This window comes from Gossypium arboreum, chromosome 9 (assembly GCF_025698485.1).
Source record: "Gossypium arboreum isolate Shixiya-1 chromosome 9, ASM2569848v2, whole genome shotgun sequence".
NCBI classification, from domain to species: Eukaryota; Viridiplantae; Streptophyta; class Magnoliopsida; order Malvales; family Malvaceae; genus Gossypium; species Gossypium arboreum.
The window spans coordinates 78,079,385-78,196,890 of NC_069078.1; the positions used below are offsets into that span (position 1 = coordinate 78,079,385).

At 32.1% G+C, this 117,506-nt stretch overlaps 5 protein-coding genes, 2 long non-coding RNA genes and 1 pseudogene across 7 annotated transcripts; 4 read left to right on the plus strand and 4 right to left on the minus strand.

The window, feature by feature from the left end:
- Positions 1-3,335: 3,335 nt before the first annotated feature.
- Positions 3,336-5,576, minus strand: LOC128280556 (uncharacterized). Its single transcript, XR_008270650.1, has 2 exons — positions 5,398-5,576; positions 3,336-3,552 (listed from the first exon to the last, which is right to left on the minus strand). It is a non-coding gene; the product is annotated as an uncharacterized LOC128280556 (long non-coding RNA).
- Positions 5,577-28,191: 22,615 nt separating this feature from the next.
- On the plus strand, positions 28,192-34,702 carry LOC108454427 (kinesin-like protein KIN-5C). Its single transcript, XM_017752885.2, has 23 exons — positions 28,192-28,534; positions 28,648-28,777; positions 28,890-29,048; positions 29,155-29,504; positions 29,601-29,739; positions 29,834-29,931; positions 30,014-30,170; positions 30,756-30,825; positions 30,935-31,011; positions 31,292-31,345; positions 31,453-31,533; positions 31,603-31,714; positions 31,794-31,880; positions 31,963-32,138; positions 32,228-32,389; positions 32,490-32,597; positions 32,807-32,965; positions 33,047-33,130; positions 33,205-33,410; positions 33,498-33,599; positions 33,793-33,902; positions 34,044-34,195; positions 34,275-34,702. Exons 1-23 carry the CDS (start codon positions 28,476-28,478, stop codon positions 34,470-34,472), a joined length of 3,030 nt encoding a protein of 1,009 aa, XP_017608374.1. The 5' UTR covers positions 28,192-28,475; the 3' UTR covers positions 34,473-34,702.
- A 9,751-nt stretch (positions 34,703-44,453) lies between these two features.
- LOC108456042 (beta-fructofuranosidase, insoluble isoenzyme 1-like) lies at positions 44,454-49,331 on the minus strand (annotated as a pseudogene).
- Positions 49,332-58,086: 8,755 nt separating this feature from the next.
- Positions 58,087-63,442, plus strand: LOC108455766 (beta-fructofuranosidase, insoluble isoenzyme 1). Its single transcript, XM_017754311.2, has 7 exons — positions 58,087-58,505; positions 61,283-61,291; positions 61,375-62,231; positions 62,311-62,469; positions 62,563-62,807; positions 62,881-62,971; positions 63,054-63,442. The coding sequence occupies exons 1-7, from the start codon at positions 58,325-58,327 to the stop codon at positions 63,234-63,236; spliced, it is 1,725 nt and encodes a 574-aa protein (XP_017609800.1). The 5' UTR covers positions 58,087-58,324; the 3' UTR covers positions 63,237-63,442.
- A 5,033-nt stretch (positions 63,443-68,475) lies between these two features.
- Positions 68,476-69,645, plus strand: LOC108455612 (uncharacterized). The gene has a single exon (XM_017754152.1). It carries the CDS (start codon positions 68,476-68,478, stop codon positions 69,643-69,645), a length of 1,170 nt encoding a protein of 389 aa, XP_017609641.1.
- A 3,798-nt stretch (positions 69,646-73,443) lies between these two features.
- LOC108454470 (ubiquitin-60S ribosomal protein L40) lies at positions 73,444-74,958 on the minus strand. The gene is made up of 5 exons (XM_017752941.2): positions 74,793-74,958; positions 74,613-74,699; positions 74,418-74,520; positions 73,779-73,845; positions 73,444-73,699 (listed from the first exon to the last, which is right to left on the minus strand). The coding sequence occupies exons 1-5, from the start codon at positions 74,893-74,895 to the stop codon at positions 73,673-73,675; spliced, it is 387 nt and encodes a 128-aa protein (XP_017608430.1). The 5' UTR covers positions 74,896-74,958; the 3' UTR covers positions 73,444-73,672.
- A 1,463-nt stretch (positions 74,959-76,421) lies between these two features.
- On the minus strand, positions 76,422-79,082 carry LOC128280662 (uncharacterized). The gene is made up of 3 exons (XR_008270761.1): positions 78,895-79,082; positions 77,875-77,946; positions 76,422-76,636 (listed from the first exon to the last, which is right to left on the minus strand). It is a non-coding gene; the product is annotated as an uncharacterized LOC128280662 (long non-coding RNA).
- Positions 79,083-87,685: 8,603 nt separating this feature from the next.
- Positions 87,686-88,971, plus strand: LOC108455991 (uncharacterized). Its single transcript, XM_017754579.2, has one exon. The coding sequence runs from the start codon at positions 87,799-87,801 to the stop codon at positions 88,969-88,971; it is 1,173 nt and encodes a 390-aa protein (XP_017610068.1). The 5' UTR covers positions 87,686-87,798.
- Positions 88,972-117,506: the final 28,535 nt, after the last annotated feature.

Consider the following 117,506-nt stretch of genomic DNA (forward strand, 5'->3'; position numbering starts at 1 on the left):
AGCATTTAGTCATGAATTAAAATGAAGGAAATGGTTGTTGTTTCATGTTCTTTTGATGAAAAATAGAAGATAGGTGAAGTTGAGCCAAACAAATGAGCATGCATGTGCCTTAGATGCTAAGGAGAAAAATCGGCTAACATGTTGTGCTTTAAAATGATGAAATGGAGATTATACTTAAGTAAAATCATAGATATGTGATGATTGATTGGTGATATAATGTTTAAATAACAAGCATGCAAGTTAGGTGTGAAAGAGTGATTTGGTAATAAATCTGCTTGGGACAGCAGCAGTAACGTGACTTTGGAAAATCACCATAAATTGTGGGAGATGAGTTAGAAGCTGCATAAATTATGTAATTAAAGCTTAATGAGTATAGTTTCAAATGGAATAAACGTGAACATATTTTGAATTCTGTACAATGAGAAATTTTATTCTAATGAAGAGTGGTCAGATTAGCCAAACAGTGAAACATGGGAAACTTTGAGAAAAATCTGGTATTGATTGGCTAAACCAAAAATTCTAAAAATTTTATGGATAGAAGATATATGAGTCTATTTTTAGGTAAAATTAACAGCACTTGATTTAGAGTTTCGTAGCTCGAGTTATAAATAATTTAGTGACTGTTGCTCAGGAAAACAGCTTACAGTGAAATTATGATTATGTGGTAAACATTGACAAAAATTTGTTAATGAGTTGCTTATTGTTTTCTTATAAGCTTACTATGATCTGTAGGTGTGGTTGGTCGAATATTGTAAGGGTTAATCGTAGTTCGTATTTGAATAGTTAGATTAATGTGTTAGTAATCCAATTGTAGGCGGTTAGTGTGTGGATCTAAATCAACATATAAATGCATAAGCAAGTGTGTAACTAACACCCTCTTTCTTAGTCTGGATCGGCAAAAGTCGAAAACCGAAATGCGAAAACCGGTATTTTGTAGATTTGCGAGTGTGCGAATGCTCGTGAGGTAAATCGATTAATGTTTTTGGTAAGCTGCAAAATTTGGACTGCAAAGTGCATGATTTCTGTACCCTCGATATTTTTTGGCTTAATGGACCAAAATTGGAATGATGGGCCAACGGGCCCAATTCGGTGATTCTGTTAGTACGTGAAAAGTAGGAATATGCATGAAAAACCCTAAAATAGATAAATTACTGAAATACCTTTAAAAGTGAAAAATTTACAGTTTTACCCTTAGTAGATAAATTACCGAAATACCTCTAGGGTTAAATTGACCTAAATGTATTTTTGACTGTTGTTATTTACTGCATGCCATGTTGTTATTATCGATGCATGGGATTGGGATATTGACGGAGGAAATCTGAAAGTGGCTTGTCCACGTACTAGAGGCTTTACCTTAATTTTTGTTAGCTGGAGCAAAAAAGGTCAAGAATGTGAGTGTAGAAATTTGATGCAGGTTGAGCTATTCCCACATGGAGTGTATGGCTGGTGCGGGTGGAGTGTAGTGGTTGGTGGGTTGAGTAGTCTCCCAAATGGGCTTGCATATGTTATTGATGTTGCATGTATTTTGAAATGGGCCTATGGGCCATCTTCATTATCTGAATAAGGGCTAAGGCCCGGTTTATTATGTCTGAAAAGGGCTCGGTCGATTACTCTTTGTTACTGAATGGGCTTAGGCCCAATAGGCTTGAGTGACTTGGGCTTTGAATGGGTTTTCCTTACACTGAGTTTCCCCAAACTCACCCTTTTATTTTCATCCACACGAAATGGCCAACCATAGTGGGCTTGGGCGTGAGGAATTTGGAGTGGCCACCGTTCGAAAGTTTGATTTTCTTCGGTGAACTGGACATCCTTTTATTTACGTTTGAAGTTTTGGGTTTTAAATGTAATAAGGCCGCAATTATTTTTATGGTTTTAATATGTATTACTAAGATAGGTATTACTTATTTTAAGCTGTTGAAATTGGATAGCTTTTAGGCGCGTTTTCAAAAAAAAATAATTGATTTCAAAATAACACGACAACAAGCAAAGCTTCCGCAATGAAAGTATTTTCGAAAATTAATCACTTTTCCTAAAAATGACTTAATCAAATCGGTTTCCTAGAAATATACATGACGTTAAGGTGTGGCAATGGTGGTGTGCATGTCTAAGATTGGATCCGAAGGGAGCTTGGTACTTAAGTAGTCCGATAAACTCACCTCCTCTTTTTCGGTTTCCTACCTGGTGCACAACTTCCATTCACTTTAACCTATAATGAAATTATCTTTTAAAACACTAAGTAGGTTTTTCTGGATCAACAATATAAAATGTTTTGAACGCTTCGATGTGGCATGTCGGATCCGACCATAACGTCTTGGCCCGGAAAGGGGTGCTACACAACATATCATACCAAACATAATATCTAGCAAACCACGACAATGGTATCTTCATCAATAATTATTTTTCGTAGTAAAAGTTTATCAAACAATGAATTGAAAAGTATAATTGAACATGCAACTATAAATCAATACTTTATATAAACCATTCATGATAATTCAACTCACCATCAACGGACATAAAGTCAACAACAACACGATAACACCGTACTGATATATATATATATATATATGTTGGAAAATCAGGTTTGAAAAACGCAACGAAAAATAGATTTGAGGAAAAATCAAAGATTTAATTTTTTTTTCTAAAACTAGAACTTGGTTGTGTTATCTAAAATAATAAATACTTAATTAAAATTGTACCTTTTTCAATTTGTCTAGGATGAACTCTCCAACTGAATAGTCTTCTCCGTTACCCTCAAGTTCACATCTGTCGAGTGTAGGCTCGCTTCAAATTAGAAAAATTTTCACAAAATTATCAGTAGGACGATTTTGTAATTTCTGAATAAACTTTAAGGTCAAGTTGTAAATAAAAAACATCTCTAGAAATTTTCTAAAATAATTTCTTTAGAGAATTTTCTCTTTACAACTTTCTTGTAACACCCCAAACCCGGCCCAGAAGTTATGGCCGGATCCGACATGCCACATCAAAAACGTAAAAAAAAAAATTTCCATTCTAAGTCCAGAAAATCGTACTTGATGTTCAAAAGATTAATTCATTAAGGGTTAAAGTGAATGGAAGCTGTGCACCAGGTAGGAAACCGGAAAAGAGGTGGTGAGTCCATCGGACTGCTTAAGTACCAAGCTCCCTTCGGATCGAATCCTAGACATGCATACCGCCATTGCCACACCTTAACGTCATGGATATTTCTAGGAAACTGATTTGATTAAGTCATTTTTAGGAAAAATGATTAATTTTGGAAAATACTTTCATTGCGGAAGCTTTGCTTGTTGTCGTGTTATTTTGAAATCAACTGTTGTTTTTGAAAACGCGCCCTAAAGTTATCCAATTTCAATAGTTAAAATAAGTATTACCTATCTTAGTAATACATATTAAAAACTATCAAAAATAAATAAGTGGCCTTATTACATTTAAAAGCCCAAAACCTCAAACGTAATTAAAAGGATGTCCAATTCACCAGAAGAAAATCAAACTTTCAGAATGGGTGGCCACTCCGAATTCCCTCACAGCTCCAAGCCCACTATAGTTGGGGATTTCCTGCGTGGATGAAAATAAAAGGGGTGAGTTTGGGGAACTCAGTGTGTAAGGAAAACCCATTCAAAGCCCAAGTCAGCTCAAGCCTATTGGGCCTAAGCCCATTCAGGTAATAGTGGTACTGGGCCAGAGCCCTTTTCAGATTACAATAAACTGGGCCTTAGCCCCTTATTCAGACAACAGTATGGCCCATAGGCCCATTTGGAAATACATACAACATCAATAACATATGCAAGCCCATTTGGGGAGACTACTCAACCCACCAACCACTACACTCCACCCGTACCAGCCATACACTCCATGTGGGGAATAGCTCAACCCACCCAAATTTAACACTCCACATTTGCAACCTTCTTTGCTTTCAGCTTATCAATAAATTGAGGCAAAGCCTCTAGTATGTGGACAAGCCACTTTCAAGACTTCCTCCGTCAATATCCCAATCCCATGCATCGATAATAACAACATGGCATGCATAAATAACAACGATCAAACATGCATTTAGGTCAATTTAACCCTAGGGGTATTTGGTAATTTATCTCTTAGGGGTAAACCGTAAATTTTCCACTTTTAAAGGTATTTCAATAATTTATCTACTTTAGGGTTTTTCATGCATATTCCTACTTTTCATGTACTAACAGAATCACGCATCGAGGGTTCTTATCGAATTGGGCTGATTGGCCCATCATTCCAATTTTGGCCCATTAAGCCCAAAAATATCGAGGCACATAAATCATGCACTTTGCGTCCAAACATTGCAGCTTACCAAAAACATTAATCGATTTACCTCACGAGCATTCGCACACTCAGAATCTACAAAATACCGGTTTTAAGCATTTCGCTTTTCGGCTTTTGCCGATCTAGACTAAGAAAGAGGGTGTTAGTTACACACTTGTTTGCAACGATATGCTGACGAGATCCACAGACGAACTGCCTACAATTGGATTACTAACACATTAATCTAACTATTCAAATACGAACTACGTATTAACCCCTTACAATATTCGACCAACCACACCTACAGATTATAGTAAGCTTATAAGAAAACAATAAGCAACTCATTAACAAATTTTTGTCAATGTTTACCACATAATCATAATTTCACTGCAAACTGTCTTCCTGAGCAATAGTCACTAAATTATTTATAACTGGAGCTACGAAACTCCAAATCAAGTTTCGTTAATTTTCCCTGAAAATAGACTCATATATCTTCTATCCATAAAATTTTCAGAATTTTTGGTATGGCCAATCAATACCAGATTTTTCTTAAAGTTTCCCATGTTTCACTGTTTGACTAATCTGGCCACTCTTCATTTCAAATCAAATTTCTCATTGTACAGAATTCAAAATATATTCTTATTTATTTCATTTGAAACTAGACTCATTAAGCTTTAATTACATAATTTATTCAGCTTCTAATTCTTCTCCCATAATTTATGGTGATTTTCCACAGTCACGTTACTGCTGCTGTCCCAAGCAGATTTATTACCAAATCACTCTTTCACACATACCTTGCATGCATGTTATTTAAACATGTATATCACCAATCAATCATCACATATCTATGATTTTACTTAAGTATAATCTCCATTTCATCATTTTAAAGCACAACATGTTAGCTGATTTTTCCCTTTAACATCTAAGGCACATGCATGCTCATTTGTTTGGCTCAACTTCACCTATCTTCCATTTTTCATCAAAAGAACATGAAACAACAACCATTTCCTTCATTTTAATTCATGACTAAATACGCACAACACAACTAAAAACCAAAATATGCTTCAAGAGTTAAGGTAGAATCAAGATGAACTCATGAACCTCAAAATAAGAAGCAAGGTACTAAGAACTTACCTTCAATTTTCCTCCTCCTAATGACCGAATACTCAAGAGCTTTCTCCTCTCCTTTCTCTTCTCTAACTTTCAGCTATGATGAACAAAGATGGACAAAACTTTGTTCTTTTCACCCCTTTTTCTTTTAATAAAACTTCATATTTCATCCATTTAATTCTTTAATACAAAAGACATGAAATTCTTATCATGAAACATTTACCTAACCCATTATCATGAAACATTTACCTAACCCATTATCATGGAACATTTACCTAACCTATTATCAATTTGTATCAATTTGTACCATAAATTATGGATATCAAGTGCACATTTTGTCTACAACAACATGATGGTTGGTCACTTCATGTAAAATGGGAGGTTTGTCATGCAAATCCTCCTATTTTGCACTCCTATTTATTTGGCCACTTCAATTTAGCCTATAGCATTTTCAAACATTTTCACATAGGTCCTATTTCATAATTTCACTCCATTTTTCTTATGGAACAAAAATTAACTAAAATTACCGGGTTCTATCTTAAGCTTGGGCCTTCTAGAGGCCCACTAACATAATTAAACCTATGCCAACATTCACAGGATTCCCGAAAATTGGGGCGTTACATTTCTCTTGAATTCAAGTATGAAAAAAATAATGACTCATGACTCTCTTTAAGTAAGGAGAGTTTAATTATGATTAAACTTAATCACTTAATATTAAATTAATATAATACTTATTAAGATAAATATTAGATTAATTTTAATATTAAATCTATTCAATTAATAGAATACTTATCTACAAGATAAATATTAAATTAAATTTAAAATTAATATAATCACATTAATATTAAATTAATAAAATACTATTAAATTAAATTTAATATTAAAACTTTAAAATATTATTATTTTTGGAATAGTTAATCTGAAATCAAATTATCTGGTAAAGTACTGGTAGGAGTGTAATTCTTCTACTACTCAACCATAGAAGAACCATCGCCGCTGACCATCCAATGGTGCCATCGCAGGTGCAACACCCTCACGGTACCTCGAACTGATTTAGTTATTACTGATTCAGTCTATGCCAGTGATGGCCCAACCGATCTGGTCCTGCCACTGGTTGGATCGTCGGCTCGGTTTCACATACCTGGCCTGATTCGATATCTTTTGGGTCTCAGTCTCGATTTTGGGTTTCGAGCCCAATTTTCGATCTCAAGTCCAATTTTCAAGTTAAATTACCCATTGGGCCAATTGCCTGACTTGAAATTTAATTTCCAAAAATATCATATTTATTTTAAATAATTTGATTAATTTAATTTTACTTGATCAAAATTTATTTTCCCAAAAATCATTTAGATTTCTAAATTAAATTTTCAAGAAAATTCTTTAACCAAATTATCTAGTTGAACAATTCTCACGACCACCTAATTTAATTTTACATCGAATAAATAGGCCCAATTAAATTATTTTCAAATTCATAGAGTTTCCTTCTAATTCAAATGCAGTATGATCGAGCTTTTGTTAAGCTAGCGGAGGGACTAATCGAACATATACAATTAGGCTCTAGTAATTGCAATTATGTCTAGAAGCATTGTTCCTATAATTATCAATTACTTAATCATGGAATCAGTGCATAAAAAGTACCATGATTGAAAACTCCTTATTTTATATTTTTTACGAAAGCAATTCATCCAACTACTTTGTGTAATGACCTCATCATGTGTGTGTTACCCGCATATGATATCCTTGATACATTTGAGTTAAATTCGTTCACTCAATATAGTCCTATTTTATCTCATTGTCACCATTATGTCTTCTTAATGATTAATATGCTTACTGTCAACAAATAACTATGATAAATTTCTCGTTCGAGAACAAGCAACCCGTGATACATTTGAGTTAAATTCTTTCGCTTAATACAATCCTATTTTACTTCATTGTCACCATTGTGTCTTCTTAATTATTAATATGATCATTGTCAACAAATTACTGTGATAATTTGCTCGTTTGAGAACAAGCAACTCGAGGTCACGTTCCATATTTATCGATCCACACAATGTCAATGAAAGGATATCATTAATTCTTTAGTCAAGTTATGAATTCCATTGTTGCTAGTAAAGCCTTGCTATACACAAGTTATGTATCCAACATACCAGCTATGGGCTCGATCATCTTTAGAGCACAAGCCTCCATTTATAACAAATCACATGAGTTACATAGCATAGTCAATGAATAACTCAGAATTTAGGTAAATTACACTATGAACGTCACAAGTGAATTAATTCACAAACGGATTCAGAATTAATTCATCTTGGGTCCAGTCTAATGTATAATTTTTCCATTGAATACATATATGTCTCTACCCGTGGAGTCAACTGTTTCGATAGTCAAGACTAGTCATTTAATGTACACTCATACTTTTAATTTAATTCATTAAGATGTTCCATTCACCACTTTCACATTTTTATTATGTTTCAAGTGTATTTAAATCAATTTAATTATCGAAATAATATAAAAAATAAAAATTAGAATAACTTTACTAAACTACTTAAATGCAATTTTTGCATATAACTAATTATATATGCCATTTACAAGTATCGTTCACTGTCACTTATGTCATTCATTTTATTAATATTAATTTCTAATGATACCTTTAAAATTTTCATGTTTATTTAATTCATTTGAAAAAATGATTTTAATTAAAAAATAACATTCTAGCATATGATTCATACATTTACATTTGTTAGACATTATTAAAATTATTTTATTAAATTTAAATTAATAACAACGTGATATTAACAACTCTTTTTATTTTATTTTTGTTTCATATTTCTTTTCAATACATAATACAATCTTTTTGATAAAAACAGAATCAAGAACAAGTAGGCCTTAAAATCGTCAATTAAAGGTATAATATATTTGTTTATATTCATTCCATTAAAAATAATTTTTATTTATGTTTAATTTAAAAATTATATTTAATAATTTAAGAAAATAATTTTATCAAATAAAATATATACAAATATAAAATTATTTATAATATTAATCATAAAATTAAATTTATACAAAATTATAAAGTAATTTTAATATATTTTAATTTATACAATCAAACACGTAAATTGTTGGGTAAGAAAACTACTGAAATATAAATAAAAAAATCTATTTTTAAATTTAAAAACTTCATAAGTTAATAAGATGCTTTGTTTTAGTTACAAATTTGGTCTCAAACGAAAAAGAAAGGGGAGAAGCAAACTCATCTATACCATTTCTGGGCACCTTTGTTCTAAACTTTAATTTTATTATAATATTTATGGATACTTAAAATATAACTTTAAAATTTTGACATGTGTTTGTTTTTAATTTTTTAATATTTTATTATGGATTAGTATTTGATACGGTAATATATATTTTTATTCCATAAATAATATTGAAAATTAGACAAGTGTTATTTTTTAAAATTATTTAATTTTTAAATATCTTATTATACTTATATAATATACTTGTCAATTCCTTAATTCTATTTGTAAAGTTAAAAATTTCACCAATAGTGTACCAAATAAGTTCATTTTTACTATATCTGGACACTTGTCAATCCCTTAACCTTACTTATAGAGTCTAAAAACTTCATTTATAGTGTACCAAATAATTTCTCATAATTTATTTGGTAAACTATCAAAATAATACTTTTGTTTGTCTCAGGTTAAATTTTAATTATTTATATTTGAAATATTATGCTTTAGTCACTTACATTATCATGTTGTAACATTTTAGTCATTGAACATTAATTGTTGTTAACGATGTAACAATAAACTAACGAGTCACCTTAAATCATCATTTCAAATAAAAATTTTAGGTTAAATTATACAATTAATCCCTATATTTTTTGAGCAATTAATTTTTTTCTTTTATATTTTTAAACTTTTATACTTTTTAATTCTTTTCTCATTCTCCTATATTTTCCTTCCTTCTTCATTTCTTTTAACATAGTTTTTTTTATATTTGCCATTTGTTGAAACTAGTCCTTGTTCTTTTATTTTTAAAATAATTTAATTTTCTTCTTTTTATTCTTTATTTTCCTTTTCTTCTTCCCCTTTGCTTTTCTCTCTTCTCGTATTCTTCACAGCAGAAACATAATATTTGCCCACTAAATAAACCAAATCATTGTCTCTTTCACATGATTCTTAAATTGAATTTCACTGAAAACCTAATATCAATCATTCTTAATCAAATATCAAATTAAGTATAACCTAATTTTGAAACTAAAATTGGATCTAACCAATCAATATAAAAAACCATATTCTTAATTAAATCTAAACATAAATGGAATTATTTATATTCAAAACAAAATTTTTTCGTTTCCAAACTTATATAGAATCGTGTAGATTATTTCTTCCATTTTCTTTTATTTTTTGACGAATAAAATTAAGCTAACAATAAAATTGATCTAAACCTTCTTGGATATTCTCAAACAAGCTTGATTGGAAGTCGAGCATGGATGAACCGAAGAGAGAAAGGGAGTATGGAACCAAATTGGTTTGGGTAAAGTTGAGGGTACATTTCGTATCATGGTCATTTTAGTCATTGAGAGTGTAGAGATCATTTGAAGAATCTGTGAAACAACATAGTTTTGAGAGTGTGAGAATGTTCAAGGTAAGATAAATAAGGTGGTCATGGAGGTTGGTTAGGAGTTTAAGGGAACGAGCTCGGGAAACTTTGTTGAAGGTGGACTGCCATAAGTCATGATTGGCGAGGTATTCGAGTGAGGCGAGCTTGTGGACTAGGCCATTAAGAGATCCAAATTGGTTCATTAAAGCGATGATAGACGATGGGAGTTTGTAATTGTTGGGTGAGAATATATCACTACACCAAAATAGACTTTTAGCGGCGTTTGAAACGAAAACGCCGAAAAAAATCGAATAGATGGAGTTTTAGCGGCGTTTTTTTAAAAACGATGCAATAGATCGAGCTTTAGTGGCGTTTTACCAAAACGCCGCAAAAGGTTAAGCAAAACGACGCCGTTTTACATGAGCTTCATTGGCAGTAACGGCGTTTTCCCAAAAACGCCGCAATAGATCAAACTTTAGTGGCGTTTTTTCAAAAACGCCACTAAAATGTTAAGCAAAACGACGTCGTTTTTTATGAGCTTCAATGACATTAGCGGCGCTGCCCTAAAAACTCCGCAATAGCTTGCACTTTAGCGGCATTTTTGTAAAAAATGCTGCTATAGGTCTCCCCATTAGCGGCGTTTTACAAAAACGCCGCTAATAGGTTAATCAAAACGACGTCGTTTTAAATTAGCTTCAATGGCATTAGCGGCGCTTTACTAAAAACGCCGCAATACATCAATCTTTAACGGCGTTTTTTTAAAAACGCCACTAAAACATTAAGCAGATCCATGTCATTTTGTTTGAACTTCAATGGCATTAGCGGCGTTTCTCGAAAAACGCCGCTAGAGTTTATGAGGCAGACACATTTTCTTTCTTTAAACAAAGTAAAATAAAATAAAATCATTACATTTTTGAGTTCTTTATTACTTAATATTAGGTGTTTGTGGGTGCTAAATATAATATTTGTTTAAATATAATATCATATATTTTATATTTGTTTGAATTTATTTTTAGTAGGGTTTAAAATATAGGTTTAACATTTTGTTAAAGCCCACTAATACTTGCAAATGATTAACCTAAGTCTATTTTAAGTCCAATCATATTATATTTTTAATTTTGTAATAATTATGTCATTTTAATTTAATATTATTATTTATTTAATTTTGAATAAGTAAGTGTTCATAAGTGTAGGTAAAGAATTATCCGACTTTCTTCTAAGAGTGGGTCTTTTATATAGTTATCTTAATATTATTTTAATGTTTATATTAGATTACTATTATACATTTAGTATAAATTTATTTTTTATAAATTATAAAATTACATAGTATATATATAAAATATTATGAAGTTGAAAACGGATTAGACCAAACTCAAGTATTAAATGTTTCAGTCGAACTTATTTTTTTAATGAATTTAAAATTTTCTATTTAAACTGATTTTTAAATTTAATATTTTTATAGGTTTAGGGGTTATGGGTTTAAGGGTTATGATTTAGGGTTGATGATTTATGTTTTATGATTTAGGGTTTGATGTTTATAATTTAGAATGTTAGGGGTTTAGGGTTTAAGGGTTAGTGATTAGTGGTTAATGGTTAGGATTAAGGGATATATATGGGTTTAAGGTTCATGGGTTAGGTGTTAGGGGTTTATATGGGTTAAGAGTATAGAGGATAATGGTTTAGTGTTTTAAAGTTTATTATTTGAGGTTTAGCGTTTAGGGTCTAAGATCTTAGTGTTTATCGATATCAAGGTTTAAGGGTTATTTGGATAGGGGTTAGGAGTTTAGGGGTTAAGGGTCAATGGTTTATGAATTATGTTTTGTGGTTTAGGGTTTAAGGGATAGAGGTTGGGGTTAGGGGTCATGGTTTATGATTTATACTTTATGGGTTAATTAAGGTTTAGGGTCTAGTGTTTGGGGTTTAGGGTTTGGTGTTTATAGTTTAGGGTTTATGGTATAGGGTCAAGGTCTTAGTATTGTTCAAGGATTTAAGGGTTATGCTATCAAGGTTTAAGGTTAAGGTTTAAGCTGGTAAGCAAAAAGATTTTATTTTTACCGTTTTAGGGTGTTAGGCTTTAGGGTTTAGGGTGTAGAGTTTATGGTTATTTTTAGTGTTTATGGGTTTAGGGTTTAAGAGTATACATGTTTAATATTTAAGGGTTATACTGGGTTAGGGATATTTAGGGTTTTAGGGTTTAGAGTTTGTAGGTTGGGTTTTGTGGTTTATAGTTTGGGGCTTAGGGTTTAAGGTTTAGAATTTGAGATTCGGGGTCTATAGTTTGGATTTTGGGTTTTAGGGTTTAGGGTTTAATTTTGGAATTAAAAACTTAAAAAGTTAAAATTTAATATTTTAGTTACAAAGTTAAATAAAAAAAATTTTAAAAAATGATAATCTCAGCAGGAAATTTTGAAATAAAAAAGCATAGAAAAATATATGTTAAAAATGAAAAAAATATTAAAATTGTGCATTAGTGGCGTTTTTGAAAAAACGCCACAAAAATGAGCTATAGTGGTATTTGTAATAAAAAACGCCACTAAAAGTTAACCTATACCGGTGTTTTAAATAAAAACGCCGCAAATATTTGAGTTTTAATAGGTTAAACGGCGTCGTTTTTTTTTTCATACTCTTTATCCCCAAGGTAAGCCCCGATACTTAGCATTTTTTCCCAAAACAAAATTTCCCCTATACCCTCAGTTTCCCCAAATCAAACCCTAAGTTGCTTTCCTCCATATTTCACCGATTCAAGGCCTGAGCTTGGTGTTTCTTCTCAATCAATCTTCCTTTCTTTTTTTAACTCTCTTTCTCTCTCAAATCCTAGATTCCACTTCACTCTCCAGATCTCCCCAGGTATTATTCAAACCTTTCTTACTTTTTTTTCTATTATTCTTTAAATTTATCATCTTTTCAGTTTGCACTTCTTTCTCGTTTTTATTTCATCTTAAAATTTGAAATTGTTGTAGAAATTCATTATCAATAATATGTCAAATTTTATGACTATTTTAACACAGACCAATCTGATGAGCCTTCATTTTTTATTCCCAAAAAGGGAATAATGAACTTTTAAAATTGTTTCTCCTTATAATGATCTTTTGAAATTGGAAATAGTATTTGACTTAATCTGCTAAAATAATGAACTTTTAAAATTGTTTCTCCTTATAAGTACATTACAACCACTTCCTCCTCAACCTTTGCATGATCATTTTGCAGGTTGTCATTCTAATGTCATGCTTGGCTTCTGTTTAGATGGAAAAGACAACATTGTGAAACTTTGGGATGCTAAGACAGGAGAGAGCTTTGCTCGCTGTGAGTAAATATCTTGGTGAAACTCATAAAAATGCTAACGACTTTAATTATTTTGAGAAGTAATGCAAGTCTTTTGCAGTCATGACCATAAAAATCCAGTACTTTGTGTCAGTTGGAACTAGAATGGGAATTGGGTGTTGACTGCTACAAAGGATCAAACCATTAAGGTCACTATCCTTTTTCTCCCTGCATTATTTAATTGATGGGAGTCTATATATATATATATATATGGATTATTAAGTTGGTGTGTGACAATGCTAATTATCAGAGGCATTCAAACGTTTGAAACATTCAGTCTATAGACCTTAATGGGGTTAAACTCGAAGTTATAATCCTTACGACTGATAATACTATAAATGAACAAGACTTTTTACCTAAGAAAAATTATTATTTTATTGTATATTAATTTTTTTTTCATATTGAAATTCTTTTTATGATGTTCATCTATGAACATGGTCATCCGTTTTAATATATATAATACATGTGCAAGGTTCATTATGGTTATCCCTTTGTTGCCTTCCCTAAAGACATTATGGTCCCCTCTTTCTCTATTAGACCCTAGGGACTTGTTTTTAGTTGTGTTTGGAAACTTGGGTCGAATTCAGGCTTCATTTTAACACAAGTCTTTTGTCATTGCATCACTAACTCAATTGATAATTGGTCTATTTTAATTGACATAATTCGATAATATTAGGATAACACCTCCTTTGGCTTTGCTCCTCCCAAACAACATCATGGTCCCTCTTTCTCTTTTATACATTACTTAAAATTAATTAGATTATTTAATAATTAAAAATATTTATTCTACCTTCTATTCTTAAATTTTAAACATTTCAGTCAACTTTTCTTATCTACTTATCATAGTCCGCACTTTTCTATTATAAAAAAAATTCTATTAGATTGTTTTTATTTTAGATTATCATAAAAATTAATTCATTGAAAGTATTAATATTAATATTTAATGAATTTAATTTTTCAACAATTTATCAAATAAAGCCTTAATCACTTGAAAATCCAACAAATACAATCAATCCGTTTATTTGTTTTTTAAAATTTTGGAAGCTATAACTAATTAAGACTTAACTCGATTGGTATGTGCATTATTGTCAATACTAGAATACGTGGATTCAAGTGCATTAAAGCGCATTTTCCTCCCATCTATGTCAAACTTTAACATGATAGGCTAAAACCTCAATTAGCTTAAAATTTTACTTGTCTATACTAATTATAATGCTAAGTGTTTGATTGAGTTATACTATCCTTTTTATAAAGTAATAAAATACTATTTCGAGTGTATTTTATTTTATTTATATTTTATATAAAATTTAAAAATGGATTTAAACCTAAAATAATATGATTTTAAACATTTTATCTTTACTATTTTAACTAAAATTTTATTAGTTTTTCATTAATATTTTTAGATATATTTATTACATAATTTGTTTTGCATGTGATGAATCTAATTTAACATAGTTTAATGTTCAACCAAATCACTAGTTATTCCCACTATGGCTAGTGATGTAGTTAATTGTAGTACATGAGAAATATAGGCCGGTCGGCCTCTTAATCTCCCTATGTTTCCTATTCATTATATTTGCTTGAACTGAAATATATTTGGTGCTACTCTTATTATCTTACATCTTTTGTAGGTACTATCGAGCACCTAAATTAATATTTGGTGCAATTAAATACACCACAGCCATTAACATCTGTTCTAGGTACATGTTTTGTTGCTAAATTACTTAACTTATTTCTATGAATTTTTGCTTTAACTTACTTAAAAAATACAACTTTTTTTACTCCAGCCTCTGTTTCCTGGTGAGAGTGGAGTAGACCAGGTTGTTGAAAAACTACTTTGTCAGGTGAAAGGGGAACCAAACATATCTTACATCAGTTCTAGGTACTATCGAGCACGTGTTTCATTGCATACTTTTTTTGCTTATTTATATGCATTTTCACTTTCAATTACTTAACAAATACTATTTTTCTGACTCCAGCCTCTGTTTCCTGGTGAGAGTGGAGTAGACTAGCTTGTTGAAATTATTAAGGTACGTTTTAGTTCAAAATTCGCATAAATAATAGTTTCATCATGATGATTTTGAAAAAAAATCATTTTACTTAGATATATGATTTGGTATGAAGTAATGATAAGTATGGTTTATAATTAGCTCATCTTGGTAAGATTGTTAATTGGTATGATATGCATTTGTGGTTGTTATAATTCGACTCAAGTGAATTAAGTATGATTGTTGGATGTGTTTTGGGTATGGTTTATTATTGAATTACATTTTGACTGTAATTTGTTTATTTATTAGTTTGGGAAATGGCAGTGATGAGCTGTTATATTTGGTTGATGATAGATAAATGAATACATATGTACTTATGTCATGAATTTTGGTGATTTGGGATGTAAAGGTCAAATTGTTATATATATATATATATATATATATATATATATATGTGTGTGTGTGTGTGTGTTATTGTATGTTCGGCTATGATATTTGACTATTTATGTTTGGTTTACGATGGCAAGAATGAATATGTTTTAACTGTTATATTGAAGTCATATTAAATGACCGAATATATATAAATTGATTTACTTGTGTATATGAAATTTCAGCATGATTTATAGCATATGAAATTGACATGTTTTGATTTGGCTAAATGACATGAAAAATGATTAATGTTAGTCAAGTGAGCAATGTATGAATTGGTTATGTTGCAAGTGAAATTTGATTATTTAGATATGCTTGTATGTGTTTGTACAATTTTGCTTACTTAACCATCAGGTATAGTTCAACTTACAGTAATATGCGCACGTGGGATATCCTTTATGGGATAGAAAAACAAGCACACCCTTTATTTCATAATATTAATCAAATGTATGAATTGCAGCCCTTTAAATGTATGAATTGTAGCCCTTTAAATAAACTTGAACCAGACCTGATTCTTGTAGCTTATTTATTATTTGAAGTATGAATAAGTTTTTATATTTGGTTCAACTTAATTATTATTTGATTCAACTTAAGTATGAATAAGTATGAATTAATTTTATTACCATGTAGCTTGCTTGTCCATTAAAATTACAACAATAGTTGACCTTCTCTCCAACCTTATTTTAAATATTTTAAAGATTCAAAGTATATAAATTTGGAAACACGACGGGTTGCCTTATATCGAATGTAAGATATAATGGATCCTCCTAGGTGTAACAATGCCACGTATGATGAATCTTAAAAAATTCAAAAAGACTTGAAAAAAGTTCTATCGAGTTCATTTACTATTGAATATTTATTACCATGTACTTGCTTGTCCATTAAAATTACAACAATAGCTGACCTTCTCTCCAACCTTATTTTAAATATTTTAAAGATTCAAAGTATATAGGCTGGAAACCTGACAGGTTGCCTTATATCGAGCTGTAAGATATAATGGATCCTCCCTAGGTGTAACAACGCCACGTATGATGAATCTTAAAAAATTCAAAAAGACTTGGAAAAAGTTCTATCGATCTCATTTACTATTGAATATTTATATAACCTTAATTTATTTCCAATTTACTTATAAAAATTAAACTACGATTCTTTTTTGATATTATTATATTCAAATTACTATTTTTTATATTAATAATGTTTGATTTTAATATTTAATATTTTTAAATGTCTTTAAAAGTTATAACTAATTTTTATCAAAATAGTATTAATATTGATCATTACTTAAATAAATTACATAACTTACATAACTCATATAACTTACATAATTTACATAACAACTTACATAACTCACATAACTTACATAATTTACATAACAACTTACATAACTCACATAACTTACATAATTTACATAACTCACATAACATACATAACAACTTACATAACTTAACTAATACATGTAGTTTAATCTAATAATTTCCTTAAAAGCATATATGTAACGCCCCTTACCCGAGACCGTTGCCGGAGTCGAGCACAAGGCACTACTAAACTTATTTGAGCACTTAACCAAATTCAGATAATTTATATCATACTTTTCAGACAAGCTGTCCAACTGCGTCATAGTTGCTAAATAATTCATATCTCGAGTTATAAAACACGAAATCCAAATCTGTAAATTTTCCCCGAATTTATACTCATATATCTACTTATCGATTTTTTTCTAGAATTTTTTGTCAAGCCAATTAGTACAGTTTATTAGTTAAAATCTCCCCTATTTCAGGATTTGACTACTCTGACCTCTGTGTATTACGAATCAGATATCTCTCTGTACAGAGCTTCAATGACTATGCTGTTTCTCTCTAATAAAACTAGACTCAATAAGAAATCTGTACATATAAAGTATGACTTCTAATTATATTTTTAAAATTTATGGTGAATTTCCAAAGTCAGAATAGGGGATCCAGAAATCGCTCTGGCCCTGTTTCACAAAAATTTAAACATCTCATAAAATATAGCTATATACCTGTTTTGCTTCTTCCATATGAAAATAGACTCATCAAGATTCGATTCCATAACTTATTCATTATTTAATTCCATTTCTACTATTTTTAGTGATTTTTCAAATTCAAACTACTGCTACTTACCAAAAACTGTTTTAGTACAAATATTGTTAACTAGTTCATAACATCTTTACTTCAATTCATTCAAACTCTATACATGCCATATAAATCTTTAAACATAAAACAAAAACTACCAGAATTGATCTGAATAGTGTGCCCTGTTGTGTTGATCCGATCTACCCACTTCACTTCAAGTCAATCTACATAAAAATATTAAACACACACAAGTAAGCTTATTGAAGCTTAGTAAGCTCATAGGCCTAAAACCACAAATCATATCAAATATTGTACACAATCATATATCTATTAGTTTAACTATTTCATCCTCCAAATCACAATTTCATTAATAACTCATTGGAATAATTTCCATATGGCTACTCACAATTTAACTCCCTTAGGCCCATTTCTCATTTACTTCATTGTCAAATTAGGGAACAATAAGGGAATTGAGTGCTTCATTATCACATTGCCATAGTAAACTATGGACTTTCACATTGTTACGCATCACACACGAAGCCATAGCCTTGCCATGGTCTTACGGTTCACATATCATACCAAGCCATATCCCGGACATGGTATTATACGGAATCACATTATCACATTATACCGATGCCATAGCCCACTATGGTCTTATCTGAGTCACAATATCACATTGCACCGATGCCATAGCCCAGCTATGGTCTTAAACGGGCGCACTTATCACATATTTTTCGTCAATTCATCAGGGTCACAGAATAGAAGCACTCAAATCCATTGTTCCTACTAATTTGTACTTTTAATTACACATTATTTATTAGTTAATGCAAATTGATAGTATTCATCAACAATAAAATACTTTAACAATCATAAGATTTTCATATCAAAACATTGAACTTTGCCATATGAACTTACCTGGACTAATTTGTAGAAGATATTGAAATTTAGGGACTATTCCGTAACTTTTTCTTTTTCTCGTTCTTCTTTGGATTCTTGATCTATAATATAAAATATTTCTACTCATTAGCATTTATTTGATTTCTATTTCACTTCACAATTTATGCTGTTCAAATTTCAAAATTGCACTTTTACCCCAAAATTTACAGTTTTCACAATTTAGTCCCTGCTCAATTCACCCATCAATTGAACTAATTTTTCTCAATTAACACTTTATTTTATCATTATAAACTATTTCAAAATATTTTCTATTCTGAATTTCAACAGCAACCTTCAATTCACAAGTTTTTCACAATTAGGTCCTAAATATCATTTTCTATCAAAATCACTTAATAAAACCACCTTAATATGAAAATTAGAACTTAAATTTCATAATAATTCATCATAAAATTCCCTTATACATCCAGGGTAACTTCCAATTTCACCCATAAAATCAAAAACTAATGAATTCTATAAGTGGACCTAATTGTAAAAGTCATAAAAACATAAAATTTATCAAGAAAAAGCAAGAATTAAACTCACATGATGTAAAATATGAAAAACCAGCTTTCTCCAGACCTTCTATGGCGTTTTGGCTGATAAAATATGAAGAGATCTCTAGATTCTTCAATTTTATTCTTATTTTATATGTTAAAGTTGTAAAATTTCCAATTTTGCCCTTATTTCTCTTATTTTTCTGCTGATTTTCTTGCCTTTGCAGTCCAGCCTATTCACTTTTAGGCTTAATTTCCCTTTAAATCTTCCTTCTTTTAACACTTGAGCTATTTAATCCTTTTAGCAAAATTTATTTTTATTACAATTTAGTCCTTTTTATTTAATTGACTACCTAATCGTTAAAATTTCTCAACCAAACTTTAATACTAGCTAAATGAAACTTCATAAATATTTATAAAAATATTTATAGCTTGATTTTCAAATTCGAGGTCTCGATACCTCGTTTTTGACTCGTTTGACCTAATAAATTCTTTTAATTCACTAATTTCACCATTTCACAAATTCTTCTAAATTCTTACTTGACTCATAAATATTAAATTACTATCTTGTTCAATCTTATTTGTCGGATTTAGTGATCTCAAATCACCATTTCCGACACCACTGAAAATTAAGCCGTTACAATATAGTTTAAAGTTCAAATTTTATAACTTACATAATCTACATAACTTACATAAAACATAAAAATATATCATATCAATACTTACATAATAAACAACTTACTCGTGTAACTTATTGCCAACTTTAGACTTCAACAACTACGAAATGGATAGGACTTGGATGAATTTCTCAAGGACAAGCAACGAGTATCAAAATGGAGTGCAATCTTTTTTTAGATTTTGCATTTCACAATTCAAGCCAAGAGAATATGATTCTTTGCCTGTGTAAGAAGTGTGGCAATATCTATTGGCATTATCGTGAAGTTGTTTACGAACATCTAATTGTTGATGGCTTCATTCAGGGGTATAAAAAATGGATTTTCCATGGAGAGTGCACACCTAGTGGAGCCTCTTCGACGATTAATCTGGGTTATCCTTATAGTGGTTACCGTCAGTATGTTAGAGAAGATGACATAGAAGGTATGATGCGGGATGCATTTAATATGCGGAGTGAAGGTTTCCAATCATCTCCACCAAACTATGTTGCATCCGATGATTATAATATCGGTGGGAATACTTTTATGGAAACGAGAAGAAGTGTACCGGATGAACAACCGAATAAAGAAGTGGCGAAGTTCTACATGTTACTTGGTGAAATGAATGAAGAACTTTATGAGGGATCAAAATTTTCGAAAATGTCATTTTGTATTCGCCTTTTCCACTTAAATTGTTTGGGAGGGTAGACTAGAAACTCTTTGACAATGCTGTTAGAGCTTTTGAGAGAAATGTTCCCGTTTGAAAAAATCCCTCAATCATGTAAAGACATGAAGAAAGTGATAAAAGATTTGGGCATTGGGTACAACAAAATTCATAGTTGCCCAAATGATTGCATGTTGTATTGGGGTGATTGGAGAAATCAACAGTCTTGTCATGTTTGTGGTAAATCTCGTTGGATGAATAGAGATGCAGAAGATGTTAATGAGGATGATTATGGGCCACAGTCAATAAGGAAGCCGAACAAGATTTTGCGATATTTTCCGCTAATCCCAATGCTTCAAAGGCTATTCATGTCGTCAAAGACAGTCGAGTTTATGACGTGGCATCATGATCAATGAACGGATGATAGATTATTAAGGCATCCTGCAGATTCTTTAGCATGGAAATCATTTGACAATAAATTTCCAAGCTTTGCAAGTGATCCTCGGAGTGTAAGGCTCGGGTTAACATCTGACGGATTTAATCCTTTTAAAATCATGAGCACCTCGTGACAAGATTTGGCCCGTGGTCCTTGTTCCTTATAATTTGCCTCCATGGCTCTGCATGAAGCAATCTTCTTTGATATTATCTATGATTATCCCCGGAGAGAAAGGCCCCGGAAATGATATTGACATATATCTGCAGCCACTTATTGAAGAGTTAAAACAATTATGAGCGGGTGTTGAGACGTATGATGTATTGAGAAAGGAGAACTTTTACTTACGTACTGCTTTGCTGTGGACAATTAATGATTTCTCGGCATATGCGAATTTATCTGGTTGGAGTACCAGAGGACGTTATGCTTGTCCTTATTGTGCTGCTCAAACGTGTTCACAATGGTTATATAATGGGAAGAAGTTCTGCTATATGGGGCATTGTCGGTGGTTAGATGAAAATCATAGCTATAGATTTCAGAGGGCTTTATTTGATGCATCAAGAGTTGAAAAAGCTCCGAAAGCGGACCATTGGATCTGAAATCTTATTCATGTTAAAAGATATGGATTTCGATTCACGGAAGTGAATCAACCATCTAACGAGCAAATAAATGAGCGATCGAGGATGAATCGATGATGAATTTGACGAGGAGGATGACCCTAATGAGGCGGACTTGTGGAAGAAAAGAAGTATTTTTTTGAGTTGCCTTATTGGGAGCATCACATATTACGCCACAATCTTGATGTGATGCATATTGAGAAGAATGTCTGCGAGAACATCATCCAGACAATTTTGAACGTCAATGGTAAATCAAAAGATAATCTTCAGAGTCGACTTGATTTAGTTCACATGGGAATTAGGCGTGATCTTCATCCCCAAGTACTTCCTAATGGACAATATTGGTTGCCGCCTACAATTTTTGCAATGTCAAATGAAGAGAAAGAAGTGTTCTGCACGGTGTTGAAGGATATAAAGGTTCCGGATGCGTATGTATGAAATATATCTCGATGTGTAAGTCTTAAAGATCGAAGACTATATTCATTAAAATCACATGACTATCACATCTTGATGCAAGATCTACTTCCAGTTGCTTTACGGTGCTGTATGTCAAAGAAGGTAATGTCCTGTATAATTGAACTGTCCAATATAATGAAAGTAATTTGTGGCAAAGTTCTGAATGTTGAAAAAATTGAAAAAGTACAAGATCGAGCCGCTTTGACATTATGCAATTTGGAGAAGATCTTTCCATCTTCCTTCTTCACTATTATGGTGCACCTTGTCATTCATCTCCTTCGTGAAGCAATAATTGGTGGGCCAGTTTTCTATCGTTGGATGTATCCAATTGAAAGGTGCTAATTTATTTCAAAGGCATTCACCTTTATACCTATAGTTACCAGTTTTGATAATGTTGTATATGGTGTTTAGGTTCCTAAGCAAATTGAAGTCTTATTGTCGTAACAAGCGTTATCCGGAAGGATCAATTGCTGAAGGCTACTTGACAGAGGAGTGTATGATATTCTGTTCTAGATATTTAGAAGATGTTGAAACAAGATTGAATAGACCAAGTAGAAATGCCGGACTTAATGATCCTAACTTGGCCGAAACTTATTTATTTCAAAGTTATGGAGAACCAATCGACAAAGTTGAAATTGCAGAATTAGATGACGATCTTGGATACAAGCACATAGATATGTTCTTTTCCACCACATGCACTTGAACAATTACACAAGTAAGTTCTAGAATATGATAAATATTCATCTTTTTTAGATTTGTTTATTTTTTAACGAGTTAAACATGTTTTTAACATAGTGAGTACAAACAAGTCTTAAGATCTCGTTCACGCTCACGAAGATTACAACATCGCGAGATTAATAGGTTATTCGCAGAATCTTTTCATGAATGGTTAAGCCAAACGGTATGCAACTCAACATTTTATTGAAAAATATAATGTTTTCTCATAACATTTACAATTACTCAATTTACTTTTGATTCAATAGGTTTGGAGTGGGAATGTCGTTAATGATGAAGTTAAATGGCTTTCCCAAGGTCCGAATCGAGTAGTAAAAAGATATAGTGGCTTCATCATGAATGGATTCAGATTTCATACCAAATATCGCGAGAGATTGATGAGAACTCAAAATTGTGGAGTAGTTGTTAATTTTTTAATTACAAGTTACGCTAGTGCTAGGGACAGTAATCCTGTCGAGGGGAATGTGGAGTATTACGGACTTCTAACTGACATTATTGAGTTGGATTACTATGGAAAATGGAAAGTTGTCTTATTTCGATGTGATTGGGCTGATGCTAATACTGCTCACAGAATTAAAAATGATCAGTTTGGTTTTACAATGGTGAATTTCTCTCGATTAATTCACACTGGAGAACATTTGATAGACGAGTCGTATGTATTTTCTTCTCAAGTTAAACAAGTTTTTTACTTGAAAGATCCAATTGATGAGGGTTGGTACGTTGTACTCCGAAACACCCCTAGAGACTTATTTGACATGGGGAATGGAAGTAGAGATGACATCGTTGAAAGATCAGAAACTTTGCCTTTTCCAGAACAAAACTTAAATGAAAATATCCCTAATACTAGTACACAATTTCAATGGGTTCTTCAGGATGTGGACGAAGATATTTACGATTTATGATGTAGTAAGATTTTATGATTTTTTATTTATATGTAATGTTATAATTTTAACATTGGTCATGTTATATAATTTAACTATTTTATATTTACTATTGTTGTTATTTCCTACTAAAATTTTAACTATTTTATGTGTTGCAGGAAAAATGCCTAGAAGAAGATTAAGAGATCTTAGTATTGTACAGAATACTACAAATTCGGAAAAAGTAAGTACTGAACAACAGACAGTTGTTGGATCTTCAAGCGTGCTGGAGACACTTGACGAGTCTGTGGAATTTTAAAGTAATGTTAAGTTTATTTTACAAATTGTATTAAATTTTATTACTGATTTATTTTTAAATTTCAATATAGTAATAATATATTATTTTTCAGCTGAAAATGGTGGGATGCGCAGAGGTCGAGGACGTACGCTCCTAACAGATTTATATAACTTAAATTCTGTCGAGCGTGTCAAAGTAACTAGAAACAGCCATGGTCAGCCTGTTGGACAAGAAGCTCGACTTTTAGCAGGCTATTTGGGCATTATAGCATGAAATGTCAATATATTGCCCATCAACTACGAATCATGGCATAACATGCCTGATAAAAATCAAGCTCTCTCTATTATTAAGGTAACAAAACGTTAATGTAATTTATAATACTTTGGTTTAAGTTTCATTTATATTTAATTCCTAAACTTGTGTTTTTTAGGAGAGGTTTGCTTTAGAGGTCTCTGATGCATATATCAAGAAGGCATTGGGTAAAAAATGGAGAGACCATAAAAGCAGTTTGAAAAAATAATATTTTAAAAAACCTATAAGCCTCGAAGAAAAATTGCAAAATGTCCCATCGGGAATGCTGAGGTACCAATGGGAAGATGCGGTTCGATTTTGGAATTCGAAGAAATGAGAGGTATTATGTACTTGTAAACTCTTATAAATTTTTCGGTTTATAGTATTTACTATATACGTAATAATAGTTTCATTATGTAAGACCGTGAGCGAGTTGGAACAAGCAGCAGGCAAAAACAAAAATTTACGTACACAGCAGGGTCGAGAAGTTTTGCTTGTGTAGCTCAAAGCAGCAGTACTATGGATTTATTAATTCTATCAAGTATTAATGACTTTTTACTATTAAATAATATTTTTACTACTATATTGTAGGAAGCCTCGTGCGGTCAAAAGTTAGACGCCTTGACTTTTTGACATTACGCATGAGAAAAAGATGGAACTCCGATGACATTTGAGGCTGCAGAAATTATGGTATATTTACTTAATAAAATTTGATTCATTATAAATATTTATAATATTTAATTATAATGTTTTATTTCGTTGTTTTTATTAGTTTAATTTAAATAATGTTATATTGTATTCCTTTTTATTGTATATTTCGTTTCTAACTCTTTGACTGATTTATTAGAAGAAACTAAAAGATAAGAAGGCAGAGTATGAAGCGACTGCTTCGACTGATAGTTCTGTTAATTTTGAGGATATTGATAATAGAATTATTAATGAAGTTTTGGGTCCTGAAAGGTATGGTCGGGTTAGATTTCAAGGATCTGGTGTTAACTCAACCTAATATTTTGGATCCACTTCGCACCAATACATGCCTTCCGGGAGTCAAAGTTAAGCTGAAGTTCAGAGGCTAAAAGATCAGATAGTTCAGATACAAGCTAGCACAGATAAGCAAATTTCTCAACTTAGAGCGGAGGCAGCAGCGCGGGAGGCGGAGGCAGCAGCGTGGGAGGCGGAGCAGAACAGAAAATACAATGAACTCCAGCTACAGCTTCAGTCTATGATGACTATGTTCCAGCAATTTCAAAATCCGCCATCTTAGACATTTGTTTTCTTGTAACTTTTAACATTATTGTAAGAATATTTTGAATATCCATTTACAATTTATATAATATATTTTTCGTATAATTTTGTATTATTATTTTGCGGGTTTTGGTTGGATTTCATGGTATATTTGCTGTTTTTGGTTGAATTTCTTGCAGGAGGGTTGGATATAGGTGCAAAAATACATATTGCAAAACTGGGCAAATTAGCGGCGCTTTTTATAAAAGTGCCGCTAGCTAAAGGTCCCTGTCTTTAGCGGCGTTACATATAGCGACGTTTTTTACAGCTCTTGGGAAAGTGCCACTAAAGGCAAAGAAAAACGCTGCTAAAAGTCCGTTTTCCTGTAGTGTATGAAGTAAGTTTTATTTTGATTTCAGCTTTCTTTTTTTTTTTTGATAAACATAAAAAAGTTTTAACAAATGAAAAATATAGAAAAATTACGTTAAAAAAGATAGAGAATGGAGGAAAACAGAGGGAGAAGTAGAAGACAATAAAAAAAAAGAAAGTTAAAAGAACATAAAAGATTAACGACTCAGTAACTAAAATATTATAACATGTTAACTTAAATGGCTAAAATGTAACATTTCAAACAATAGAGACTAAAATTAACCTAAAGTAAAAAAAAATGACTATTTTGATAGTTTACCCGATTTATTATATATACTCGATAAAAAATTATTAAAAAAAGAAAAGAAAAGCGGTGAACGGAAACCCATGAAAATATATTGGGCTAAGTCCAGGTGTAATTTATCTGACCAAGCTTAGCTAGGTCATAAGGGACAGTACAATCAGTTTAAAGGGTTTTTTACCAAAAAAATATAAAAACTAAAATAAAATATTAAAATAAGTTGTTTCAAAAATTAAGTACCAAAATGGTACATTTGTCTTGGTGGAGGGTGGTGCACAGGCAGCACCATCCTGAATTTCTGACCCAAAACAGTAAAAAAAATAAAAAAATAATGATTTAAAAGATTTAGAGACATGCTATGTAATTTTTCTATTTTTGAATGGCTGCTGAAAAGGAAGGGCAAGGGTGCCGCGTGGCAATGTGACGGCACCAAACTTTAATTTGGATAATTTTATTTTAAGCCCTCTGTATTTATTATTTTCTTTTTATTTCCCTTCAACTCACTATATTGTGTTTAAACAAACCATTAATTTTAATAATGCATACTTTATCCGGATGAAGTATGTATTAGCAAATTCACTAATATGATTATATATAGAGAGATATTTACGCATGTAACACATTACAAAAACAAAAATTTAAATACTTATACCTAATAAAACATGTATCTCATTACAATAATAGTTATTTTCCAAATAACATATTGTTTTATAATTTTATTTCTTATTTAATAATTTAGTTTAATTTTAATAATGCATACGTTATCCGGATAAAGTATGTATTAATAGATTCACTAATATTATTATATATATATATATAGATTTACGCATGTATCACATTACAAAACAAAATTTATCGACCAAGCTTAGCTAGGTCATAAGAGTCAGTACAATCAGTTTAAAAGGTTTTTTACCAAAAAAAATATAAAAAATAAAATAAAATACCAAAATAAGTTGTTTCAAAAATTAAGTACCAAAATGGTACATTTGTCTTGGTGGAGGGTGGTGCATAGGCGATATCACCCTGAATTTTTGACCCAAAATAGTAAAAAAACAAAAAAATAATGATTTAAAAGATTTAGGGACCTGTTATGTAATTTTCTTTTTTTGAATGGCTGCTGAAAAGGAAGGCCAAGGGTGCCGCTTGGCAGTGTGGCGGCACCAAACTTTACTTTGGATAATTTTATTTTAAGCCTTCTTTATTTATTATTTTCTTTTTATTTCCCTTCAACTCACTATATTGTGTTTAAACAAACCATTAATTTCAATAATGCATACTTTATCCGGATGAAGTATGTATTAGCAAATTCACTAATATGATTATATATATATAGATATTTACGCATGTAACACATTACAAAAAAAAATTTAAATACTTATACTTAATAAAACATGTATCTCATTACAATAATAGTTATTTTCCAAATAACATATTGTTTTATAATTTTATTTCTTATTTAATATTTTAATTTAATTTTAATAATGCATACTTTATCCGGATGTAGTATGTATTAGCAGATTCACTAATATGATTCTATATATATATTTACGCATGTATTACATTACAAAAACAAAAATTTAAATACTTATACCTAATAAAATATGTATCTCATTATAATAATAGTTATTTTTCAAATAACATATTATTTTCTAAAAATAAGTTAATGGTTTGTTTAAACATAATATAATGAGTTGAAGGGGAATAAAAAAAATAATAAATAAGGAGGGCTTAAAATGAAATTATCTAAATCTAAATTTTGCTGTCGCCACACTGCTAGGGGCACCCTTGACCTTCATTTTCAGCAGCCATTCAAAAATAAAAAATTTGCATAATAGGTCCTAAATCTTTTAAATTTTTATTTTTTATTTTTTTACTGTTTTAGGTTAAAAATTTAGGGTAGTGCAGCCTATGCACCACTCTCCATCAAGAAAAATATACTATTTTAATACTTAATTTTTAAAACAACCTATTTCGATATTTTATTTTATTTTTTATATTTTTTTTGGTTAAAAAACCCCAATTTAAAAATATTGAGCGTCAGATTAAAATTTCCAGTAAAAACGTAGCGGTTCGATTTAACACCCTACTGACCAAGCGCCTTCTTCAAAACAATTCAAATATCACTCGGAAGCCCGCTCTTTCATTTCACAAGCATAAACAAAGTCCTCCTACCCCCCGCCGAAAAACGAAAGAAAAGAGTGAAAGAGAGAGAGAACGAATCAAATTCAAACGGAGACAGTAGCAGAATAAGAACAACACAGCTGAACCGAAAGAATTTTGAAAGAAAGAAAAAGAATAAAAAATAGGTTCGTCTGATTCTCCTTCTCTTCGACGACTGAAAATGTCCGGTCGCCACGAAAAAGAGAAAGGCGTCAACGTCCAAGTCCTCCTTCGTTGCAGGTTTTCGCTTCTTTTTAACTCTTATTTCGACTTTGGGTTTCTTAGATCCTCTAGTTTTGTTTGATTTCATATATTTTGATTAATTTTTTTGCGGGTAAAAAATAACTTTGTAGGCCGTTTAGCGAAGAGGAGTTACGGAATAATGCGCCGCAAGTGGTGAAGTGTAATGAGTACCAACGAGAAGTCGCCGTTTCTCAGAACATCGCCGGAAAACATTTTGATAGAGTTTTCACGTTCGATAAGGTATCCTTTTTGTGATTATTAATTTTTAATTAATTAATATTATAATTTGATTTGTTTGCCGCTATAAGTGTTTGAATTTGTATTGTTTTATTCTTTTTGTAATCGTAACCAGGTATTTGGGCCGTCAGCACAACAAAAAGATCTATATGAGCAAGCAGTGGTTCCAATTGTAAATGAAGTTTTAGAAGGTTTTAACTGTACTATTTTTGCCTATGGTCAAACTGGTACTGGGAAAACTTACACCATGGAAGGTGAATGCAAAAGATCGAAGGTAGTATTAGATTTATTATCTATACATTTTGTTTTAATTTCATTTTTAACTTTATCCCTGTGCCATTAAGTGTTCTAGTTTGATCCATGCTAAAAAAACGTGACAGACGGCTCCTAATGGCGAATTGCCAGCGGAGGCAGGGGTCATTCCAAGAGCAGTTCAACAGATTTTTGATACACTGGAGGGTCAGAATGCGGAATACAGTGTGAAAGTCACTTTTTTGGAGCTGTATAATGAAGAGATTACTGATTTACTTGCGCCTGAAGAAATTTCCAAAGTTGCTTTGGAGGACAAACAGAAGAAGCAGTTGCCATTGATGGAAGATGGCAAAGGGGGAGTTCTTGTGAGAGGGCTAGAAGAAGAAATTGTTACAAGTGCTAGTGAGATATTTACTTTGCTTGAAAGAGGGTCTGCTAAGCGCAGAACTGCTGAGACTTTGTTGAATAAGCAATCAAGGTAATGGTTCTTTTGTCTGCTTTATATAAGCTTGAGTGTAGTTAAGCTTTTCTTTTTCCCAGTTTTTGTTGATTAAGATATTTTGGTCTATTTCAGTCGGTCGCATTCTCTATTTTCTATTACAATTCATATTAAGGAAGCTACGCCCGAAGGTGAAGAGCTTATAAAGTGTGGGAAGCTGAATTTGGTTGATTTAGCAGGATCAGAAAATATATCTCGTTCTGGTGCTAGGGATGTATGTATTTCTTGTATATTTGCTAATCAATTTGGAAGTTTTTACCAAATTATCTTTAAATCATTAATCCTTCGTTTGATGTTGATATTTACAGGGTCGTGCAAGAGAAGCCGGTGAAATTAATAAAAGTTTACTGACTTTAGGACGAGTTATAAATGCCCTTGTGGAACATCTTGGGCATATTCCGTACAGGTTTGAAACGCCTCATTTAGTTGCTTGACACCTATCTTCCTTTCATGTTCTTCTCTAATTATTTAGTTTAATGGGAATTTAGGGATAGCAAGCTTACTCGATTACTTCGTGATTCACTCGGGGGACGGACAAAGACTTGCATTATAGCTACAGTTTCTCCCGCTGTCCATTGTCTTGAGGAGACCTTGAGTACACTGGATTATGCACACAGGGCAAAAAATATAAAAAATAAACCTGAGGTTTGTTGTACACAATCATTAGACAAGTCAATTTCTTTCGTATGCCACACGTTTCATTTTTTCATTTTATTTTTTTCTTAGACAATAACTAGAAGCATGCTAAAATTTAATGTCAATGGTAACGAGTGCCTGCTATAGTTTCTACAAACTATGCCGGAACTGCTTAGACTTGCAAGTTGCGACATTGTTTGCTTTAAACTGAAGTCTGATAAATGAAGGTTTGTGTTCCTTGAAACTAAATGATATGTATCATTCATGCTCCGGATAGCACTTTGAATTCCCTCCGAGTTCCATGCACTTAAATTTGGTTTATAATCTTCTCATTTAGTACCTGTTATTCATTAAGTGCCGTGGGCTAATAGATGCCTGTGGAGGGAAGTAATTATTCCGTAGTCTATACCATATCTTGAATGTACGTTGAATATGTTGCTATTACGCAATCTTTTTGCTATAAAAATATCCATTTGTTTTATCTTGTTCTTACTATGCAACTGATTGTCTTGTTCTTATTGGCTAGTAATATGATACCTGATGTTTGCAAATGAGAAAAGGTTTAACATGTAAACTATCGATCACTTTATGTAGGTTAATCAAAAAATGATGAAATCAACTCTTATAAAGGACCTCTATGGTGAAATTGAACGCCTAAAGGGAGGTAAGCTACTTCTTTATTGGACGGCTGGTCAAAACAACTAAGGGTATGGGGCAATTCAATTACAATCTATATTGACTATTATACATTCTTTGATGTCCATTTTCTTCAGAGGTGTATGCTGCTCGTGAAAAAAATGGCGTTTATATTCCAAAAGAGAGGTATTACCAAGAGGAAAGTGAAAGAAAGGTGTGCAGTTTGGCTCATACTTCTCCTTTAGCTTTAAGAGTGTAGGTTTACCCCTATAAGAGAGGTTGTATTACTTCGTATTGTTCCTTGATGTCTACTCTCTCTGTATGATATTCTTTTGCTATTGTTGGAAACTTTTGTGTGTTTGTCTACTCTATATATGATTTTTTTCTATACAAGTATAATTGAAATCTTTTTATTTAGTACTCTGGTTATTCAGGTCTACTAAATGTTTCTTTTTATTCGTTATCATTCATGTGGTCATCTGGCATTTGTTTAGGCAATGGCTGAACAAATTGAACAAATGGGGGTCCTTCTAGAAACACATCAGAAGGTTAGCCTTTGTCTGGTGTCACTTTTAAGCCAGATCCTTGGTTTTTTTGTTTGATTTGTAGAGCTTATAAGTTGTCTTCTGTTTTTTTTTCTCCCCCTTGAGCACAGCAACTTCAGGAATTGCAAGATAAATATGTTGCCCAAGTTCGACAATGCTCTGATTTGAGTGGCAAACTTGAGAAGACTGAGGTAAACTGTGTTAAGGTTTTTAGCTGATATTTTGTATTATGGGCTCATGCTAATAGGTGGAAAGTACAGAAAAACTTGAACGAAACCGTCAAATTGCTCGCCAACTCTGAAGAAGAATTGAAGAAGTGTTGCTATGAGTTGGAGGAGAAAGAGTTTGTTATATGTGAACAAAAAAAAGCAGGTACATATCAATATCTACTTGAATTTTGACTATTAATATTTACTTTTTGCTTACATTATTTTTGAATGGTTAAAAATAGAAAATGCTCTAGCACATCAAGCCTGTGTGCTAAGGTCTGACTTGGAGAAAGCTCTTAAGGATAATGCTTCCTTGTTCCTAAAAATTGGTATGCTCTTCAGCGTAGTTATTTCTTAACGTAGCATATATAAATGAATAGAAATATGACCCTATGATGCTCTACTTAATAGGAAGAGAAGACAAACTGAACTCTGATAATAGAGTAGTGGTTAACAACTTCCAAGTAGAACTAGCCCAACAAATTGGTTCGCTTTGCAACCTGGTGGCCTCATCAGTGTCTCAGCAAAATGAGCACCTTCAGAGTGTTGAGAAACTCTGTTGCTCTTTTATTGACATACATGATAAGGTATTGAAAGTTTTCCCCTGGAATGAGCCTCTGATGTGGATTTCATTTAATAGCTCTGGTGACCTTGTATTCATAAATGCTGCTTTTAGGCAATCTTGGAAATGAAGAAAAAGGTGACTGCTGCAAGGGCTTTGCATGTTTCCCACATAGAGGCAATCCAAAATGTTGTGCGTTTGCACAAGGCTAGCTCCAATGCTACCTTAGATGAAGTTTCAACTCTGGCTTCTTCAAATGCACATTCCATAGATGAGGTAAGTGGTGATATCTCGAGTTGGGTTGCATTTTATTCAATTTATTTGGAGTTTTTGCTTGGTTTAATTGTTTCCTTCTCCTTTATGAACTATGGATCAGTTCCTTTCATCTGAGGCCAGTAAAGCAGCTTCAATGTTTGATGATCTTCGGGGTACACTTGCAACTCACCAGGGAGAAATGGCTATTTTTGCAAAGGAACTACGTCAGGTTTGTGTCCCAATCTTGAGCTTGCCTTTTAGACCGTAGCAGTAGAGGACATGCGTTTATTCTGCAATGAATCTTTGTTGCCAAATTTATTGTTTTGGTTGTACTATTTATGTTGTCATAATTATCTGTAGATAGGTTTCATAGCTACATTGCTTTTTTCACTTTATATTAATTTCATTGTCGTTGCTGGTTTCATTTTTTATTGACAGAGGTTTCATGTTAGCATTGAGCAAACAAAGGAAATTTCTGATTATACCAGTGGAATTCTGGATAAGCTTTCGGAAGAGACTATGAGGGCTCAGAATCATGCTGTGGAAGCTGATGAAATTCAAATGAAGAGTATTGCTAGCTTCCAGAAGGCTTTTGAGGTATAATAGACATATTATTTCCACCCCTGAGATATATTTATATGGTCGAAATTTCTTTATCACCAAGCATATGCCATGTAGGAGCAATCGAAGTTTGATGCAGAGAAGCTCATTGCCGATATGACAAATCTTGTTTATAACCATGTTCATCGGCAAAAAGAGCTGGTATGTTTATTCTATATTTGGTTTCTAGTTTCCTTTACGCTTATTTGAAGACTAAGCAACGGTTTCTTTGGCAGGTGGATGCAAGGCTCGTAGATATCAAAGAAAGTGCTGTCGCAAACAAAACATTTTTAGATGGACATGTTTCCTCCATTGAGGGCATTGCAACAGATGCAAAACGCAAATGGCAAGCATTTGCCATGCAAGCAGAAAATGATGCTAAGGACGCTGCTGATTACTCAGCTGTCAAACATTGTCGTATCGAGGAACTCCTACAGCATTGGTAATATATGCCATGTTCATATTTTGAATACGTTTCTCCTCACTTTTTGGTATTGACTTGTCCTTTTTCTTTGTCTATTACTTAAAGTGCGTCTACTGCTGAATCTGCAATCAAGCACGGCAAGTGTACCCAGGAATCTGTGAATGAGATCGGTAGAAAAAATGTTTCAGATATGGTATCACTTATCAGGTTGGTGGCGAACATCTTTTGCGGTCTTTTTTCCGTTGTAAATGGATCCAAAGTTAGTTCATTTTCCCCGTATTAACAATAAATTCTACGTAGATCTAATTTTTGTTGGGAAATTAGTGCACAACCATAATCCGTTCCATTTTAGGATGCTGTTTGTTGTCTCCGTGAAGTTAATTTCATATGTTCCTTTCAGGAACGCTTCTGATGCAAATGAGCAGCATGATGCTGAGATTGATGGTGCCCGCGTTGCAGCTGAGCAAGATGGCTTGAAGAATACTGATGATACCCTTCAGTACATTGATAGTGAGTTTCATTTCTCTTTTTCCATACAGATTGTAGGGTTTTATATTCTATATAAAACATCACTCATTTGTTGTTGCAAAAGTTAGGTCGGAAATGGATCCTCTTATGAATTATATTTTTGGTGGAATTTTGTTTACACAGGTATGTCAGAGCAAGAACTAGGAATTACACGCGGAATTGTGGACTCCATTAAAGCTCATAGCAAAAGCCTTGAAACATTCCAGGATGGCCATTCAAGTCAAGCTTCATCAATCAAGCATAGAGCAGAAGAAACATTCCAGCAAAGATATATGGTATGTTTATGGATGAAGCATTGAAATTAAACCATGGTGACTTGATTTGAGATTTGATACTCAAAAACTAATTGTACAGGATTATGAGCCAAGTGGGACGACTCCAATACGAAGTGATCAAGATGTTCCAAGCAAAGGGACAATTGAATCACTACGAGCCATGCCAATGGAAACTTTAGTTGAAGAATTTCGTGAAAACAATTCATATGAATCATTTGAGCCAAAGGAATTAAAGCCATCGTTAATACCACGGTCACCCCTTAGTCAAATCAATTAGAACCGGTGGTGTTTGATTCATTCTGGAAATTATATTTATATCTGTATGATTAGTGTAAAGTCACTGTTACTATCAATCATCGTTGTGAAGATTGTAAGGTGTATTGCATTGACTAGGGATTTAGTACGAATGATCCTTTCTCAGGGTTTAACGATATTAAGCTCGGAATGGAGTAAACTTGAGCTTGAATCACACACATGGATTAAGGCTTATTCAAGATTCATGTAAAATTGCATTTTCTTCAGCAGCTCTTCATATCTGCCATTTTCGTCCTCAAAATTTAAATTTACATTTGATTTGATAATGGATAATGTGGATTTAAAAATTTATAGATATTTGATTTTTTTTTATGGGTTTGATAATATTTGAATTTTGTTATTTTAATTATCTGCAGATCTAGTGTGGGTGCTAATAATAATTCTTTGGTATTCACTATTTGAATTTGTTTTATTTTTGTGGTTGATGGATTTCGATCTTCGATATTTGGATTTGTTTGAAAATAGATGGTTGATGTTGGGTTCTTATTGTTGCAATGAAATCAAGTTAGTGAGTTACATCGTGATGACGAATTCTTGAAGTTGCAATGATATCCTGATTGGAAGTTTTACAATTTGGTCCCAATTCGTCCTTGAGCTAGCAAGAGTTTTTGTAAGCTCATATAGTACTCAAAAATAATTAAATATGGTGAATATATTTTATATTGCCAGCATGCTGAAATGGTTAAATCGTATTATAATTTGTAGTTGCTCCGGCAACGAATGTGGCATCATGTAGCTTGGATCTAACGGTTAGGTTAGGTTTAGGGTGTTACATACTTGATTGGATGATTTGTGATCAATTGGTTGAATGAATATACATGTATATGTTTGACGATATTATATGATTAATAATGATGATATTTCCCTATTAATGTTGTTGAATGGAGATACAAATATAGTTAGAAGGCCATAGGGTCTGTATTGTTAAGTGGAAGATTTAGTGCTATTCGCATACATATCATGATAGTTCTCTAATACCCTGAGGGTTGAGAATAAATCACTAGCTCAAACACCCTAAGGATACAAATGCATTCTGGTGTGGTTGGTAAGATCAGTGCATTTATGCTTGATTAGCACTTCAATGTGTATTTATTGTGTTGGTGGATTAAAAATGCAATACAACTTATTGTACAGATATGTGTAGCTGAGATGAAGTAAAAATGTTCAAATGATTCATGTTTTGATATGTTAAACTAGATGCAAATATCCTAAAAGTGCATAAAATATTATATCAAGAAATTGAGTAAAACATTGATGTGAATAAGATGAAATGATAAATGATTTATTAGTATATATGTATCCTTGATGTTATTGTGAAATGTTGGTTGGTTAACTTGAGTTATTTTGTTATTTATTTTTATTAGATTTGTTATGTTTATAATGAATTCAAGTTATGTTAACGCTACTAAGTAACAATTATTCAATGTACGGATTTGTTTGTTTCTGTACATAAGTTTTGGATAAAAGCTATAAAAGTTCGCGGTCAAGCATCCAACTCTCCAACTCAAGTCGAAAGCTATTACGATCTTATTTTGTATGTATATATGTTTTCAAGTCATATGGCATGTACCCAAGTTGGTTAATTTGATGCCTAAATTAGTTTTAGCACTTTTGGTAAGTGATCCATAATGCTTTAAAAGGTTGGATTATCTTTTGACTACTATTTAATTATGCTTGTTTATGTTGGTTTGATTGTGTAAATTGGTTGTTGGTGCATGGAAGATTATAATTTGGTGACATTGGAATGTGTTTAGATGGGTTAAATTGATGATTATGGTTTGAGGTAAGTTTTAGGCGAGTTTGGGTTCAATTGGCTAAGGTTTCGGACACTTAAAAGTGGGATTTTGACCATTTGGTCATTAAGTCTCGATACAGAGAGAATATATCTCGAGACCGTTAGAATAAATTTATCTTAATTTTTGCATTCAAGAGCCTTATGCCTCAAGGCATAACTAGTTAGTCTCGAGACAATTACTCTTAGGTCTCGAGACAGAAATACATTGAAACTTAATTAATTTTTGCCCTGTTTCAGGTCTCGAAACAAGAGTCCTTGTCTTGAGATATTCAAATATCAAAGTAGAAGTAGGAAAATAAGGGAGGTTAGTCTTCATACCAAGTCCCGAGACATAAATGTCCTTGCCTTGAGACACATGTAGTGTCTCGAGACTTATTAACTTCAAAGCTAAAATTTCTAAAATAATTCATAACCTATCTCGAGACATAAACTTGAAATTTGACATTTGAGTTTGGATTCGAGTCCTAACTCTGATATCAACTCTTTATAATCCGGTAAGTAGATAAAATTGATTCCTATGTACTATGAATGAATGTGTTTGATCATGAATGGATTTATTGTTCTGAACGAGGAATAAAAATTTAATTTTGCAAATTTATGTTAAGTTAGTTTAAGTTGCTTCGGTAACGTAATGTGATATCACATATTCGGGTCAGTTATGGGGTGTCACATGAGGATTGGTGGTTTTTATGTTGTAAATAAATCAAAAAAAATATTTTGAACTAATTATAAAGAGCTCCCTAGCTTTAGTCAAAGTAAAAAAAAATGCCATGTCAGCGATCTATTAGTGAATTAACGAAAATTTTAACGGTAGTGACAAACTTGAGCAATTATCTTAATTAAATGACTAAATTAACAAAAAAATTAAGTGACCAAAATCAAAATAATACTATTTTAAAGTGACCTGCGGTATAGTTTACCCAATTAAAAGTCTTTTAAGAAGTAGAAATAGTACTAAATGATTGTAATTTTTATGAACTTACAGTTAGAATTAATCAAGAAAAAAATTGTCCGTTTTGTTTTTATACTAATATGAATGGTGAAGTATTTCTTCACTTTAATATATTTCAGGAGATTATTAAAGAAATTTTAATTTCTCCTTTTAAAAGATTTATTACCTTTATATATTTCATTTTAAGACTTTATTACAATGGAAAGAAAATTGAGTAAAATTATATAAGTTCATAAACTTTAAGAGATGTGTAACTTTTGAGGTGATGTTGAAGTTCTCAGGTATAATTGTATCAAAATTATGTGCACTAAGTGACAGACAATTTTGACCTAAGGACATATTTAATCTTTGATGATAATGTTAAATTTTCAATTCTTAAAATATATTCTTGACCAATAAATGTCCAACTTCTTAGTAAATTATTATTTAGTTTTAACCACAGAAAATTATATTTTATTATTAAATTTCCTAACAATCTTAAGGTAAAAATTTTATTTTGTTTATTTTGTTGGATTATCAATTTTTAATAAAAATACATTGATTTTTAACTAACACAACTAAGACTTCTTCGGAAGGGAAGAGTCCACTATTACCCTCATTGATGCATGGTGAGAAACATGGAAAGTTTGTTGAGGTATAACAATTTATCCGGATAAGTATGAAGCTCTGTCTGAAACTAGAGCAACAAAGCAATAAATTCGGATGAAGAATGAAAGAAGTTTGAGCTTCAAAGAGTTGAAACTTACAGGAGAAACAACCAACGAAAAATAGAAGAAAAAAAAATGTTGAAGAAGAAATGAAGTTGACTTTTCATTCATTTCATCTTTCAAAAGTAACATATATGTTACAATAAAATATGACAGTTACCTAATGTATAACTGCTACCACTAATACATGACTTAAAGTTTAGCTAGAATTACACACAAAAGAAGCTGACTTATCAGCCTTTACATCACATTCAAATCTTCAACAAATCCTACTAACTTTAAAAACCAAATTACAAAGCAACTAAAGGAGTTACAAATGAACAAAATAAACAAAATGTTGTTGCTCCACTGGTTCGGCTTAGATGCTAGTCTGCATGCTGGTTTCTTGTTGCATTGCAGGCCAAAGTTTAACACTCCTCCTTGGAATGTATGCAACAAACACTAATGTTTCTTATCAAAACATTAAATCTTGTAACACCGAGAGGCTTGGTTAAGATATCAACAAACTGATTTTCTAAGTTACAATGAACCAGATTCACTTCCCTCGATTGTTCTGCCTCTCGTGCAAAATGGAATTTAATCTTAAAATGTTTAGTTTTGCCATAAAAAACAGGATTTTTGGCTATGGAAACTACTGGCTGATTATCAACTCTGATTTCAGTAGCTTCAATCTGTTCTTCATTCAAATCACATAGCAACTTCCTAAGCCAAATCGCTTGATTAACAGCTGTAGCAGCTGCAATATACTCTACTTTAGCTATCGATTAAGCAACAGTTTGTTGCTTCTTTGAGCTCTAACAAAAGACATCTGAGCCAAGAGTAAAGAAGTAGCCAGAAGTGCTCTTCATATCATCAATGGACCTTGCCCAGTCACTATCAGAATACCTTGTCAGCTTGAGCTCTTTTCCCTTCTCAAATTTCACTACAAAATTCAAAGTCCCTTTCACATATATGAGAACTCTCTTAGCTGCTTTAAAATAAACAATATCACAGCAATGCATGAATCTGGACAGTAAGCTAACAGCATACATGATATCAGGCCTAGTAGCTGTTAAGTAAAGCAAACAACCTACCAGGCTTCTGTATTCCTTTTTATCAACTTTCTCATGATTCCCATTGCTGGTCAACTTTTTACCTTGAGCCACTGGTGTGCTGGCAGTTTTGTAATTGGACATACAAAACTTGTTCAAGATCTTCAGTGCAAAAGCATGCTGACTTATGAAGATGGCTTAGTCTGATTAATTCACTTCTATGCCAAGAAAATATGTCATTTCTCCCAAGTCAGTCATCTAAAAAAAATTCTGCATTTGTATTTTGAACTCATCAATCAGCTCTCCCTTGCTTCCAATTACAAGTAAGTTATCTACATAAAGTGAGACAATCAGAAAAGTTTCATGTTCTGACTTCTTCACATAAAGTGTAGGTTTACTAACACTTTTCTCGTACTCGAGCCTAGACAGGTGTGTATTAACCCTGTCATACGAAGCCCTTGGTGCCTGCTTTAAACTATACAAGGCCTTTTTCAGCTTGTAGACTTTTTCCTCTTCATCAGGAACCTTGAACCCCTCTGATTGTTCAATGAAAATCTCTTCATTGAAAAAGCCATTCAGAAAAGTAGACTTGACATCCAGCTGATGCACTCTCCAATCCTTTTGAGCTACTAAGGCAAACAAAAGCTTTATTGTGTTTAGCCTACCAATAGGAGCAAACATCTCAATGAAGTCGATCCCATATTGTTGGCTGTATCCTTTCACCACAAGTATTGCCTTGTGTTTGTTTAAAGAGCCATCAGTATTGTATTTGACTCTAAATACCCACTTTACACTAATAATTTTCTTCTATTCTGGTCTTTCAACTAATTCCCAAGTGTCATTCTTGTGTATCATCTCCATTTCAGCTTCCATGACCCCTTTCTAACAATCTTCTCTGGCAGCTTCATCAAAATTTGAAGGCTCAACTATTGCAACATCACATCTTTGATAGATGCCAGTAATGCTTCTTGTGCCTCTCACAGGTGCATCATCAAAATTATCATCAACTGGCTCTTCTTCAGCTGGTTCCAGATTGTTGTCTAGCTGGTCTTCTTCACTCAAGTTTGCATCTGTCCCATTCCAATTCGATACCTTTCCTTCATCGAATTTTACATCTCTACTCACCATGATCTTCTTTGTTGAAGGATCAAACATCCTATAGGCTTTCTTGGTGCTGCTGTAACTAACAAAGATCCCTGGTACAAATCTTTTTTCAAATTTGGTTCTCTTCTCAACTGGTATGAGTGTATATTGGACACAACTAAACAACTTTAGGTGTGAAACAGTTGGCTTAAGTCCATGCCAAGCTTCAAAATAAGTCTTTTCTTTAACTGTATTGGTTGACAACTTGTTGAGCAGGCACACTGAAGTGTTCACTGACTCAGCCCAATATTTACTTGGAAATTTACTTTCAAACAGTAAGCATCTAGCCATGTCGAGTAATGTTCTATTCTTTCTTTCATACACTCCATTCTGCTGAGGAGTGTAAATGGTTGTTAGCTAATGATGAATTTCAACTTGCTCACACAGCTTTTGGAACTTCTCAGAGAAATATTCAGTTTCATTGTCTGATCTTAAAGCCTTAATCTTGCAGCCTGATTGATTCTCAACTAGAGCTTCAAACTTGCTGAATGCTTCAAACACCTGTAACTTTTGCTTCAAAAAAGTAGAATCTACTGAAATCAACAATGAACAGCACAAAGTATCTGCTGTCATTCAAAGAAGAAGTCTTTATTGGTCCACATATGTCAGTATGGACCAATTCGAGCTTGCCTTGAACTCTCCATGCCTTATCAACTAGAAAAGGCAATCTTGCCTACTTCCCAAGCTGGCAAATTTCACAAACATTGTCACTAACTTCAACCTTGGACATGTCTTCAACAAGATTTAATTTGTGCAGCAAACTAAGTGATCTATAACTGACTAGCCTAACCTCTTATGCCCTAAACTAGCTGTGTCAGTAGCACTAGTATAGGCCTTTATTTCCAACTGATTCATGTTCAACACAAAACATCTTTCAGTCATAGCCATTGTAACTAGTTATTGACCAGTTGAATCCTCAATAACACATGAGTGTTTCTTGAAAATAAATGAATAACCCTTCTCAATTAGCTGGCCAACACTAAGCAGGTTTTGGTTTATGTCAGGCACAAACAAAACATCTGAAATTACTTTGTTACCTGAATATGTGTTGATCACTACATTCCCTCTGCCTCTGGCCTCAATGAGGTTGCCGTTTCTAATTCTGACTTTAGAAGTAAACCTTCTGTAAAGATTCTTGAACAGCCCTTCATTTGAAGCCATATGAGAGCAACCAGTTCTTGCTGATTTTGCTTGAGGTTACATAATAGGATGCAGAGGAAACATGCTCCTCCTAAGCTTGAACATCCTCAGCAACTTGAGCTTGTGCCCTTCCTTTGTTCTTGCACACCTTCTCAACATGACCAAACTGTTTACAACTTCTACACTAGATATCTGGTTTGTACCAGCAGTATTTCTCCAAGTGTGTACTTCTTTTGCAGTGAATGCATGGTGGAAATTTCTTCTTTCCAGCATCCCTATTTGATTTCTCCTTTTTGTCAAGCCATGGCTTTTTCCCTTTCTAGTTCGAACTTGAGCTTTCTTTGGCTCTTGCTTGGAAAGCTCCTTCTGGATGCTCTTCCAGCCTGTTGGCCTTCCTCTGTTCAAGTACATATAGGGAATTTACCAACTCAGACAATGAGATGGCTGATAAGTCCCTCAAGTCCTCCAATGAGGAGATCTTTGACTCAAATTTTTCAGGGAGAGTTGTAATGACCTTTTCAAGAACTCTGCTCTCATTGAAATCATCACCAAGTAGCCTAATGTTATTGCCCGTGGCTATTATCCTATCAAAGTACTACTTGATAGTCTCTGACTCTTTCATATTAAAGTTCTCAAAGTCTCTTTTGAGGTTGATCAGTTGCTACTGTCTTGTCTTGTCTGACCCCATAAACTCTTCCTTTAGCTTCTCCTATGCCTGTTTTGGTGTGTCATAGGCCATTATCCTAGTGAAAATCACATCAGATACTTCATTTTGCAAGCATGCCATTACTTTGTGTTTCTTGGCACACTCTTTACTATGCTGCCTAGTCTGTGCAATGGTGGGATTGGCCCTTAGTGGAGTTGGTTCAGTGTCATTTTCAAGTACATTTCATAGTCATGTGCTTGCAGGTAAGATTTCATCTTCACTACCCAAATGTGGTAGTTCTCTCCAGCAAATATAAGTGGTGGTAGTGGTGGTGTAAAACTCATCTTGCAACAAAAAAACAACAACTTCAACTTCTTTCTCTTTAAGTTTTCTCCACAAAAAAAGATACCAATAACAGAAGCCCTCAAAGATGGCAGGCTCTGATTACCATTTATTGAGGTTTAGTAACAATTTATTCAGATGAAGTATGAAGCTCTGTCTGAAGCTAGAGCAGCAAAGCAATAAATCCGGATAAAGAGTGAAAGAAGTTTGAGCTTCAAAAAGTTGAGACTTACAGGAGAAACAGCCAACGAAAAATAGAAGCAAAAACAAAATGTTGAAGAAGAAATGAAGTTGACTTCTCATTCATTTCATCTTTCAAAAGTAACATATATGTTACAATAAAATATGATGTTACCTAATGCATAACTGCTACCACTAATATATGACTTAAAGTTTAGCTAGAATTACACACAAAAGAAGCTGACATATCAGCTTTTACATCACATTCAAATCTTTAACAAATCCTACTAACTTTAAAAATCAAATTACAAAGTAGCTAAAGGAGTTACAAATGAACTAACTAAACAAAATGCTATTACTCCACTGGTTCAGCTTGGATGCTGGTTTGCATTCTGGTTTCTTGTTGCATTGCAAGCCAAAGTTTAACAAAGTTTGATGGAACAAACTTTAAGTGGTGGGGTGGTAACAAAAAATGTTCTATTTAAATACATTGAACTTGACTAAGTTCTTAATTAAGGATGAACTGAAACTCTCGAAAACAAAATCTGACTTCACAACTGTTGCTACTGCGAATGCATGGATGCCCAGTAACATCATATGCAAGAATTACATAATGAATGGCTTGGACAATAAACCCTATAGGTCCATTAATAGTGCAAAGACACTATAGGAGGCTTTGTATTGATAGTACAAAGTCAAAGATACGGGTTTGAAAAAATTCATAGTCCAAAATTTATTGATTTAAGATGGTTGATTCAAATACTGTGATAATCCAAGTTGAAGAGCTTCAACTAATCTTGCATGAAATTCTTGTTGAAAGTATCGTTTTAAGTGAATTTTTTTAAGTATATAATTGTCTCCTTCTTAGAATGATTTCAAGAACAACCTTAAGCATAAATGCAAGGAAATGGGAGTTGAAGATCTCATCCTGATATTGAAGATAATAAGTTGCGTGTGAAGAACGAAAGTTATTCTTCAATAGCCTCAAAGGGATATGTGGTTGGACATGTGGTTTGAAACCAAATAAGACCCAAAAGAAAAAGCTTGTTATAAAAGGAAAAAAAAAAACATAAGAAATTTCATGGCACATGCTTTGTATGCTTCAAAATTGGTCATCAAACCAAGGATTGCATAAATAAAACTTCTTTTGGAAAGTTAAAGAGAGGAAATATTTCTTAAGCCCATGTCACAAAAGGGAATGAACTTTTAAAGGAAGTTTCAGAAATGAATTTGTCAGCAGTTGTCTTTGAGGTCAACTTGATCAATAATCTTGAGCAATGGAGGATTGACACTGGTGCCACAAGACATGTTTGAATTGAAAAGAGGATGTTCTCAACTTAGTGGAATGAGAACAACTCTACATGGGGAATGCATCTACTTCAAAAGTACTTGACATTAGAAAAGATACTCGCAAATGACCTTTGAGAAATTTCTCACCCTAAACAATATACTCTATGTAGTAGATATTAGGAAGAACCTTGCGTCTGGATGGTTATCGGCGTATCTTTATGAGGACATTTTCAAAATGAATGTAATTACCATTGTAACGAAGGATGAGAATAATAATGTTGCCTCTTCTTCTTATTTGCTTGAGCCTTATAATGTCGGTAAATGGTTATCTTTGTGATGACATTTTTAAAATGAATGTAATAACTATTCCAACGAAGGGCGAGAATAATAATAATGTTTTGGTAAGGATAATAAATCATGATTTATTACAAATTTTAGATTATCGTGTGATCAAAAAAATTAACATTATTACAAAAAAAGTACTAATATAATGACAAATTGGAAAAAAACCCATAATAAATACAAAGTTGAAAGAAGATGCAACTTTTGGAGTGAAATGCCTTTTAACTTTTAAGGAACATTCCAAATAGATTTTATAATTTAAAATTAATATTTAATTTTTTAGCCCTTAATTTTAATTTTCAATTTATCCAAAAATTAGTTAATAAAATTCGTGAGAAAATTTTAATGGGGGTTGGAAAAAGAGAGAAATTGCGAAAAGTTTGATAGAATTAGCACAAAAGATCCTAATAATGATAAAATTACCGCTACAACTTATTCTGTACCGTTAACTCCCACGTTGTTACAAACTAGTGAAGTGTAACGTGTTGTTTGAATGAGAGAAGTTGTTCAGTTGTTCATTTTCCGAGGGCTTTCCATGCTCCAAGCACTTGCGTGTTCTAGAGTAATAGGTTCAGTTCCGTTGTTGAATGCAAACACTTGAGCATCTTGAAATACTGCTAGCGTTGGATATACCCTGGATGTGATGCACGTTTTGCCTCCCGCCGCAAAACTCTCCACCACCGAGTTATCAATCTGCCAAAACAAATATAGTATTTGATGCATGACTTAGCATGATACCTTATCACTAAATAAAAACGAAAAAAATAGTGAAAGGCTTTTTCATATATACCAAACTCCTAAGTGAAAGCTTTCTATCAGACAAATCAACATCTACAAACCCACCAAACATTGGTTTGTAAACATTAGTCATCACAGTGGAACTGCAACAACGAAAGCAAATAAAAAAAGTATTGAGGTCTGAGATAGTGTGTGTTATGTATATATATAATGGAGGAATAAGGTTGACAGACGGTTCTGCATCAGAGCACATGAGAACAACATGTTTGTTGTTTTGAGCTTTGAATATCCTGAAGAAAACTGGAGAGAATTCTTCCAGCTTTTCTGTAGCGAATGCCAACAGACCGAATGGACCGATGGCACCCTGGACTCTAGATTTCTTTTTGTAACAAAGGTCTCGAGGATCTTTCCAGCTAGGATCAAATGGCTCTGCTTTCTCTAAGTTTGGTATTGAGAAGGTGACTTCAACATCAGCCTGCAAAAAAGATCCAAGGAGATATAAAACAGGATACTCATTCCATTTCATTCAATCAATTTATGTTTGTCATAGTTTCTTTTAGGGACCAGACCTGATTTCCAGTTATTCCACTGATTTTGACAGGCTTTCCAATTTCAAGCTGTTGATTACTCATCTGGACCTTGTTTCCCTTAAGAGTTTCAACGTCATCAATAGGCCATACCAACAATTGCTTTCCACTGGGATCAAGCCTCACTGTTCTTGAAATCGGCTGAGATAATAAGAATCATTAAAAAAAAAAAAGGCATTAAAGTTTATATTAAGTTGATAACTATAGCACCTAAAACATATAAAATAATGAAGATAGTACCATAATTCCAGCCCATCCTTTTTTAACATCTTCTTCCTTAGAATCCGACTCATTAGCCCAACTCCATACAACCCTCCTGAACTTCACAGGGTCATAGAATGACTTGGATGCATAAAAATTTCCATAATCTAATTTAAGTCCATCCCACCCATCAACTTGGCCCTTGTCGGGAACATATTTATCTTGGTCTGGGAAATAGGTGCCAATTGTGTAATACTCAAATCTTGTAACATCTAAGCTCACTTTCAGAACATGTTTCACATCCTTCCCTAGTTCAGAAAAATCCAATCCCTTTTCATGGGATGTTGAAACAGGGAAAAAATCTGGACATTCCCACATGCCTGTGTTAGGGACCTCGTGCAAAGGACGAGCCGTTTTGGTCCATGTCTTTTTATCCTTGCTCTTGAACAAATAGGCCACCCCTGTACTGCGTTTTCTACTTCCTACCAATATATTCCAATACCCATTCGCTTGCCAAGCAGTTTGTAGGGTCACGAAAGGCACTGCCATTGATTTCTTTATCAGCAACCACCATTGGGTTCCCTTCCTTAGGCTTTACCCATTTACGTAGGTTCTTATCTGTTATATCTGCCGGTATGGCGTAGTTTTGAACCTGCTGTCCCTTGGCGTCTACCCCTGTGTAGTAAATTACTGGATTACCGTCAGGGTAAACGGTGGCTGAACCTGACCAAGTGCCCTTTATGTCAAAGGGTTCTGAAGGAAAGATTGCTGGTTCAAGGGCTTCCCAATTCACCAAATCCATTGAGATAGAATGGGCCCAAACTATGTTGCCCCACACTGACCCTTTGGGATTGTATTGGTAAAACAAATGGTAGGATCCCTTAAAACACATGGGGGCTGTATCATATAAACACATGAATTGTGAGAATAAATTACTTTAGCTCAATTACAGGAAACTGGACTAATATTACTCACCATTTGGATCTACCCTTGGAAATTTTCAGTTTTTTGAACGCCCCCAACGAGAAAGAACCAAAGCAAAGAAAGAAACAAGGAGTCAGTGATGCTAACTCCTTAACATATATCCAAAAAAAAAAAACATAACAGCATGATAGAATTGATGGTGTCTAAATTCATTTTTAATATATATTTGATGTATTGAAAATGTATTTACGTCTATATATTTCAAATGTTATTTGCTGAAAATCTATTACAGATAAATAATACTAAAGGAAAAGAAAGGAAAGGAAAGTAAAGTAAAGAAATGATTGTATGAATCATGAATATTATCCTTTACCAATAGTTTTATGCCACATCAATAATTTTATTCAGAATCTATAGATTTTTTTTAAAGATGAAAATACTGAAATTTAAGATGAAAATGCTGACGTGGCATAAAACTATTGAAAAATGAATGCAACCCTTTTCCAAGGAAAGGACGAATATATTTATTTCTTATTTGGTTGATATATTTATTTTTTATCTGGATATTTAAAATTTATAGAGGAAAGGAAAACAAAGAAAAGGAATTTCAACTCCTTTCATTTGGTTAACCTAAAAGAGAAAAATTTATCTAAAATTTTCGATTAACCTTTACATAAATAATTAAAAGTTAAGAGAGTAAAATAATTGATTTGGATAAAAGTTTCATAAAAGAAGAGTTTAGCAATCTAAAACAAAACTAATATTAAAAAGTTAAGCCAAATAGCTAAAAAGAATTTGATACGTTTATTTCTTAAATAATTTAAAAATCAAAAGTCTAAAAATATAAAAATGATATAAAATACTAAAATGTTATATTTTAATAAAAATTAAAAAGAGACCTAATAATTCAAAAATTAAAAAAATAATACAACAAAATAAATTTCAAAAATTAAATGAGTTCGAAAATTAATTTGATACAATAATTTCTTAAAAATATTTAAAAAAAATCAAAGGGTTTTAAAAATCCAAAAAAGAATATAATGATAGGGTTGTAGACTTTGAAGACAAGAAATAAAATAAAGACTTAATAATCCAAAAATAAAAAAGAATGATATGCAAAAATAAAGAGTTATGATAAAATAGTCAGACTTTTGTTGATATTTAAAGGATTAAATGATTTGTACATATTAGGGTTGAATGTTGGATCAAATCGAGTTAAATTGAATGAAGAAATTTTAAGTTAATTGAATTGACAAATTTTATTTTATCATCCTAATTTGATTTGATTTTTTTCAAATCGAGTTAAATGAAATTTAAGTCGACTCAAATCGAGTGATATTGTTCAAGTTAAATTAGAAAATTAAACATGCATGTCAAATTAAAATTTTGTTACAAGACATAATTAATTCCATGTTAAAACACATAAATTTGAAAGTATATATATTTAAAAACCTTTTCAAAGCAAAATAAAAAAATCAAGATACATTAATTTGATAAACTTGAATAATTAATTAACTTATTTCAGTCTCACAATTATTATTTTAAAATATTTTTAAAATTTTAACCTTCTTTATGTATTCTTATAATTTTTAATTTTTTAAAAATATAAAATTAGGATATTGTTATAACTATTTGGAATTTTAAAATTATTTTGAATTATTTTGTAATTTTTGTTGAGACAGAGATGTCAATTTGCTCATTTTCAAAATTGACAGGATTAAAAGGATATTTACACTAATCTGTTATTCGAATTATAAAATTCAGCTCGACTTGAACTCTAAATTTAAATTATGAGCATTCGAATAACTCAATTTGATTAACTCAACATTTAAATTTTTTATTTTTAATTTTTTTAAATTAAATCGAATTTTACTTACTTCTTATATGGATCTCCTACACAAATGCCATTGAAGTTGATATCCACCCACTTTTAAGATTATGCAACTTTGACAACAAAATCCAAAATTATAATGGGAAAGTAAATTTGTGTCTCCCCCAGACTGCCGAACCCAATTCTTTTTCTTTTCATGGTTCTGGTTAAGTTCTATGTGGATGAGGGGAACCCAAATTTTCTTTATGCTAAAAAAAGAAACGCTGAATAGTGGGGGAGAAAAGGACATAAAATGCGTACTATGTTTCAGTTTTCCCCCTCAAAATGGAAGTCTTCCTTAATAAGGATTCACCGCGACCATTTTATATGAAGAAGTGATATAAAGTTTGTGTATATAGATATATAAGCAGGTAAAGAAAATGACTTTTCAAGCATTTTGTCGTGGTGACACAGCTTAGCTTTGTAATGGCACGCGTGATTCCACCATTATTAAACAACAAAAAGCAAATAAAGTTGGCAGTTGCTAACTAGTTCTTACAAGATACGTCCACCGAGTAATGAGGATTTCATATTAATTAGGGCATGTTTGCTGCCACTACGAAACTATCATTTTGACCTTCACCCTCAGCAAACGTGAAAGTAAAATTCTTTTATATAAGAGATGACATTCAATCAATTTACAAGTTGGAATCTTAGTATTTGAAATCTTTATTTATTTATTTCCGAGCTATGATCTACTACGTAGAGCTACGTGATTCTTAAAGAATTGATGGAGAACGTACCATTGAGCCAATGCTGTGGAGGCTAAAAGTGGTAACCTGTTCTATGGAGTTGCCTAACCGTAGATGCAGCTAGAGATTCATATTCAGGATAAATCCTATGAGAAGCTTCCACTCCATTGTTAAAACTGAGTATTGCAATAATAACATTCCATACTATTAAACAAAGACGAAGAGACTTTGAAACTTCCATCACAGTGATTAAAGAGGTAAAGCTACAACTTAATGCTTCATTCTAAATTTGATTTGGTGATTTATAACGTTATGAGAGAGGTCTAAAAACCGGATTGGTTTTCGTCACATTAATTATACCTTCATTGAATGGATTATTATACAAAATTAGATTAAATGTGAATATATATATTCTGTTGCATATGAACTTAAAAGGAGGATGTTGACCAATTATTAAGGGGCATAATGTCTTCCCCAAGAGATTTAGTTATACTTTCTGGAGAATATATTTAAAAAGTTAAATAAATAAATAGTTTTTGAGGCAAATATAAGAAGAGTGGCTGTTCGCACAAAAACGAGTGAATGATCATGAAAAAAAATATGAAAAGTGGCATTTAAATGGATGGCATATCCGAGTTTTTACATAGGAAAAAGTCCTATCTCCTGATAGTGAAGGAGGTGGGTATGTACAAGTGTTGATGCATAGGCTACATTATATCAGGCAATGTAAGAACAAGTATCGTAACATCTTGTACCACACCTAAAGGTAGACTGTGTCTTGTAAAATTGGTAGTTTTGATTAAGGGTACTTTTTTTATTTTATTCATAAAATTGGTAGCAAAATTATTCATAATTCTCAACTCAAATAAATTAATATTTGAGTTTAATAAGAATATTTTGGTGGTAATATATTAATGATGAAAGATAAGTAAATTTTATCAGCTAAGTAATAATATGGGTGTTCAAATGGTTGATTTGATTAAAATCTGAGCCAAACTACTATTAATTGAATTAACTAAAATTTTGAAGCCCTTGACTATTAATCGAACCTATTTTTAAAAATTTATTAACTGAATTAACTGGAATTAACTGTAATGTTATTTTCTTTGTTCTTAGTTCATAAAATGAATATTTATAAATTCATTAGTTTTATAATATATTAGACTTATCTATAATATGTGGGGCTCATATATATAATATTATTAATCTTGGTTAATCGATTAATTCGGTTAATTATTTACTTTTGATTTGAATTAATCGATAACTAAAATTAAAAAAATTAATTGACCTCCGATAGAATTAAGTTGGATAGTCAAGTTGATTAACCAAACTAATTCATTTTGGTAAGTTAATTCAGTTTTAATTAAAATTTTCATACCGTTAAGTGATAGTTGAAGATCATGGTTGATGTAATTAAAGTAATTTGTTATGGATACTACTAAAGATTTTTGATGATTTAAATAAGTTAAAATATGAAGATTATATGGAGAATAATTTGTGATAATTGAATTCATTTCTTGATAATTTAAAAGATATGAATAATTAACAAATAAATAAAATATTATCCCATTTATCCTTTAGTTGGATGAGGTTATGATGGCTTATAAATAAGTGGCATTACCGTTGGATTGAATGTACAGCGCAATCTAATTCATTTGCAAGGGATATTTTTATGTGCTTCCACTTTCACTTCTGAATGTTTAGTTTATACCTCTAGCAAGGAAGGTGAGTGTTTTTGTAGTGAGTTCATTGAGTAATATAATAGAGAGGTTGCAACGGTTTGTAAGGTAATGGGCTTAAATCTTTTATTGTAATTAAGAATACAGTTGATTCATTTTTGGGTAAGGTCTCATGGATATTTGGTCGAAAATTATTAAACCATTATTTAATAATTTCAATAAAATTATTCCTAATTAAGATTAATATGAAATCCAATCCATATATTATTTTAACCGCATCCTTTATGCATGCACATTGAGTATGTACATACATATCCTTTAATGTTGGAAATTAAGCTTCCGAGGATTGAATTGAAAGAAAAAAAAGGTAATTGAGAGATTTTGGGTTTGAGGATTGATTTGTTGCAGCATTAGCTTAAATGGGTTTGCTAGCTAGTTTGCTGATGATGATATTTGTTAGTCCATTGCAACTTTGAACTTTTTATCTTTTTGAGAAAAGAGATGAAAGATAGAGATTGTCACACCGAGTGTGCGAGAAATTTTGTACACACAAATTTCAAATTGAATATTGAATTGAAAATTTTGTTGTCGAATTTTATTTATAAATTTTGAAAAGAAGTTACAATCTCTGAATTTCTTTACAAAGAAATTCCCTTAGGTTATTTTTTTATTTTATTTTTTTTTTATGGATTTTCATTCCAATGGTGCAATTTGCTTTGAGGTTTGTCGAGACTTGATCTTAAGGATAAGTTTGGAAAGATGCTTGCTTGAGAATTTGATTTGACTGGGTTCAAGGGTCTTTAGAGAGAGTTTGAATCCAAGGGTACTCTCCAAGACTTGATCTTGGATGGATGGTTTTGCTTCAACGGTCTTATTTGAAATGAGTTTTATCTCTTTTGTGTTGGTGTAACTAGATTGGGGAGAGCTTTGATCCTAGAGTTGTCTAGACTTCAATGACCTTTTAAGCTTGATTTTAAAAAAAATGGGTTTAGCCTATTTTCTATTGACAAAATCAAATCAATAGGCTACTTTCTTTAGAAGTAGTTGTTGATCGAAAGACAACTTTTCTTTAAAACTAACATGGTGTTTATTAGAATTTCTTCAAGTTCTTCAATTTTTTCCTGAGACTTCTTCAAAGAACTTCAAGACTTTTGAACTTGTGAATGTGTTGAATGATTAGAGGTAACCCCTTTTATAGTACCAATTGTCTAAGTAAAAGAGATTTCTTGTGGAATATAAACTCTTCATTTGAAGTGATCCACAAAGATTAAACTCTTTTATTTATTATTTGTCTCTTATTAATTTAACTAACCAAAGATAAAATAATCATTTAATATTATCACTTAATAATTTAATTTAAATTAGTGATAATAAATATTTTTTATTATCTCTTAATTCGTTTTAAATAAGTTAAATAAAAATAATTATGACACAAATATGATGTCATTATTTTTACCCATGGTAACTTTAACTTGGCTTATGGTTAGTTCGACTTGACACACGACGTCTGTAATTGATCCGAAAAATTCTACCTATACAATGATTGTAACACCCCTAACCTGAATCCGTCACCAAAACAGGGTTACAGAGCATTAACGGAGTTTATAAATCAAACAGACAGAAAATGCAAACATTTCATAGCATATAGCATTCATATCAAAATCATTCAAATTGTCCCTTATACGAGCCACCGAGGCTCAAAATACTCATTAGAAACAAATCAGGACTAAATCAGAAACTCAAAAAATTTTTCAGAACATTTAATATTTTCAACACTGCAAGGGTCACACGGTCAGGAGATATGCCCGTGTCTCAAGCCGTGTGGGCATTCGCAATAGGGACACATGGCCGTGTCTCAGCCCGTGTCCGTGCCCGTGTGAATATACTGAATTGGGTCACACGGCCAAGTCACACGCCCGTTTGCTAGGCTGTGTGAGCATACTGACTTACATTCTTAAAAGATACAGGGAACATACGGCCGTGCCACCTGGCCGTGTGTCACACACGTTTGTGATACACGCCCATGTCTCTGCCCGTGTGGACGAAAATAGGCCATTTTACAGGTCATATTTCTCACCCAATTTAGTGTCAACCTACAATCAATATTATACGTATTAACAAGCCATAATTAAGCATCCAAAACAAACCAAAATAAGTGGTTAATCTCAACAAATTACATATAGGCCAACATTAAACAAAATACCTATACATGCCATTATAACCAAAATTGAACATTTAAAAATACCGATAGAACCGATGGATAGTGTGATATAACTCCGACAAGCTTCCAACCCAATCGAGTGTCTAATAATCTAAAAAGTAAAGGAAATCAACTACGTAAGCAATGAATGCTGCGTAAGCTCGTATAAACTATAATCATATCAATCCATTTCATTATGAAAGTTACACATCTCAAGAACAATCCAATATCGATACAACAAAATTTATGAAGCTATATTCAAAAACTCACAAGGTGAATAAATTCACATCATCATTATACATATCATCCCTAGCATAGCAGGATTTTAAATAACTTTAAACCTTCCAAATTTCTTTATTCACACTTGTATTTCTTTACTTATCACACCCATTCCATATGCATAACGCACAAGTCTTAAGCATATCATACCACCATAGCCACAAACTAGTTCATGCAAATATAACGCTTTTCAAATTAATCACATAATAAGCCATTTAATAAGAATTGTATAGCTTAAAACTTACCGCTCTTTTATAAGCACAATTATATTTTCATTTGAGCACTTACTATTTCAATGCATTTTATAATTAAATATATTACCATTCAACCAATAGCTTGGCACTTGCCTAAGCATCAAACAACAACACTTGTTAGCGTACTTGAACATATTTCATATAATTTCAACATCAATAACCCTATTGTCTCAACATGTCACACTTGAGTTTATCACTCGTCTCAACTTACATAATTTCCATGTATCAACATATCAAGATATTGATATATATACACATCATAATACATATCATTCTCTTACCATTTCTTCATATACATATATCATCCAAGACAAATCCCGATATTTTGCCTTTCGAAGAACGACTTACGGATTTGAGTACATCGTTAACATAAGCTCGAAAGCTAAACAGAAACCCATAAGGGTTGAACAGAAGCTCGTAAGAGTTGAACAAAAACACAAATGAGTTAAACAAAAGCTCATAAAAGCTGAATAGAAACTCATAAGAGTTGAAGAGAAGCTCGAAAGACCTAAACCGAAACTCATATGAGTTAAACAGAAGCTCGTGAGAGCTAAATGGAAAGTAAACATGAAAGTTTGCAACAAATGCTGAACCTCGGTTTACTTGAGTAATTTGCTGTCATTTTCTTCCAATACTGTAAATTCGTCGAATGCTGAATGTACTCAAATCCCGCGTTCAATCCAAACTAAGTATTAATTTCAATAATATTTTTCCAATAATAATTCAATTCCAACAACGAACATATATATATATATATATATATATATATATATATATTACCAATTACCAATTACCAATTACCAATTACCAATCACCAATTAACATTCACTTTAATCAAAATTATATAGAATATAGTTCATACGAACTTACGGTTAAATTGTAGAAATACCAATATTTAGGGACGTTTTGGAATTTTTTTATTTTTCTCTATTTTCACTGACCTTGATCTAAATTAATAATTTCATTCAATATATTAATTTAGACAATAAGACAATTTCATTTCATGCAATTTGTTTTTTTTATATTTTTACAAAATTACCCCTAAAGTTTTACTTTTATTCAATTTAGTTCTTAAGCCTAAAACATGAAAATTAACTAGTCGAATATTCATGGCATTCAATACAACCCATTTTTGCAATAATTTCACAACAAACCCTTATGTTTATATTATTTCAATAATTTAGTCCCTCATCAAAAAATTCATCAAAAATCACTTAATAAAATCCTTTTAAATAACAATTAATATCTTAAATTCATAATTTAATGTAAAAATCTTTCACAGTTTCAAAATCGAAGGTGCAGACTAGTTGGATTTAGTTGCGGCGATCTAAAAAACATAAAAAATATTAAAAACGGAACAAAAATCACTTACCGATTGGATTTTAAAACTTGGCCAAACCCTAGCTCTATTTTCATAGAAGCTTTCGGGTGTAATTTTGGGGAAGAAGATGATAACCACACTTTTTTTTTTCTTATGTTTTTATTTATTTTAATTTAATCCATCAAATTTCCATATTACTTTTAGTTAATAATTAATTTAAAACACCAAATCCCATATTTGCCCATCACATAAATATATGGCACAATTACCATCAAAGGAGGGTTTAATTTCACAATTGTCCTTCAATTTAATTAAATTCTAACTAAATAAACTTATTTACAATTTAATCTCAAACTTATTAGGACTAAAAGAAGAATTAATCCAAAAGCTCGTGGAATCAATCATAACACCACTGCTTGGAAACTTTGACCATGGTTTGATTACCATTTAAGTCCCTTTTCCTTTATCAATCACCCATTTAGTCAAAAAGTGATTAAATTTTACATCTTTTACAATTTAGTCATTTTTAATCAATTAACTACCGAAACGTTAAAAATTTTCAACGAAACTTTAATACCACCTTAATGCCAGTCCATAAATATTTATAAAAATATTTATGGCTTGGTTTATAAAAACGATGTCTCAATACCTCATTTTTTTAAAACCACTTGACCTAAATTATTATTATAAAACACAAATTATCAATTTAAAAACCTTTTTAAAATCCATATTTGATAATAATATTTACGAGTTTACTAGCCAGATTTAGTGGCCTTGAACTATTATTTTCAACACCACTAAAAATTGGGCTGTTACAATGATTGGTTGGTGATAAAGAATGTGGATTAGTTGAATTTGTTGAGCAAGAGTCGACATTGATTCAATTGGAAATGGAAAAATAGTTGGAAGTATATGAAGATCCAAGGATATGCTTATTTGAACGAAAGGGTAAAAGAAAGTAACCTATAGCTTAGGATCGAAAACCATGTCATTAGACAAAAGGCTTGGATACTATATTGAAGTAACGAGATGCTTATGAAATGGCTCTACTTTATTATTAATAAAAACCTTTATTTATAGAAAAATAGATAATTATATTTAAAATAGAAATAATATAAAATAATAATTCAAAGCTAGGATAAAGAAAATAACAAATTTATTTTGCATCCTTTAAATCTTAATATTATATTATTACTTATATGGAAAAAATGGATTTATTCCTTATTTTTGATACTCAATTTTAGTATGTTTTCTTAATTTTTATTTCAATTTTTCTTATGTCACCAAAAATCACAATTTATCCTAAAATATTATTATGGGAAAAAATAAATGGTCAAACCAATTATTAAGAATAAAATCAAACCAATTAATAATCAAATCAAATTAAATCCTAAAGCAAAATTAATAAAGAATAATGTTTTGGAAAGAAAATAAATATTACATTAAATAAAATTTTAAAGTTCTTAAATAAATAAAATAAATAAATATCTTTTTAATTAAAATGACGTTAAAGGTAATAAAGCATTAATTACATTTATCTTTTATGGAAATTAATTGCATTTTTATATATATATATATATATATATATATATATATATATGGAAATTATTTGATCTAGTGTCTTGGGTTAAGGGATTGACAAAAGTCCTATAAATTTATATTAAAATATTAAATAAATATTTAAAAATAGAAAAATACTAATTTTTAAGACTACTTATAAAATTAAAAAAGTACACTTCAACATACTAAATACTAACCCATGTATATAATAGTTGTGTAATGATTTTTCAATTAATTAAGTCTTGAATTATATTTATAACTTCTAATTTTTAAGTTTCTAATATTCAACATTTGAATTATATTAATCTCTATGATTTTTATGCATAACATTTTTTATACAACATCTACTTTTAGGCATAAATTTTCCAAAATTTTAATTTGAAAGAAAATGTATATTTAAATACATTTGAATTCATATTCTTTTAGATATTATAATAACAATAATATAAATTAAACTAAAGGTGAATCGACTTACATAATATATAATAGTTTGGTATATTATTAAAAAGTTGATCACTAAAAATTGGGAAGAAGTGGAAACTCAATTTCTTTGTTCATAAAAAAAAAACAACAATTGGAAAGAATTGAAGCTGTGGAGCCAATAAATAAGTTAAAAGAATTGGTAACATAAATATAATTGAAATTTTTAATATTAGAAGTGTGTTATATGAATGTATGATAATAGTTTTAATGTCCGTTCCATATAAGTTAAGATAATAACTATAATTAATATTTCATCTTTTAATATCATTTTAATTAAATTATATTTAAAATTATTAGTTAAGAATTATATTTTTAAATTAAAATATGTAAAATATAATAAATTACATTTATTATTTATTATAAATAAAACACATGACGATATTTCAAGCCGTTCACACGTCATAATTTTAGACTACACACTTAAAGATTGGTTTTTTTTTTTTTGAAATCCACATAAACATTGTTTCTATTCTTTTATCTTTTTGAAAAGATAATCGATTTTCAAACAACTACAAAATGGGTGAAAAGAAGAAAAAAATCGAAAGGAGAAAGTAAAGAGGATATGTTTTTAAAATTAATTTTAATTTTTATGATAAAAGAAATTTTATATCCTTTATTTTATATATTTATTACAATTATATTTTTTCAATTTTCTAATCGAGTCTATGTCACTTCATTTTGAACATAAAAGTAGTTAAAAATTTTATAACGAGTTTTTTTTCAAGTTATAATAGAATCAATTAAAACAACCAACTTAAGTTTAACTAATTTACTAAAATAATTTAGAGGAGAATCCATACATGCATTTACATAAGCTGTGATTTGAACTTAAAATTTTAAATATCATTTAACCAAAACCTTATTCACAAGTCAAGTTCACATATTAATAGCATTAATTCATCCAATCAAACTATACGAATGCCAAAATAAATAAATAAAAAACATAGAATTAAGGATGATTATACCTTTTATTTTTAAAATTTAAAATGAAAATATTTTAAAAATTATCGGCACCACTTTACCCAACAAAATAGTTCAATACTATTATATATGTTTTTATTTTTATCCATAATTTAAGTGTTTTATTTATAGTTATATTCACAAAGGTAAAATCAAAGTAATATATGAAAAACAATAGATAAGTAATCGAAAAAAATCAAGCAAAATTTCATACCTAACATGTGTATATGATAGAATTGGAGACCTTTTGCCTTAACTGACAACGTCTATGATAGTTTGTTGAATAATAGTTTCAGTGTAATTTTGTTTCTAGTTGGAACTTTCAACTTGGTGTAGACTTTAGAGTTAAAATTTTATTTTGCCATTTATAAAAAAATTGTAATTTGCCCCATGACATATTCAAAGAAATTCACTGCTCTCTCTCTATAAATACCAACCCAACTTCGTCCTCCTACAACTAAATTAATTAGTCTATTTTCCTTTGTTTGTTTAGTTTCAATGGCAGTTTCAAAGCTGCTCTCTCTTACCCTATTCATCACTTTCCTTTGCGCCGTTAACAATGGCCGAGTGGAAGCAACTCACGAGATTTATCCACAATTTCAGTCTCTCAGCGCTGTTAGTGTCCACCAACTCCACAGAACTGCCTTCCACTTTCAGCCTCCTAAGAATTGGATCAACGGTACGTTTCTTTCGAACAGTCATAAGGGTATTTTCTTTTTACTTGTTTACTACTTTGTTTGTCCTTTTAGAGGGCTTATTTTATATTTATATATATATACATATATTGCTCAAAGATTAGCCGCTTCCTTCATCCGTGGTATGAATATTATTTGTTTGTTGATACATATAGTTAAGTTATTGCATTGACTTGCAGAAAATAGTTGGAGCGCTTAATTTTGTGGTCAACATATCTAGTTTCTCCAGGATCATGCTGTGTTCCATTCCATTTTTTTTTAGTTTTTGTTAGTTTTCAGCCGGTAAAAAAAAAAAAAAACACACTTTTAAGGCATGCTGTTTGGGAGTCATGCATGCATGGTTTTGGTTGCTTCGAAGATTAATTTTTCAGGTTGTTTCTTTTCAGGTTCTATGTTACTCAGATTCCTTAAAATATATAAAAGAATTTGAATGGATGGTTGGATTTTTTTCTGGAAGAATCTTTTATTATATATGTATATATATTTTCTTCTGCAAAGTGATATTATAAAGTATAGTAGGGTCTCAGTGCTTTGAAGATCGTGTAATTGAACCAAACTACTTACTTTCTTAGTGGGGTGGCCAAATTTTGTAATACCCATAAACTGCAGTTATCTTTTGAGATTTAGTATAAAATTAATGATGGAAGTAACAATTTAATTAGGATAGTTCTTAAAAGAACTAATTTAATTAAGAAGTTAATTAATTTAAACTTCAAAATTAAATTACTATTAAAAACTAAATTAAGATATGATGTGAGTAAAATATGAATAATAATTATATACACGATAGGAGAAGAAAAATAAAACCAACATGACATAATAGGATAATATAAAAATATTACTTTAAATATCAACACATTGGTATGTAACTCAAGATTTAAACCTAGCACTATGAGACATAAGATGATAATAGGACTGATAGAACATAAGACAAAGAAAATTAAAATATGACATGACATGACATCATGAATAAGATAAAATTATATATTAGTAAAGTGTCAAAATTTATATATAAATTAATGGCACAAAAGATGATCTTGATCATTACCTATCTGTCTTTTTTTCTATTCATTTCTTTCTTTCTTTTTTCATCATGCCTTATGGAAAGCTCTAACTATAGTATAGATTTGCATCGTTTAACTTGATCACAAGTCATGAAAAAAAATCTGGGTAATTCTCTATTTTAACCTAATAACAAAGATATCGTTCGCCTTCCTGCATAAAACAAAGTTCACTAAAAGAAAACAACTCTAATTGATATAAAATATTTCAATTTTGATGCGTTGATGATGAAAATTTGTAATTTATTTTAGATATAATCTTTACATTTTATTATTATTTTAATTAACTTTAATCATTAATATTTTAAAAAAAAGTCAAAACACTTTTATTTAATAGAAATGATGACTAAAATATTAATTTTTAATAATGTTGGCATGACAACCTATATAATAATTTATGTATACTTCATGTTGACATGACATTAATTTTTTTATATGTCACGTCAAAAATAATTAAAAATAAAATAAAAATTAAAAAATTAATAAGGATTAAATTTTAAAAGATTAATGGTAAGATTTGATTCTTTTAAAATGATAAAAGTTAAATTTAGTTAAAAAATTGACAAACAATTTAAACATTAAAAGTTAAATTAATCATCGTATCTTCTATTTTAAAGTGTATATATATATATTACAAATAGTATATACATAAGCGAATTAATTGCGTAATAAAAATTAAAGCGAGTAGGATTTAAAAAAGATAGATATGATAGTTAGGTGAGTTAAATTAGTAACATATTAGGTATACTGAATTTGATTAGGTATTAACTATCAATGTCGCTCTACCATTGACATTTGGTCTCTTTTTGTTTCTCGCAAGTGAAATCTGAGTAGACATAATATCCATGTCAATGAAAAGGACTATGCTGAGTAGCAGTGTAACTTTTTGGTATCTATAACATAACATGCAAAACATATATTATGCATATTAATTAAAATTTAAGATCATGTTCTAAAAATTTTATGCAACACACAAATTTGAATTAGTATATATATTTTTTTATAAGCTTGTTTAGAACCTGGGCCATCTGATTCTATTCACAATTCTGATTTCCCTTTTAGCATCATCATATCTTTCTTTGGGTCACCACTGCAATTTCCGAAGCTAAATAGCTTTTGTGCCGTTTTTTGGCAAATGGGAATCTTTTTTGTTGCTGGAACCACTTTCTTGAATCATCTTCTTAATTATGTTGTGGTCCTTAAGCTTATATTTTAGGATATAAATATATTCTGGTCTTTTGGTAATACTAATTGTTAATTGTTATTTTTATGTAATTAATGTGGAATTATATTATTTAAATTGCTAAGTATAATTAATTATTTTTAATAAGTAAAACAATAAAAGAATTCAGCCCATAATTAGAGTTTGGGAAGTGATAATCAACTTTTGACATTTTTTAGTTAGAAATATCTAATTTATATTATTAAATGTGAATGAGTACGAAATATGTAAATTTATATTACTGGAATATGAATGGAAATTGAATTATTGGAATTATATGGATATTCAGTGTTACAGATATAAAAGTGAAATAGTAAAATATTTTTGTCTTAGATGTTGTGATTGGGATGGATTATAAATTATGAAATTCAAAGCTATAAGTTGTAAGATGTGATATATAAAAAATTATAGTTTGATGACTAACCTCCCACTCGCTTTGTTTTGTATTGGGCTCTTCAAAAATGGAAATCATCAACAGATCCAAACGGTGAGTTTCACTAACATAATCCTATGAATGTTCCTTTCCCATTGAATGGTGTCCTGGAATAAAGTATTTTGTTGGTTTTGTAGCCCCAATGTACTACAATGGAACATACCATTTTTTCTACCAATATAATCCCAAAGGTGCAGTCTGGGGCAACATTGTGTGGGCTCATTCAGTTTCAAAAGACATGATCAATTGGAAAGCACTTGAACCTGCAATTTATCCTTCACATCGCTTCGATAGAAAGGGAGCTTGGTCTGGCTCTGCCACCATTCTTCCTGGCAATAAACCCGTAATTTTGTACACTGGGGTCGATCCCAATGACAGGCAAGTCCAAAACTCTGCAGTCCCAGCAAATTTATCTGACCCTTATCTACGAAAGTGGATCAAGCCAGCTGGTCTAAACCCAGTTGTCGATCCTGAAGCAGGCGTGAATGCTAGTGCCTTTCGAGACCCAACCACGGCCTGGTGGTTGAGTGGTCACTGGAGAATGGTAGTGGGAAGCAAAAGGAATCACAGAGGGATGGCCTATCTGTATAGAAGTAGAGATTTCATTCATTGGATCAAAGCTAAGCACCCTTTACATTCAGCACCCCGCACAGGAATGTGGGAATGCCCTGATTTTTACCCAGTTTTGTTATCTGGTAAACAAGGTTTAGACACTTCTGTGCTGGGAAAACAAGTGAAGCATATTTTGAAAGTGAGCTTGGATGTTACCAGATATGATTACTACACAGTTGGGACATATTTAACTGATGAGGACCGATATGTGCCTGATAATACATCCATCGATGGCTGGGCTGGCCTTAGATATGATTATGGGAATTTTTATGCTTCAAAGACATTTTTTGACCCTGCTAAAAAGAGGAGGATTTTGTGGGGGTGGGTTAATGAATCTGATACCACTTCAGATGATGTTAGAAAAGGATGGGCAGGAATTCAGGTACTAAAATAATCTGTCTGTGTATTTACTTAGTACACAACCATGTTAAATTGGATGACTTAACAATTTGTTTTCCTAGGCAATTCCAAGAATAGTGTGGCTCGATCCAAATCAAAGGCAATTGATGCAATGGCCTATTCAAGAGTTGGAGACTCTGAGAGGGACAAATGTTAAAATGAACCATCAAATGCTTAAAACAGGCGATCATATTGAAGTCAAAGGAATTTCTGCTGCTCAGGTTTACTTTAAGAATTGTTTATTTGAGCTGAAGATACAATTTTTTTAAAGTTTTTTAACCGATTAACTCTAATTTACTTGATATTGCTCACAGGCTGATGTTGATGTTACCTTCTATATTCCTAGTTTGGATAAAGTTGAAGCATTTAACCTTGGTTGGAGTTTGACAGATGCCCAACTTCTCTGTGGGAAAAAGGGTTCAAAGGTTCAAGGTGGAATTGGCCCATTTGGGCTCTTAGCTTTAGCTTCCGAAAACCTAGAAGAATATACTCCAGTCTTCTTCAGAATATTCAAAAGTTCACAGAAACATATAGTCCTATTATGCTCTGATGCAAGAAGGTGAATCTTCTATAACTTTTAGTTAAGTATGTCATAAAATTTATAACTTGATTTGAATAAAAAAATTTTGCAGTTCCTCATTGAAGGATGGTCTTTATAAACCATCATTTGCTGGCTTTGTTGATGTAGATTTGACTGATAAGAAGCTTTCACTGAGGAGTCTGGTATGATCAATCTTTAACTACTATTAATTTTTAACTTTGTAGTCCTTACAGTATCTTATATATTTAATCATTGTCCTTTCAGATTGATCATTCTGTAGTGGAAAGCTTCGGAGCTGGAGGAAAAACATGCATCACATCCAGGGTTTATCCTACGTTAGCAGTGCTTGAGAATGCTCATTTGTATGCATTCAACAATGGGACTGAGACAATCATTGTAGAGAATCTTAATGCATGGAGCATGAAAAAGCCTCTAAGGATGAACTGAAAAGGGATTGGATTCATGGGACTGATTATATTGTGAATTAATAAGTTTTGCACGTCAAATTGTGCAAAATATTGGTGAATATTAAGGTTGTAATGTTAAGATTCTACTGCCTAAATAGTTATGTTGGAATTATGGATGGGTCTTTTTGAATTCTATATTTTTAGTTCTTATGGTTATATAAATTGTTGTTGCAAAGAAAAAATAAATTGATGAGAAAGTCCCATAAGACAGAGGATGAGTTCTAAAGGAAAGATCTGTTAAGATATAAAAAACGATCTTCTCTATTATGTAAATACAGAACATACATACATAGATATTAGACTTCAAAATCCAATTGAAAGAGCAAAGATCAATTGAAATTCAAGGACAAATTAGAGAACCTCTCAAGAGTGCTCACTTTTTTCTCTTACGTTTTATTTGAAAAGCCACTAAAATAGTGGCAAAAAGGGGACCCAACAATACGTCAATAATCCAACCAGACAAAAAACACACACCAAAAGTCATCTAATACAAACACAGAACTCAGTTAATATAGGAAGAACCAGAAAACCTCAATTCAAGATACCGACAGAATAAAAAGACGCATAACAGGAAATATATCACCCATCTAAAGACATAACTAGCACACACCAAGACACCGGATTTGAGAACAGTTCACCACGAAACCCAAAATAGATTTCTTCTATGGCGTATCTGTCATTGCATTTGCCACGTTGACAAAACACACTTATTTACTATTGACGATGTTACTATCAATTTAATTAAATGTCTCCCAGAGTTTCCAAGGGAGAGAAGGAGCACACCGATTCACTGCCACGATTGAGTTTGGTACAATAATAAGTGGAACCAAATTATTCCATTCAGTCCTTCCATAAATATCCAATGTTGTCTTGATGACCAATACCTTTGCCACGTTAGAATTGATTATACCCAAGGGGCTAGAAAACAATGCTAAAATGTCACCAGTTGAATTTCTTAAGACTCCCCCATATCCCCTAGACCCAGCTTACCTGTTGGTGTTTTTGGCAAGAGAGACAAGAACATAAAAAAAAAAAGTAAACTCACACACTTAGCTAATGGAATAAACTGTTATATAGCTCTCATACAACTTCATTCCAAAAAAGTTACATTATATATATTATATGTTCAACAAGTAATCAACTAATCCAACTAATATCTTGGAAACGTAAAACAAAACTTATACACAAATTGATTAGGAGAAATCAATACCTAAATCATCAAGTCATTACTAACTCTGTTTGTTTTCAACAAGATAACAAACAGACTAAACAAAAAACAACAATTTTTGCATTTTTGAACTCAGCTCGCACTTCATTCTGCAGCTCGCCAAAACCCATAACAGCTTGCACTAGACATTTTGCGAGGTAGTTCGCACATCAATCACAACTTGGTTAAGCTCGCATCTTTGCTAAGCTCACAACTTTGGATGAGTTCGCAGATTTGGATGAGTTCGTAGATTTGGATGAGTTCGTAACTGTGTGATCTGTGTTCGCCATTGCATGGATGGCCACTTCGCAACACTCCTACATGGCCATAATGCAGCGAATTCCAATATCATGTCTTAACCTCTCAAACTGCATCTTTTCAAGAGGTTTTGTCAGAATATCAGCAAGATGGTCTTCTGAACTGCAATGAACCAGTTTCACCTTATTTGATTGCTCAACTTCTCTTACAAAGTGATATTTTATCTTGAAGTGCTTTGTCTTGCCATGGAAGAGAAGGTTCTTTGCAATTGCAACAACAAATTGGTTGCTACAATATATTTCTGTTGCTTCCCCTTGCATTAGATTCAAATCAGATATCAATTTTCTTATCCAAAATGCTTGACTTACAGCTGCTGTAGCTGTAATGTACTCAGCTTCAGCAATTGGTTGTGCAACAGTCTCTTGCTTCTTGGAACTCCAACTGAACATCCTTGATCTCAAAGTGAAGAAGTACCCTAAAGTGCTCTTCATATCTTCAACAGAAGCCCAATCACTGTCTGTGTAACCAATCAACTTCGACTCATTCACCTTCATAAACTAGACTCCATAACTTAGGGTTCCCTTGAAATTCCTCAGAACTCTCTTTACTGCTTTAAAATGAACTAGATTGTAAAAATGCATGTATCTTGATAACAGGCTAATAACAAATATGATGTCAGGCCTTGATGTTGTCAAATAAAGCAAACATCCTATAAGGCTCCGATAGTTGCCTTCATCAACCTTTTCAAAATCACTCTAACTATTGAGTTCTTCTCCTTGTGCAATAGGTATGCCTGCTGGCTTGCAGTTTTTCATGCAAAACTTGTTTAAGATCTTCAAAGCAAAAATCTTTTGGATTATGAAGATTCCTTGTTCTGACAAAAACACTTCCAGACCAAGGAAATAGGTTATGTCTCCAGATGCACGCAGATGTATCATGCTTAAATAGGTTTCTCAGTATTCACATTTCAGATGCGAAATTAATACTTCTAACATTCTATAGATATTACACAGTCAATATAAATATCACATATTTCACATACGGAAGTCGTTCAAAACACATTAAAGACCCTATGAAGTAGCTAATCTCGAAGTGTACATCAAACACGGCTCTAACTAGTTTTTAAAGAAAATAGGCCAACATGTCCGTGTGGCACACATCCATATGACATCAACCATAGGTTTTTTTACTTTTGCCTCACACCTTACTAGAATATGATGATATGACACACTTTCAAACCCTAAAATTAGGGTTCAAAATGAACTAATAAACAACGATATACGAAATCCAATGATTAATTCAGCTACAAACGCCATTCGGCCTTAATCACAAAGAATCAGTCCCTGCAAGGCATTCAATCACTTACCTCGATCGAAACAACCATTCCTAAGGCTCACTAATCACTGGAGAAGAGATTTGCACCTCTCGATTCTCACCTAACAAAAGCACAAGAAAATTTAACCCAACAGAAAATATTCACAACCGCTAAACGATAATTCGCATTCAACCATCCTAACCACACGAATAGATTTTACTTACACCAGAATTTTGATACTGCAACGAAGAAACTTCCAAACACCCAAGACTCAATCCAAAATCAGTGTATTAACAACAGCACCAGACCCGAATACAAAATCCGAGCGGCGTAATCATCAAAACAACGATTGTAGAAAGATAAAACAAAAGGTAAGAGAAGAAAATTTTGAAAAGAAAGAAAAAGTAAAATTTTGAAAAGAAAGAAAAAAAAAGTTTAACGTGAAAATAGAAATGAAAACCCGAACGATTGTAGAAAGATAAAAACAAAAGATAGGTGAATAAAGAAAAGAGAAGAAAATTTTGAGAAGAAAAGTCTAACGTGAAAATAGGAATGAAAAGGAGTGGGCAGAGTGAGAGAGATTTTTTGGGATAATTTTAGAAATTATTTTTTTTAAAAACTATCCATATTCCACTAAATCCTACCCTATCAAATTTTTAAGAAATTAAATTTAACTCAAATTCTTATCACATGGACAGAGACAAAGTAAAAATAGTTTCAAAAATCATATGTTCTAAGTAAAAGATTGGGATTAAAATAACAAAAAAATTCAAAAGAATAGGTTTAAACACAAAACTTCTGAAAAATATATTTAATGCTTAACCACTAGATTAAATCAATTTACTTTAATATAACTCTTACAATTTTTATTTAAAAACTATCTCAATTTTTAAATATAACTGAACAATATAGCATAATATTTAAGTGGTTGGTGACATGCATGCATGACTTCCACCTTATTTCTGTTAGCCCTCAATTCTATATATGGAATGGCAAAATGAGAATTCTATATATGGGAACTCATCTTTCCTTCCAAATTAAATATAATTCCTTATTTTGAAATCTAAATTAGGTGTAATGTTGAAATCTAAAAATTATAGATATATTTGTATCCATAAATGTATTAGCTATTACATTTTCTCTAATTTTTTTTAAAATTTCAGACATTTTCACACTTTTAAATAAATTTTTATTGTTTGTATCTCTATTTGTTAAAAATTTAGTTCAAATTCTTATAGATTTATTTATTCATCTAAAATTAGTCATAGGTTATCATATATATTAATGTGTCAGCATGAAAATTTCATCCAAATTTCCTTCAATTTTAATGAAACAAAAACACAAGTTTTGTTTGTGAAAAGTTGAGGTATTTAAGTCATAAATAAAAATCTATGCCCCGGTCAATAAGTCGCTAACGTTCTTATATATGTATAACACCTACAGCCTAAATTTGACTATTAAATTACATGTAAATTTAAATTAGTATGCTATGAAAAGTTTTCGATGTTTACACTAAAATTCATCTCAAATTATAGAATATCCATTAATTTCTGTAATTTATGATTTTTCAAATATATTTTAGTAATTACATGGAAAATAATATATTAAATACGAATATTTTTATTAATGTAAATTTATATTTAAATTAGAATTTTTTATTCATACACGATAAATTTTATAATTGTAAAATGAAGCACACAACAATATTCATAATAAAAACTAGCTTATTTTAAAACAAACTCTTAATTACGTAAACACTAATTCCCGTTTGGTATAGCGGATATAATAAAGGTATGATATTCATAATGAATAATACATGTTTAATTCAACTATTGATATTTTTTGCTATGAATTAAATAAGCAAAGAATACCGCAATTAAATAACGGTCAATCTCCCATTCATTTATGATAACATAGTTTTATCTTTAAAAGACCGACCGATCAATTTACTTTACAAATATGATAATATCATTTTGTCTTTTAAAATTGACCGATCAATCAATTTAATTTTCAAATATAATAATATAATTTTATCTTTAAAAACAGATAAATTTTATTCTTAAACATAATATTGCTTCTTACCCATAGATAAATAATTATTTTAAAGTTAATGTTGAGGGGAAATCCAAATGGTGATTTATATTGCCATGATTAACAAAGATTTACCAACCACCATTTATATTTAGAATCTTGACAATTGGATTTCGTTACCTATTATGCATATGCCTTTGTGTTGTTCGAGTCTCCAAATGATTTTGCCTTGAAACTCCCCATTCTGCCTTGTACTCACTCACTATATAAAGGCCTCATTCGCCACTCGTTTCAAGCAACCCAATTCTTTCCTTCACCCTCTGTTAGAAACAGTTTGAGAGCAAGAGAGAGAGAGCACTAGTTGACAAGCAATCAGAAACTGTTAAGCTTGCAAAACTAGCGATAGAAATGACAGGAAAGAAAGTTAAGCTTGCTTGGATAGAAAATAGCAGTGCCCGAAAAGCAAGCCTGAGGAAAAGGAGGCAAGGGCTGGTGAAGAAAGTGACGGAGCTGACCACTCTATGTGGTGTAGAAGGTGGCATTGTAATATACACTAAAAACGAAGAGGAGCCAATAGTGTGGCCGTCGCGTGAACAGATGGAACAACTGCTACGGAGGTTCAACGAAATTCCCGAGGTAGAACGCATGAAGAAATCGATGAACTTGGAGACCTACTACAAAGAGATGATTTCCAAGTCGCAAGACCGACTCAGGAAGGAAACCAGGAAAACCAAGGAAATGGAGGTGGATCAGCTCATGCTTCAATTCGAACAAGGCAAGAAGCTAGATGACTTTAGCGTTAATGAACTGGATGACATAAAGTGGTATATGGAAACAATGAGGACAGACATGGGGAAAATTAAGGAATTTTATGAAAAATTTCCTCCTTCATCTGTTGGTCCCACTCGAGGAGATGTTCCTTTACTACCACCACCACCACCACCCCAAGGCCGTGCACCTGCAGTCGGTCAAACTATTGGCATTGCTGATGTAGGTGTTGGAGACAAAGACACCTTTGAGGACTTTCCCTGGGAGGATCCATTAAACGCCAATACTAACACCAATTATATTAGAGGTGAAGCTAGCAGGAGGGAGATGGGCTTAACATATCATGATCCCTTTGCTGCTGCTACTGGGGATCACTTGACGTTGCCAGGATCATCACTTGGCGGCGCTGGTAGCTCAAGTCTCCATCAGCCAAGGCCCTCACATGGTGGCAACTCAAGTATTGCACCTGAGCCGGGCCTGACAGGGTTCTCTTACGGCGGAAACTCAAGTGCTGCTATAGAACCGAGGCCGCCAATGCCTCCATTTGGTTATGATAGCTCCTCAAGTGTTGGTACTGCTAACCCGGAACTACCCCCATTTGAGCCTCTTAGCGACGATCTGCTTAAAGTTGACAGTCATGGTCCTTTCGACAATGATATGGGGCCAGGACATTTCCCGTTGGGACCACTGGAAAGCAGCTCTCCTGCAAGTGATTTTGGAGGGAACCCTTTAAGGTTTTTTGGTGGTGAAAGCAGCAGCCATGGCGCCGAAGGCAATTGTGAAACTGGACCATTTGATGACAATAACTAGCCCACCAACTTTTCGCCATGAAATAAAGTTTCCTTAGTGTCATGTTGATTTATCCACAATAAGTCGTCATATGGTAAACGTTTGAGTCACTGAATATGGCCTAAATTCCTAGTGTTTCGTTATTCTATGTCATTTCATGGTCAAGTAGTTATATTGTTGCGAATCAATTGTTATGTTCTAATAAAATATAATGTTTTTCTCAACGTATAAAGGAAGAGCAGTTAAAGTGAAATTAAAATATCAATCACCTTATTGATTAATTGATTGGTAATTCCACATAATAGCTACATATTTAAAAAAAAGGACTCCATAAACGAAAGCCTACCTAGATTATAAATGGATAATTATTTATGAAAACTTATAAAATAGCTATTCAATTATTTAATTTTATCTTTTTAGTTATTAGTAGGTTAATAGTCATAACTTTTAAATCGACATACTAGCAATTTTAACTTTCAATATTTATAAATTTTGTCAATTTAATCGTGATTTTAAAAAAATCTACCCTCGACATTTACACTTTATGTAATTTGAAAAAAAATTTGGTGCATTTCGCTTTTCTTTGTGACCCTTTCAACTAAAACTAAAAAAAATTAACTAATTTTAATCGAAAATATACAAAAAATCTAAACACAAGATTAATTTTTTTAGAATCAATAATAAATTGACATAATTTATAAACGTTGAGGGTTAAAGTTATTATTATATCAAATTTAAAAGTTGTCACAGTTAGCCATATAGTGATAAAAAAAGGTGAAAACTATATAGTTAAAATTTATAATTTTTATATTTTTTATTGTGCATGATAAATTTCACAACTGTAAAATGAAGCACACAATGATATTTATAAATTCATTTAGTCATGAAGTTATTCCACTATAGTATCGTGATTAAGCTCTCTTTAATGACATATCATTACGAAAGCAACTCGATCAGTGCCCATCGAATGACCTTGTAATAAGTGTGTTACCCTCGTAGGATATCCTTAACCTCTTTGGGATAAATTCGCTCTCTCAATATGATCCTATTTTATCTCATGGTAATTATTACATCTTCCTTCATGGAAAGTCAATTATTATAAAATAGTAATGAAGTCATTCATCATAGATATGAACGACCCGTGACCATGTTTACTTCATCACAAATATGAATACTCTTGATTATTATAAATTTAAATTTAAATTAGTAGTTTTATACTTTTTATTCGTACACGATAAATTTCACAATTATAAAATGAAGCACACAATGATATTTATAATAGAGACAAGCTTATTTTAGGAACAAGCTCTTAATTATATAAACAGTAATACCCGTTTAGTACAACGGATGTAAAAAAGGTGTGATATTCATGGTGCATAATACATGTTTGATTCAACTATTGATTTTTTTGTTATTAATTAAATAAACAAAGAGTATCGCAATTAAATAACGATCAATCCCCATTTCATTTATGATAACATAATTTTATTTTTAAAAGACCGCCAATTTACTTTACAAATATGATAATATCATTTTGTCTCTTAAAGATTATCTAACCAATCAATTTACTTTATAAATATGATTATCTTTTAAAAATTAGTCAATCGGTCAATTTACTTTTAAAATATATATGATAATATGATTTTGTCTTTAAAATCCACACATCTATGAATCTCCTTTTTCTAAGTTTATTATGAGAATTAAGCAAATAAATTTGATTTTTAAACACAATATCGTTTCTTACCACCATAGATAAATAGTTGTTTTTAAGATTAATGTTGAGGAGAAATCCAAATGGTGATTTATATTGCCATAATTAACAAAGATTTAAATTTATATTTAGAATCTTGATAAGTGGATTTTATTACCTATTATGTATATTTTTATATTTAAAAAATATAAATATCACATATATAAAAAGATAATTATATATTTGCATACATGACTTCTACCTTATTTCAGTTAGCCCTCAATTCTATATATATATGGGAATGACAAAAAATAAGAATTCTATATATGGGAACTTAACTTTCCTTCCAAATTAAATATAATTCCTTATTTTGAAATCTAAATTAGATATAATGTTGGATATATGTTTAAGATGTAAAATTATAGATACATTTGTATCCATATATGTATTATTTATTACATTTTACTCTAAATTTTATTAAAACTCAAGACATTTTCACACTTGTAAATAAATTTTTATTCTTTATATCTCTATTTGTTAAAAGTTTGGTTGGAAACACTTATAAATTTATTTATTTATATAAAATTCAAATATAAGTTATCATATATATCAATGTGTGGCATGAACATTTCATCCAAATTTCCTTCAATTTTAATGAAACAACAAAAACACAAGTTTTGTTTGTGAAAAAAGTTGAGGTATTTAAGTCATAAATAAAAATCTACGCCACGGTCAATAAGCGAACGTTCTTTTTATGTATATATAACATCTACAGCCTCTTAGCGACGATCTGCTTAAAGGCGACAATCTTGGGCCTTTCGACAATGATATGGGGCCGGGACATTTCCCGTTGGGACCACTGGAAAGCAGTTCTCCTGCAAGTGATTTTGGAGGGAACCCTTTTGAGGTATTTTGGTGGTGGAAGCAGCAGCCATGGCGCCGCAGGCAATCGTGAAACCGGACTATTTGATGACAAAAACTAGCCCACCAACTTTTCGCCATGAAATAAAATTGTTGATTCATCCACAATAAGTCCATTTGGTAAACGTTTGACTCACTGAATACGGCCTAAATTCTTAGTGTTTCGTTTTTCTATGCCATTTCGTGGTCAAGTAGTTATATTGTTGCGAGTCAATTATTATGTAAAATATAGTGTTTTTCTCAACATATAAGGGAAGAGTGGTCAAACTTCGTTGCTGGTAATTTAACCATCAAGATTCAAACCTTATTAACGTAATTCTCTCACTTTATGTAAAAATTAAATGTTCCTTTTAAATTTTTTATTTACTGAGCATATGAATCAAACTGAAATTAAAATATCAGTCACCTCACTGATTTAATTGTAAAGCTTACATGAATTTTAAATTCACTTGTTATTTCACATTATAGCTACATGTCTTAAAACAAAACTCCATAAACAAAAGCTTATGAGAATTATACTATCTACAAACAATTAAGAAAAAAAACGTAATCTATTAGTAATCACCTAACTATTAGTAATTTTTTTAATCATCAAACTATAAAAATTACAAATTGATTACTCAATTATACAATTTTATCTTTTCAACCACTCGACAAATTTTCAAATCAACATCATAACAACTTTAAGACCTAGCATTCATACATTTTATCAATTTGATCTTAATTCTAAAAATCTACCTCAATATTTACACATTGTATAATTTTATTTTATTTATATATATGTGTAATTTTGTTTTTATTTGTAACATTTAATCAAAAATATAAAAAATGCAAACATTACTAGCAATTAGATAAGTACCAAGAAAATACAAGGGTTTAGGTACCATGGTGAACGTTATTATTGCAAAGAAATGGATTAAGGGAGGTTTTGGGAGTTTCAGTTGGAGGAACGAGGAAAGCCAAAATCTATACACTGATTATGATTACTATTTTTTATTATTTAGCTTAATTATCACACTAAGGTTGACTTTTCTAATTTTTCTTGATTTATTACATCTGCTAATTTGATATGCTATGTCCCTTTCTGTTCTTAATTTACAATTTTATCTAAGATTATTTTCAGATAGTATTCTCATCTTAATGAAGTTTACCATAGTTGGTATGAATTTAGAATTTAAATCTATAAAAATTTGATTTTCACACTAACATTTTTAAATAATATTTCTAAAACTAGCATTACTTAAAATTTCCACCTCCTTATCAAAATTCCAAGACAAAACACATAAGATTGTCCAAACATACATTGGAACATCAAATCCAGAACCCACAAACAAAATCTCAACAAAATAATATAATAGCAAAAGAACTCAATGGAAATATTTTCCTGGTCTGACATTCAATTTCTTTTAAAGCAGACAGGATAACACCAGCCAGTGTCTACTTGATCTTCTTCTTCGGCCTCAACTGCAACAAGGGAAAGGCATTTTTATTTACTTAATTCAATCTGCAACAAAAAGATAATAGAACCTGCGAGAATACAAACCTGATTGCTGTGACCACACTTCTTCTTGCGGCAGTTCACGGCTCTTGGATGCAGACGAGCATAACACCTAGCAACGCACATTCTCAATTATCAAATAACTTCCACGCACATGCGTCTTTTAAGATAACATGCAATGGGCAGACTACTTATTAGTTCCTTCACTTTGATCTTAAAAATTCTCATTACTCAGAAGAAATCGATCTTGGGATTTCTCAAGCTATATAAGCACGAAACAGAGCATTGATTATCATGTACCACACTAGAAAATCAACTGCCAAGTAAAGTTTAGACCAGTTGACAATGTTGAGAATGGAAATTTGAATTTTGGGAACTAAGATGCCCTCCTTTTCATTCTTTAGCTCAAAACAGGGTTCAACTTGTAGTCCCATTTATGGTACTACAAAATAGTAAATTGAGATTAATTTATCGCATTCTGAGGATTATGCCATTCATGAAAATCAACTGCCATGAAAAAGTAGCTCAGCTGACAAAGTAGAAAAATGGTTACAATCACTATTAGGAGCTCGTATGACCTCTATCCCATTTCACATCAACAGTAGAGGCTAAGTCAGGTCCCCCTTAGGCCTTAGCAGAATACTAAAAGATGCATACAAAATAAAACAAAGAAAAGTAGCTTACTTGCGGCAAATCATCTTGTCTTGGTTGTATTTGCGAGCCAAAGCCATCAAAGAAGGCTCAATAATTCCACCTCTCAACCTCAGAACAAGATGAAGTGTTGATTCTACGTCGAAAAAAAATAAGAGCCAGAGTCTTTTAAGTATATTAATTAAATAAAAAATGTAGAAAATATCTTCTAATACTCAATAGAGAAACCTTTCTGGATGTTGTAGTCAGCCAAGGTACGGCCATCTTCGAGCTGTTTTCCGGCGAAGATGAGACGTTGTTGGTCCGGTGGGATTCCTGTGTTCGTTAGCTCATAAAAGAATATCAGTTTAAATCAAATTTAAGAAGTTATGATACAGAGAAATACAAAATTGTAGAAGTAAAAAAGACCTTCTTTGTCTTGGATCTTGGCTTTGACGTTGTCAATGGTATCGCTGCTCTCGACCTCGAGAGTTATAGTCTTGCCGGTTAGGGTTTTCACGAATATCTGCATCTTTTCCTCCCTCTCTCTCTTCCTTCACAAGGACAATGAGCGGCTAAAACATTCAGAGGATTTTATACTCATTTTCTAGGGTTTTTGTTGTTGTTGGATGTGAGATGGTATTAGGGCTTTTTCCTCTTTGAGCCCGAAAGAGGAAAAGAAATAAGGTTTTATCTAAAGTAGACAAGCTGAGTGGGCCGTGGATGAACCCAATAGCATAGATAGGATAGGGGCCTGGATAGATGTCCTTACTGGAATATGGAGGATGGGCTATATCAACAGCCAATGAGAAAGAGGAGGTTGATGCTTTTGACTCCCGCAAGTAATGCACGTGTATCATTTACCCGATCAAGGGAGGAGTCAGTTGGATATTACTTTGATTTTGAGCTATACAGGAATGAGATTACCCTAATGACAACAATATTATAGTATCTATTCCTACAGTATAATATCAGCATTTGTAAGGGATCCTTACATCTCTTTTTGTCTTGCCTTCATGCTAATCAAAATAGTTTACTTTGTTCAATTTATAAACTCCGTACTTCGTCAAAAGTCAGTGTTTAACCATACACGGATCACCAACATAATCTAAATCAAAATATCCAACCCCATCTTGAGTATCTTCCTGCTCAAAAAGTTAATCCAATATCCATTCTATTTTGGATATATTGCAAAATTCATTTCATAACTTGTCAATGATCCTTTCCTAAATCATGCATATACCTGCTCACGACCCCAATTGCTAGTGAAATGTCAGGTGCTGTACAAACCATAGCATACATTAAGCTACCGACAACATTTTCATAAAGTATCTTTGGCATTTATTCTCATTCTGCGTCATTCTTTGGCGACATAGGGGCATTAGGCTTAAAATGTGCAACAAGAGGAGTGCTAATAGGTTTTGACTTTTCATTCATGCCAAAACACTTTAGCAATTTTCTCAGATATTGTTTTTAAGTCAAACAAAGCCTCTTCAAGGTTCTATCTCGAGTTATCTCCAAGCCATAATCTTTTTTGCTTCTCCTAGACCTTTGATCTCAAACTTATGTTTCAACCGTGTCTTTAGCTTCTCAATTTCTATTTGACTTTTGGAAGCTAGCAACATATCATCAACATAAAGAAGAAGATATATGATAGAACCATCTTGAAGCTTACGAAAATACACACAATGATCATATTTTCTCCTTGTGTACTTTTCTTTTGTCATAAACTTGTCAAATCATTTATACCACTACCTCGGAGATTACTTTAAGTTGTAAACGTTTTTTCAAGTTTACACACTGATTTTTCTTTTCCAGCAATCTTGAATCCTTCTAGATAAGTCATGTACATTTCCTCCTTCCAATCTCTATATAAAATGTAACGTCCCTTAACCCTATACTGTCGTCAAAACAGGGTTACAAAACATTACCAGTCAGTACACTCCAATTTCAGTCATTAATTAAAATAAATATTCATACTCATCCTAGTTTTAAGATGTCGTCCCTTTAATGGGCCCTCGCGGTCCAATATGGACAGTAAATTCAATTTGGAACTAATTTAGAATCAATACGAATTTTTTTTTTATATTTCAAAATTCATACTATATACCGTTGCCAACCATAATTTACTTAGTTCATCAATACTTTTACAACTTAAATGACTCTCATTAAACATCCTAGGTACATGCCATTATCAATACTCAACATACTTTACCTCATTGAATTCGGGATCGGCCTGGAATGCTGATTCGACAGTCTAGCCTTAACTTAACCTGCGCACGGAAACAAATAGTACGCTGAGTATACAATCAGTGGTATTTCTATAATCCGAACACTTGATAATATAACAATTAAACTTAAAATCACAATAACAAATATAACTATTCATTTATTTATTTTATAGATAAGTTTCATTTACTTACCATAAAAATTCTATACAAGCCATATAACAAACACAACAACATATTTGCTCAATTCTTTTCATTTGCTTACCGTATAAATTCTTTACAATATATTCACAATTCATTTATATTCACACTTTACTTCTTAACAATATACCATTTTAATTCATTCTAACATCAATCATCATCCATTTGAACTTCACTCATTTCATGAACCTTTTGGTTCATGTTTTCAATCTCATATCTCAATTTCAATTCTCAATTCAATTTCTCATTTCATTCCAATAACTCAATCAATCAAATTCACCCGATTTATCTTTTCACTTATTTACCCCTATTAATAAGACTCGGACTCTGATAGATACGTGGATTCCTCCCAAACACACTAGAATATCCAACCCAAACACACCAAAATATCCAACCCAAACACACCCGGAATATTATAAATCCTCCATAACACACCAGTATATCATATCCTCCCAAACACACCAATAAGGCATTAAATGCCTCTTCAGATAAACCGAAGTATATAATAACAGAAACATCTTCTCGGCCGAACTACAAATCTCCTTATCACATCATAAATCCAATGGCATGCCATTTGTATCCAATCTGGTCCGATACTGTTAATAGGGTATTCGATTCACTTTCTCAATTTAATAAATCTTTCATCAATATACCATTCTAATAATCACATATGTTCACACATTTTCATAATTTCATATATTTTCATTCAATTCAACAAATATATTTCAATTATTCACATTAATTCATAATTCAATACAACTCAATTCACTTTTCAATATCAAATATTCAATTATCACAAATCTCATATATTCATATCAATTCCTCATATTCCAATCAATATAATTTTTCAATATAACATTCATTCAATATTCAAATTTTTACATAAATCATATATATAATATATATTTCAATCAACATAAATTCAATCAAAATGATTTCAATCAATATAAATTTGATAAATTCATCACATACCAAAATCAATCCATTTCGATTGTAAAACATCATAATTCTAACACTAACAATTGTCATATGTATATAAATATAACAAATAATGACTGAGTTCGGATTATAGAAATACAAACCATAATTTTCGAGCTAACTCCCGTCGACTTTGTCTTGTCCTTCCTTAGCCGAGATTTTTGGTACCACATTGACTACGAAATAATACAATTCATAATCATTAATACATTACTAATTTATATCTTGAGTTACAGAATTCTAAATTAAGATCCGTTAATTTTTCCTGAAACTAGACTCACAAATATTCTTACCATAAAATTTTCAGAATTTTTGGTTTAGCCATTAAGTACAGTTTATTCTTTAAATTCACCCTTATTCTGCTATCTGACAGTTTCGACCCTTCTTCACTAAAAATTAATTATCTCACAGTACAGAACTCGGATAATATTCCCGTTGATTTCTCCTAAAAATAGACTCATTAGGGATTCTAAAAATATAACTTTAACCCTCTAATTATTTTTCTCCAAATTTTGGTGATTTTCCAAATTCAGAACAGGGGAACCCGAATTCATTCTAACCTTGTCTCACAAAATTCATTATATCTCATAATTTACAACTCAATTGCTTAAACCGTTTCTTTTATAAGAAACTAGACTCAATAAAATTTAATTCCATATTTTATTCATCCTCCAATTTAATTTCTACATTTTTTGGTGATTTTTCAAACTTAAACTACTGCTGCTGTCCAAAATAGTCTTAGTGCAAAATGTTGATTTTCTACTTTTAATTTCAATTTAATCCTAACTAAATTCACTTACTTTTCTATTTTAATTCATACTTTATTTCTACTCAATTTTAACCAAAATTAGACATAATTATATATTTTCATCATAAAATTATAATTTCAAAATTCTTTCAATTTAGTCCTTAAAGCATAAAACTTATGAATCACTTTACAATTAATCCTTATTTCATTTCTAACTTAAATTTCTATCAATTTAGCCTTTAATTCATCATTTTACTCAACATGAACAATATTTATAAATCTAATAACTTTCAAAATATCAACTTAATTTCATCAAAACATTGTTCTAAAGCTTTTAAAACATCAAAATTAAGTAAAAAAGGCTAAATTGACATACCTATTAAAGTTTAAAGCTTCAAAACCTTGATTTTCCCTTTTCTCCCTTTCTTTCTTTCTTTCCTTTCTTTCTCCCCTGTTCTTCTCTGTTTCGTTAGCTTTGTTTTTCTTTTCATTTCTTTATATTTCATTTATTTCTTTATTTTATTTCTTTATTTTATTATTAAACTATTATAATATTTATTATTTATATATGTTATATTTATTAATACACATGTATTAATTTTTCACCTCACACTTGTCATAACTTTTATTTATTTAATTAATTAATATAAAATAATATTAATATAATATATTTTAATTATTATTATTTTACTTATATAATAAGTAAATACACATGTATAATACATGTGTACCATTTATATTTGTACACATTTAACTTATTTTAACCATACATTTGTCACCCTTTTTGGCTTATTTCTTATTTAGTCCCTTCACTTTTCTTTATTCTATAATTAAACTTTCACACTTAATTCAATTTAATCATTTCCACTAATTACTCTTAATTAAGCTAAATTTACTTAATTAAAGTCTAATTAACCATTCAATTGACTTCGTAAATATTTTAATAAATATTTACGAATCTATTTTTTTAGAAATGGAGATCCGAAAATTCACTTTCCCGATAACCGTAAAATTTGGGTCATTACAATTCTCCCCCCTTTTAATGAATTTCGTCTTCGAATTTTACCTGAAAAGAGGTAGGGGTATAAAAGTCTCACTGTTTCTTTCGGTTCCCATATTGCTTCATCAGTATTGTAACTTCACATTGCAATCTAGTATCTCAATTGGTTCTTCTTCTTCATACAATGAATCAATTTAAATTTCAATATCCCTTGTCAAGCTAACATATAAGAGATTTGACCTACATTTTCTGAGCATCACAAATTTTGTGTAGCTTCGGAGGTGAAACCAATCAATTCATTACCGACTAACTCTTTCTATAATTTCAGGTACCTAAGCAGAACGAGAATCTGACCTCTCTTTTTCAATCTCTTCCACTCTTATTCAATTTCACAAATCAAACAGCCTTGCATTTTTATTTTCTCACCATATTCAATCAGATACTGTGAAGTTTTACATTTCAACATATAGAGCTTCATGCAGTGCGGTAAACTATTATTACATACCTCAAACTTCTTATATTTGTTCTAGAGTCAGAATATAAACCATGTATTTCAATCAGAAATAATAAAAATTACCATATCATGAATCTAACGATCTCAAAAACCCATATTTCAGACAGTTATTAAGTAAGAAATTTATTCATACCAGAACAAAATATGCAGACTTCACCATACCTTTGATGATCATTCAAATATCATCTATTTATAGTGAGAGATAAGAGAATACTTATTGAATTAGTATAATACATATGATATTTATTTAATAAAAAACTAGTCTTTTAGTTTAACTAAAAGAAAAGAAAGGGGACAACCCTAATATCTCATATGTGGGGAGTTTGGGTCTCTCCTATATTGGGGCCAATTACATGTTTTTCTATTTCTGAAATAAATATCTATTTCCTAGAATAAATATTATTATAAATTAATTTAATAAAATAAAATATTTTTCAATTAAATAATTTTCTCAACCCAACTCTAATGTTGTTAAAATTATAACAACTTTACCGTAAAAGACTTTATGAGAAAATATATTTAATTTCTATATTCAAATAATTCACCATGACTAATTAACTTAATTTCATTTCGAACTCCAATTATTTAATTAAATAATAATTTAAAAATTTTAAATTAATCCTCAAGTCATTTCTATACTAATTGAGAAAACGCCTTCATTTCCGAACGTAACTCATTTATCTAACTTTATCATTTCCATCATTTTTTTCCATTTAATTCTTTATGCAGTTCATTTATGATTTTAACAAGCTAGCGGAGGGACAAATTGAACATATATAATTAGGACACAAATGATATATAATTAAGTTCAAACTTTCCGTCTATTAATTATAAACTTATTTAGTCATGAAGTCATTCCATTATAATATCATGACTGGTCTCTCCTAATTACATACCATTATGAAAGCAACTCAATCAGTGTTCATCCAATAACCTTGTCATAAGTGTGTTACTATAACGACCCGATTTTAGATGGTGTAAAAAAAATGATTTTGAAACCCCATTTCCATAAATTATAAATAGCAAACTTTAGTGGATGGAAAAATGAACACGTAATCTTCATCCCCAAATTGTACACCATTAAAGTAAACAAAAGAGAAGAAAAACTTTAAACACCCAAGCAACATTTGACCACCAATTTTCAAAGGTAACTAAGTTAAATTTTTATAAAAGTTGAATCATGTAAGTTTGATCTAGCTAGCTCATATGTTAATTTGTTCAATTAGTTGATATTTAGCAAGTTTTAATTATAGTGAAATTGATGATTTTGAGCTTAATTTGAAGAAACTAATAGTTAATAAGCTTATATTGTGAAAATGACTAAATTAGAGACCGATTTAAACTAGTTGATGACTTTGTGACATTAGGGACTAAATTGGATAATTTAAAAAATATCATGAAATTTTATTATAAGTAGGAAGTATAAGGTCTCTAATGGAATAATGTGAAATCAGATTTTGATTCGATATTGGATATTGAAAAATACGAATATCTCAGATATAAGGACTAAAATGAATAAAATGTAAAATATGTTTGCTATGATTTTAATCTGATTAGGATGTGAATTGACATCGTTTTATAATTGCAATATCAAAAGTAGTTAAAGATGATATCGGGTGGTCGTGAGAGAAAGGAAAGATAAGAGTCGTAGACGACTGACAAATTCAGTTTGTATTTTCATGATTCGAGTTCAATACATAAATACATATACATATGCATAGATACATATATGTGATTGTTGCAAGTCTACCTATTGAGATAAGCGTATTATTATTTCATAACTCAGTTTATACATCATGATATTGAATGTCGAGAATGGATTGAATTGCATATATATTAGAAACAAGCATGATATGAATTGGTCAATGATATGTGTTGTGAATTAATGGTGAAACAATATGAGAGCATGATATGTGAATTGGTTTATAAAATGTAATTGGATCATCGATACCCTGTTAAATGTTTGGGCAAAGTCGAATATAGTTGACATTTCATAAGATTAAATTGTGTATGGGATTATACTTTGGTTATATTTTGTGCACTATGTGTCAGTATGATATGATAGTGCTAAGTGCAGATTACTTCTGTCTTTTCAATGATGCACTATGTGCCAATATGATTTGATAGCACTAAGCGCAGATTACTTCAGACTTTCTGATGATGCACAAAGGTACTAAATTGGTCTGTTGTTTGGATGGTTTGTGTATTCATCTTGAGTTTGAGTTTGGTTAATAGGGATTATAAAACATAAACTTGATGACTGATACTAAATTAAATCATTATATGAATGGCGTTGGACCTGGGGCCCTGAATGTAGTATATTTGTTTTTAAACTTGTAATTTTTCGAACAGATTAGTTAATAAAACAAATTCATTGAGTACATTTATAAACAAAAAATTCATTGAGTACATTTATATACTTTGTATGATTGTCTTCATGTGGTTTTTTGAACGCAAAGCAAAGTAGAAGAAAATGTTGATTATTGGTTGTCTAATGTTTAAACTATATTAAATGGTGTTACGTGGTCGGATTGTAATACAGAAAGACATATTATATTAGTAGACAAATCTAAACATGTCATTAGTCTAATCAGAAATGAGCAAACCAATTGAAAGATTAATATGTCGTCTATCAAGTCCAATTGAAGAGATGCTTTGTCTTGGGCATCGGAGCGGATGATTCCCAGAAGATAAATACATAGATATGATTAACTGGACTAATAGTACATCAAACTGAACCTAAGAAAAATATATCTTGAATCTGTTTAAGGATTTTTCACTTGTGACATTTATAGTGTGGCATACCTAAATCCTGAGTGGATGGTGTATTGGGTGTATGGCATTTACAGTATGTAGCATCATCCATAATAGTGAAATTCATAGTTCGAGACAAGGGTAAATGATATCATCTCTTTAGCATTACATGGTTGATGAAAAGTAAACGTGGTCACAGGTCGTTCGTCTTTATGATGAATGATTTTATTATTATTTGATAGTAATTGACTTTTGATTAAGGAAGATGTAATGGTTACCATGAGATAATAGGATCATATTGGGAGAATGAATATTATTCTAGATAGATTAAAGATATCCTATGAGGGTAACATACTTATGACAAGATCATTGGACGAACACTAATCGAGTTGCTTTCGTAATGGTATGACATTGGGGAAAACTCAATCAAGATACTATAGTGGAATGACTTCGTGACGAAATAAGTTTATAATTAATAGGCGAAAAGATGAAACTTAATTATAAATTAATTAAGCTTGAATTGTATATATCCAATCGGTCTCTCTACTAGCTTGTTGAAACTGAAAAGGAATTGCATTTTGAATTAAATGAACAAAAATGAATAGAAATGGTGAAAATGGAGAAATGAGAAATCATTTGGAAATAATTATGGTTTTCTCCAAAATGAAAATAAAAATAGAAAAATGAAATCATTTGGAAATGAATATGGTTTCTCCAAAATGAAAATGAAAATGATCTAAAAAATGAATTTATGTTTTTCGAATTAAATGAAGTTCAAAAATAAAAATAAACCATTTGTTCATAGTGAACCGTTGAATAAAGAAATATTAAATATATTTTTCATAAATTCCTTTATGGTAAAGTCGTTATGATTTTAACGGAATTAGAATTGAGTTGAGAAAATTATTTAATTGGAAATATATTAAATTTTATTTTGGGAAATAGAAAAATAAAAAACAAATATCTGGTTGGATCGAATTATAAAGAATTAGGTTAAAAGCCCGGGAAGTACTTGTAATTAGATCTGATATAGGAAAGACCTGAAAGCCCCTCATGTTTAACAAGAGTTCATTTTTAATCCAATACTTATAATTATAGTTAGACTAGGAGTTCATTTTTCTAGTCGAAATAAGATTCTACAATTTAACAAGAGTTCTACCTTCTCTCCCTATAAATATATGACACCGATAGGGCTATTAACACAACTTTCAGATATCGTTATTTTGCCCGCAAATAGAGAAACTTTTATTCTTTAAGAATTAAATATATTTTCCGAAATAACAATTCTGCAGGTTTCTATTTGAGAAGGGATTTTTTTTTTCAAACTAAAGAAAAGAAAACTATTTCTGGTTCTGTGTTTGGTTCGATTCGTTCGAGCACACACTTGGTACGAGAATAGCGAAGAAGATCATTTGGTTGAAAGCTAGGAATGACAAGGATCTGTCTATCCAAAAACACATGTGCAAATACGACCTAGTGTTTATTGCTATAAATATCACAAACCGGATCTATTTTTAAAATTTTTATTTTCAGTTGTGCAAGAAAATCATTTTTGAACCATATTTTTTCCAAAAATGGTACAATATATGTATGTATATAAAATGTATCAAATGACAATATGTGGAAGATCATGCAAACCATTTTAAATAAGCCTTGAGGGCCGATATGGTAATGAAATGAATCTATAGATTCGAGAAACAACGAGATAATGAAATGAATAGGTAGTATGAAATGAAATGGAGATGGATATGGATATGTTATGTGGTTATAATACATGGCTTGAAATGTGTGTAAAAACTTGGTTAAATGGATTAGTACAGAAATTTGATTCTTGAGACTTAAATGGTTAAATTAGATCATGTGTTGTTGTATACTTAACATGATAATGTTGTTGCTTTATTATCTTGAATCATGAAAGTATCAGTGAGCTTTATCACTCAGTGTATGGTTTGTTTATTCAGTGTGTAGGTATTAGTAGATCTCAAAGGCTTAAGGAGTAATCCAGATCCAAACCACAACCTTCAACATAGTAATGTTTGTATAGTTCCTTTATATTTTGAAATATGACATGTACCTAAGGTTAAATAAGTTTTATAATGTAAATGGTCATTTCGAAATCTTGGATCGGTAAATGTTAATTTGAGGTTAACCATATGAGTTGTTAAAGTAAAATGGTTGTATTATGAAAATGAACATATATGAGTTGAGATGTGATGTATTGTCAATCTGGTATATTGAATAGCAATGTTAGTTAAATGTTGACATGTGAATAGTGTGAAGGATATATGATGATGTTTAAATGGTGGAAATAGACCAATAGTCACTTGATTAGGTTGTTGTGAATTGGTGTTTAATGGTTGTTTTGAAAATAATGGGTCACTTCGCACGTGCACATAAACACAAAAATAAAAATTGTAAAAACTATTTTAAAGTTTTGTTTTAACTACAAATATACATTGTCAGTTGTAATATTTGTAGTGTCAATGGGATACTCGAGTATCCCAAAGTTCGAACCCAAAGGATTGACAAGTGGGTAAATACATTTATTAAGTTAATTACAAGTTAAGCAATTACTGGTCTAATCGAGTCAGAAATTATTAGTGCAAGTCTAAATAAAATTGTTTATAAACTAAAATTAAACTATTAATTAAACTAACTAAGCTAAACTTTATTCCTAATATTTTAGATAATATAAATGATTAAACGATGGTCGATTTATTAGTTGAGTGCCAATTAAACTAATGAACCTATACTAGTTATATTGGTTGTCACTCTTAGTTAGGAATCTCCTCTTAGTCTCATCCTAGACTAAAAGATATCACCTAAGATTACCTCTCAATCTCACCTAGGCATATAGATTACTTTTCGTTCTCACTACTTGACATGATTATATCGAACTATCTAAAGATAAACTCTCCTCTCAATCTCGTTTATCTAGGTATTTCATTAGAGGCATCAATTCTAACATATTAAGCATTTCTGTATAATCTAACAACTAATCAATCAAAAATAGACATTGACTTAACTTAAGCTAACAAACAATCAATCAACCAACCATCTAACAAATTTAGCACATACTGAAACTCAAATTCCTAACAAGCATTTTATCAAACATATTGTAAGCATAAGATGAAAACAAAGGGTTCAAGAAAATGCTCATTCAATTGATGAAGTTTCATTGATGCTCAAGAGTTTATCCATCATTGTTTACAAAATCTTTAACAATAAAGAAGAAAGTAAATAACAAAATTAAAATCTAACCTAAAAAGAAAAGAAAGAACCTAAACTAAAAATAAAAAGAAAAATAAAAGAAAAAAACCTAACCCTAACCTAAAACCGAGGGAAAAGATGACAAAAAACTTAAGCAAAAGAGTTCCCTTTTCATTCAACCAAGACTAACTTTATATAGTTGATTTCAACCCTAATTTTTAGACCCAAATGCCTCTAAACACCTAATTTTGATTGGTGTAGATGTTGGACAAAAACTTTCCAAGCACCTTATAGAGAAATATGGCATAATGTTTAATTTTAACACATAGGGTGGTTGGTTACATGCATGCATGGTTTCCGTCTGATTTTGGTTAGCCGTCAATTCTATACGTGGAAATGGTCAAAATAAGAATTCTATATATGGAAATAGTCACAATAAGAATTTTATATATGGGAACTCGACTTTCCTTTCAAATATAATATTAAATATAATTCTTTATTTTGAAATCTAAATTAGATATAATGTTAGATACATATTTAAGATGTCAAAATTATAAATATATTTTGTATCTATATATTTGTTACATTTGATTCTAAATTTTATTAAAATTTAAGACTTTTTCTCACAGGTAAATAAAATTTTATTATTTGCATCTCCATTTTTAAAAGTTTTGTTTCAAATTTTATAAATTTATTTATTTACCTAAAATTGAATAGAAGTTACCATATATATCATTGTGTCGCATGAAAATTTCATCCAAATGTCCTTCAATTTTAATGAAATAATAACGAAATATTTGATGGATTTCTAAAACACAAATTTTGTTTGTGAAAAAAGTTGAGGTATTTAGGTCATAAATAAAAATCTACACCACGGTCAATAACTAGCTAACGTTCTATTATTTATATATATTATTTTATTATAATTTCTACATGCGGGGTGAAGCTAGAACGATCTTTTAGAGGGTGAATGAAATTTTAATTTTTATAGTCGTATCTTTATAATTTTTAAAGAATTAAATCGAATTTTTATAATTTTAAGGGGGTAAAGTATAATTTTACCTTTACTAGTTTAAAATTTTTAAAAAATTTAAAGGCTTAAATAACAATTTTACATTTTAAGAGGGGTTGAGGTCCATGCCAGCCCCCTCTAAATTAGTCACTGTCTACACGTCTAATTTAAAATTAAATTAATATGCTATGAAAAGTTTTTGATATATTACACTAAAATTCATCACAGAAAACTGATGATTTCTCTAATTTATGATTTGTGGAATATATTTTAAGAGTTACTATATGTATACTTTTGATTATTATAAATCTAAATTTAAATTAGTAATTTTTATATTTTTTATTCTTAGACGATAAATTTCATAATTGTAAAGTGAGACACACAATGTTATTATAAGAATCAGGCAAATAAATTTAATTTTTAAACACAATATTATTTCTTTACCATCATGAATAAATAGATGTTTTAAGGTTAACCAAATCCAAATGGTGATTTATATTGCCATAATTAACAAAGATTACCATCATTTATATACAAAATCTTTGACAAGTGGATTTCGTTACCTATTATGGATATGCCTTAGTGTTCTTTGAGTCTCCAAATGATTTAGCCTTGAAACTCCCCATTTTGCCTTGTACTTACTCACTATATAAAGGCCTTATTCGCCACTCGTTTCAAGCAACCCAATTCTTTCCTTTACCCTCCGTTAGAAACAGTTGGAGACCAAGAGAGAGAGAGCACTAGTTGGCAAACAATCAGAAACTGTTAAGTTGCAAAACTAGCAATAGCAATGACAAGAAAGAAGGTTAAGCTTGCTTGGATAGAAAATAGCAGTGCCCGAAGAGCAAGCCTGAGGAAAAGGAGGCAAGGGCTGGTGAAGAAAGTGACGGAGCTGACCACTTTATGTGGTGTAGAAGGTGGCATTGTAATATACAGTCGAAACGAAAAGGAGCCAATAGTGTGGCTGTCACGTGAAGAGGTGGAACGACTGCTACGGAAGTTCAATGAAGTTCCCGAGGTAGAACGCATGAAGAGATCGATGAACTTGGAGACCTACTACAAAGAGATGATTTCCAAGTCGCAAGACCAACTCAGGAAGCAAAACAGGAAAAACAAGGAAATGAAGGTGGGGCAGCTCATGCTTCAAGTCGAACAAGGCAAGATGCCAGATGACTTTAACGTTAATGAACTGCATGACATGATTTGGTATGGGGAAACAATGAGGACAGACATAAGGAAACTTATGGAATTTTATGAACAATTTCCTTCTTCATCTGTTGGTCTCACTCAAGGAGATGCTCCTTTACCACCACCACCACCCCAAGGCCGTGCACCTGCAGTCGGTCAAACTATTGGCATTGCTAATGCAGGTGTTGGAGACAAAGACACCTCTGAGTATTTTCCCAGGGAGGATCGGTTAAACTCCAATACTAACACCAATTATATTAGAGGTGAAGCTAGCAGCAGCATACGGAGGGAGATGGGCTTAACATATCATAACCTCTTTGCTGCTGCTACCGGGGATCACTTGAAGTTGCCAGGATCATCTCTTGGCGGCGTTGGCAACTCAAGTCTCCAGAAGCCAAGACCCTCTCATGGTGGCAGCTCAAGAATTGCACCTGAGCCGGGGCTGACAGGATTCTCTTACGGCGGCAGCTCGAGTGCTGCTATAGAACCGAGGTCGTCAATGCCTCCATTTGGTTATGATAGCTCCTCAAGTGTTCGTACTGCTAACCCGGAACTGCCACCATTTGAGCCTCTTAGAGACGATCTGCTTAAAGGCGACAATATTGGGCCTTTCGACAATGATATGGGACCGGGACATTACCCGTTAGGACCACTGGAAAGCAGTTCTCCTGCAAGTGATTTTGGAGGGAACCCTTCAAGGTTTTTTGGTGGTGAAAGCAGCAGCCATGGCGCCGCAGGCAGTCGTGAAACTGGACCATTTGATGACAAAAACTAATCCACCACCTTTTCGCCATAAAATAAAGTTTCTTTTGTGTCTTGTTGATTTATCAGCAATAAGTCGCGATATTGGTAAAGTCACAGAGTATTGCCTAAATTGTTAGTGTTTCTTTCTGTCTATTTTTCTAATTTAGTAGTTAAATTTTTGCGAGATAATTATTATGATCTAATAAAAAAATAGTGTTTTTCTGAAACGTATAAAAGAAGAGTGGTTAATGTTGTTTATTGACACTTTTAATGATCGATGTTCAAATTTTATTAATGTAATTCCCTAATTGCTTTGTAACCAAAAAGAAAAGTATATGTTGTTGCCTTTAGTTCTTTATTGAAAGAGCATATAAATACTTTTAAAGTAAAGTGAAATTAAAATATCACTCACGTCATTTAATTGTAAAGTTACGGGAATTTTAAATTGAACGATCATATTTTAAAAAAAATAAACTCCATAGCTTATGTGGATTATAAATTGATTGCTCATTCCATACTATAGCTGCATCATAAAAAATCTCCACAAGCAATTAAGAAAAAGTACAAACTATTTTAGTCATTCAATTATTAAAAATTATAAAATAATTATTCAATTATTCAATTTTGTTTTTTTAGTCACAAGTAGCTAATAGGCTAACGGTGATAGCTTTTCAAATCGACATAATAACAATTGTAACCCTCAACATTTATACTGTTGAAACCCCTTTTTTATTTTGAAAACAATGGGATCGACTTTTTGGAACCGAGTGTGGAGTTGCCACCAATATTTTGATTTAGGTGTGATTGGACCACCTATAAAATGCTTTGTTTAACCCAAAAAAAAAATTGGTTTAGGTAAAAAATAAAAATAAAAAAACGGATTCGATAGTCGGTTACGTATGAGGAAGGGTTAGCACCCTCATTACGCCCAAAAACTGGTACCAAATTGATTTGATGCTGTCCTTGAAAATTTTAAAAGAAAAGATTTTCCGAAGTATATAAAAAATGTTTGAATAGCTCAAATTGGAGATAAAAAATCTTTCGTTCCAAAGATATGCGATTTCATACCCAGTACGATTGGATACGATCCCTTATACCTTTAAGATGCGATCAATTTTCGACTTTTGAAAAATTAAAAATTATAAAAGAGGTTATCCAAATATTTGGTTCTCCGGGAAGGTCATACCCAGTACGATTGAGCACGACTTTCCCAAATTCCCCAAACACTAGATATTGCCTTATTTCAAAATTTTGAACAACAAAAACTTAGAAATTCGCTTAAAAACATGTTTATTCATTTTAAAATTGATGAAATATTTAATGCATTGTAAAAAACATATGAAACAATATACTCAAAATACAATAAACCTTATCTAACAATCATTCTAGGTATATATAAGTTGACACATTTGCATAAAACTTGGGATATACATTTATAATATAAAATAATATACAAAGTCAATTTATGAAACCTTTATATACAAATAAACATTGGGTATAATTATTGAAAAAAATAAAATTAATAATGTAAAAAAATGAAGTAAATATATAAGTTATATAAGTAACAAAATATACATATGAAAAAACATAAGGATAATATGAAATATAATAAATTATATGATTTAAAAGAGTTCTTAAAAATATTATACACATAAATAATTCTAAAAGAGGATATATGTACATAAAAAAATATTTACATAAAGTTATATGAAAATAATAACATATACCATAGTAAAAGTAATTTAAATTAAAACCGATCCTGTTGATAACACTTCCAACTATAAGATTCACTTTGTCAAAACTTTTATTGCAGCAGATGAACAAAGCAAACAAATTATTGCAATTTCTGTATGGACCATGTGGTATAGAAGAAATCAATTGATTCATGAAGGTGCCAAAATTTCTTTGCAGGAAGTTATTAGATTCATTCGAGGATATGTTCAGGAGGTGAATCTGTACAAAGAGAAACTCGGTGGCTTTGATGGTTTTCTGAAAAAAGAGTATTGGAAGCCTTCAGATTTGGGATTCATCAAGATTAATTTCGACGCTACCTTTCAAAGTGATTCTAGGACTTCTACAATAGCAGTTTTAGCCAGAGATTCAATAGGGGAAATCAGAGGAGCTGTAACTTATCTGATAGAGGATGTTGCTAATGCGTTCATTGCTGAAGCAAGGGCATGTGAAAGGTCGCTTCTGTTCACGCAACAGATGGGTTTCCAGTGCCTGATCGTAGAAGGGGATTCTTTGACTGTTATTAAAAAACTGCAAGCAAGGTTGATAATAAATCGATTCTCAGACCTATTATCCATCATATTAGAGAATTAGAACATTATTTTGAAAAGGTAGTTTACCTGTTTGTTCCTCGTGCTGTTAACGAAGCAGCTCATACCCTGGCAGTGGAAGGGCGAAGAAGCCAAAGATTTGGGTTTTGGGTTGATTGAGTTCCGGCTTCTGTAAAGCGGGTTTTGGAAAGGGATTGGAGGATCTGGTTGCAGACGAATCAAAGTCTGTCATAGTTTGCTTTGTAGTGGAGAAGGTTCTCTGAATCTCCATAGCTGGTTCCAAAGCATTTGAGTTTTCTTCTCATATCTGAACAGTCTTTTTCACGGAGAAGGAAGCTGGTTTTGGCTGGTATTTTGTGGGTGCTCTCTTTTGTTTGAAGGCCAGAGTGGGTTTTGTTTTTGGTTTGGTGGTTTTTTGAACGTTTCTGTGTGCGCATTTATGGTTTTGGATGCTTGGTGTGTTTCTTTTTTGTTTTCTCTTGTTGTTTGCTTTTATTATTTCTTGTTTCAATGGTTTTTTTCTTTTATGATTTAATTTGATGTAACCCCCTGGCACTTTGAGCAGTGTGCTAATAATATCAGTCTTTTCATTCAAAAAAAAATTAACTCTCAATGTCCCAAAAAAACTACAAAAAAAAACTAAAAAAAAATATTTACACAATGTGTAAATGTTGAGGACTAATTGTTTTAGAATCAAGACTAAACTAACATAATTTATAACTGTTGAGGGTTAAAGTTAGTATTATGCCAATTTTAAAAACTGTCACCGTTAGCCAATTAGTTATAAAAAATTAAGAAGAAGTTAAACTGAATAGTTATATGACCATTTTTAAACTTTTTATGGTTGAGTGACAATAAAAATTCTAATAATAATTAGATCAATACTAATATAATGTGTCATAAGAAAAATAAACAACAACTAGAAATGGAGAAACGATAATGAAGACATCACCATTGTAAAAGAAATAACATTAATTCCTGTCAAAGGTAGTATTAGCGGGTTTAGGTATCATTCATAGTGGTACCTGGAACGTAAGTGAATTGAAACAACATTTTCTTCATGTGGAGCTTATTCTTACTGTTTTTCTTCAAAAAAAATTTCTTCTAGTGCCAACCACAACTTATTTGCAGAATTCTCCTTTGAGAAAACATACCTCTGCTCTTGAGAAAGGCACGATTCAATTGTACCACATATTAAACGATTGATAGTATTCCAATCTTTCTCCTCCATATCATCTTATTTCTTTCCATCAACGATAATGTCTAGACCTTGCTAAAAGAGCATCTAGAACCTAACGTTGCCATATATCGAAATGACTCATTCCATAAAAAATCTCCAATTCTAATCTCGTATTTGCCACAATCGGTCTCGCCCACGTAGACAATGTTGGAGCTTTTGATGTTGTAGATGTGGATCATCTTGGATTGTCCACCATTTCATCTATAATCTTTTAATATGCCGAAGAAAATATTTTCTGATGTGGTTGAAATATAAGTTTGGTTCGGCTGGATTAAAACTAGCTAGTTCGTTAGTGGGAGACAAAATGATTGTAATCGAATGGGTTTTACACGGTTGAAGACCGTGCGGGAATGGTTATAAATAGCTGGGGAAATGACTTCTCGGGGAGAGAATTCTTCTCATTTTCTATTTTACTTCTTTTCTCCATCTTCTTCTTTGATTGCTTCCATGAAGAGATAGTTATTAGAAGCTTTGCATGGAGCAAAAATCATGAGGTTTGAGTTGAAAAAGTAGAGAATTTGTGAAGCTGGTAAGGTTCTTAGTCCTTTTGTACACATAAGATTTAGAAAACAAAGTTAAAGGTTTTCATAATCATTTTAAGAATTCTGCATGTTTCTGGAAAACTTAGGTTTAAGTTAAAAATACTAATTTCAACCCATGATTTGGTTGTCATGCTTTGTAACAGCTCGTTTTCAGTGAAATTGAAACAGTGGTTTCGGGACCACAAATCTGAGTCCGTAAGGAAAATTATTTTAATATTATTGAATGGTCTGCATTATGATAGGAATGTCATATAAAAATTTTGTTAAGAAAATTTTATCGATTACATGTCTAATTTGATAAAATTGCATGTAATGTAAAAGTTAAGTTCTAGTAGCTAGAAGTATCAAATAGCTATGGAACTCAAAATTGGAGGTTCTCATATGGAAAATAGACCATTAAGAGAAGTTAGTAGATAAATATGCTTAGTCATCCATGGAAAATTAAATAAAGAAAAGGACTAAATTGGAAAGTAAAAATAATAAAAAATGATAAATGATTAAATAAAGAAAGATCATCTTTTTCATCATCTTTCCCAAATATTTTTACATGAAAACCCTAGTTAGAAGAGCTTGAAGGTAGCAAGCTTATTCGGCTCAATTAGGTGAGTATTCAAGTTCCTTTTTTAGTAATTTTTATGTTTCCGAGATCGTAATAGCTTAATCTAGCTATCTCGACGATTAATTTGTAAAGTTATCAAAGTACTAGGGTTTTTCCATAGATGAGTATGCATGAATTATGAAGTTTTATGGTAGAAAATGAAAGGTTGTTGATAGATAAACAATTTTTAAAGTGAATTTTGATGAAATTGTGATTTAGGGATTAAATTGTAAAGATGCAAAATTCATGGAAAAATTCTAAGTTTTATGAAAAATACGGGCGTTTATTGTGACATATGAAATTCAACTAGGCTTGGAATAAGGATTAAATTGTATGAATTTCATTTTCCGAGCCTAGGGATGAAATAAGAATTAAATAAAAGTATAGGGGAAAAATTGTAATTTTACCTAAGATGTGAATTGAATTGAATGTGAATTTTATTAAATTGAGCTAAATTTACTCGTATAGATTCGGATAGACCAACTACGGAGATAGATCAAAGTAAAGAAAAAGTAACGGATTAGTAGCATACAAGTTTACGAACATTGTCGAGGTAAGTTCGTGTAATTAAATTGTGTATATTTATTTGCTTGAATTGAATGTTGTGTATGGGGTTGTATTGTTGCTATGAATATGAAATTAATATTATATCTGACAATGCCTGACAAACATCAAGTTCTGATTGAATAAATGAAATTCAATGGATACAGGATTTCCCATATTGGTTGTGGTCCTGCATATATTGCAGACACCACAGCTCGAAAGAGCGTCCCGTTATTAGCCTTCTCGAGCTTCCCGTTATATGGTTCTTGCGAGCTTCCTGTTAATAGCTCTTCGAAGCATCTCGATCAATTGTAATCCTGCATGTATTGTGGACATGCCGCAAACTCTTATGAGCATCCCGTTATATAGCTCTTCGTGAGCTTTCTGATTAAAGGCTCTTTGTGAGTTTCCTGATTAATGGCTCTTCGGAGCTTTTCGATATGGCTCTAACACATGGCTATCTGAAGCTTCCAGTTTAATGGCTTTTCGGAGCTATCAGTTATTGGCTCTTATGAGCTTCCCGATTATGGCTCTTATGAGCTTCCCATTATATAGTCTGGATGAGCTTCCTGTTATATGGCTAGAGAGAGGGCTTCCCGATTATGTGCTTTAATAACCATTCTCGAATATGAATTGACGGATTACATATTTATACACTTTTTGTGTATTACCGTGTATCCATCGATATTTTAAATGGTTTAACGGACAAAGTTCTGATATAAGTTAAGGTGAATTTTGAATAAGATATTACCTGTATACACTTGACATCACATGGAAATTTGATATTTGATGAACTCATCGCTAATTCTTAATATTCACATGAAATACATAACTAACATGTTGATGAAGTTGTGTGTTTAGGCTATTAGCCAAATTGCTTGGATGCATTTTGTATGCTTACCTTAAATGTAAATGAATGGTAAGTTTATTTCTTGTTATACGAACTTACTAAGCATTAAATGCTTACTCTATTTTATTTCCTTTGTTTTATAGTAGCAGAAGCTCATTAAGGTTAGAAGCTGGTCGGAGACACATCACACTACCCATCGGCTCATTTCGATTAAATAGTAAATTAATTTTTGGTTATAATGGCATGTATAGGTTTAAATAGTCAATGTTGGCATATAAATGTGTTTGGATGTATATATATATATATATGAGATAATGTCATGTTTGATATGAGTGTTAAGTATGGTCAATTGATAGTAAATTTCATACGTATGTCTAAATATATTTTTGGTTAAATAGGTAAGTTTGGATATATGGATTTATGAAGTAATATATCATGCATAAGACTTGATTTTTGGCTTGGTTTAAATGTCTTGGATTGGCTTGTGTATGTGTTAAAATGTTTATGTAGGTGGAAAACTAATTGGGTGAGAAAAATGACCTTGAAAATGGCCTATTTTCGTCCACACGAGTAGAGACATGGGTGTATGCCTCAACTGTGTGTGACACACGGCCTAACACATGGACTTGTGGGTTGGCTGTGTGTACCTTGCATATTTAAAATTTAAATCAGAATGCTCCGGATTTTTCACGCGGTCTGGCATACGGACTTGTAGCTTGGCCGTGTAACCCCTACAACTACACACAGACTAGCACACGAGCGTTTGACTTAGCCGTGTGACCCAAGTCAGAGAGTTACACAGGTACAGACATGGGTTGGGACACGACCACGTACCCCATTTCGAATGCCCACACGACCTGAGACATGGGTGCGTCTTTTGGCCGTGTGGCTCACACGACCTGACCACGCAGGTGTGTGTACCCTATACCTAGGAAAAATTTTGATATTTCACAAAAAATTCTCTGAGTACCTGGTTTAGTCCCGACTTGTTTCTAATGTATGTTTTGGGCCTTAAGGGCTCATATAAGAGACTTTATGAATAATATCTTACATGGGTGTTAAATAATTTGAAAAGTTTGTTATTGATTTATTTATTCTGGTAATGTTTCGTAACCCTGTTTCGGTGATGGATACGGGTTAGAGGTGTTACATGCTTAGCTACCAGGAGAATAGAAGCTCTAGCATTCGAAAAAGTTAGGTTGATAAGGCAAAAAAGCATAAGGTGAGTTTTTATACTCATTTTTTGGATGCTTTGCTAAAGCATGAGTATGTGTCAATTCCAAAATGAATTCCATGATGATGCATGATCTATGTTGCCTGAGAATGCTTGGTTGCTTAAGGATGAGTAAGTTATGAGTATCTGCCATTGTAACGTAGTTTATGAATTTGCATATAATGTCTATGAAATATGGAAAGGGAATCATCGACAAGCTAGATGAAGTTAGGATGGTAAAAAGGGTGGTTTTGTTAAATACCGCAATACGGTATTGCTGAGTGCAAACTGTGTGAACGAAGCTCCGGGCCTTGCAGAAAAGACACTACGGTGTTCGAGCATGAATATTAGGATGATAAATAAAGGAATGGGTGGAGGAATACGGAAAAAGGAAAAAAGAAATTGAAATTCTATTATGATTCCACCATCTGGGGATTGTTGGGAGTAAATCGTAATAGGCAAAGCTCCAAGCTTTGCGGAGGGGACACTTCGGTGTTCGAGCATCAAGGTTGATATGAGATAAGACAATATTGATGGCTATTACGTTTCATAGAGCAACACCATAACGACAATCAGTAAGCTCTATAGAGCGATACCGCAATTGTGATAAGGTCATTTTAGGATTACGAGGTGTATGACTACGCTCAACTATAGCAACCAACAGAGTTCGTCAGGACAGTAAACACGAGGATTACGGGGCATAAGACCATAGCTCAGCTATGACGACAAATAGAATCTGTGGAGATAGTAAACACGGGGTAGTTCGCTAGGGCTTTAAATATGGAACCTAACGAGTAAGACCATAGCTCGGCTATGGAAACATGTGAAATTCATCGAGACACTAAACTCAGGGTAGTCTGCCAAGACGTTAAACGTGGGAGTATATAAAGTAAGACCATAACACGACTATGGCAACATAAGAGAGTCTACCGGAAAAATAAATACGGGTGGATAATCAGGATAGTAACCGGAGGAAATCTTGCAACCATGGAAAAGGGGTGAACGAAAAATGTAAGTAATGAGAAACGATAGTGAGCCAGCGTATTATTAGGGAATCCGTTGAATAAGGAAAAATAAAGTAAAAAAGGAAATAGTTCGCCAACACAATGATCAAAAAAGCCAGAAGGGCATATGGATAGTAACCTAACAAGACATATACTAAGGTAAAGATAAGCTAGAAAGATGTATCCAAGGATCACAAGTAAGAATCTGTAACACCCCTAACCTATATCCATCGCTGGAACAAGATTATGGAGCATTAGTGAAATTTACAGAACATATATAGTTAAATTATATCATTTACTATTCATAACTGAAATTAAACATATTAATCATATTGTCCCTCAAATGGACCCTCGAAGCCCAAATTATGCATTAGAAACAAGTCAAGACTAAATCGAGAACTCAGGGGATTTTTCACAAAATTTTAAATTTTTTTTCTAGGTGCAAGGGATACACACCCGTGTGGTCAGGCCGTGTGGCTCACATGGCCAAGTGACACGCTCATATCTCAAGCCGTGTGGGAATTCAATGTGAGACACACAGCTCTGTCCCAGCCAGTGTCCATACCCATGTAACTCTTTAACTTGGTTCACACGGCCAACCACACGCCCGTGTGCTAGGGCGTGTGAACAATTTAATTTTCAATAATTAAGTGCAGGGGTCACACAGCCAAGTTACACGTCTATGTGCTAGGTCTTGTGACACATACAGCTGAGACACACACCCTTGTCTCTGCCCGTGTGAGCAATTCGAAACATTCTGTTTCTTAAATTTTAAGATGTAGGGGACACACGGCCAAACCACACGCCCGTGCGCATGGTCTTGTGTCACACATGACTAAGACACACGCCCGTGTCTCTGCTCGTGTGGATAAAATAATGCCATTTCCAAGCTTTATTTCTCACCCAAATTGCCTTCCACCTACAAAAACACTTAAACATGTTCACCAATCAATTCAAACCATTGAAATCAAGCCAAATTCATGTATTAAGTATGACATAATATCACCTATATGCATAATGGACTTAATGTGTTAACTCAATTTAACCATAAATATAACGATATGCTTTGCATCACTTAACCATTTCAAACACATACAAAGCATGATAAAGCTACACACAAATATACATATTTTTACTTCAGAATATAACTATTACAAGCCATTCCAATGTCTAGTTCCAACCAAAATATTTCTTCTTTATGCTTAACTTAGCTTATACATGCCATTATACCAAAAGTTAACTTGCTTTAAATACCGAGAAGTCCAAGGGATAGTGTGATGTGCCTCCGACCAAATTTTAACCTTCACGAGCTTCCAAGTATTATAAAACAGAGGAAGTAAAATAGAGTAAGCATATTATGCTTAGTAAGTTCGTATAATAGAAAAATAACTTACCAATCATTTACATTTAATATAAACATACAAAATTCATCCAAAGAAATTTGGCAATATGCCCAAACACATATAATCTCAAGAAACTTGTTAGTCATGTATTACATGTAAACATCAAGAATCAAGGATGAGCTCATCATGTAATAACTTTCATGTACATATGTTTTTCATATCATATTTCCATATAACATGTTTATTTCCATGACAAATCATCTTAAGCTCAGTTTAACCATGTCAAAACTTAACCCATTGAATTTATTTGAAATATCGATGGATACACATGTAGTACACTCAAAGTCTACAAAATTGTAATCAGTCAACTCATATCCTGGGGTACCTATTAGGCACATAATCTGGAAGCACTCTCTCGAGCCATATAACAGGAAGCTCATATGAGCCATGTAACAGGAATCTTATTCAGGCTATAACAGGAAAGTCATAAGAGTTTAAAACAGGAAGCTCATTAAGCTTAACTGGTAACTTCGAAGAGTTATTATCAGAGAGCTTCGGAGAGCCATATAACAGGGCGCTCAAAAAGAGCTACTGTATATCCACAACACATGTAGGATAAATACCGATTGGGATGCTCACAGGAACCATGTAACAGGAAGCTCGAGAGGCTTATAATAGGATGCTGGTAAGAGCTATGGTATGTCCGCAACATATGCAGGACCACAACCAATACAGGAAATCCTGTATCCATCAAGTTTCATCCATTCAAACGAGACTTAATATTTATCGGGATTTGTCATATATGTAATCCATTTCATGTACATATCAATTACACAATTCATATATATACAACATTCAATTCAAACATATAAATAAACACAATTTAGTTACACAAACTTACCTCGTCACTTACTTGTATACGAATCTAATTCTTTATTTGATCATTTTGGATCTATATAAATAAATTTAACATTAATTTAACACATTTCATATTCAATTCATCCAACTTACATCTTAGGAAAAAGTACCATTTTGCCCCTATACTTTTAATTAATTTCAATTTCATCCCTAGTCTCGGAAAATGAAATTCATGCAATTTAATCGATATTCCAAGTCTAACTGAATTTTTCATATAACATTTACAGCCTATTATTTCATAAATTTCAAAAAAAATCATGAATTTTACATCTTTACAATTTAGTCCCTAAATCACAATTTCATCAAAATTCACTTTACAAAAGTTGTTTATCTATTAACAACCTTTCATTTTCTACCATAAATTTCAAAATTTCAGCATACTTATCCATGGAAAACTTTTAATAATTTGATAAATTTACAAATTAATCCCCAAAATAGGTAGATTAGGTTATTACAATCACGGAAATATAAAAATTACTAAAAATAGGACAAGAATGCTTACCCAATTAAGTCAATTTAGCTTGCTTGAACACTTTTCTCCTAGTTAGGGTTTTTATGAAAATAATTTGGGGAAAGATGATGAAAAATATGATATTTTGTTATTTAATTTAATTATCATCTTTTATTTTTCTACTTTCCAATTTAGTCCTTTTTTTTCTTAAATTTTCATGGATGAATCATCATAAATATCTACTAACTTCTCTTAATGGTCTATTTGCCTTATAAGGACTTTTAATTTTGAATTTCATAGCTATTTAATCATTCTAGCTACTAGAATTTAACTTTTGCATTTTATGCAATTTGGTCCTTTCTATAATTAAACATGAAATCGGTAAAATTTTCTTATCGAACTTTTCATACATCTTTTCTATCATAATGTAGACCATGCAATAATATTAAAATAAATTGTCTTTTTGACTCGGATTTGTGGTCTCGAAACCACTGTTCTAATTTCACTAAAAAATGGCTGTTACAAAATCTACCATTAAGGTTACCAAAAAAGTTGGTATACGGGAGAAAGGTACCAATAAGGGTTACCAAGTCACAAATATGTCTGTCAAGACTATTCATCTTTAAGGGAAACTATTGAGGAAGCATTAGCCAAATGGCTAGTTCCATATGAAACTAGTGTATAAGAGAAAATCGGGAACTGAAATAGTCACTCAAATAACAATCAATTGAGTACAATAGGCCAAAGTGGCCTATAAGACATGGGCATATTACGTATAAGAGTAAGGTAACGCGAGTAAGACTGGCTACAAAGAGGTAATCTCATAACTATTTAACCCAATTGGGACTTAGTCCACTAAAGTGGTGCGGGTTCTCATTAGTTAACCTAGAGGCTAATATGTTAGTGAGATCTTCAGGACTACAATAATAATAAAAAGTTGGCCAAGAGCTAATTATATGCGAAATATTCATCAAGCCAAACATAACTAGAAGGTTTATTAGGAGGGTAGGTTGAAGGATCCCTTTTGTAGTAAAGGAAATGTAGAGTTTGTAGATATAAGGAGTCGTTCAAAGAACCATTGAATTAGTATGGTTCAGGGAATGATTGCTTAAAGACCTATCCATCAATGGATAAGTTCGGAGATAAGTCAGAAACCGCCAAGTCAGATTGAGAGAAATTTCCCCAAACGAGCAGGATTGTTTTTGTATTTTAGAATTATTTATTTAAACCCCTACAAGGTAGGGTATGTTTTCGTATAATGTAGAAACTCACAAAGTTCATTCGAATTACAAGAGTTTTGAACTATGATTGCAGCATTCGCGGGATAAGGAAATCGAGGAAGGACCAAGCCAGACCGTGTCGGATCAAGGAGTTACGTTAAGAAGATGTCATGCACATAAGGAGGGGATACCTTCAGAGACTTCACCAAGGGGGCGAATATGTTGTAACCAAAACGTTCCCTTAGAGTCCGGAGTTGAAATAGTGATTTTTTATTTAAAATTTATTATCTCTGTTGTGAAGATTCTTAAATAAATAGGTAATACAATCTAATTTTAAAATTTAATGAGTTTTAAGTCTATACAATGACAGATTCAGTTGTGATGCTCATGCCCGAATTTGGTGATAAGGTCGGTGGAGGTGTTACATTAACTAATATATATATTTTAACCATATTTCTAGCCAAATCATACAATACACATGGACTATAATGTCTTATCATTCAATTACTACATCTACTTGATTTAAAACAAATCAAGACATATCAATTAGTTCAAACATTCAAATACCAACCTTCAAATATGCCATACTACATTGAAACATGTCATTCCATTTCAATTACAGGCTAATTCAATTCATTCATCATAACCCTAATAACCTTGATATGAACCATATTAGTTCTATACCAATACTAAGCTCAAACATGACAACTAAACATATCAATTTCAAGTAGGTACATATATCACCTCCTCACAACATCAAACATTTCCATGAAACACGTACAAAATCTTCACAAGTTAAATTCATTTCCATGTTCAACTTATCAAAACTTTAAAACATTAAATTATGTACCAAAATACCTATATACAAGCTACAACCCTAAGTTCAAATTGATTAAACATCTACTAATTCGATGATATGATAGTGTGAGCTTCGAGTTAATCTGGCTTGACATGTTCTGCAAGGTAATAATCTACAAGGAAAAGGAAAAACAAACTAGGTAAGCATATAGGATGTTTAGTAAGTTTATAGGCATTAAACAAAAAATTAACTTAACTTTCAATTAAATACATTAGGCTACCAATGTTGGCATAGTTTAGCAAGACATGAAAATTCACAATATTAAAAAGGTGAGTACTATACCACAATCAAACCATAGCATGCTTGTAACACCCCTTATCCGTATTCGACGCTAGAACAGGGTACGATGTGTTACCGAACATAAACTCACACAATCATACAAAATCGAGACCTGAATTTTTGTCTAAATTTACAACTTTTCATTCACATGCATATCGTCCCTTATATGGCCCTCGAGGCCCAAAACATATATTGGGTATGGTTCAGGACTAAACCGAGAACTCTCAAAACTTATATAATACTTATAAAATTTTCCTATTTTGGAGGGTCACAGGCCCATGTGGGTAGGCCGTGTGGTCTTACACGTCCGTGTCCTCAGCTCGTGTAACTCTTTGTTTATGACGTTATCAACTAAATTGATGTCACACACTCGTGTGCTTAGGCTGTGGCCTCTACACGGCTGAGACACACGGCCGTGTCTCTGACCGTGTGTTTACTACCGAGCATTCTGTTTTACCAAATTAGGGTACAGGGGATACACGGTAGGATCACATTCCCATGAATGCAAACCGTGTGTTACATACGGTTTAGACACACACCCATGTAGATAACTTTGAGGTTATTTTCCAAGCCAGTTGCCACCCTTATTTGTACATACACATACATGACTTCAAAGGCATTTAGCATGGCTTAAGTGAGCACCTAAACATACGCAAACAAGACATGATCGTGATCATTTCATCTTTACTTATACATGCATAAGATTTCATACTTTGTCAAGCCCAACTTGCCAATTCTCATTTAAGTAGTGTTTATCATCATACTAAACAAATCACAATTAAATCATCAAGCATTCATAACCACAAGACATCTCATCACGTTCACACAACCACCAACCACATTACCATTGCATGGGCACATGCATACTTAAATAAATAGGCTTACAACCCAATAATCAATTTGAGTCACATTTCATGGCCTTATACAAAATTAATCAAATATCAATATAAGCCAATTTACATGGCTTTACATTACATCAAACCCTTAACCATTACAAGCCAATACCTTTGGCTAAATCGTAATGACACATTCACAATTGACTAAGTCCCTATACATGTCATAAACTTAAGAGGTTTGTATTCATTTTTACCCACGATGATAGCTTCAGAGTGTGATGGCATCTCCGACGATCTCCAACCCGAGCTAGTTAAATTAACCTATAAGACATGGGAAAGGAAGAGGGGTAAGCTATATAATATAGCTTAGTAAGTTCATATGCAAATAATAAACAACTATTAACATTCATTTACTTTATCCATCCATAAGAGTACTATAATTTTAATTGGCATTAGATTTTAAGATTTCTACTTATTCATTCATAATGCTTACTCTTTTAACTTATAAACACCATTTACATGCCTTGTGACAGCCCTAATTTGGCCCTAGTCAGAAAGTGGTTTCGGGACCACAAAACCGAGTCATAAAAATAATTAACCGTTATAATCTATGCTTACTGTATGTGTACATGCACGTGTGAAAGTTTCATGTTTTAATTTGGTCAATTGTATGTGAAATTATTAATAGGACTTATGTGAGAAAATTCTGAAATGTGATAGGTTAATCTTAAGTTGCCTATTAATGCATGTGACAAAGATGATGGACTTGCATGTCAAATATTCATTTTATTTAGGTAGTGGCCGGCAATGATGATATGTTATATGGAATATATGTATTATTTAATTATAATGGCTTTATAATTTTAATTTAGTAATGAATTAATAAAAAGAAAATGGGTGATGAAAACAAAGCTTCACCTTTGTTCTTCTGGGCCGAAATGTAAGAGAGGAAAGGGGAGAAAACTTCATTCGGTTACGATAGGCTTAAATCAAGCTCAAGAGCAAAGAGGGTCAAAGTTGGATAGGGGAAAAAAGAAAATAATTGAGTAGCCTTTCTGCAACCGTTCAAGTATATCCGAGGTAAGTTTTGAATAGTCACATTTAGTACGTAATTGATAATGTCTTGATATGTGTATGATAACTGTACTGCGATCTATTGATTCTATTTGAATATAGTTGAGTGACAAATAATTTATGTTTAAGGCTTAAAGCCGAATAGACATTAGAAGTTAAGCTTGGAAAGTAAATGGACATATATTCTTATGTATGTTATTGAGCCAAAAGTTATATGAATGGTGCCCATGTTATGCTATTATTCGAATGGAATAAATGAATTATGATTATGAGATGTTATGTGAATTGAATTTTCTTGCGAATAAGTATGCATGACATTCAGTGATGTATATCCGAACTTAGGGTCCATGAGCTATGTCTTTGGAATTATATCCGGACTTAGGGTCCCAGCTATGTCTTTGGAATTATATCCGGACTTAAGGTCCATGAGCTACGTGTTGGAAATATGTCGGGCTAAAGTCCATGAGCTTTGAGCTGGTATTATCTTGGGTTTAAATTCCCGCAGCTTGTGCCGGTAATTGGTTTCAAGTCCTAAGACCTAACGAGCTTAATGCCGATAAGTTAAGTAAGATTACGATATTGAATGTTCGCGATAAACCATCGTCGAGTAAGTACTATACATTTAAAATGTTCAAACGTATTACTTACTCATCGGTGAATTGATTTGAAGTGAATCATTAGCATCAAAGAAGAATATATATATAAATATGATTGATGGTTATATTTGTGAATATGAGAATGATTTAATCGGTCATGGTATATTTGTATATGAATTATATGTTAAAATTTCTTTATGTACTCATGTACATTCATCAATGATTTTTGTGAATTATTAGTACTAAAGAATGATACTTAAGTGTGAATGAATGTTTTGATTTTCGATAAGTCTTTAATTGTTTGTGATGCTTAAAACTTACTAAGCTTTGAAAGCTTACTCGTTCTTTATTTCTCTGTTTTATAGATTGTTAATTTTGGCCACCGACTTGGGATCGTTAGCGATTCATCACACTATCGATCTTTTGGTATAGTTATATTTTGGACTCGATATGGCATGTATAGGTTAGGTGATGATAACTATGTTTTGAAATTGTAAATATTTTGGCTATCTGAAAATGGCGTATAACTTAAATATCGTATGTATTTCATTTCGATCTCTGTTTATGTTTATTGACACCGTGAATGAGATAATTAAATGTTTAGTTCGGTAATACCTCTTAGCCTTAATCCGGCATTCGGATTCAGGTTAGGGGTGTTACATTTTATTGGTATCAGAGCTATGGTTTAGTCGATTCTAGGACTAAAGTTGAGTGTTTGAGTCTAGCTATACATGCTATATAGTAATCATACGGTAGTATGATGAATTCTGACAGTTAAAAATGTGTTTTCGTATAGTAATGGATCCCGATCCCAATCGAGCGGTAGCCGATGATGTTGAGAGTGTAGCACCTGTTCCCGTGCATGGGACAGTGCCGATGGACTCTCAACCTATTGCAAGCAATCAGAACGAGGAGGCTAGACAGGCTTTTTATAGTGTGATGAATGATTGGTTCAACCAATACATTCGAACTAATAGGCTATTCCACAACCCCCACTCCCGAATAATACACCCCCTGCACCTACTATACCTCCCAGAATCGATCGACGAGGTTAAATAAGTCTCCGGTAGACAGAATCCGAAAGCACGGGGCTACTGAATTTAAGGCTACTGAGATAGCGATGATCTTGAGCAAGTGAATTTTGGTTGGACAATACTATCGAGTATTCAATGAACTATCTTGCACACCGATGAATGCCCGAAATGTGCCATATTTACGCCACGTGATTCGCCTATTATTGGTGGAATACATTGGTTTTGTTGTGCCCAAAGAACGGGTGACGTGGGAATTCTTCCAGATTGAATTTGAAAAAATATATCGATCGAGGTTCATTGATCAAAAGCGAAAAGAATTTCTTGAGCTTAAACAGGTTTCATGTCGATTCATCGATTATGAGCGGAAGTTTGTCGACTCGAGATATGCTCGGGAATGTGTATCGTCTGAGGCTATTATGTGTAAACGTTTTGAAGATGGGCTGAATGAAGATATAAAGATGTTTGTTGGCATTCTTGAAATACGAGAGTTTGTAGTACTTGTCGAACGAGCTTGCAAAGCCGAAGAACTTAGTAAAAAAAAAAAGAAAACTGATGTCGAAGCTGGAGAATTTCGTAAAAGATCTTCAGGAAAGTCTTTTCAGCAATCATCAAAGAAATTTCGAGATGATTTAGGCCGATCAAAGAATATTTCGGGTTTTTCCAGACGAGACCACGATTGACCCCCTGTGAGTACATGAGCCATTTCAGTTACCAGTGTTGGAAACGAACGTCGAGAAAGAACCGAGTGCAAGTATTGTGGTAAATGGCATTCGGGGAGTTGTAGATTTCATGATCGCTCCTGTTATAAATGCGGGTCAGCCGACCACTTTATCAAAAATTGCCCGAGATTATCCGAACAAAATGTGAATCAGAGTGGGAAACCGAGTAATGCTACAGTACGAGGTAGACCACCTAGGAATACGGGGAATGCTAGCGGTGGTCAGAGAGGGTCTAGAGATGTTACAACCAGATCCGAGGCTCGTGCTCCTGCTAGAGCTTATGCTATACGCACACGCGAGGATGCTTCATCACCAGATGTTATTACTGGTACTTTTACTCTTTTTGATACTGATGTGATTGCTTTGATTGACCCTGGTTCTACTCATTCATATGTATGTGAGACTTTAGCATCCAGTAAGACTTTATCTGTTGAGTCTACTGAGTTTGTTATTCGAGTGTCGAATCCCTTGGGTCGTTATGTGCTTGTTGATAAGGTGTGTAAGAAATGCCCCCTAGTAGTCCGAGATTACTGCTTTCCGGCCGATTTGATGCTTTTACCATTTGATAAATTTGATGTTATCCTCGGTATGGATTGGTTGACCGTACATGATGCAGTTGCGAATTGCAAAAGTAAAACCATTGATTTGAGATGTGCAAATAATGAGATAATCCGAGTTGAGTCTACTGATTGGAACGGATTGCCAGCAATAATAATATCCTCGATGTTAGCTCAAAAATATGTGAGAAAGGGGTGTGAAGTGTATCTTGTTTACGTACTTGATAGTAAAGAATCAGAAAAGAAGCTTGAATCAGTGCCAATAGTTTGTGAATATCCGGATGTTTTTCCCGAAGAATTATCGGGGTTACCACCTGATCGGGAAGTAGAGTTTGGCATTGAACTTGTACCTGGGACTACACCAATTTCGATAGCTCCGTATCATATGGCACCAACCGAATTAAAGGAATTGAAAGCTTAGTTGCAAGAGTTGACGGATAGAGGTTTCGTTAGACCGAGTTTCTCACCTTGGGGTGCACCAGTGTTGTTTGTGAAAAAGAAGAACGGAACCATGAGGTTGTGCATCGACTATCGTCAGTTGAATAAAGTGACAATAAAGAATAAATATCCGTTACCGCGTATTGATGATTTGTTTGATCAACTGAAGGGAGCCTCAGTGTTTTCAAAAATAGATTTGAGATCGGGTTATTATCAGTTGCGAGTTCGAAACTCAGATATACCTAAAACTGCTTTTAGAACGAGATACGGTCACTACGAGTTCTTAGTGATGCCGTTTGGGCTCACTAATGCCCCTGCAATATTTATGGATTTGATGAACCGAATTTTCAGACAGTGTTTGGATCGGTTTGTAGTTGTGTTTATAGATGACATCTTAATTTATTCACGTGATGAAACTGAACACGCCGAGCACCTGAGATTAGTGTTGCAGATTTTACGGGATAAGCAGTTATATGCTAAATTCAGTAAATGTGAGTTCTGGTTGAGAGAAGTTAGGTTTTTGGGTCACGTGGTATCCGATCGGGTATTCGAGTTGATCCGAGCAAAATTTCGACCGTATTTAACTGGAAGCCTCCAAGAAATGTTCTTGAAGTTCGAGCTTTTAGGACTTGCGGTTACTACTGCATGCTTTGTAAAGGGTTTTTCGATGATAGCCACACCAATGACGGCTACTGCAGAAAGATGTTAAGTTTGAATGGTCGAAAAATGTCGAAGAGCTTCGATCGATTGAAAACATATTTGACTGAAGCTCCAGTACTAGTGCAGCCCGAATCCGGTAAAGAGTTTGTCATTTATAGTGATGCATCCTTACTTGGGCTGGGTTGTGTGTTGATGCAAGAAGGTCGAGTTGTAGCTTGCGCATCGAGGTAATTGAAGCCGCATGAGAAAAACTATCCGACCCATGATCATGAATTAGCTGCCATCGTATTCGCTTTGAAAATATGGCGACACTACTTGTTTGGAGAGAGGTGTCATGTATATTCGGATCACAAAAGCCTTAAATATTTGATGACTCAAAGAGATTTGAATCTGCGACAAAGACGTTGGCTTGAGTTGTTGAAAGATTATGAGCTTGTCATCGACCATCACCCGAGAAAGGCTAACGTGATTGCTGATGCTTTAAGTCGTAAATCACTGTTTGCTTTACGAGCGATGAATGTACACCTGTCTGTTTCATCTGATAATGTGTTAGTAGCAGAATTAAGGGCCAAACCATTATTGATTCATCAAATACGTGAAGCTCGGAAGGTCGATGATAAATTGGTTGCTAATCGAGCTGAATGTGTTTCAAATTTGGAATCAGAATTTCAAATTGATGACAACAATTATTTAAGGTTCAGAAGTCGATTGTGTGTTCCAAGAAATTCAGAACTTATTTCGGTAATTTTGAATGAGGCTCATAGTAACCGAATGTCAATTCACCCGGGAGTACAAAAATGTACAATGATCTGAAACGTCAATTTTGGTGGCCCGGTATGAAACGAGACATTTCTAATTTTGTTTCGAAGTGTTTGATATATCAACAAGTGAAAGCAGAACATCAAGTGCCTTCAGGGTTACTTCAACCGATCATGATACCCGAATGGAAATGGGATCGAGTCACGATGGATTTTGTATCTGGGTTGCCATTATCGTCAAGTAAGAAAGATGCGATTTGGGTTGTTGTTGATAGACTGACTAAGTCGGCTCATTTTATTTCCGTACGTACAGATTATTCACTGGACAAACTAGCTGAATTGTACGTTTCTTAGATTGTAAGGTTACACGAGGTACCTATTTCTATTGTGTCGGATAGAGATCCGAGATTCACATCGCGATTTTGGAAGAAATTGCAAGAAGCATTGGGTACCAAGTTGCATTTTAGCACCGCTTTTTATCCTCAGACTGATGGTCAATCAGAGCGGATAATTTAGATACTCGAGGATATGTTGAGATGTTGCATCCTTGAGTTTAGTGGTTCATGGGAACGGTATTTACCTTTGATTGAATTCGCGTACAACAATAGTTTTCAATCAAGCATTAGGATGGCACCTTATGAGGCTTTGTATGGTCGTAAATGTCGTACACCGTTATTTTGGACCGAGCTTAGTGAAAATAAAATCTTCGGGGTCGATTTGATTAAAGATGCTGAGCAAAAAGTAAAAGTAATTCGTGAAAGTCTGAAGGCAGCTTCGGATCGTCAGAAGTCGTATGCGGATTTAAAACGAAAAGACATTGAATATCAGGTTGGAGACAAAATATTTCTTAAAGTTTCACCTTGGAAAAAGGTGCTCAGATTTAGCCGTAAAGGCAAATTGAGTCCGAGGTTCATCGGGCCCTATGAGATATCCGAACGAATTGGGCCAGTCGCATACAGATTGATTTTACCCCCTGAACTTGAAAAGATTCACAACATTTTTCATGTCTCGAGGCTTTGACGTTATAGATCCAATCCATCGCACATAATTAACCCATCAGAGGTTGAAATTCAATCTGATTTGAGTTATGAAGAAGAACCGATTCGTATCCTAGCTCACGAGGTGAAAGAGTTGCGAAACAAAAAGGTTCTGTTAGTAAAGGTGTTATGGCTCAAACACGGGATCGAAGAAGCTACATGGGAAACCGAGAAATCTATGAAAGAACGATACCCAAATCTATTCACTGGTAAGATTTTTGGGGACGAAAATTCCTTAAGTGGGGGAGAGTTGTGACAGCCCTAATTTGGCCCTAGTCGGAAAGTGGTTTCGGGACCACAAAACCAAGTCATAAAAATAATTAACCGTTATAATCTATGCTTACTGTATGTGTACATGCACGTGTGAAACTTTCATGTTTTAATTTGGTCAATTGTATGTGAAATTATTAATAGGACTTATGTGAGAAAATTCTGAAATGTGATAGGTTAATCTTAAGTGGCCTATTAATGCATGTGACAAAGAGGATGGACTTGCATGTCAAATATTCATTTTATTTAGGTAGTGGCCAGCAATGATGATATGTTATATGGAATATATGTATTATTTAATTATAATGGCTTTATAATTTTAATTTAGTAATGAATTAATAAAAAGAAAATGGGTGATGAAAACAAAGCTTCACCTTTGTTCTTCTGGGCTGAAATGTAAGAGAGGAAAGGGGAGAAAACTTCATTCGGTTACCATAGGCTTAAATCAAGCTCAAGAGCAAAGAGGGTCGAAGTTGGATAGGGGAAAAAAGAAAGTAATTGAGTAGCCTTTCTGCAACCGTTCAAGTATATCCGAGGTAAGTTTTGAATAGTCACATTTAGTACGTAATTGATAATGTCTTGATATGCGTATGATAACTGTACTGCGATCTATTGATTTTATTTGAATATAGTTGAGTGACAAATAATTTATGTTTAAGGCTTAAAGCCGAATAGACATTAGAAGTTAAGCTTGGAAAGTAAATGGACATATATTCTTATGTATGTTATTGAGCCAAAAGTTATATGAATGGTGCCCATGTTATGCTATTATTCGAATGGAATAAATGAATTATGATTATGAGATGTTATGTGAATTGAATTTTCTTGCGAATAAGTATGCATGACATTCAGTGATGTATATCCGGACTTAGGGTCCGCAGCTATATCTTTGGAATTATATCCGGACTTAGGGTCCGCAGCTATATGTTTGGAATTATATCCGGACTTAAGGTCCGCAGCTACGTCTTGGAAATATGTCCAGCTAAAGTCTCATGAGCTTCGAGCTGGTATTATACGGGTTTAAATTCCCTGCAGCTTGTGCTGGTAATTGGTTTCAAGTCCTAAGACCTAACAGCTTAATGCCGATAAGTTAAGTAAGATTACGATATTGAATGTTCGCGATAAACCATCGTCGAGTAAGTACTATACATTTAAAATGTTCAGGTACGTATTACTTACTCATCGGTGAATTGATTTCGAAGTGAATCATTAGCATCAAAGAAGAATATATATATAAATATGATTGATGGTTATATTTGTGAATATGAGAATGATTTAATCGGTCATGGTATCTTTGTATATGAATTATATGTTAAAATTTCTTTATGTACTCATGTACATTCAGTCAATGATTTTTGTGAATTATTAGTACTAAAGAATAATACTTAAGTGTGAATGAATGTTTTGATTTTCGATAAGTCTTTAATTGTTTGTGATGCTTAAAACTTACTAAGCTTTGAAAGCTTACTCTGTTCTTTATTTCTCTGTTTTATAGATTGTTAATTTTGGCCACCGACTCGGGGATCGTTAGCAGTTCATCACACTATCGATCTTTTTGGTATAGTTATATTTTGGACTCGATATGGCATGTATAGGTTAGGCTGATGATAACTATGTTTTGAAATTGTAAATATTTTGGCTATACGAATATGGCGTATAACTTAAATATCAGTATGTATTTCAGCTCGATCTCTGTTTATGTTTATTGAAACTGTGAATGAGATAATTAAATATTTAGTTCGGTAATACCTCTTAGCCTTAATCCGGTGTTCGGATTCAGGTTAGGGGTGTTACATGCCTTGGCATTAACCTAGCCACTATAGTCTTCCCATTATAACATATCACGTTAATTAACAAGTTATTTCCATCCTCTTAATCACATACACATTATTTGTGAGTAATCATAATTTCAACATGTAGTTCAACAACCTTTCACTTGTCTAAGCTCTTATCTCACTATATTCTCATAATGTCTTTATTCGGCAATTATACATGTCTTTCTTTTCCTCATATCCAATGAAACACAATTTAAATAAATGAATCGTAAAATATTACAAATCAATTAGGCTCCTAAGCCTATCACATGATCATTATCAAATCTTATCATGTATCCATTCATCATAAATATAAATCATTTGTCACAAGGTTATCAATGTTTCACAAGTATAACTTGTTCATGTACATTCTCACCAAGAATTCATCGTATACCAAACTCACTTCACATGAGTTTTGTGTACATACTTGTACCACTCGAAATATAGTCACATACTTTCTCAATCTTAACATACCCGTTGAAAATACAATACAAGCACATAAGCATATTAGATCACATCTCAATTAGGCCTAACAGCCTAACACGTAATCATCATTTATATTTATCATATATCCAACATCACAAGTATGTGCACTATCAATCATAATGGGTAATAAACAATTATTTCCACAATAATCATAAATTTACAATTATAGGCTTACGTACATGCCTATTTACTCTTAGTAATTTCATTCTCATACTCATCTTTGATTTACCCATTGAACCACATTGGAATACTAAGGATGCTCGGGGTTCTCATACCCATAGTATCGTATTAATGTTATATCCCGGATATGGTCTTACATGAAATATCATATCGACGCCATGCCCCTAACATGGTCTTATACGAAATCACATACCTATGCCATATCCCAGATATGGTCTGATTTGAAATCTCGGTAGCCCTAATATCATGACATTTATATTCTACTTTTGAGGTTAAATCGAGATTTCCCATTTCTCGAAACTTCGTCAAAATCATCATTAATCAATTTCATAAAAACAAATATATACAATTCATGCAATATCAAAATATTAAATACATAACATAAGGTTGCATTATTTATGCATGAACTTACCTCGACACCAAAATGGCAAAAGGGACCTAACTGTCAATTTCTTATTTTTCCCCCGTTCTAGGTCCGAACCTCATTTTATTTGATATATAATATCACACTTAGTCTATTTATTAGTCACACTAGTCAATGTGATCCAAAAATCATATTATAGAAAATTTACATTTTTGCCCCTAAACTTTGTCATATTTACACTTTTGCCCCTAGACTCATAAAATGATTTTTATTCATTTTATTTCCACTTTAAGCCTAGAAGAATCATTTTCATAACTATATCAGCCCAAAATTTCCACTAAATCACACTTTTATGACAAATTTTATAACTTTTACAAATTAGTCCTTTTTAACATTTTCACCGAAAACTACTTAGTAAAAGTCGTTTAACACACAAAAAACATTCATATTCCTCCCTTAAATATCAAAATACACACATGTAACACATGATAAAATTTTTAAACATCAACCCTAACTCAAATAAATGGTAGAAATAGATAGATCTTGTTACGGGGATTGGAATAACGTAAAAATCATTAAAAACGGGGCTAGAATAGACTTACAATCGAGTTGGAAGCCTGAAAAACCCTATACATGGTTTCTCCATGCAATTTTCGGTCAAGAGGTTGAAGATGGAAAAAAATTGGCTTTTAATTTTGTTTTTAATTCATTTTAATAACTAAATAACCAAAATGCCCTTAATGAAAAACTTTGGAAACATGCCTAATCATGTCCATTTTTGTCCACCAACTTATCCGATGGTATAATTACCATATAAGGACATCCAATTTAAAATTTCATAACAATTAGACACCTTTACCATGTAGAACTCAACTTTTTTACTTTTTACAATTTAGTCCTTTTGACTAAATTGAGTGCCCAAAAATCAAAAATTTCAAATGAAATTTTCACGAAATCATTTTGTGAAATCGTAGACCATAAAAATATAATAAAAATAAATTTTCTTACGTCATATTTGTGGTATCGAAATCACTGTTTTGACTAGACCTTAAATCGAGATGTTACAATGCTATAAATGATCAATATGCTAATTCATAACAATTCAAATTCATCCTTATTCAAGGGGTAATTCCATCACACACGTTTCATTCAAATACATTGCTCATATTTAATTCATCATTTTTTTCCATTTTAACATCAAGTCCTGTTTATCTCAATTTTGTTTCTCGTCTCATATAATCAGTTTCGCCCTATGAGACCTCGTAAACAGACTTGGATACACAAATATCTACATCACACCAGTTGCTCGTTCGAGCTAAGTATATTCGTATCAGGTTACCTGTCCAAGCTAAATTGACCAAAACACCCTAGCAGCTCATAAGCCACCACGTTTTCACCATACTTGTGAAATTAAACTCCTAATAACCAAAAAAAGAAAAATGGAAATTTTCACTAATTGTAAATTAATGCCCAAAGCTTAAAGATCCATCAATTTGAGGAAGGGGTTACAGAATTTTTTCACTTCTCAAAGTCACGGCTAAACGATAAACGATAATTCACATTCAACCATCCTAACCACATGAATAAATTTTACTAACACCAGAATTTTGATATTGCAATGGAGAAACTTCCAAACAACCAAGACCCAAACCAAAATCAATGGACTAACAACAACACAAGACTGAATACAAAATCTGAGAGGCGTAATCACCAAAACAACGATGACAGAAAGATAAAACAAAAGGTAGGAGAATAAAGAAAAGAGAAGAAAATTTTCAGAAGAAAGAAAAAGAAAAATTTAACCTGAAAAGAAAAATTTAACCTGAAAACAAAAATGAAAATGAATGGGGAGAGAGAGATTTTTGGGATATTTTCAAAAAGAATTTTTAAAAAAAAAACTACTCATATCTCACTAAATCCTGACCTATCAGATTTTCTAGAATTTAAATTTAACTCAAATTCTGACCACATGATCAGTGGAACAAACAGAGACAAAGCAAAAATAGTTTCACTTTACATGCACAAGATTCTAACACTGGACCTTTATGTAAGTTAAAACCTTAGCACTAAATCAACAAACTTATTTATAAAGATAAATCAGATGTTCAAAGTTAGAGATTGGGATAAAAATAACAAAAATTTCAAAGGAAGGGATTTGATCACAAGACCTCAAAAACAAATATCCAATGTTTAACCACTACAACAAAGGAATTCACTTTAACATTACTTGTACAAGTTTTATTTAAAAACATGAGGCGATTATTCTCGATTCATTAACCCAATTTCTACTAACCTGATTTTTGAGATGTCACGAACCAATATAGCATAATATTTAATTTTAACGCATACAGTGGTCGGTGGCATGCATGCGTGACTTCCACCTTATTTCTGTTTTCCCTCAATTCTATATATGGGAATAGCAAAAACAAAAATTTTATATATGGAAACTCAACTTTCCTTCCAAATTAAATATAATTCCTTATTTTGAAATCTAAATTAGATGTAATGTTGGATACATATTTAAGATGTAAAAATTATAGATATATTTGTATCCATATATGTATTAGTTGCTACATTTTACTCTAAATTTTATTAAAATTTAAGACATTTTCACACTTGTAAATAAATTTTTATTGTTTGTATCTCTATTTGTTAAAATTTTGGTTCGAAATTCTTATAAATTTATTTATTCATTTAAAATTAGTCATAAGTTATCATATATATCAATGTGTCGCATGAAAATTTCATCCAAATTTCCTTCAATTTTAGTGAAGTAACAAAAACACAAGTTTTATTTGTGAAAAAGTTGAGGCATTTAAGTCATAAATAAAAATCTATGCCTCGGTCAATAACTCGCTAACGTTCTTTTATATATATATAACACCTACAGACTAAATTAGACTATTAAATTACATGTAAATTTAAATTAGTATGCTACTGAAAAGTTTTCAATATTTACACTAAAATTCATCTCAAATAATAGAATGTCGATTAATTTCGTAATTATGATTTGTCAAATATATTTTAGGAGTTACATGGAAAATAATATATTAAATACGAATGCTTTTTATTAATGTAAATTTAAATTAAAATTAAAATTTTTATTCATACACAATAAATTTTATAATTGTAAAATGAAGCACACAACAATATTCATAATAAAGATAAGCTTATTTTAAAACAAACTCTTAATTACGTAAACACTAATACCCGTTTGGTATAGCGGATATAATAAAGGTGTGATATTCATAATGAATAATACATGTTTAATTCAACTATTGATATTTTTACTATGAATTAAATAAGCAAAGAATACCGTAATTAAATAACGATCAATCTCTCATTCATTTATGATAACATAGTTTTATCTTTAAAAGACCGGCCGATCAATTTACTTTACAAATATGATAATATCATTTTGTCTTTTAAAAATCGAATGATCAATCAATTTACTTTTCAAATATGACTATAATTTTATCTTTAAAAAATTGACGTAAACAGATAAATTTTATTCTTAAACATAATATTGCTTCTTACCCATAGATAAATAATTATTTTAAAGTTAATGTTGAGGGGAAATCCAAATGGTGATTTATATTTCCATGATTTACAAAGATTTACCAACCACCATTTATATTTAGAATCTTGACAATTGGATTTCGTTACCTATTATGCATATAACTTTGTGTTGTTCGAGTCTCCAAATGATTTTGCCTTGAAACTCCCCATTTTGCCTTGTACTCACTCACTATATAAAGGCCTCATTCGCCACTCGTTTCAAGCAACCCAATTCTTTCCTTCACCCTCTGTTAGAAACAGTTTGAGAGCAAGAGGGAGAGAGCACTAGTTGACAAGCAATCAGAAACTGTTAAGCTTGCAAAACTAGCGATAGAAATGACAGGAAAGAAAGTTAAGCTTGCTTGGATAGAAAATAGCAGTGCCCGAAAAGCAAGCCTGAGGAAAAGGAGGCAAGGGCTTGTGAAGAAAGTGACGGAGCTGACCACTCTATGTGGTGTAGAAGGTGGCATTGTAATATACACTAAAAACGAAGAGGAGCCAATAGTGTGGCCGTCGCGTGAACAGATGGAACAACTGCTACGGAGGTTCAACGAAATTCCCGAGGTAGAACGCATGAAGAAATCGATGAACTTGGAGACCTACTACAAAGAGATGATTTCCAAGTCGCAAGACCAACTCAGGAAGGAAACCAGGAAAACCAAGGAAATGGAGGTGGATCAGCTCATGCTTCAATGCGAGCAAGGCAAGAAGCTAGATGACTTTAGCGTTAATGAACTCGATGACATAAAGTGGTATATGGAAACAATGAGGACAGACATGGGGAAACTTCAGGAATTTTATGAAAAATTTCCTCCTCCATCTGTTGGTCCCACTCAAGGAGAT

Coding starts and splice junctions, on each gene's coding strand:
- LOC108455766 (XM_017754311.2), top strand. CDS start 58,325: ATGGCAGTTTCAAAGCTGCTCTCTCTTACCCTATTCATCACTTTCCTT. Junction 62,808..62,880: donor TTATGCTCTGATGCAAGAAG/GTGAATCTTCTA, acceptor AAAATTTTGCAG/TTCCTCATTGAAGGATGGTC. Junction 62,972..63,053: donor AGCTTTCACTGAGGAGTCTG/GTATGATCAATC, acceptor TTGTCCTTTCAG/ATTGATCATTCTGTAGTGGA.
- LOC108455612 (XM_017754152.1), top strand. CDS start 68,476: ATGACAGGAAAGAAAGTTAAGCTTGCTTGGATAGAAAATAGCAGTGCC.
- LOC108455991 (XM_017754579.2), top strand. CDS start 87,799: ATGACAAGAAAGAAGGTTAAGCTTGCTTGGATAGAAAATAGCAGTGCC.
- LOC108454470 (XM_017752941.2), bottom strand. CDS start 74,895: ATGCAGATATTCGTGAAAACCCTAACCGGCAAGACTATAACTCTCGAG. Junction 73,846..74,417: donor GACAAGATGATTTGCCGCAA/GTAAGCTACTTT, acceptor GTGCGTTGCTAG/GTGTTATGCTCGTCTGCATC. Junction 73,700..73,778: donor AGTGTGGTCACAGCAATCAG/GTTTGTATTCTC, acceptor CCCTTGTTGCAG/TTGAGGCCGAAGAAGAAGAT.
- LOC108454427 (XM_017752885.2), top strand. CDS start 28,476: ATGTCCGGTCGCCACGAAAAAGAGAAAGGCGTCAACGTCCAAGTCCTC. Junction 29,049..29,154: donor GTGAATGCAAAAGATCGAAG/GTAGTATTAGAT, acceptor AAAACGTGACAG/ACGGCTCCTAATGGCGAATT. Junction 32,139..32,227: donor TTATTGACATACATGATAAG/GTATTGAAAGTT, acceptor TGCTGCTTTTAG/GCAATCTTGGAAATGAAGAA.